A 111387-nucleotide genomic window follows, 5' to 3' on the forward strand; every position below is an offset into this window, starting at 1 on the left:
AATTTACAATAGACATTAACAATGTACAGTACTTCTGAATGAATGTGCCATCACCATCACTGAATGTTTAATTTATCTCAACCATAGATTAAAAACTAAACCATTTTTATTTTACCAGGTAAGGCCCCCACTGAGCTATAAAAAATATTTTTCAGAAGCGACCTGGTGACAAATGATAGATTAGCGACGTGGCTTGTCATGTGGAAATTTATAGCAGCCAAATACTCTAAACGCATGTTTCTAAATGTGGAGGGAAAAAAACCGGAGGACCCGGAGAAAAATGCACACGATCACAGGGAGAACACGCACACTCCAAATATACAGGCCTTAAGGGTGAGGATCGAACGCACGACCTCCTGTATATCAGGCGAGGTACTTAACATCTCGCCTTCGACAGCACATGGCTCAACGGGGTGGTCCAAATGTCTTGTGACCGCCAATTAATTCACCCCATAACATTTTTTTTCCTTTGCATGTTCATTTGTTTCAAATAAATATTACTTTTAAAAAAACATTACGTTTTAGAGATTTAAATATGGGTCACAAGACATCTGGACCAACCCTGTACATTGCCTTGTCACCATATCCAGATGGACAGCGCACACGAGTAATGTGGGCTATTTTGGGCCAGCTAGGGTCCTGGGCTAAGACTTGAGCTGGTAGTTACCATCCACTGCTGGATGAGGGCCTCCTCAAGCCGGTCGTAGGGATTATTACACCACGATTCCTGCTCAATGGCTGGTTGGTGAAGACAGGCAGCACACATGTTGGGGCATTGTAGATGCATAATGCATGTTGATTACCCTACGAATAACCCAACGGGTAATGAATGCCCATTGCAATTTATAGGCATATACATTAACGTCTCCATCCTATGGCCTTCGCCAGAGGTGACATCACAGCTATCTCTCTGAGAACGAAACAAACAGGAGGATTTGTCCACAACTCTGGCTGGCCGCCTGATGATGCTGGTTGTAATTACAGGCGAAACGTCGTACTCGAATTGTAAACGCCGTGGGTTTACTCTCCCAACGCAACCGGTGTGCTGTGCTAGTAACGAACCTTACTAATTGGCGATCGAACCCAAAAAAACGTATATTAGGGGCCGTCCATAAATGACGTCACGCACCGGGGGGCGGAGGTCAGACATTTGTGACGAGGGGGTGAGAAATGTGACGTCATATCAAAATGCGCAACTTTAAATAAATATCGAATTGTTATAACAACACTAATTTGTTATAACAACACTCCTACAACATCAGAGTGCAGCGCCACATTAAATACGCACTACAATGACAATAGTTTAAAGCGATTTGAAGCATGTTTTATTTTCAAAATGGAAATATGGTTTTGGGGGGGGGGGGGGGCAGATCTTTGTGACGTCATATTTGAGGGGGGGGGGGGTCTGACTTTTTGTGACGCCGTGTGACGAGGGGGGGGGGGTCAAAAATCGTCCAAAATCGCGTGACGTCATTTATGGACGTTCCCTTATGGATATTGGTCGCGAAAGCCAACATCCACAATGGTAATTTATTTTTCACATTTTTTTTAGTGCATTGCCTCCTGCTGAAGTCTCGTGGCAGCTTACACCACTTGCTTTATGCACGGTAGATTTATTAAAAGGTCGCGCATTAAATCGCAATTATGCAAAAACTAAATTTGCAAAGGTCCCTGAACATGCTGTTGGTGGGCAAGTTACTGTGAGCGAGTCGCAGCTCTGAAAGCCGCCTTTGTCTCCCTCGCAGCGATGATTACTACACAACGCGCGTTACACGTGTGCTCATTTGAGGCTGAGTCGACCTAGATAATCGTCACCGGTGTTGGCCGTGAGCGGGAATCGAACTCGGGTGGCCGGGTTCGTAGCGCGGCGTGGCGCTAACCGCTGCACCACCGCTCCCCCCTACAAAGACAAAGATCCCCCGTGTAGCCTTAACAGACTGTTGGGGCAAGTGCTGTTAGCGAGCATCTATGAAGGCCGGCACGGCACACACGAGGGGGTGGGTGGCCAGCACCACGCCCGACCGCCTTTGTCTCCCCAGTGGCGATGTTTACTACACACCGCACCGGGTACTCATTTGAGGCTGAGTCTACCTAGGGGAAGCCCAGGACCGGTTCAGATAATTGTCCCCGGTGTTGGCCGTGAGCGGGAATCGAATTCGAGTGGCCGGGTTCGTAGCGCGGCGTGGCGCTAACCGCTGCACCACCGCTCCCCCCCTACGCACACACATAACGAGATGAAAGCGTAATTGACGGCAGTTCGCTTTTCCAATTTGAACGATTTTTTTGTTGCTGCGGTGTTGAAAATGTAATGGCTTAACAACAACAATAACAACAACATTAATAATAATTTAAATAAAAATTAAATCAGCAACAGGATGTGACGTTTTACTCGGTGACGCGCCCGGAACAGGATGTGACGTTGCACCACAGCGCACGTGTTGCAGGCTGCCAACACGTGGACGCTGCAGCGAGCAACGCATTTTTGTACCTCGCGCGACAGACACCGCTGCCGTAAAACTCGAGTGCTATATGCGCCGTCATTTATAATTAATTGGAAGATTGTGTGCGTGCGTGCGTGCGGTTTTCCGTCTCGCTTACGAGATGGACCTCGTGGCGGTGCCGATGGACGCGCTGCTTCGCCTGGCGAGCGTGAGCGGCCAATGCCAAGCCGGCTTGGGCCACCTCGCTGACCGGCCACAGCAGCAGGTGACGCGCCGAGTTCCCGTGGCCTCACTGGCCCCCTCGGCTTCTCGTGCCCCCCTCCCCCCCCCCTCGATCTCTCGGCCTCTTAGCCTTCCCCCTGCGAGAGAGGCTTTGCGATGCACGCGGCTAGTCGGAGTGAAAGCATGTTGTTATCTGGGCCCTTGCGTTATCCTGGAAGATGGTTTACAGGTCCGTGTGAGGGCTAGTGGCTGGTCGGTTATCGTCAATGCTAGTGCTAGTGGCTGGTTGGTGCAGGCTAGTGGCTGTATGGTTATCGACAGGGCTAGTGACTGGTTGGTTATGGTTTAGGGATAGTTGCTGGATGGTTATCGACGGGGCTAATGTCAGTGACTGGTTGGTTATGGTTCAGGCATAGTTGCTGGATGGTTATTGTCAGGGCTAGTGGTCGTGGCAGGATGGGTAGTTGGTAAGAGCAGGACTGGAACTTGTGTGATTGACTAGTTCGGGTTTGTGGAAGTGCTATTATATAGCCCAGTAGCTGGCTGGCTGTTGTATACCCTTAGGTTGTAGGTCTAGTGCGAGCTCGTTGGTTATGGGTGAGTGCAGTGTTAGCTATTGATTTTTAGTGATATTGGCCGCTTTAGTTTTCTGTTGCTCACAGCATTCATCCCTTTAACTCTCGCCCCAGCATCGCGTCTCCCATTCATTGTTGTAATGAATAATTTGCTCGCCACTTGTGCCAACCCCTAAATGAAAATCCCATACATTGCGATTGTGTTGTTCAGTTATGACCGAGTGACGTGACCGGTGACGGAATGACAGCCAAAGGAGGGAACGTTTCCAAGAGAATAACCACCGCAGATGAATTGCCGAGATGTGTTTTAACAACATTTGAATATAATGTGAATAATTTGACTTAACGTACGTTTTTTTAGCCAGTTTCATGATTCACAAATAGATATTTGGGTTAGGCCACATAATGATCTGGATAATTGTGTCGTCAACACCCTCCACCACCCGACATAACCCAAACAAATGTGTCAATTCTGTTTTTTAAATAAATAAAATAGTATCCAATTGCTGAAGTTTATTGTGAGAATTGTTTTTCTGGGTGAGCTGAAACAATAACAAACGGCATGTTAATCGCTAGTACACGTGACAAATTGAATTAGTTTAGCCGTGTTGGGTGGTGGAGGCTCTGGACGACATACATTTATCCGGATCATTACATGGCTAAATTTGAAATAATTTGTTCAGAAAACAGATATACCATTGCACCCCCCTCCGCCCCACCACCCCATAATTATTTCAGTACTTCGAGGACGCTGTATACGAATGCAAGAACATCTGCCCGCCAATGTAAACCTCCTGCTGCTGCCACCCTTGCACGCACTCACTCCAGGCTTGGTCACCCTCCGAGCGCGGGGCTCTGCTGGACACTCTCTCAGCGCTGCTGCTGGAGCCCGACTCCACGCTGCACGTGGCGCGCGCCCTGCGCCCGCTGCTGCCCGTGCTGTTCGAGCGTCTGGGGGAAGAGTCGGAGCGACGCGGGGAGGAATCCGAACAGGAGACGCGAGAGTCGAAAGCCTCGAATCGATGGATGGGCTTCCACGAGCGTTTCTGCGTCGCGCTGGGGAAACTCTTGCCGCTGAGCCCAGATGCGGTGCAGTAAGTGTCTTGTTTGACGTGCTCTTCGAAGCTGATTATTCCAAGCCATGGCGACAGCGTTTGTTTTATGTACCACTAACTCTAGTTTTATAAGATGCTGCGGAAAGTAAGATGCACCCAAAGATTTGGGGGGAGTTTGAAATAAAACAAAAAATTCTGGAAAATACAACGTCCCGGGAAAGTGGGAAACAAGGGAATAAAATATTAAGTTGCTCGCCCATCATTCAGTGCTTAATAATATTATGAACCTAAGTAAATTCAGCTTGGTCAAAGCAAGTGTTTAATAACAATTGAGTTGTGGTAAAGGAGTCGCCGAACGTTGTCGGGCTAATTTCAGAAACTTCTCACAAGGTATTAGTTTTGCTTGGTGCCATTACTCGCTAATACTGATTTTGTGTTTCAGGTTTGCGGAGCGATATTTCAAAACGGCACCGCCCGCATTTGTGCGGCTCAGCCACGGCGGTGCAACGGCCGCCAAGGAAAAGGGGAAGAGAAAACGATCCAAACTCATCCCTCTGGCCGACCTGATGGAGGCATCGTATAGGCTACTCAAGGGATGTCACACGGTGCTGTCCGACCAATGGGACTGGAGTGTGTGCGTGCCCCTTTTGCAAGATCCAGACAGCCGCGTTCGATGGTAGGCATCTGTAAAAACGCACGCCTCGCACACCACGGCCATGATTCGGATTTTCCCTCTTTTTCCAGGAAGCATAAACCACAGGGATGTAAAATCATCTCTTGTTTGGGTTAATGGGAGGGAGCGGTAGCCAGAATGAAACCAAAACATGGCTAATGTAAAACACATGTAAATGAGGATATAAAAACAGGTATTATTTATGTTTAAATTATGAGCCTGAGTGCTTGTATTAAGTTTTAGAATTGTGTTGGTTATTTACTTGCATTTATCTCTGTGCAGCGCCTTGGGTGAAACGCACTTTATAAGTGTAAATGATTCATTATTATTATGTAGAATGGGGGTGAATGTAATAGAATGTGTCTTCTGTTTTTATTGCTTCCTAAATTAATGTTTGCACTCACGTGGCTCGAACCATCCCCCGCATGTGTAATAGGTGTACAGGGTACGCCAGATAATTTGCCCGCAGATGATGGAGAATTAACCATATATTCCAATGCATTCCGATGTGTTCTGTGTGCATTTATTTTTTCAGGTACACGGCCAACTGCCTGGCGCTGCTCTGCGCGATGAGCGACCGGCAGAGGATGCAGTTCCTCAGCCGGGTCCTCAGCGAAGATGAGCTCATCTCCCACCGCATCGCGTGAGTCCGACCGCACCAGTCAAATCCCTTGGGTTGTGGGATGCTGCCGTGGTGTAACGGTCAGCGCACTGCACTCGCAAACGGTTCGATCTCCCGGCACGGCAGTTTGTTGAATCTCCCCCGCCACTGTCCACCCAGCATTATATATGGATACGACACAGATGGTCGATCGGCAGGTTATGTGCGGTGGGGTGAAGTGTGGGACCTCCCATCTCTTCCAAGACTTCTGGCACAGCATTGAAGAGAAGGCTTAAGTACCCTGTTGAAATTGCTCTCTTAGAGTTCCCCCTAGCAGAGGCCCTTCCGCCAGTAGTGCGGTAAGCAAGCAGTTGCTGAGCTGCACCCTTACCTTTGACGACTTAACTTAGAATGTGTGACGAGCCCAAATGCTTCGGTAACCACGCTGCTGCTTTGACGCTTGTCCGCAGGGAATCGCCGTTCGCAAAGTGTACGGAGCGTACAGCTTAGCACGTAGGCTTTCGCGACCAATATTCATAATAAAAGTTTTTGGGTTAAATGTATCGTAACCCTTCCACACCCGGCACAGCCAGTAAGGTTTGTCACGCAAACAATTCGCCAGTTAATTGCTACTTCAACCCACTGTTGTGTTGGAGAGTAAATCCACAACATTTACAATCTGAGTACGACGTCTCGCCGGTAATTACATCCAGCATCATCAGGCGATTTGCCAGAATAGTGAAGCAATCCACCAGCTTCCGGTCTCAAATAGTGCAAGATGACGTCATCACCGCTCGCAGCTCTTAAGCGGTTAACAGCTTGGCTTATTTTTTGCTGTCACTGGCTGCTCTTATACCGGCTGCCTGATGTCCCCCCCGCTCGTGCAGGCTGATAAAGGAGAGCGCCTCCGAGGTTGCGGAGGGAGCGCTGACGCTCGTGGCGTCCGACTGTCCCCTCTGGAGCCGCGGGGTGCTTCCCCAGGGTCCTCGTGCGGGCACGGGGAGCGAGTTCCTCTCCAGCGACCTCTCGGAGCGCGTCGTGCCCGTGTGTGGCGTCGTGCTGCCGCGGAACGGGCCCGGAGAGGAGGGCACGGCTGGGCAGGTGACTGGGCCGGTTGAGTCGGAACGCGTTACGCGATTCTGCGAATGTTTAGATTTCGCACAGTTTGTTAAAGCTGTGTCGCATGGTGAACTGTCATTAATGTTCGCCCATTTAACGTGTGAATCCTGTTATAATAATCTTAAAGTAGATTTTGTATGACAATATTTGTTAAGGATTTCTGCCGCGGTGTAATGGTTTACCACAGTGGACTTACAACCCAGATGTCCCAGGTTCAATCTCCCGTTGCAGCAGTTTAAATAAAGGACAAGTTTATTAAAAGGGAAATAATAAAATAATAAAAATTAAACATAATAAAATATAATTCTCACGACGTTTCGGCCACAATGCAAGCAGACGTCCTGCTTGCGTTGTGGCCGAAACGTCGTGAGAATTATATTTTATTATGTTTTATTTTTATTATTTCCCTTCTACCGAAAGAACCAAGAATATGAATCCCTGCAGTCACGAAAGCTTTAAATCGAAAGTTTATTCAACTCCTGCTCCCCCCCCCACCGCTGCCTCTGTCCACCTGTTAGTCAGTCGGCGAGATTTCGTCTGGTGAGGTAAAGTGCGGGTACTCCAGCATCTTCCAAAACGTTTGGGCCATGTGGAAGAGTAGGCCAACATACCCTTCTAGAAGAGCTCCCTCAAGTGGTGGTGAAGGCCCTTCCGCCAGCAGCGGTGCGAGCGTTACATTTGCAAGCCTGAAGGGGGAGCGCCCCCCCCCCCCTCCCGCGGTGACTGAGCCCCGTGTGCTCGTCTCTGCTTAGACCCCGTGCCCGCTGGTGCCGGTCCCCTCGACGTGTGCGCTGCTGCGGGCCCTGGCGTCGGCGGTGGCCTCTCGCCGCGCCGCTCTCATCGAGGGCCCCGTGGGCTGCGGCAAGACGGCGCTCGTCGAGCGGCTGGCGGCGCTGACCGGACGGACGGCGCCGCCCGGACTCCTCACCGTGCAGCTCGGGGATCAAACCGACAGCCGAGTGAGCTCGCGACGCACACACCAGCACTCGCCGGCGACACACACCGGCGTTCACCGGCGCTCACCGGCACTCACGAGCAGCAATCACCAGCAACGCTCACCAGCGGCACTCACCGGCGCTCCACGCAGTGTTGGCAAAGTAGACAATTGGGGGAAAAATCTAGTGGTGACCAAAGTGGTTGAGGTGGCCACAGCCAACTTTAGTTGGTAGTAGGTAAGTAATTTTGCAGTAGTTTATCTATTATTAATTCTTGCTATACATGCATGAAATCTTGCGTGCAACCATCGGTCCTGAAGTGCGTGAATTTTCGTCGCTCGACGCGCCTCGTGCTCCCATGTCCCCCTTGCGAATGACCGGTGTCGCGCGTGCGCTTCCGCGCGTAGACGCTGCTGGGCATGTACCGCTGCACGGATGTCCCGGGGGAGTTCACGTGGCGAGCGGGCGCCCTGACGCAGGCCGTGTCGCGCGGCGACTGGATCCTGCTCGAGGACATCGACTACGCACCGCTCGACGTGGTACGGTGGGCCGGGGGGGGGGCGGGCGGGGAGGGGGTGGTGGGGGATAGGGGGAGGGGGTGGTGGGGGATAGGGGGTGGTGGGGGATAGGGGGAGGGGATGGTGGGGGATAGGGGGAGGGGGTGGTGGGGGATAGGGGGAGGGGGTGGTGGGGAATAGGGGGAGGGGTGGTGGGGGATAGGGGGAGGGGGTGGTGGGGGATAGGGGGTGGTGGGGGATAGGGGGAGGGGATGGTGGGGGATAGGGGGAGGGGGTGGTGGGGGATAGGGGGAGGGGGTGGTGGGGAATAGGGGGAGGGGTGGTGGGGGATAGGGGGAAGGGGTGGTGGGGGATAGGAGGAGGGGGTGGTGGGGGATAGGGGGAGGGGGTGGTGGGGGATAGGGGGAGGGGGTGGTGGGGGGATAGGGGGAGGGGGTGGTGGGGGATAGGGGGAGGGGGGTGGTGGGGGATAGGGGGAGGGGGGTGGTGGGGGATAGGGGGAGGGGGTGGTGGGGGATAGGGGGAGGGGGTGGCCTCGTCATCCCAGCCCTCATTTGCATAAACAGCAATTACTATGAAGCCAGACCCTGCTGCCCCATGAGTGAAACTAATACACTTCTGGGCAAATAAAATATACAATCATGTTTTGGGTTTGGCTAGTTGATAAGTATTTAGTGGATAATATTTGTATATGGTACAAGGGCTGGAGCAGTAGTCGTGGTTATTGCACTGCACAATGAAACCGGCGACCCGCTCACGGCTTAACTCGGTGGTGCAAGAGCACCGGTCGAAACAAAAGGTTTTATTCACCGACTCGTCCTTTGGCCGATGAGCGTGGCCGCCGGGCTCTGCTTATCGTGACCCGTCGTGGGCATCTTTGGAGCGCCGTCGTCGCGAACGCTAAACCCACGCCGCTCCTGTCCCCGCCGCCGCCGCAGATCTCGGTTCTCATCCCGCTGCTGGAGTCGGGCGTGCTGTCCGTGCCGGGGCGGGGGGACTGCGTCCGCGCGGCACCCGGCTTCCAGCTGTTTGCCACGCGGCGGCTGCACGGGGCCGCGCTGCGCCGCCACGCGATGGGCTCGCACGACGCGCTGCTCGACAAGGCGTGCACGCGCGTGCGCGTCGAGCGCATGGCGCGCCCGGAGCTCAAGGAGGTGCGCTCGCCCTGTCTGCGTGTCGTCCTTATGCGCGTGTGGTTATGGGGGAGCGGTTGGCGAGGTTGGCGCGTTTGTGCTGCAAATGCCGCAACCAGAGTTTGATTCGTACTCTTAGTTTTTTCGGTAAAGACACGTAGGTACAAAAATGAAATTAAAATTAATAAAAATAATCATAAAAATCCCGGCGTTTCGGAGGCAACACAAGTCTCCGTCATCAGGTGGGACCGTCACAGCTAGATTTGCTGTATCAAGTGAGGCAGAATTCCAAGAGACAAGCTCTTAAATACAAGTTAAGGGGGAGAGGGGGGGAGCTTATCAGAATGTGGTAGCCAATGAATGGAACGTATTGGGAGGGGGGGGGCTAAAAAAAAAGCACGATGTGTAAGCCCCCCCCCTCCCGATACGTTCCATTCATTGGCTACCACATTCTGATAAGCTCCCCCCCTTCCCCCTTAACTTGTATTTAAGAAATTGCATCTTGGAATCCCTGCCTCACTTGATACAGCAAATCTGGCTGTGACGGTCCCACCTGATGACGGAGACTTGTGTTGCCTCCGAAACGTCGTGATTTTTATTATTATTTTATTTTTATTAATTTTAATTTCAATTTTTTACCTACGTGACTTTACCGACAAAAATAAGAGTATGAATCCTTGCAGTCACGAAAGCTTCAGATCTAGAATCAGAGTTTGATTCTCGCTCGCGGCTGGCATCGATGACGAATGTGTGAACCAGTCCTGGGTCTCGCCTTCGGTCGACTCAGCACTTGCCCCAACAGTCTCCTAAGCCTGTGGGGTGGGATCTTTGCGTTTTGGTTATTGGGGAGAATTGAGCATGTTTAGATTAGGGGTCTGCATTAGATGGTGGTTAGTGGAGGCATACTTGTTAAAGTGTATCGGTGCTTACGTGTTCGTGTGTGTGTCTGTGAGGGCTGCAGCAGGCTTAATAGTTGCTCGCTTACATCTCTATCGGGGGATCTGTCGATGTGGTTAATGGAGGAGATTGAGTAGTATTTTACGCGGATCAGAGTACGTGCTTGTTGTTGATTATTTTTCAGACATGCACGTGTGCATGTCTTTCTGTGTGCGAGTGGGAAGCTGTGGTGCATGGTGGGCGCCTTGATGTTAATAAGGAGTTGTTTGTCGGTGATGGGGCAGGCCCCCAGACCGCTTCATATATCATCATCCCCACTGTTAGCCATGACTGGGAATCTAACTCAGGTCACCTGGCTCATAGCCCAGCGTGCCAACTAAAAATCCGGGCCGTGTATCTTGATTTGAAGCTTTCGTGACTGCAGGAATTCATACTCTTTGGTTCGTTCGGTAAAGTCACGTAGATCTAAGTCACGTAGATCTATCTATGTAGATCTAAATTTTGATTTCAAGCTTTTGTGATTGCAGGGATTCATCTTCTTGGTTCTTTCGGTAAAGTCACGTAGAAGGGAAATAATAAAATAATATAAATAAAACATAATAAAATAATTCTCACGACGTTTCGGCCACAACGCAAGCAGCCGTCCTCAGGTGAAGACCAGGTCTGTTGGGGAGACCTTCAAACGCTGTCTCCCCGACAGACCTGGTCTTCACCTGAGGACAGCTGCTTGCGTTGTGGCCGAAAAGTCGTGAGAATTATTTTATTAATTTAATTTTTATTATTTTACGTAGCTCTATCTACGTGACTTTACCGAAAGATCCAAAGAGTACGGGCCGTGTATGTGGATTTTTTAATCCTTTATATTAAGGTCACTTGCTTGCTTGCTTACGACCGTGCAAATCTTTCGGTCGTTCTTTAACCCACTTCCCGTGATCCAATCGAGCTGACATTTTCCACACAGACTCGTTGTGCGTGACAATTAATTTTCGTGAAAATTTTTTTCCAAAATTTTACACTGTTTAGGGAATTTTTTAAAAATATTTAATTACCAATTGCTTAATGCTGGCAGACAATCATCTGACCCATAGGTGGCAGCCATCTCAAGCCAGAGGACGAGAGGACTCTAGCCGCCACGCATATAAAGGATTTATAGTGAAAAACGTTGTTTTTACGGGTTAATTTTTTTTTTGTTTTTGTATGAATGGGGACACTGCTGACGTGCGAGCGCTGTGCCCTGCCCAGGTGCTGATGAGCCGCTTCAGCCTACCCAGCCCTGCGGCCGAGCGGCTGCTGCTCATCTACTGCCAGCTGACGGGAGACCAAGTGGACAGTTGTGCGGGAGCGGAGGGACCCCAGATGACCCCGGCACAGCCGAGACGCCTCAACATGGAGGGGCGAGTCATCTCGCTGAGGTCGGTCGTGGCACTGTCCGTCCACCCCCCCACCACCACCACAAAACTTCCTCGTTGAATTTGGGAAAAACACCGATGTGCATCGCTGTGTTGTACAATACCGCTGTGGTATACTGTGTTTTTTTGTAAGAATAGTGGTTAAATTTCGATTTAAAGCTTTCGTGACTGCAGGGATTCGTCTTCTTGGTTCTTTCGGTAAAGTCACGTAGAAGGGAAATAATAAAATAATAATAAAACATAATATAAAATTCTCACAGTGAGAATTATTTCATTATGTTTTATTTTCATTATTTTCCCTTCTACGTGACTTTACCGAAAGAACCAAGAAGAAGAATAGTGGTTGCTCAAACATTCTTTACCCCACGAGGCCTTTAACGCAGCAACAACAACAGCAGCAATGTCGCGGTGCCGTCATGTCTGTAAACGTGACGCGTGACGTCACGTGGGCCTGCCAGCAGGCGCTAATTTTATAATGTAGCCCGCCGGAGAACATCGTTCAAGAAACGTGGAGGAGATAGCTGCACGTGCCGCCTGCTTGGAGTGATCTGTGTCCTCGGAGGGCCTCTTCGGTTGTTCACCTGGGATGTTCAGCTGGGATGTTCAGCTGGGATGTTCAGCTGGGATGTTCAGCTGGGATGTTCAGCTGGGATGTTCAGCTGGGATGTTCAGCTGAGATGTTCAGCTGGGATGTTCAGCTGGGATGTTCAGCTGGGATGTTCAGCTGGGATGTTCAGCTGGGATGTTCAGCTGGGATGTTCAGCTGGGATGTTCAGCTGGGATGTTCAGCTGGGATGTTCAGCTGGGATGTTCAGCTGGGATGTTCACCTGGGATGTTCACCTGGGATGTTCAGCTGGGATGTTCAGCTGGGATGTTCCCCTGGGATGTTCAGCTGGGATGTTCAGCTGGGATGTTCAGCTGGGATGTTCAGCTGGGATGTTCACCGTGTTCATCGCCGCGTTCCCGTGCAGGGATCTCCTCAAGTGGTGCCAACGCGTCGCCCATCTCTTCAAGGGCACGGCTGAAGCCAACGCGCTCTGCATCTTCCAGGAGGTGGGCGACGCCTCTGATAAAACCAGTGTGGCAACCAATCAAGATCCCTAAAACACTCGCACACATGACGACGCATCGGTTCGTAGCCCCCGGTCAGGCCCTTCGTGATTGTGCAAGGGTATAGGGGGAGACACTTTGTTATCACGCCAAAGCCTTTGGCACCACTCGTGAAAGTTTCGCGATGTTTTCGTATTGTATTGTAACCGCCACCACTGCCTTGGGCTGGTCGCCCTTTAAAAAGAGCTGCTGAGCTCAATGGGCTTTTGCGTGTGAAATAAAGTGTGAGTCTTGAGTCTAAACTGCGGCGTATTTCTTTTTTTAATTGGGTAAGAGCGGGCTGACTCAGTGCTGCTCCTGCAAGGCAGAACAGTGAAGGATTATGGGATATTAAACGTGCATGTAAACACCTCCACCCACATCGCGTGTCATCAGAAACTAGTTTGCTGTCTTTCCCCCCGCAACTCCGATTAGCATCGTTTGTTACGTACGGTGAGAAAGAAGTTCAACAAACACAATGACCTGGCTCACACTTTGTCGAATTTTCCTTTTGTGATGCTTTTTTGGCAAAAAACATGCCGATGCCACCCACCACTCAAAGGGGTGAATTGCCAAGGCATTAAATGTGTCAAGATATGAATCTGGCCAAAGGTGTCTCCGTAACCTGCCACACATGACTGTAGCAATTCGACTTTCTCATGGTGGGGGACCAGGATGTTCATCTCGCTCCCACAGCGCTGACGGATTGCGCGTTCTCCCCCCCCACCCCCCACCTCAGGCGCTGGACTGCTTCTGCGCGGTGCTGTCCCAGCCTGAGAACCGGCAGATGCTGGCGGAGATCATCGGCTTCCAACTCAACATCATCCGCGAGAAGGCACGTCCTTCTGCGCACCACACACGCCTGCGCGCACACACGCACGAACACGCATTCCCACACGCGCGCGCACAAACGCGTCTGGCGTATTCTCTCACGCGTGTATGGGACGCCACCCGATGCGTTGGGCGGCCTTTTGGGAACATGCCTGAAAGAACGTTCACCGCAGAGATGGAGCGCAGAAATAATATTGTGCGCGGGTGCTCGGTGGATATTCAACGTCGTCATCGTCGTCATCGTCATGGCTGATGATGATAATGATGATACGGGCATACCCCGGTTTATGTTCCTGAAAACCAGTACATAAATTGAAAGAACTTAAATCGAAGCATATTCGTAAAGTAACACCAACGTGAATCGCAGAAGTCGTGTTCAGAAGCCGGCGCAGTTGTCGCTGATGAGGCTGACGTTGCCGTCGTGGGCGTCGTTGTTTCCCCACCGTTGCAGGTGGAGTTTTTCTGTCGCCACTACAAGCCCGAGATTGTCGTCACGGAGACCACGGTTACAGTCGGACGAGCGACGCTTCCTCGACAGCTGAGAGAGGCCGTGACTCTGAGCAGGTGAAGGCGAGACGCGGCAGTAGGCGCTCGCAAACTGCACTTACACCAGCAGGAATCCTGCTAAGCCAAGCGGGGAATGGTGGTGTGTGTGTGTGTGTGTTCGAGTGTGTTTGCGTGTGTTTTTGTGTGTTTGTGGCGAGCGGTGGCACAATGGTTAGCGAACTGCGCTATGAACCCAATATCCTGGGTTAGATTTGCCGGCCATAGCTGACATCAGTGGGCGAGTGATATTTGAACCACTACTGGGCCATCCACCTTCAGCTCACGCTGAACAGCGTGGCGAAGTTACAGTCTTAACAACCCCCATGACTGACACCGTGTGAAGAGTCCTTCATCCAGCAGTGGAATGATTAAAGGGCTATAAATTAATATGATTTATTTTTAACAATTGCGGAGTGGTGAGCGAACTGCGCTACGAATCCGGTTACCCGAGCTCGATTCCTGACCGCGGTTAATATCGGTGGCCAATGATATCCGAACCGGTCTTTCCCACGCCGGAAGGACCGGTGACTGTGTTACGAACCCAGCTTCCAATCCTCGGTGTGCACCGTGTGCAAGGCGTGTGGGTGATTAATCAACACTTGGGTGGCGAGATGTTAACTACCTCACCTTGTCTGCAGGTGGTCGTGGGTTCGATCCTGACCCTGATGCGTTTATATTTGGAGTTTGCATGTTCTCCCCGTGGTCGCGTGGATTTTTCTCCGAGTCCTCCGGCTTATCCCTCCACATTTAGAATCGACACGAGGCTAAAGTATATTTGACTGTTATAAATTCGCGCATGATAAGCCGCTTGGTTGAGCTATCATTTGTGGACAGGTCGCTTCTGAGAAAGACCTACGTCGCTACCTGGTAGAAGAAAAGGTTTAGTTTTCATTGAGCCTAGTAACATCAAACAGCACTTGACGAGCCTAACCAGAACGTGGTGGGGGGGGCTGCCGGGGTGGCTTCTCCGCGCGCTTTCGCCGTCGTGCAGGGACGCGGCGACGTTTGCAGCGACGCGGCCTTCTGCGGTGCTGCTGGAGCAGGTGGCGGTGTGCGTGGCGCGCGAGGAGCCCGTCCTGCTGGTGGGCGAGACCGGCACGGGGAAGACGTCCACGGTGCAGCACCTGGCCACCAGCCTCGGTAGCAAACCCCCCCCCCCCTTTCTCCCACGCCCCGCTGCGTTGTTGTCTCGCCCCGCTGTGTCGGGCTCGCGGTCCTTCCCTGTGTGCGCAGGGATCGTGATGATGATGATTATTATGGGATGTGTAGAACATACATGTTTATCGAACACACCGCAACCATGTATGTTGAACTTCTTTCACACTGTATGTAACCAACCGTGCTAATTGGAGGTGCGGGGAAGGGACAAATAAAACACAAAGCAGTTAAAAATTGTTTTATTTCAATCTCGATTTTATGCTAATTTAAGGCTGATTTGACCTAGTGGGGTTCAGGACCCATAGCTATCACAGAGGGTCCTTGCCTATAAACAATAACAAGCAAGTATTTATGTGTAGGGAGAGTCAAGAAATGCACATTTAAAATAAATATAATAAATATAATTGCTTATAAATTATTTTTCTTGGCCGATCTACCCAATCGCCAAACGTGTCCCCCGCTTCACCGTCCACCCAAGCACCGACTCTGCTGCTACAAACCAGACGTGAGAGATGCCCACCAATCCCCTTTGGCTGCTGCTGTCGAATGGTTGCTGAGCGTGTCAATGTTCTGCGTCCCAGGTCGCACCCTCCGAGTGATCAACATGAACCAGCAGAGTGACACGGCTGACCTGCTGGGAGGGTGAGCACAACTTCTGCTTACAAACAAAACGTCGATGCTTAACTGTTGGACTGCTCCAAGAGCGCACTGTACTTGCAAGGCGTGCTACATTCGCTGCGCCTGGCGTCTTGACCTGCGGATGCCGACCTTCGTACGATCGCTCACGATCCCACGCTTCTCTCTCGTGCTGCGATCTCCTCCCCGTTGCGCACGTACACACACACAAACACACGTGCGCGCGTGCACGCGCAGTTACAAGCCCGTGGACGCGCGGCGCCTCGTGACGCCGCTGCGCGAAGCGTTCGAGGAGCTGTTCGCGCGCAGCTTCTCGAGCCGGCAGAACTCCACCTTCCTGGGCCACCTGCAGACGTGCGTGCGGCAGAAGCGCTGGAGCGACCTTGTCAGGCTCATGCTGCACGTGCAGGCCAAGGCGTGCGGCCGCAACGGCGAACACGGCGAAGGTGGGGAAGGAAGCATTCGGTTTTCCGCGTTTTTAACACTCCGCGCGACACTGGCGCGTTGCGTGCGGAGCTGTGAGCAGCTAGCGTTGCCGCAGGCACAAAGGCGGCGGGCACACGGACAGACTGACTGACATATGGGCAGAGGGACAGGTGTTGTATTTATGTTGAACTTTTTTTGCACCGTACGTAGCCAACCGTGCTAAACGAAGGTGTGAGGGAGTTTTCAATCTCGATTCAAAAGTGCAACGCTCCAGTGGTTTCCTAAATTCGGAAGGAGCGTTCCAAACGGCCGCAGAAGCGCATCGGAAAGCGCGCGATGCGGTGACCGACACATTGTTAATGCTGTGATCATTTACGGTCTGTGCCTGGCCATGTACACAGGCGCAGTCCAAGTGACGGTGCGCGCGTGCTGGTTGACACGGGTTTGCTTGTGTGTGCAGGTGCCGCCCTCCACACCCAGTGGGAGGCCCTGGGACTGCGCCTCGCACAAATCCAGAGGCAGATGAAAGTGGCCGAGAAAACCCTGCTCTTCAGCTTCGTGGAGGTGACCCGTCCTCGTTCACTCACAAGACTTGCACGCACAACCACCCAGTCCGTCCCCTGGAGCCTCTCTTCCGCAGCTAGGGTTTGACCCCTTAAAGATTTCATGTTGTTGGGTTCTTAGCATACTGCGTGAACCACTGCGCCACTGGGGGTCCCACTTCTCTTCCCAGAAACTCTTAGAAATCCCATTTGCGTTGTAAACCACAGCTTAATTTCTCACCAAATATTTTCCGAGTTTCCCGGTAGACTGGAGTCTGCGTTGAACGACTCACAGCCCCAGCTCGAGGTATACTCAATGTGGTGTGCCGGTTGCGGAAATAATTTCCCGTTCACGGACCTGGACAGACCTGGCTCAAATTAAGCCCCGGTTGTTACCAAATCACAGAGGGCAGTTCCAATGGGGCGCAGCGCAGCGCTGCTGCTGGTGCTGAACTCCCTCTGCCGGTGCGTGCGTCCGCGCGGCTGCAGGGCAGCCTCGCGCAAGCGGTGCGCGCGGGTGACTGGGTGCTGCTCGACGAGATAAACCTGGCGTCGGCGGAGACGCTGGAGTGTCTCAGCGGGCTGCTCGAGGGCAGCCGCGGCTCGCTGGTGCTGCTGGACCGCGGCGATACAGGTGGGACCTCGCCCCCACCCCCCCCCCGGCCTCTCCCCCTCTCCCCCCCCCCGACATCCCTTCACTTGCCGACCGTCGAGGCCGATTTGTTTAACGAACTCGACATAAAAAAATTAACCCGTAAAAAAAAGTTTTTCACTATAAATCCTTTATATGCGTGGCGGCTAGAGTCCTCTCGTCCTCTGGCTTGAGATGGCTGCCACCTATGGGTCAGATGATTGCATGCCACCATTAAGCAATTGGTAATTAAATATAATATTCTTGTCCTAAAAAGTGTAAAATTTTTGAAAAAAATTTTCACGAAAAGTAATTGTCACGCACAAAGAGTCTGTGTGCAAAATGTCAGCTCGATTGGATCACGGGAAGTGGGTTAAAAAACGACCGAAAGATTTGCACGGTCGTAAGCGCGCAAGCAAGCAAGCAAGTGAACTTAATATAAAGGATTTAAAAATAACAACAGGTGTGCGTGAATGCATCGAGAAAGAATGAGGCATTGCTTGACTTTCCCGACTTTACGTAAAGTAGAAATGACAGGCCGAGTGTCTCCCCGCTCGCACGCGCGATGGAGCTGCAGTATTCGACGTTCGGGGACCCCGAGACAGTGGTGGAAATTCCACATTCCCGCCGCGTTTGGCGGTATATCCGTAAGTCGATCGCCGTCTAGGTCTCGGATTGTTTGGAATGGCCTTGTTACAGCGCTCGGCCAGCACCAATGAGCAACCACCTGCAATTAAGCCGGATTCTCAGGTGTGAGCGATGGTCTCGGCCTGGTCACCAATAACTGCAAATGCTTGTTGAAGCAACTCCAGTGGCTCTCCTGGGAAGTAATTAGCGACGGACAAAATATTTCACACGTAACGATTTACCCTCCCTACCTCTCGCCCCCCCCCCCCACACTCGCCCTCCGATTGAACGAATTGTAATTATTCCGTTTAATGTTTGTGCGTTTATTAGAGCCAATCTCACGTCACCCGGACTTCCGGCTCTTCGCCTGCATGAACCCGGCCACGGACGTTGGCAAGAGGGACCTTCCCCCAGGAATACGGAACCGGTACGGACTCGAAGGCAATGTGCACACCATATCTACAAGATAAGCGGCGTATCTCCAGCTACGTTTGTATATCTACGCTCGTCCGCATAGCTCCCTTCTACACCGCCCGACCGATGTCAGTGAATGAGGTGTGATTTGAAAGTGAATGATGTGACCAAGGCTCACGTAAGCTACGTTTTGTCGGACCAGCAACAAACCGCCGCTCTCCTGTACCCACGATTGAACTTGGGACGTGAATGCTCGCTGGCGGGGTCATCCGTTCTATGAGCGTGCGCACCTCACCCCCGACAGGTTCACGGAGCTCTATGTGGATGAGATCGAGGACACGGGAGACCTGGGCATCCTTATCTCGGACTACCTGAAGGGGTTGAATGTCACTAGGCCCACCATCCAGGGCATCATCAGGTAAGGCTTCCTGGCGCTGTGTTTGATATGGCGTGCAGTGCCGTGTGACGTCTTTCAGCTGTTGTGGTTCGCAACACGGCAGCTGGAATAGTGGTATTTGAATATCCTGTACTTACATCACTTTGTTATGTCTTTGTTCACCTATTAATTATATTTGGTTGTGTTGTATGGCAAGGATGATTATTTTGATGATGGTTGTAATGGTCTAAGCATTTCCCAAACTCCAGTCCCAGTGACCACCCACATGATAATTAGCCTTTCCACATTCATAAATGTTTCGTGTCAAATTTTTTTAAACCCACACGGGGAACGCATTCACACGTGAGGTCTCCATCACCGGCACTCTGCTCCCGCGTGGAGCAACAAAATGAGACTTTAGCTGGTCACCCCAAGTCTCCGTCGCCCGACCGTGCGTTACGCACACGCCGCATCTTGCTTGACACGTTTAACCGTCTTCCCACTCCTCCCCCCCCCGCCTCCACCAATGTCACCGCCACCACCCTCACCCCGTGCGTCCGAAAGCTTTTACCTGGCCGTGCGCAAGGTGGCACGGGAGAGTCTGGTGGACAGCACGGGCCACCGGCCTCACTTCAGCCTCCGCACGCTGTGCCGCGCCCTGCAGTACGCCGCCAGGAACCCATGCGGCAACCTGGCGCGCTCCCTCTACGAGGTGCGGTGTCAAACCCGGCTAGGCCTTTGTAACCACGTGTGTCAGTGTGGAATTTACTCAACGCTGTCATTCTCGGGAACTTCCAACCAGATCACAGGTGGAGCCCAACACGACTGCCCAATGTTGTGCGCTCTACAAACCTGTATTCATTTGCTCATCAAACACGCTTCTACAAACACTGCTTTCGTTCGCTCGACATCACCGTAACTCCTCCATGCCACCGCTTTACTAATATAATGCACAAGTTGCTCAGAGTAAATGCATTTATTACCGGTGGGAATAGTTGGCGATGATCGCCCCACATTTTTTCCCACGTGTATTGTGACGTTAAGGGCCCCCACCCCCCCCCCCCCTGGTTTACAAACTTCGACGAACATAAATAACCGTTCTCTGCATCCACCAGGGCTTCTGCCTGAGCTTCCTGACGCAGTTGGACCGAGCGTCGCACCCGGTGGTGGAGAAGCTCGTGTGCAAGCACGTCGTGGGCACCCGCAACGTGAAGGCTCTCCTCAAGCAGGTGTGCGACTCCCCCCCCCCCCCCCACCACAACGTCCGGTTTCTTAGCCACGGGTTGGAGTTTGGCAAAGTGTGTGACTCCTTGTAAAAAAAGGTGTCAGTTTTGTTGCCAGATAGAAGGGTAAAAAACCAATTATCATATTTTTTACTGGCAAATGAGGTTCCCATGGCGTTGGGCGGGTGGTCACGTGGAATGGTCACGCGGCCGCGTGAGCTCGCGCCCGTCGGCTGTGGAGTTTCCAACTTAGAAATCGGTGGCAGTGCCCCGGGGAGCACTCGTGTCTCGCTGCCCTGGCTGGGAACGGGTGCCCCTGGCCCGCTCCAACTTCCGCAGCATTTCTTCTCTCGTTTAAAATCAAGTTGCATGTGCGTCTCCATCGAGGCGGGAGCCACACGCGGCTTGCAATCTGCGGTCGGGCCACCCCCTGCTCTTTGACGAGGCTTCCTAAATTGGTCGTTGTATTGTGTACAGCCCCTCCCGGACCCTTGTCCCGGAAAGTTCGTGCAGGTGGAGGGCTACTGGCTGCCTCTTGGGGACAAGGAGGTGGCTCTCGATCCCTCGTACATCCTCACGGCCTCCGTGAGGCAGAACCTCAAGGACATTGCCCGTGTCGTGGCGGCTGGGTGAGTGCCCGTCTCGCGCGTCCACACACCCAGGGTCCGGTTTACTCCGCCCGCCTGGTGAACGGGTAGTTGCGTGCTCTAGAAACTAACGGAGATTAGTGCAAACGATTTTACTGAATCGTTGGTGTGAAGACGTGGTAAAAAAAAAAAGAATGTATTTGTCTTGTGGGCATGTTTGTGTTACTACTCCGCACGTTGAGAGATAAGTGACCTCCAAAGTTAGCTAAAAGCGCAACATGGTCCCCTTATTGCAAGGGAGACCTGGGATTCCATAAGTCCAGGAAAACGGCAAAGTCTAAACAAAACAACACGGAAGACACTTTAGGAAAGGGTACGCACGAGTACACATCCCTTTGCGGCTTATATTGGTATTGAGCTAGAGTGTGGGCCACCGCCCCCCCCCCTCCCCCCGCCTCTCCGCCCCCCCCCACCACCCCGCTCCACCCCCTCTGGAGGCAGCCGCCACCCGGTGCTGCTGCAGGGAGAGACGTCGGTCGGCAAGACGAGCCTCGTGCGCTGGCTGGCGGGCGCCACGGGCAACGCGTGCGTGCGAATCAACAACCACGAGCACACCGACCTGCAGGAGTATCTGGGCAGCTACGTCTCGGACCGCGACGGCAGGCTCGTCTTCAGGGAGGGTAAACGATACGCGACACGTCTAGCTCGCTCGCTCTCTCGCTCGTACGCACCTTCGCTTGCTCGCTTGAGCTTCCTCGTTCAAGTCACGCTCGCTCGCTCGCTCGCTCTCGATCTTCTTGTCGCACGTCACCCCACCGATTTGTCTCCCAGTTCAGCCGCGCCGATTGGACCCTCGCTTGGATCTCATTGCCCATTCCTCATCAATGTCAAACCAATACATTGTGTGTATCTCAGAAAGGACTGTGTTTATTTTTCGATTTAAAGCTTTCGTGACTGCAGGGATTCATCTTCTTGGTTCTTTCGGTAAAGTCACGTAGAATGGAAATAATAAAATAATAAAAATAAAACATAATAAAATAAATCTCACGACGTTTTTTTTCCATTCTACGTGACTTTACCGAAAGAACCAAGAAGATATGTGTTTATTATTCATCAAAATATTTGCCTGAAACTGGACCGCCGTACGGAACCTTGGCTTTTGCATTGCTTCGATTAGCACCCGAAAGATATCGCATCTCGCTGTGCGTCTCGTGGCCGTGGGTGTGATCGGTCACTCTCCCTGCCCGCCACTGTCCCGCGCGCCAGGCTTGTTGATCACGGCGATGCGTCGCGGCCACTGGATCGTGCTGGACGAGCTGAACCTGGCGCCCACCGACGTGCTGGAGGCGCTCAACCGCCTCCTCGACGACAACCGCGAGCTGCTCGTGGCCGAGACGCAGGAGGTTGTGCGCGCGCACCCGCGCTTCACGCTGTTCGCCACGCAGAACCCGCCGGGCCTCTACGGCGGACGCAAGGTGAGGCCCTCCCCTCGCCTGCCAAGCCCACGGTTACGAGCGTCGCCCCATTGCTGAGCGTCGCCGCAGTCGGGTTTAGAGTTGGAGAAAATAAAAAATGTTCCACTGTAACCGGCGCAATTTCACGTGTGCGGGTAAGGACGCCCTCACGCCGATGTTTAGTTCGTCTGTGCGTGCCTCCCGCGTTCGTCTGTGCGTTTGCGTGTTCACGCGCACACGACAGTTCGGAGGATTCCGTGACCGTCTGGCTTGCCTAGCTCTCCATCACGTCCGGCGTGCCTGCCCCTCCCCTCCCTGACTCGTGGCCCATGCCGCCCCTTTCGCCAGGTTCTGTCGCGCGCGTTCAGGAACCGCTTCGTGGAGCTGCACTTTGACGAGCTGCCGAGCCCCGAGCTGCAGGCCATCCTGCACCAGCGCTGCCACCTGCCACCCTCCTACTGCGCCAAGCTCGCTGCCGTCATGGCCGACCTGCAGGTATGGCCGACCTGCAGGTGTGTCCGCCTGAGGCTCGTCCTCTCCCGATGGAAACGGCTGAGAGAGCCTCCTTGCAGAGGCTCCACTCGCTCTTCTCCTGCCCGCTCTACTCGCCAACCGCAGAAAATACCCGCTCGCCCCCCCCCCCCCGTCCCGCTCACCCGCTCACACACTGACTCGTTCACCAGCTCATTGCCGCATGAGCTATGTTTTGCAACAATTATTGCTCTTTGTACTGTTGAACAGCCTTATAGAATTGCGGTGGTTCCCAATGTTTAGCTTGGTGTGTGCAGACCTATCAACTGTCCGCATACCCCTAACAGATTATATAGGTTTCGTATAATACAATTTAATAATTCATTGCATCAACACACAACTAACTCCGAAAATATTTAGTTATTACTTGATAATTTATCAAACAATGAATGTTGAATGTCTCGTATGCACCCTAGTGACGTTGTACATAAGGGAATCATTGTTGTATTGAACTGTACTCTGGTTGTGTTGTGGCAGTGAGGGTTTCAGTGGTTGTGATGGTGTTGTTGGTTATTATGATGGTGGTAGTTGTGATGATGCTTGTGTTTGTTGGAGTGGTTCTGGTTGTGATGGTGGTTGCCATGGTTGTGTGATTGTGGTGGCGCTTGTTGTTGTGGTGGTGGTTATTATATGATGGTGGTGATTGTGACCATTGTGGTTTGTGGTGATGGCGGCGGTGGTGGCAGGCTCACCGGCGCGGCTCCAGCGTGTTTGCCGGCAAACACGGCTTCATCACCCTGCGCGACCTCTTCCGCTGGGCCGAGCGCTACCGCCTGGCTGAGCACGGCGACAAAACCTACGACTGGCAGCTGCACCTGGCCAACGACGGTGCGTGCCGCAACACGCCTGCGTCGCGAGTGCTGGCAGCGGTGTGGGACCTCGCTTGTGTCGGCCGCGCTGAGCTCCCGTCAAGGAGCAGAACCCTTCATCACACGAACTCCGCTCGTGCTCGCAGGAGCAGCGGCAGCAGCGGCTTTTGGCTGGCCGTCGAACAAAGACGGTTGCCGGCATCGCGAGCTTTCGGACCTGCTTCTGCGGCCGTCTGGAACGCTCTTCCTTCCGATATTAGGAAGCCACTGGAGATACGCAATTTTAAATAATCTAGATTTTTTTTGTTTTTAGTTTGTTGGCCTTCCCCTATGCCTCTGATGAGCACGGTTGGCCGTGTATGGTTAGAAATAAGTTGAACCGATATTCATGCTAACACCCTACGATGCCGAGCATAATCCTCCAGCGAAATCTACGCTGACAACTCCCTGCCCCTATTCAAGGCCAGGCTGTCGACACCTCTTCTCGATTGTCGATAGCCGTTTCTTCTCTTGCAGATTTGTAAACAAAAATTTGACAAAGACAAAGATTCCCCATATGGCCTATAATAGACGGTTGGGGCAAGTGCTGTTCGCGAGCACCTTTGAAGGCCGGCACAGCACACGAGGGGGTGGGTTGGCCAGTACCATGCCGGACCGCCTTTGTCTCCGCAGTGGCGTTGTTTACAAACCACACCAGGTACTCATTTGAGGCTGAGTCGACCTAGGGAAGGTCCAGGACCAGTTCCGATAATCGTCACCGGTGTTGGCCGAGAGCTGGAATCGAACTCGGGTCGCACGCAGTGACGCACGCAGTGACGCACGCAGTGACGCACGCAGTGACGCACGCAGTGACGCACGCAGTGACGCACGCAGTGTCGGACGCAGTGTCACAGAGAACAACGTACAAGTTTCAACACGCAGCTGCACCTCCGATAAGCACATCTGACTATGTACGGTGGGAAAGAAGTTCAACGTACAAACATATTCCGTGAGTCCCAATGATAGAAATCAGGAATTCTGCTTAAAGTTCCGATAATCGTCGCCGGTGTTGGCCGTGAGCGGGAATTGAACTTGGGGTCCCCGGGGCTTCATCTCGCAGCGTGCTGCACACGTAATTTTTTCCTCGCGATCTACACATCCCGCCGTTAGCGCCTCAAACTGCGGCTGCACCTCGACGCTCCGTGTCCGCGCGGTGTCCCCCGTAGGCTACATGCTGCTGGCGGGGCGCGTGCGCAAGGAGGAGGAGGCGAGTGTCATACGGAGCGTTCTGGAGAAGAATTTTAAGAGGAAGATCAACCCGGCGCAGCTCTTTTCCCTTGAGAGCCTGCGGCAGATGCTGGGTAAGATGGGAATGGCGAAGCGGTCTGTATGCTGCCCGTAAATCGTTGTAGGCGGGGAGATTAGATATTAAATCAATCGCCACGCACAGCAAAGAATCGTTGTGCCTGTCATGTGACGTCTTATGACAACATCTATTTATCAGCAAGCAAACAGAAGCAGGGTTTATTTTTTTCAAGATAGATTTTAATAAGTGCAGCAAGGACAACAGGTCTTGATGTGTTAATGCAAACAAACCACCAACAAAACCCTCATTAAGAATACAAATCTGATTCTAAAATACCCAAACACAATTTCGATTAAAATCTCTTTGAAAGAGTCTTTCCTTATCGTATCAATTAAACGTAATTATTTTGCTAAACCTCACTTAAGATTGTTATCACGGTAGAAGGTGGCCAGGTGATTCAAGAGGTCACAGCGCTGAGCTGAGGTCTTGCATTGGAATCCAGACAGCCGCCCAGTGATTAAACCAGCAATGATGACCGTTAACAGATATTTGGGTCATTACGTGGTCTCGCTTAAATATCTATTTTAAATTGGTAATGATTAGGTCAAAGGTTATGGTAATGATGTCGCTGGGTGCCACGGTGGCGAGATGTAACTACTTTTCCTGGTATACAGGAAGTCCTGGGTTCGATCCCAACCCTGACGCCTGTATATTTGGAGTTTTCACGTTTTCCCGATGGTCGCGTGGATTTTTATCCGGGTCCTCCTGCTTTTTCCACTACATTTAGAAACATGCGTTTAGAGTATTTGGCTGCTATAAATTTCCACGTGATGATAAGCCACTTCGTTGAGCTTGTTGCCAGGTCGCTTCTGAAAAAGAGCCATATAGCTCAGTGGGCCTTACCTGGTCAAATGAAAAAAATAGTAAATGTTCTTGTTACTCAATCGGTGTGTGCGGTTGTCTGGCGCTGACCCTCGGGTAGATGCGAGGGCGGCGGTCGGCGGGCGCGGTCCGGAGTTGCCGGAGGAGTTCCGGCACGTGGTGTGGACCTCCGGCATGCGCCGCCTCGCCGTGCTTCTGGGCCGGGCCCTGCGCTTCAAGGAGCCGGTGCTGCTTGTCGGAGAAACCGGGTTCGTGCCGTGCCGTGCCGTGCCGTGCCGGCCGCGAGTCACCTCCGCCGTGACCACCCACACTCAGTCACTCAGTGGTTACGACGTTCAGTAGTGTGCACGCTCGGTAATGGAGGCGCGTAACGATTCGTCGTTTAGATCCGATTTTTTTTTTTACACCCACGATACCTTCGGTCAAACGTGCGCGCAACGATTAATTGTTGAGCGTGTATGCAAATGAAATGGTGATGTTTTGTATAGGCTAATGGAGCAAAGTGAAACTGTACAAATGAGACAACATTGATAAACAACGCAAACGAGATGGCACAAATTTGTAACGAAAACAATCCATTTCTATAATTTCATTGCGACCTTGAAACGCGATAGATCCTTGTGCGTGCGCGATAGCTTTACGGACTTGTGTTTTTTAACTCCGACATTTTCTCCACCCCCAATTTGGGCCGTCGCTTGCCGTGTCCGTCCCAGGTGTGGCAAGACGACGCTGTGTCAGATCTTCGCCGCGCTCGCCGGGCAGAAGCTGCACACCGTCAACTGCCACCTGCACATGGAGACGTCCGACTTCCTGGGCGGCCTTCGTCCCGTACGGCACCAGACTTCGGCCCAGGTGGGTCAAGGCTGCAACATCCCCCAGCTTTAAGCAGAATTCCTCGATTTCTTTCATTGGGACTCACGGAATATGTTTGTACGTTGAACTTCTTTACCACCGTACATAGTCAGATGTGCTTATCGGAGGTGCAGCTGCGTGTTGAAACGTGTACGTTGTTCTCTGTGACACTGCATGTGACACTGCATGTGACACTGGATGTGATATGGTCCATCGTGGACCATACATTATGGACCATACAGTAAACTGCACGAACTCTCTCCTGAAGCCCATTTGTGGCTGGCAGACCTCAACATGGTATTTAGATCCTGAACAGACTGCCATGCGCAAGAATAGAACTGGATGTGACGCTGAGTGTGATTTCGTGACCGTACAGGAGGGCAGATAGCGCGCTGCGCTACGAACCCGGCGACCCGAGTTCAATCCCCGCTTACGGCCAACACCCAGTGACGATTATCTGAATCGGCCCTGGGCCTCCCCTCGGTTGACTCGGCCTCAAATGAGTACCCGGTGCTTGCGGTGTGTAAACATCGCCACTCAGGAGACGAAGGCAGGCGGGTCGTGGTGCTGGCCACCCACCACCCCCCTCGTGTGCCGTGCCGGCCTTCATAGGTGCTCGCCAACAGCGCTCGCCCCAACGGTCTTTGTTGTGTACAGGAGGGCGACAGTCAGAGGCTGTTCGAGTGGCACGACGGACCGCTGGTGCTGGCCATGCGGAATGACGGCGCGTTCCTCATGGATGAGATCTCGCTGGCAGACGACTCGGTTTTGGAGCGCCTCAACAGGTGAGCGACGTTTGCGCTGTCTCTCCGGTCGGGGTGGCTGCTGGGATGTGAAACCGGCGGTGGTGGGAGGAGTTCGTGTCCAATTTGTCCAGGATTCTAAAGTTGGCTAGATGTCGGCGTTGGACAGCAGCAAGGGTTTGGATTTTGTGGAGCATTTGCCACGTTGAGTGAGTGAGAAAGAGTGAGCGGGTTATCTGAGAGTAAGAGTGAATTGATGAATGAGTGGGTGAGTGGTTTGGTGAGTGAGTGTCTTGACTGAGTTGGTCAGAGCGCGAATGATTAGCCGAGTGGAATAATGCATGCGCGAGTTAGATTCTGTGAGAGTGAGTGGGTCACCTGGTAAATGAGTAGCTGAGAGAGTGGGTGAAAGTGGTTTAGTAAGGAAGGGAGTAAGTGGAGAGCGAGAGTGTGAGAGTGGCTAAGTGAGTTAGTGAGAGTGGGTGAGTGGCTTGTTGAGTGGCTGAGTGAGATCATGCTTAGCCGAGTTAGTGGGTGAGTAGCTGACAGAATGGGATAGAATGACTGAATGAGTGAACGGTTGAGAGAGCGGCTGAGGTGACATGATGGCTTAGATTAGCGAGGCTAGCGCGGCCCTTTCTCCGCACACGGCCCGACCTCTCGTCCCACCCGTGACTCTCCCCTAGCGTGCTGGAGGTGGAGAAGAGCCTCCTGTTGGCCGAGAAGGGGAGCGGCGAAGACGGCGAGGAGGTGGAACTCGTCATGGCCGGCGAGACGTTCTGCATCCTCGCCACCATGAACCCCGGCGGAGACTTCGGCAAGAAGGAGGTGTGCCTCCTTCGGCGCGGTTCGGAAAGGTTTTTTTTGACTCGACGCAGTTCTGCGACCAAAAATAGACCACGAGCAATGAGTAATCCATCTTAAGAATATATATATAAAAGTATGTTCTATTGTCAACTGTTGTTTGAGTCCACATTCGCGGTGATTACTCCAGTGAGGGATCGACACAGCCTTTCATCGTTCTGTAGTTGATGAAATGAGTGTCTCTTTGTGGAGGTCACAAATGGGTTGCCCTGTGGTAATGCAGACCCAGCTGTGGGTCAAGTCCTCCAGCAGAGTTGGGTGCTGCCCAAATTATTGTTTGAGCAGGGGAGACGCTGTGGCTCTGAATAAATTATTATGGGTGAAAGTCTATAAACAATCGTCTTTTCGTTTTGTCCGCAGTTGATTATTTTTCTTGAGATTATTTCGTAAAATGATTGCATCTTTAAGCTCATGCGTCAACCGGGTAACTTCTTTTTACTCTTCAGCAAACTGTGAACAATCGTCTTTTCGTTTTGTCCGCAGTTGATTACTTTTTCTTGAGATTATTTCGTAAAATGATTGCATCTTTAAGCTCATGCGTCAACCGGGTAACTTTTTTATACTCTTCAGTAAACTGTGAATGCGTGAAAATCGGCGTTAGATTCCCTTGTTGAAGTAGCCGACCGGTTTTTAGACTCGTCCACCCGGAAGCCGAGCCGCCGATTTTGCGGTTCGAGATCCGTGTGCCTCGGTGCGTCGTGACGCCGTGATATACGCCGCTGGCCGTACACATGTTGAACTTCTTTCGCACCGTACTTAGCCAACCGTGCTCATCGAAAGTGTGTGTGTGTGTTTGTGTGCACAGCTCTCGCCGGCGCTGCGGAACCGATTCACGGAGATCTGGTGTCCGCAGACGAGCGAGCGCGACGACATGATGCAAATCGTGAGGCACAACCTGGCTCCCAGCCTCTCTCCGGGCTCCCCGCTCGCGCAAGGTGACATCCCACGTGCTCCGCTCGCACCCCCCTCCACTGAACAGCGAAATGGAATTGCGTGAATGAAACAAGATAAAAAAAAAAATTAATAAAAGTAAAATAAAACAAATTAAAAAATTCACGGCGTTTCGGAAGCAACACAAGCCTCCGTCTTCAGGTGGAACCGTCACAGCCACGACAGCTGTATTAGCTACGTGACTTTACCAAACAAACCTAAGAGTATGAATCCTTGCAGTCACGAAAGCTTAAAATCTAGAAAGAAACAAGATAATTTGAATCGATGTCAAATAAATAAGTGAAGTAATAGGGTAGGGTAGGGTGGGGTAAGAGGCCTATGTGGGGTAAAAGGCCTTTTTTGGACCTGGTGCTAATGGAGATTAAATCATCAACCATAATTAGTTTGATGTGATTGGCGCGCTTTAGGGCACCTGTTACTCGTGTTTTCAGCTCAACAGACAACCACGTTTCAGCACCTTTTTTAAAGGGCCTTTTACCCTGCGTAGGCCTCTTTCCCCACCGTACTGGACCTGTGAAGACTTAACACATTTGTTTTAATAACTATTGGCGAGCGGACTGTGCTATAAAATCAAGTTCGATTCCTGGCCGCAGCCAACATCGGTGTCAACTGATATTGGAACTGGTCTCTACCATAAGACTACATCATGGTGGGCAGAGGGCAGTGCCACATTAGCCATTGTGTTGTGCTCTCATGTCTATGCTGCCTACCTTCACCGACGCGCACACTGATAAGGGTGGTGAACAACTCCTGTGACAAAGACAGCCATGGGAAGACCATCATCTAGAAGTGTATTGGCAAAGGGCTCTAAATTATTATGATTATCGTTATGATTCTAACCATAATATCATTAAGCATAACACTTGCCGTGGTTGAAGCCTCGCTGTGCATGGTCGTTTACTCTCCATCCCGGCTCAGGCGTGGACGTGGCTGCCTCCATGCTGGACTTCATCGCATGGCTCTCGGGCCAGGACTTTGGCCGTCGCTGCGTGGTGAGCGCCCGCGACCTCCTCGCCTGGGCCCTTTTCGTGAACGCGGCGAGCGGGGCCCGCGGGGACGAGGGGGCGGGCGCACGAGAGCCGCTCGACGTGCCCTGCGCCTTCGCGCACGGCGCCTGCCTCGTCTACGTGGACGGCATCGGCTCCGGTGCGTCGATCATTCGTTCGTCGCGCGTAGCCAGCGTAGGACAGTTGCGCCAAAACGTGTGACCTCCTTGCGACTGCATTCGCATGAACTGTTCTTGCTGCCGTGCCATTGTCTCGAATAATATCACGGAGGGGTGACCACGGGGGGCGGCGCCACTCCTTTCGGGGGTCGTTGTCCACTTGGAACGTCGACCGTCAACCGAAGTGCGAACATTTCCCGGAGTTTGCGCTTTAAGACGGGGCGACGTGTTCAAGAAAGTGACAGCCATCTCCCTCGAAGGTCCGGGGCGTCGCTCGACGGGAAGAAACACCTTAAACGTCATCGCCCTCGTTTGTGTTGTTTATGTTTGTGAAGGAGACATCGGCTCAAATTTACTGCACCGAACCTTTTTTTTTAAATCACGGTTGCTAAGCACAGCCCCAAAAGCCCGAAAGGCCAAGCAAGCATCCAGCGACACACGGCACTATTGAAGTTATTATAGATGAGAGTTAATTGAGCAATATTATAAAGGAAGAGTATTTAACAACAGGGCATTGCGGAGTGCGTTTGTCTGGCTGCAAATTGTGAAATTATATAAGGTGAGAGGTGACCGGTTGGCTCAGAGGTCAGAGCGTTGAGCTGGCACCACCGACATCCTGGCTTGTGAAGTGACACCAATGGCACAACGGGGAGATAGCATTGAGAGGCAACAGATTTCTCGACACGCGTCTGTGTGTGCGTGCGCGCGCCCCGTCGTGAGCGTCCGCGTCTCCCTGTCCGTGGTGCAGGCACGACGGCGGGGTCCAGCGACGTCGTGGCGGAGGCTCGGGCCTCCTGCCTGTGCTTTCTCCGCAAGCTGCTGTGTGCCGCGGGCGCGACGCTCGGCCCAGCGGCGTTGGCCCTGCTGGCGCCGGGAGAGGGGGCGGAGCGGGCGATGGAGCAGCTGGGCCCACGCTGGGGTAGCGGCTCCTTCGGGGTGCCGCCATTCCATATTCCCACGGGTAGGGCCGGCCGTGGGGAGACGAGGGACGTAACCCCTGTGGTGGGAATGAAGGTCAAGAGGTCATTATGGCCACTGGCATTGAAGTCACTTGACCTTGCCAACAAAGTGGACATTTATAGACGCCAAATACTAAATGCACGTTGATTCTAAATGTGGATGGAAAAACCGGAGGACCCGGAAAAAAATCCACCGGGAGAGAGAACACGCAAACCCCAAATATGCAGCAGGCGTCAATGTCGGAATCGAACCCGCGACCTCCCGCGTACCAGGCGAGGTAGTTAACATCCCTCCGTGCAACCCTCAGGACCCCTGGGGCCGTCCTCGCGGCTGCCCGACTACGCGCTGGATGCGAGCACGACGGCGCGGAACGCCCAGCGCGTGCTGCGGGCGCTGCAGCTCGGCAAGCCAGTGCTGCTCGAGGGATCGCCGGGAGTCGGCAAGACCAGCCTGGTGGCGGCCGTGGCACGCGCCGCGGGGCACGAGCTTGTGCGCATCAACCTGTCCGAGCAGACGGTGAGGTCACGAAGTCGCGCTGCGGCCGCGACGATATTTTCATCAATACGATGTGATTGCTGTGATATTTTGTTAGTCGCCCACAGCTTCCGATGAGTGTTTCGCGTGTTTCGTTGGATTGTTTTTGAGCTTTTGCTTTGCATTCGGGACGAATAAAGATTTGCTTAAGAGTTCTTCAATTGCAGTTCATTCAACATTAGGCCTGCCTTAAGAATTGTAAACATTGCAACATTACAGTTGTAGCGTACTTGCGGTCAATTACGCAGGGGGAAAAAATTAAGACAACAACGCCTTTTAACATGTCGTCAATTACTCGCCGTTTACTTTTTGTTATCTATGTAAAGTCACCATGATGGGAGCTAACATCTGTACTGTACAACATCTTTAGCGTCGCAGGACGCACATGAAATAGAGCAGTTTAACACGTGCGCTCTTGCCACCGCTATTAGCCATAATCGAGGTTTTTGGGTTAGATCGCGTAAATCCTGAAATAGAGCCGAGCATCTCATTGGGTCCTTGCAGCTAAATTGAATAAAATCTAGATTTGAAGCTTTCGTGACTGCAAGGATTCATATTCTTAGGTTTTTTCGGTAAAGTCACGTAGGTAAAACATTAAAATTAATAAAAGTAAAATAAAATAAAAATCACGCCGTTTCGGAAGCATGATTTTTTATTTTATTTTACTTTTATTAATTTTAATGTTTTACCTACGTGACTTTACCGAAAAAACCTAAGAATATGAATTTGAATAAAATCGTATATATATAATAAAACATTTCGAATACACACTTATGTGAGTGGAAATTACATGGCTTGTTAAGTGCCAATTCAATAGGTAATGGCTATTTATTTGGCTCCATAATTATCCCGTTCGTTATTTAATACGTATATTTAGTCATCACGTCTATTTTCTTTTTAAGAAAAACTGTCAATGACATTACGATATTTTTCAATGCGCAGGACACGATTACCGCTGACCTCGTATCTGACGAATGTTTCGTCGCACCGCCATATTGCAGCAACCAACCTCGCGTAGCGTCGCCGTATCCGCAACGAGCGTTGGCCACGGTTTGTGGATTTCCGACCGCGGCACTGAGCCTGGGGCCTAATCGCCTGAACGTGCAGCGGCTCGGCAAGATTCGCGTCTGTGCCGCGATTGCATTCGAGGAACCGTTTTCCTTTCCCAGGACGTCACCGATCTGTTTGGCACGGACCTTCCCGTGGAAGGGGGCCAGGGGGGACAGTTCGCGTGGCGTGACGGGCCTCTCCTCGCCGCCCTCAAGGCCGGACACTGGGTGGTCCTGGACGAGGTGATGACGGTGATGATGATGATGATGTTGATAACAGAGCGGTGATGAAGATGATGGTAGTGATGTTATAATGGTGTTGAAGGAACCGTTATGACGACGATGTGCGTACGTACGTTGGATTTCTTTCGCACCGTACGTAGCCAACCGTGCTAATTGGAGGTGGGGGACGATGATGATGACATTGAACGCAACAATAATGATAAGTTAAAAAGTTTGATCAGATGAGAACTCTAGAGAGACCATGACTGTCTCATTTGTGAGAGTGACGTGAAGCGTTAGTCTTCCAGTAGGGAGCGATGATGGCTGCTATGTACAATCCCCACTTTGAGCAATTTGCAATGTCATTTTCAAATTTGGCAATTCTAGCCAACGATGGCCCACTCTTGCGAATGATGTTGGGGGGATCTTTAACATTCACCGCGCACAGTTGTATAACTTTTTGGTATATTGTTGCAACTTGCTGACCCATCCCGACCGTGGACATTTGAGAAAAAGAGCTTCATAGATAATTATCGGATTCCTCCAGCCTCAAATAAACATTCTGTCGTAATAATCGCCGGATTCGAACCGCCGCGAACCTTTTTGCAACGAGCGGCGAACGCGCTCACGGCTGTTCTGTGTCGCCGCCCGCTGTGACGTTGCGGGGTTTTGCGCGTGCCCTGCAGCTGAACCTTGCGTCGCAGTCGGTGCTGGAGGGACTCAACGCTTGCTTCGACCATCGCGCCGAGGTGTTCGTCCCCGAGCTGGGCATGACGTTCCACGTCCAGCGCGACAGCACCCGGATCTTCGGTTGCCAGAACCCGCTGAGGCAGGGTGGCGGCAGGAAAGGCCTGCCCCGCTCCTTCCTCAATCGCTTCACTCAGGTCTGAGCGAGCCCCCGTGCTGCCGTCTCTTTTTGTTTTTATTCGCGTATTTATTTTGTTTGCTTTAACAACGACGATACGCGAGCAAAAGGTACCGAAACAGACTTTTGCCAGGCAAGGCCCCACTGAGCTATGTAGATCTTTTTCGGAAGCGACCTGGCCACAAATCGGTGAAGTGGCTTATCATGTGGAAATTTAGAGCAGCCAAATATTCTAAGCGTATATTTAGAAATGTGGAACGAAAAACCAGAGGACCCGGTGAAAAATCCGAGCAACCACGGGAGAGAACATGCAAACTCCAACTCTACCGGCGTCAGGGTCGGAATCGAACCTACGACCTCCTGTATATCAGGTGAGGTAGTTAACATCTCGCCACCATGGAGCCCTCATCCGCCAAATGACCGCCGCGCACGCGCAAAACCGTAGCGTCCTCTGGCTGCAGTCTAGTAAATCGAAACAGAAACCATGAAAGACGGAGAGGGGTCGGAGAAGATGGAAAGACAAACGGAGGGAAAAAAAATGGTGACGGAATGGAATTGCGTACTAGGGGGGAAAACGTTGGAATGAGGAACGAGTCGATGAAAGGAGACCAAACGTTGCTGTACGCCGTCCCTTGTCCCTGCGAGAGATTCTACTTGGTGTTCAAGAGTGGATATTTCCTGATTCAAATTCAAGCGGAGTTCAAGCGGGGGGGTATCTCGTGTCTCGTCCGTTGCCGTCTTTTTATCTCTAAATAATGAAAGACATTGAGGGCAGCGCATGAATTGGCAGTGGTGAATGACCAAAGACCTTCATAAGATGTGAATTGCCTGGGGAGAGAGGCGAGATTGATTGTGGCTGAATTCGAATGGTGGTGACTTTGTGCAGCGCAATTGCCCTATATGGTTTTACTGTGAATGACAGAATGCCGATCTTATCTCTGCCCATTTCCTGCCTTTTCAAATGAATTGTATTTTGTTTGCCTGCTTGTGTTTGTTGGGTTTAACACATTTGCTTGAAATTACAGTGGACATGCGGGAAACATAATTTCTGATATTAATAAAAACAACTTAACCTTCCCAATTAACACGTGCTGCCTTACAATGGATAGATATATATTGCTGACTCATTTGTTTGCCCTGTCATGTACTTCTTCGTGATAAAGCAGTGTTCATGTTCAATTTGGTGATTTTTTTTTGTAAAAATGTGTGCTTGTGTATTTTTACCAATGCAGTCTCTTCATGTTTTATATTAATTTCATTGCTTAATATATAACTAAAAAAATTCACCGGTCAGTTTAACACGTAGTCTTTCGCGACCAATATCATCCACAATAGAGTTTTTTTTGGGAATGCTGCAATGGCGGACACAAAAAACCTCTTGATAACTCACTGGTGTTACCACCGATTGTGCAGGAGGATGCGAAGGTTTATTGAATTTGCAATCAGATCAGCTCAGCGCCACCAAACAACGGCACCGTGCGAACCTTGAACTCGGTCCCCCTTGCGTGTGTCAGCCACCACGGCGCCAAAGGGGGGCCCCTATTTCGAAGGGCTTAACAACCTGGCCGATGCCCATGTCGTGTGCGCCGCAGGTGTACGTGGACGAGATGAGTGGCGGCGACATGGAATTCATCGCCAACGCCATGTTCCCCAACATCGGCAGCCACATCGTCGCCAAGATGGTGGAGTTCAACAACAAGGTGACCTGTGATTCTCGCGTCGGTGGCAACAGCATCAACAATAACAACAACAACGTGGCCTTGACTCGCCCGTGCACGTGTGCCTATGTTGTGCAACTTGGTCGTTCCGTTACTGTGCATGCATGCGTGTTTGTTAATGCGTGTGAGTGGGGAGCGGTTGGGTAGTGGTTTAGCGCTTTGCGCTGCAAATTCGACGACCCGAGTTCGATTCCCGCTCATGGCCAACACCAGTGACAATTATCTGAACTGGTCCTGGACCTCCCCTAGGTCGACTCGGCCTCAAATGAGTACCTGGTGCGGTGTATGAATATCGCCACTAGGGAGACAAAGGCGGCCGGGCGTGGTGTTGGCCACCCGCCCCCGCGTGTGCCATGCCGGCCTCATAGGTGCTCGCTAACAGCACTTGCCCCAACAGTCTGTTAAGGCTATACGGGGGGTATCTTTGTCTAGATTTCAAGCTTTCGTGACTGCAGGAATCCATATAGGTATAAAATAAATCACGACGTTTCGGGCGCAACACAAGCGTCCACCATCAGGTAGGAAAGCATGGTCTGCTGCTGAGGCAGACTAACAGTCTGACTAAGAGTCTGCCTCAGCAGCAGACCATGCTTTCCCACCTGATGATGGACGCTTGTGTTGTGCCCGAAACATCGCGATTTATTTTATTTTATACCTACGTGACTTTACCGAAAGAAGCAAAGAGTATCTTTGTCTTGTTCCGTACGAGTACGGCTCTCGTATCTCTCCCACGCGGTGCCTGCACACTCCATTGGTTGTGGGATCGCGCGGAGTGCAGCTGTTTTCCCCTTTTCCCGTCGTGTGCTCGGCCAGATGGTGCAGGCGGTGACGGCGGAGCGGCGCTGGGGCCAGCGCGGCGGGCCCTGGGAGTTCAACCTGCGCGACGTCTTCCGCTGGTGCCAGCTCTTGGAGGCCGACCAGGACCCGGGCCGCTACTCGCCGGGCCGCCACGTGACGCTGGTGTACGCCGACCGAATGCGGAGCGCCGAGGATCGCGGCAAGGCACGTGTCCAATACCGCGCTGTTGTGTTCGCCATTGTAGCATTCCTCAAGTGGCGATGACGTACGTACTTACATATACGTCATCGGAACGGAATCGGAAGAAAAACTAGAATAAAATCACTTTATCGGTACAGATGCTCCAACAAGGCCACGTGGCGTGTGGCACAGGTTGGCGTCAGCTATCGTAGAGGAGGGCGGTCGTGTCGCTACGGTTCTCTGCGGTGAGAACAGTGCTCTTGAAAGCAATGGCGCTACGCCTCTTAAAAAAACAACGCTGAATCACTTCCTCATTCCGAGATTCAGCGGTGAACGGGACACACCCTGCAACTTGCAGATGTCTCGGAACGGCGGGAAAGGGTTAATATGCCCTTTGTGTTCATCCTGCGTCTGTTAATAAGCAGTCTCGTATTATAATTGTTTTTTTACCCTTTTATCTGACAACAAAACTGACACCTTTTTTACAAGGAGTCATGTTTGCATTGACCACAATACCTGCAGTCGTAATGCAAACAAAAAACACAACTCTGATAATGCATGCACTGTCCTTGAAATTGATTGGTCCACACCCGAGACAGCTTTTCTTAGAGCCTAGTCTCACATGGCGTTGGACCAGATGACGCCAAAAGGCGCACAACTCAAAGATAATGCACCATCAGAGTATGAGAGCTCGGGGTAAGCATTTACACCATTGGAACCTCTTTTGCCAGTAGAAAAACATGATAATTGTTTTTTTACCCTTTTATCTGGCAACAAAACTCGTATTTATAACCAAGTTAAGAGCCCACTTAAGAGAATTTTTGTAAAATAGCTTAATTCGATCGCTGGAAGGAATGGCGATACATTTATATTTTATGAGTTCGCTTAACTTTCGTATGTTATCAGTGTAAACTTGAATCTCCTTGTGTGCGCGAACTGGGCAGGTGTACGAGCTGTACCGGGAGGTGTTCACGGAGGAGGAGGATTTGCTGGAGGAGTCTCTGCACCTGCACGTCACTCCTGCACTTGTGCAGGTGAGCCCTGCTCCTCACATGCATGATGCAAGTTTAACAAATGTGGAGAACAAAAAATTGGCCCGCAAAGTGCTCAGTTGAGATTGTGCATTGCTCATCAATGCCCCGTACTGCAAAAAATGTTGGCAGGACCCTCCTCAACAAGAGTCGTGAGACTCGGTGAGACTTTCCTGTGTAAATAAACGTACATGCAGACACGCCCAAGAGAAGAACGACTTTCATGCAGTAATTTGCAGACTGTGCAAAGCACTGCACCGCTGCACCATGAATCTCATCATCGTCATCAATCATCATCAGCCATGATCAATGGACTGCGGGATGAAGGCCTCTCCAAACCCTCTTCATGTGTCATTGTCCTGCGATGCATCAATCCACACAACACCTGCACACGAGCTCATCTCATCGCTCAATTTACACGATTAATAACCTCTTAAAGGGCATCCTCTGTGCATGTAAAGGTGCAGCCCAGTAAATGGTCGTTGATGCCACTGCTGGCAGAAAGGGCCCCCAGTAAAGGGGACACTGAAGGCCCCCTGCAGAATATATGAATATAGGAATACCTCGTCTAAAAACAAACGTTTGACATAGCTTTTTTTTTTAGAAGTGACCTGGCCACAAATTATCCCGCAATAAAAAGTGGCTCACCACGTGGAAATGTATACCAGCCACATACTCTAAACGCATGTTTCTAAACGTGGCGGAAAAAACCCCGAGAAAAATCCACGCAGTCACAAGGGGAGAACACCCAAACTCCAAATATACAGGCGTCACGGTCGGCATCAAATCTACGACAAGGCGCGAGGTAGTTAAAATCTCGATGCCGCGGTGCCCAGCGGTAATCAACGGCGAGCCCGCAGGTACTGCCACACTCTCGCCGCTCTGCCATATTTTCCATGGCCGCCCTCCTCGCGTCTCTCCCCAGGCGGGCTTCAGCTGCCTGCGGCGCCACTCGCGCGGCGTCCCGGGGTCCGGCGCCGACGCCCTCGCGGGTCCGCACGCCCTGCAGCTGTTGCCGGGCTGCGTGCCGCGCCTGGCGTCGCTGCTGCGCTGCGTGGAGCGAGGTTGGATGGTTCTGCTCGTCGGGCCGGCCGGCGCCGGGAAGTCGGCGCTGCTGAGCTCGCTCGCCGCGCTGGCTGGGCGCCGTCTGCGCGTCATGGCCGTCAACAGCGACATGGACACGACGGAGCTGCTCGGAGGGTTTGAGCAGGTTTGTTGGCGGGCGTGGGGGAAGGGCGGTCGGATTGTCGCTGGTTGGGTGGCCTGGGCCGACCTTGGGCTTGTGTCTTGCTCAATGAAGGGATGACGACTGCACCAGTGGGAGCCTGCGTTTCCACCAGCGACAACATTAATTATACCCAAAGTGTCATTGTCATGCATTGGTGTATGTATCTGCATGTATGTACTTGTGCGTTTCATGTACCATTTTAACCCCTAACACATGGTTCTGTCATGTGACCTCCTGCCATCTAGCCTTTGAGACTTCACTTGGACTTGCCTAGCCTGATGTCGCCATTCCTCATTTATAGGCCGTTTAGTATTTTTTTATTGTCACGTTTACCAAGATATCTACACATTTATGTATTTGTAAGTGGAGGTTTAACCCAAAAATAAATATGGAACCTTGGATTGGCTACAAAAACCTCCGTTTTAAGTTTCCACCACGGTTTTTTATTCTTACGTGAATTCATGTAATCTTCAGTTTAACACGTAGGCTTTCGCGATCAATATTATTCATAATCAACGTTTTTGGGTTAGATCGCGTTATTTATAAATGTGTCGAAACCCTCCACCACCCGACACGGCCAATCAGCAAAAAAAACGATTTGACAAAAGACAAATAGTTCACTGCTTTAGCCCACCGGTGTGTTGAAGCGTGAAACCACAACATTTACAATTTTTTGAGTACGACGTTTCGCTGGTAATTGCATCCAGCATCATCGGGCAATTTTTGTGCCTCGCTTCTTAGGTGGACGCGCGTCGCCCGTGGCTCGCGCTGCTTGCGGACGCTCGCGACGCTGTCGCTTCGCTCGCCCGTGCCGCCCTCCCCGCCTCCTCCCAGCATGCCGAGCGGCTGCTGAGACTGCGCACGTCGCTGTTGGCAATCGGGGGTGGGGCCACGCTAGGGTCGCAGGAGGTCACGGTTTCGGATGTAGAAACGCTGCACAGCATTCTGGGAGAGGTGGAACTTGTCAACGGCGATCACCGCGCGCTGTCTGCGACAGGTGAGGCTTACCCCAGTGCGTTCTGGGAGATCAGAGTGCACCGATGATTTCTGCATGATCACATTACACTCTTGGGATCATATCTGGCGACACCTTTTTAGTTCCTTCAAATAGTTTACACTGTAAAACTTCACAGAACTGAGCGAAATTGTTACTTTTTTATGCTTCTGTGTGATATGCATGCATAAGCATTCGCATGATCTCTGTGTGTGACATTTGAAAGTACACCACACGTTAAAACGTGTTTATACAATCCGCAGCCAACATAGAACGTCACTGTATAAAACAAAACAACACTGCTCACGTCAGCACGTGCTTCGGTCTCACCCGACACTCGGCTGATACCACTCACCACTCACCAGACACCGACACTCGCCAGACACTATTCACCACTCACCGTACAGCACAAACTCACAACTTGCACACACCAGACACTCGGCACCGGGGAAATTCGAATGTAATTATTGCGGCTTGGGTCACGTGATGACAGATGGATACTGGGGCGCATTGGGATTCATCAATGACAATGACACGGAGTGTGAACGGACAGTAGAATTTTAATATGGAGATTGTTCTTCTTGGTTCTTTCGGTAAAGTCACGTAGAAGGAAAATAATAAAATAATAAAAATAAAACATAATAAAATAATTCTCACGACGTTTCGGCTACAACGCAAGCAGCCGTCCTCAGGTGAAGAATGAAACGCCACCAAGCTACCTGAGGACGGCTGCATGCGTTGTAGCCGAAACGTAGTGAGAATTATTTTATTATTTTCCTTCTACGTGACTTTACCGAAAGAACCAAGAAGATGAATCCCTGCAGTCACGAAAGCTTTATATCGAAAAATGGAGATTGTTCCCTATCCAAGAAGGAGGTTTGGAAGGGGCTCACACGCAACAGCCTGGCTTGGACAATGGTTGTATCGTGCTCTTCACGACTCGTTATGCGCCTCCTGCAGTGCTGTCAGAGCTCCGGGAACGGCTCGGCACCTTCCAGCGGAGGTTTTGCTCCTCGCCGCTTTCCACCGCCGCGGGAGCCAGGGCGAGCGGCGGGGGCTCTGCGGGGGAAGTTGGAGGTGGCGGCGGGGCCTTTGAGTGGGTGGATGGTGTTCTTGTGGAGGCGCTGCGCGCGGGCGACTGGCTGCTCATGGACAACGTCAACTTCTGCAGGCGAGAGACGGGTTGAGGTTTTCGTGGAACGTCGTCGTTCGTGCAACTTCGTCATCATCGCGATTGTTGTCGTAATTATCGTTTTTTTTATAACGTCTTAATCATAGTTTTCCATGGGTGCCGCTGATCTGTGCCGATCCACCTGCCTCCGCTCATGAGAGCTCGGCATTCTCTGGGCCACGCGTTTTTGGTCTCTCAAGTGCCTGCTACCTGTGTACAAGTGGGTACAGCTTGGTACACGTTAGTAACTGTTGCTTTTTCATCACAGCCCTTCGGTCCTGGACCGGCTCAACGCACTGCTGGAGCCGGGGGGAGTCCTCACCATCAGCGAGAGGGGAGTCATCGACGGCACCGTGCCAACCATCGTTCCTCACCCCGATTTCAGGTTGGCCTGGTGGCTTGGTGGGGCCTACTGCACTCAGCGGAGTACCATGATTGTTTTAAAATAATTCCGCAGTCTAATTTTATTTACATTGTGATCTCGGCATCATGTCACGAGACAAAGTGTCCATTCGCGAATTCTATAGAGCAGAACATCCGCTTGTAAGAAAACCGCACAAAATAGCTGATTTTATTGATTCCTTATTACCTACACATTACGGGGGTGGGCGGGGGGGGGGGGTTGCATGCCTTGCCGCAAACTCGGCAAAGAGAGAAGCGTTCCGCATGTGGAATTAACAGCATCGACCGATTGTCCCGGCCACCTCTCCCCCCAGACTCTTCCTCTCTATGGACCCGGTGCACGGGGAAATCTCTCGAGCCATGCGCAACCGCGGCGTCGAGCTCTTCCTACCCGTCGTGGCAATGCCGCCGCCGGGGGGACCGGGCCCCGAGCCCACGGCCGCCGTCGACACCGAGATGGCCATGGAGGTGGAAGTGCCGGCGGAGCGCTGCGCCGCCACCGCCGAGGGAGGGGAGCCTCAAGGACGTGCGGACACGCCATGCCTCGCGGGAGGCGGAGGGGAGGCCGCCGAGAGGGCCCGGATTGCCGAGATGGACCTGAAGCTGATGCTGCTCGGACTGGGGGTGGTGGCAGACTCTCTGGCTTCACAGCTGATAGCGCTGCACCGGCAGATGGGAAGCAGCCTGCTTGGTGAGTGCCCGTTGAAGAATTTGGAGGATGGACGGACAGATGAGAAGCTCGCGCATTAACCGTTTTCAACGTTAGTTGGAAAGTTGAACGGTGCAAGTTTTTTGAGACCAAATGTGAATTGTTCTTTGGAAAGGAAACCGGCCAAAGTTCCCAAAACACGACCCTGCTTTGACAGGGTCTCTGTCGAGGATTGCCTTGGGAGAGGCCTTAATTGTGCCATGTATGGCTGCTGTTATATGTGCCAACATACTAATAGTAGGGGGCACAGGTGGTGCATCTGCCATTCATCTCTGTCAGTCAACCCATGGCTCCTGGTTTTTGTCCTGTGAATTCCTGCCAGTGAGCCTTGGACACTTCACGTGGCCTTAAAGTGCACCTAGCGCCGTGATGACATCGCCACCACTTAGCGGCGAATGGCAGCTTTAGTTGTCCCATGTATATGAATCTATGCGCGAGTCTGTATCTGCGCACGAGCGTCTGTGCAGCTGTGCGTTTGTGTGCACTGCGTGCAGGAGGATGCCCGCTGTCTCAGCTGCTCCAAGCCACCGCCCTGCTGGTGCAGCAGCTGCATCGAGGCCAGGGGCTGCACTCGGCGTTTGTGAGCGCGTGCGCCGATGTCTACGCTTCCACGCAGCCCTCGCCCAGCACCCGGCAGGCAAGAGGAGCGACGCTTCCATATCACTGCCGATAGAATGGCCCCACGAGCATCACCGGATGGAGCGACTGAAACAAATGATCTCCGAGTCATCAGTTGAGCTTTGATCTTTAATTCACCCTCCTCTTCCTTAATGTGGTTCGGTAATGTCGCGTCCATGCATTTAAATTCAGCGTTGGTGCTACAAGGTCACTCGATTGTGTTGATAGCATGGTTGACTACCTTTAAAATACGTTTTTCTCATTCACGAACCTGCAAACTTGTCGGACAGTGCCGCACACATGGCCTACATCACAGTGTTGACAGGTTGGGAGGAAACCTGGGAAAACCCCACATTTTCTGGGAGTAAACCCACACTTAAAACTGACATCTTAACATGCCGCGAGCCTGAAGAAGGGGCAATGGTCTTTCGTGAGAGTAGCCTCGGTGCGCAGCTTGTATTGTGCCTTGCTTCATTGCTTAATGACACACGCATGTACACTTGTGTCCATGTGTGTGTGTGTACGGTAGTGTAGCGGTTAGCGCGCTGTGCTATGAACCCGGCGACCCGGGTTCGATTCCCGCTCACGGCCAACACCGGTGACGATTATCTGAACAGGTCCTGGGCCTCCCCTAGGTCGACTCGGCCTCAAATGAGTACCTGGTGCGGTGTGTAAACATCGCCACTGGGGAGACAAAGGCGGTCGGGCTTGGTGGCGGCCACCCACCCCCTCGTGTACCGTTCCGGCCTTCATAGGTGCTCGCTAACAGCACATGCCCCTACAGTCAGTTAAGGCTACATGGGGGATCTTTTTATCTTTGTCTTTGTACGTGTGTGTTTTGCCCCCCCCCACCCCCCCCCCACGTGGTCGTGTCCCCTCTCAGTGGGCCCTGGAGACGGTGGAGGCGCACGCTGCCCACGTGATGTGCGATGAGCCACAGCTGCTGGCGCCTGGCCGCTACCCCGAGCCCGTGCCCTCGGTGGCGTCGCTGGCGAGGGACGCGTCGCTCTGCGCCGTGCGCCGTGACGGGGCTCTGCTGCTGCACTGCCTGGCCGCTGCAGGTCAAAGGTCGGTTTCTGCCCCTGTTGGAACATCTGAAAAAGGGCTTCATAACTGATGGGGTTTCTCCAGGATAAATGAAGATTCTGATTCTGTGGTCATTAATGGATTCCTCACCATCACAGGTCATACTTTTATAATGCTTTTTAACTAAGTTTCAAAGCATTTATGCATTAAATATCTGTCTGTAACGGGGCGGGGGGGGGGGGTGAGAGGGGCACTATAACTCTAGTGAAGACAATCCAGCGTTTTGGCGGCGAGTGTTGGTGGATCACACAAATGTTGTGAAACTCCCCTTCCCATGGGTGTCAAGGGGAAGCCAAACCCTGGATTGCCATGCGAAGACGATACAGCAAGTGAGGCCTCCGTCTGTTCCATCTGAATGGCAGAGAGTGGTGCCCCTTTCACGCATGTGGGTTTGTAAGCAGGACCCTGTTGACTTAGAGTCCTTGGACTCCTGGCTAAATAAGTAATTATTTAACATTGCAAATAATCGATTCTCACAAGCACCATTCACTACAAATAATTTGACCGTAAAATATCTACTCAACCCAGTACAATGAAATGAATGCAAATCATTCACATTGACCGTCTCTTGCAGGGGGTATGCGCTGACGTTAGGGGACCTGCGACGAAGCATCGGGGTCCTCGGTTTGCCGAACGACCAACCTGATGAGGTCCCCACTGCCGCGCCATCGACGCCACCCACTGACAACTCCGCCCTCCTCCCGTTCGCCGCGAGACTCGTCGCCGAACGAGCCTCCCCTCAGGATTGGCTGCTGCGGGTCAGGTGGTTGAATGACCTGGCCAATGGCGGCGTCATAAATGCAGGTGAGCGTGCCCTTTCACGTGCATCGGTAAAAAAACGAGAGCCGGTGGAACCTTTGGCGAAAGTGTTGAGCAAAAATGCTGGTGAAAGTTTCGGCGTGTTTTAAACCTTTCTTGTGCCGCATTGCGTTTGCCCCTTGTTTGCCTCTTGCACAGGCCAAGTTGGGACGGTTCTGCGGGCGGTGTCCGAGGCTCTCAACTCTGTGTCCGAGACCGGCCTCGTGAGCCGTATTGTGTCCTGCCAGCAGCACCTTGCACAGCAAGCCGGAGGTGCAACAAGCAATGACACAGCTGTGTGGTTTTTTTTCTTAGTTTAAAATGTTTCTTTTGCCCCCCCACCCCGGAGGTGTTTTATGCAACGACATTACGTTGTTCCCTAACACAGTCGATGATGTAGGTACAGCGTGTCTGTGAAATAACACGGGCAGGCATACCCTGTTCCCATACAACAGGATTCTTCTTCTTTTTAGGGGGACCCCTAAAAATAAAAGTTCGTTTAATTCTGAGGCTCAAAAATGTTCCAATGTCATGAATTGCTAACTTTCTTGTTAGTTCGTTTTTCCACGCTGCACATAAACGTCACGCGCCAGGCAGTCCTAAATTAGCACCGTGCTATTTGTGTTTTAAACATTTTTAAGCACTCAAAAAAAGAACAAACTGCGAATGGGCTACATTTGCTCTTTATGGAAATAACGGGGTTTTTTTGGTAATAAAACGGATAAACCATGGCATACCGATGCCCTGACTTAGCCCAGGATAACGGTCACGTGACTTCCGGCCGGTGCGTTTTAGTTTATGAATTCCGTGGTTTTATTGTGTCCCTCCCCCTCCCCACCTTGGCTGTGCCCCAGACCCCTCGTCTCTGGCCGACTTCCCTCTGGACATCAGGTGGAACTTGCAGTACCTGGAAGTCGTGTCCAACAGGGCCCGCAGAGCTGGCCTTGACCCCTGCCCGGCCCAGCTCTTCTCGTTGGCAAACAGGTGCGGCTGCGTCTCGGCGCGATCCGCAAGCTCCACCGCCGCTCGGCCCAACCCGCCGGCCGTAGCCGAGAGTGAGCTTGCGTCTCGCCGCGTTGACCGTGCGCTGCTGTTGCTGGACGTATGTGTGTGTGTGTTGAACTTGCGGACCTTGCTGTAGGATGAGCCTTCTGCTGGAGAGGAAAGCGAAGTCGTACGTGGAGTCGCTGGCACTGGAGTCGGGCCTGAGGACTTTGAAAGACTTGAACTCGTCGGTGCTGAAGACGTCCTACGCCCTGAGTAAAGGTACGCGCCGCACGGCAAACGTCTCACTCGGCTGAGCTCACGGGAATTGCAAAGCGCTGTGCCAGACGCGAGTCGCGTGTATCTGTGCGCGCGCGCGTGCGTGTGTGAGAGACTTTGGTAGGGAATAGCAGTGTAGCGGTTTGCGCGTTGCGCTGTGAACCCGGGCCACCTGAGTTTGATTCCCGCCCATGGCCAACACCAGTGGCAATTTTCAAACGAGTACTGGGCCTCCCCTGGTGACTCTACCTCAAATGAGTACCTGGTGTGATGTTTAAACATCACCACCAGGAAGACAAAGGCGGCCAGGCATAATACTCGCCACCAATGCCCTAGAATGCCGTTCCGGCCATCATAGGTACTTGCTACAGCACTTGCTCCAACAGTTTGTTCAGGCTATACAGGGGATCTTTGTCTTTGTGATTTAATGCAATGGTGTATCGGTTAGTGCACTACCCTTCAAACCCCCAACCATGGCCAGCATCAGTGGCGAATATCTTATGTTCTTTTAAACGAGCACCTGGTGCGGTGTGTAAGGATCAGTTCTGAAGAGACCAAGGCGTGCTTCTGTCCACGCCAACCCATCGTGCGCTGTGCCGGCCTTTCACAGTTGCTCACGGACAGCACTTGGCCAAACGGTATATGTAGGCTACACAGGTGGGGGGGGGGATCTTTGTCTTTGTGACCGCGTGCTCTTGTCTCCCACACGTCCAGGTGCCCTGGGCTCCGAGTCTCTGCCGCACCCAGCCGTCGCGTTCGTGTTCCCGTTCCTCTCGCTGTGGGACGACTGGCTCGGCCGCTGGGCGAGTGGTGGCAAAGAGGAGGTGTCCGATGAGGACCTGACGAAGGTACGCACAGAGCCCACAGGTCTCCACCTACGCCTTGCTCTCAGTTCTCCATGGGCAGGTGGATCCGGCTTGTGGATTAAACTGTGCTTGCGGAAAGAAAAACAAACGTGTGTAGGTGTGTACACGTGTGCTGGTTTCATCGTGAGCCGCTCCTCACTCGTCGCGGGTCAATGCCCACGTGACCGTAAAATGGTTGACAAGCAAACCGAATCGTTTTAAGGAACAATAAAAACGACACGATCTACGTATTTATAATACGTACACTTCCGCAGCCTAAATTACGGATTTTTTTTGTTGTATTTGTGTTTTTTCTTTGTCTGAACCACACCTCTCCCCATTATTTTTACTAATTGAGAGTTGACTGTGTGGAACTGGTTCTTACTGAATGTCAACATATTGCTGATCCCCCCCCCACTCCTCCCCTGGGCAAAGGCATCCCACCTTCCATTCTTTCGTCAGTTCCTCCTGTCCTGCGTTGGCCTATCCGTGCTCTAATCGTTCTCCGTTATCTTGGCAGCTGCTGCAGCGTGTGCAGCGACGCGATTGGTTCTGGGAAGCATGTGAGGTCACTTCCTGCGAACAAGGGATGCTGGGAATGCTGGCGCTGCACTGGCATTGGCTGAGAAAGGCGGGCTGTGGCGATGAAGCGTTACTCCCCTCTGGGTACGTGGCCCCAAGCGGTCAAAACTCACAACTTGCTGCTCACCGCGAGTGTGGTGCCATTTCGTTTTCACGGCGCTGGGTGGTAGTGAGAGACGCTCGTGAACGCGTGTGCGTGTGTGTGGTTCCTCCTCAAGGTGTCCCGCTGAACTGACGACCATGGTGTCGGCCTTGGACCAGCACCTGGGCCGACCCGACGCACGCCATTCGGCGCTGAGCAGGATGCGGAAGTCACTCGGGTGGCCCCTGCCTTTCAAGGTAGCCCTGTGTGCCCCACCGCTCCTGTTCACCGTCGCACGTTGTATGACCTTTTTAAAATGTCAAGTCTTTTCGATTTAAAGCTTTCGTGACTGCAGGGATTCATATTCTTGGTTCTTTCGGTAAAGTCACGTAGAAGGGAAATAATAAAATAATATTAATATGAAACAATAAAAATTCTCACGACGTTTCGACTGCAACACAAGCAATCATCGAAAGAACCAAGAATATGTCAAGTCTTTGTTTTCGTCAAGCCCTCGCCGTCATTAGCGTCATTATAATCGTCACCATAAGCATGACTCTAGTTATCTCTGTTCTAGAAATGTTTTTGTTGCGGTCATACAGTAGCGACTGGCAAAACCTCCCGAGAAAACGTGTTCTCGCCGCTGTTCATTTCGAATAACAAGTTGGAAATAACTGTTTGTAGATTTAGGGTGACTTTGTCACCCTGAATACATATAACCCAGTACAGTAAAACTTGATTATTTACTATTTCTATTAAAGCAAGCGCCATTGAACGCCGCGCTCCGTGCCTGGCGGTCGCGGCCCTCGCCCACGCGCGTTGTCCCCTCCGCCGTGTGCAGCAGCGGGAGGCGGTGGAGGTGGCGCTGGGGCTGAGCGAGGCCTGGAGCCGCCTCTGCACGCCGCTCACCCACGCCCCGCGATCCCCGGAGGAGGCACTCATTGCGCTCGCGAGGCTCAGGGCCGTGTGCGACCGCGCGGGCCCGACGCACGGCGACGGCGTTCGGAGCGCCCTAACGCGCGTCTGGGAGCAGCTGCTGCTGCTGCAGCACGGAGGAGCGGAGGTCGGAGCCGGTGAGTGCGTGCGTGCGTGCGTGCGAGTTGTTTTTGTCGTATTAACCATCGTCACTATCAGCCGCGGTCGATCCACTCAAGGATGAATGTCTCCCCGACGATGGATGGCAGCAGCTTGGGATGGTGACCTTAATTCAGCATTGGCGTGAACATGGTGATTGCGATGATTAAGATAGTTGTCATTGTATTAATACTGTATTGTAAAATATCACGATAACGGAAATAATCTCTTGAAACAACTCCCTCGCTGACAGTATTATTGAGAGACTCGGTAAACCAGCTGACGACGTCATACGTCTCATCCTGAATTCCGCACGGCCGACGCAGAAGCCCTGAGGGAGCTGACGTCATCGTGGAGCACCCTGAAGCAAGGCATGCTGGGACGCGCGCTGGAAGCGGGCGGCACCAGCGTGCCGGGCGATGCGGCGGACGACGCCGCGCTGCTCGCGCTGGAGAGCCGCGTGCAGCTGTGGCCCGTGCTGGAGCAGCTCTCCCTGCGCTCCCAGTGCCGACTCGTAGCCGCCCTCCTGAACGTGCCCGCGTCCGACAGGTTGGGATCCACCGCCCCGTCGCGTCGCTCACCTCGGCACACGGAGGTCACGCGCCCTGTCGGCACGGCGATTCGCCGATTTCTCCCCCCCCCCCCCCCCCCGAATTATGTTTCCCTTACCGCCCGCAGCGTGGGTGAGGAGCCGCCGTGGGGCGCTGGCGAGGATGTGAGGCACCTGGTGTCGTTCTCCTCGCGCTTCACGCCCTCGTGCCCACGACAGCTCGGCCTCCTGCACGGGCTTCTCGGCCTCCCGGTAACTCGGCATCGGCACCTCGCGATTGTTTTGCGGCTCGTGGGGGTGGCCAGGTGGTCGGAACGCTGAGTTGGCACTGCTGGGATTCTGGGTGAAATTTCCTTTCGTACGCCAAAAATCACTCCTCGAGAAGGAAATAGGCCCCCGTTTCCACGTTCGCCCCATGATATCTCACTCAGTTTTGGGGTTGGCCCAAGTAAAAGTTTTTCGGCGTGGAGATGAAAAAAAAGAGCACTGCTTGCTCCCGTACCAACTTGGTGCCAGATCGACTGGGTAGGGACTGTTGTGTGAACGCTTGCTCGTCAGACCGGCCTAGTTCAAACACCGTGCTAGCACGCTCTCCCCTGTGGTTGTGGAAACAGGCATTAGTTGTGTTTTTTTTATCTCATTCGCATTTGTTTTCTTCTGGTACTCCTCCAACATACAAACGTTCAGTTATGCTAAATCCACTGCTGGATATAAAGGCCTCCCGAATCCATCACCACCTCTCATGGTCCTAGCATCTGGACACGAAGTTATTTCATCGCTCCATCTCCTCCATGAAAGCTTAACGACGTGAAGTGAATTTGTGTCACCATTTCAACTTTTTGAAAAATATTCTTGAGCCCGCTGAATTTATTTAGGGTAAGGATGTCACAAAATTACAAGCGTCTCTTGTTTTGCCTTAACCCTGCAGTCACGCCAGGTGCTGCCCTCTGTTCGGTGGGACCTGCTGCTCGCTGCCCTCTCCCAGCTGTGGAGCAACACAGCCGCCAGTCGCCCTGAGCTTTGGCTGGGCTGGAAATCGAGCACCGACCTTCAGGAGTCACCCACATCGACCCAATCCTTGTCGCCTGCATTCGGCGCGATTCTCAAGGTGTGTTCGGTTCACGTGAACGATTCTTGACAAGTCAGTCTGTCTCACATTTGTTTATGTTCTTTAAACATTTACTTTATTTTTCCACAATTCGATTTTTCTGTGGGCATCGTGTAAAATTAGTTGAAGACAATTCTATTTAGACTTTGCAGCTAGCAGTGCATCATGCTGACGCACTTCTAGCTGGAATCTCTTCAACCAAATAGAAAGGATTCATAGAACTCGGAGAAGAGAATAATTAGGTGTTCATTTCAGAGTAGTTCATATTGCCCTCCCAGTTTTGTGTTTTGAATTTGAAATAGTTTAAAGAGATCAGTCTACAAAAATGTAAAAATAAGTATAACCCGTAAAAACGAAGTTTTTCACTATAAATCCTTTATATGCGTGGCAGCGAACTTAATATAAAGGATTTAAAAATATATTCGCCTGTGGAGGACGCGGGGATCGATCCCGCGACCTTTGGCATGGGAAGCGAGGGCGCTACCAACTGCGCTACTCCGCCACAGCCTGTGGAGGGGTTACGCTCTGGGCTCTTACACTGTCCGTTCTATTAGAATATATGTAAAATAATTTTTTTTGACTAAAAAGTGTAAAATGTTGGGAATTTTTTTTCACGAACATTAATTGTCTCGCACAACGAGTCTGTGTGGAAAATGTCAGCTCGATTGGATCACGGGAAGTGGGTTAAAAAACGACCGAACGATTTGCACGGTCGTAAGCAAGCAAGCAAGCACGCAAGCACGCAAGCACGCAAGCAAGCAAGCAAGCGAACTTAATATAAAGGATTTAAAAAGGGGCGGCCTTGTGTAGAACAACAAGTGACATCACCACCTCTTATGTCCTCTGGCCTTCGTCATTTTGTTGCTCATCGCTTTCTCAGAGCCGTTTAATGTTGGGGTTGTGACTTCCTCTCCCTGCTCGTTCCGCTCTGCGCAGGGCCCCGGCGTGCTGAGCTGCGCCGCCCTCTCGGGCTGCCTCTTCCGTATCCTTGGCAACGACGGCCATTGGTCGCCCCAGGAGGACCCCGCGGGTCACGTGACCCTGGGGGCCTGGCAGCAGCGCACCCGGCAGCTGGAGGTCGTGGGTCGAGTCGTGTGGAGCAACATGTCGTCTGCCGCGCTGCCCGATTTCACGTGAGCATAAAGTCGCCTTGGAGGGGGTGAAGGGATGTTCAAATTCTCGTCCATGTGGCTACGCGGGGATTCATCGATTGAAACCGATTTTTAGGCTCAAGTCCTTGTGTTTTAATGCCGCGTGTGAGAATCAAACATTTTGAAGCAGTGTATGTGGCACGGGGTGGAGCGGTGACATGGTGATTGCCACACAGCACTATGAACCTAGTGACCTGAGTTCATTCCCCGCAATGGCTAGCATCACTTAGCAGTGTGGATAAGTAAAGTAAAATAAGCGCCACATTTCACAAAGTTTGGCGAGAATTTCATCCACCGGTGAATTGACAAAAGGGCAGTACATGAATTGTGGGGTTTTTTACAGGCACTCTGCTTTTCTTACCACCGTAGAGGAGCACCAGGCCCTCCTGTGAAGAATCTGGGATACTCAGGATTTTTTTTTCTTGACAAACAAATACATGTAAAATGTTGAACCATACGTTGCCAACCATGCTATCATTGGAGGTGCGGGGAAGGACAAAAACAAAAAATTACCACGTTAAACCCGACTCTCCGTGCCGCACCCAGAGAGGTCGACCGCCGTCTCCTGCGCTCCGTGCTGCGTGTGCTCCTCTCCCGCACGGCCGAGTCGCTGAGCCCGGCCTCTGAGCCCGCGGCGATGGCGACGGCGCTGGGAGCCCGCGGCAAAGCGAGCGCGGGGGACGAGGAGCGACTCGCGGACGCGGCGGCCCGGTGTCTACGGGGGGCGTCCGCCCTGCCCGCGGACGTCGCCGAGCTGCTCGAGGATTGCGTCGCCTCCCTCGGCGGCTCGCGTGACGCGCCAGGTCGGTTGGTCGGTCGGCGTGCACGCGCGCGACGATGCCGACGGCTCGTCGATTGAATTGGATTTTGCCGCCGGCGACGCGTCCCCTGAATCGGCCCGGTGATCGTGAGTCCGGTTTGTTCCTCCGGCCCCCCGCACACCCTGCCCCCACCCCCTCCCGTTGCTTAGGGGGCGGGCAAAAAGAGCTGCTGCACAGAGCGGAGCTGTGGGCCAAGCTGGGCCTGGTGGCCGTGCTGACTTGGCGACCTCGCACGCACTTTGACCCCATGGTGAAGAGAGCGCAGAAGCTTCGGCACACGGAGGAGGAGGTGAGATTTTCCGTGTTCTGGCGCTTAGTCCCTGCCCCAGCCCTAACCATAGCGGTAAACCAATCCTTAGCTGGAGCCCTGCTGTACGCACAGCCCTAACTCTAAATGTAACCATCGCCATTACCCCGACTCTAACCATAACTCCCAAATAGCAGTGATATCCATAACACTAACTATGGCACCTGGGCTGTTACCGCTAATTCTAATGCGAGCCATAGCCTTAACTCTTTTACGTAAGCCTAAGCTCCTAGCCCTAACCCTTGCGATAAGCCTTAATGCTCTCAGATATTCTATTATACACAATCCAAATGCTCACTGTGCCCTAACACTCACAATTACTTCAGGGTTCCTAACTCAAATCTCATTCCTGTCTCTTATTTCCAGGTACCCAACTTCTAGTCCTAACTTTTCATGTTTTAAAAACTCTTCATATAAGCTGTGAAAATGTAAAATGTAAACCATAATCAAGATACGTTGAACCAACCACACAGGCAACGCAGATCGTACCGGTAATTATTCGCAAGTGGGTGACGAAATGATTGTCCCTGCTGCAGCTGCACGAGCTGGAGAGTGAGTGGCGAGCCCGCGAGACGTTGTCCCACATCGTCTCAGGCCGAGACCTCCGCGTGGATTCTCACTGCCACCCACGCATCCGGTAAGGGGGCGCGGGGGGATACGGAGTGGCACGGTAGGGGCACGGTGCGGCACGGTGGAGGCACGGTGGGGCACGGTGGGGCACGGTGCGGCACGGTGGGGCACGGTGGGGCACGGTGGGGCACGGTGGGGCTGCGGTGGGGGCACGGTGGGGCACGGTGGGGGCACAGTGGGGCACGGTGGGGCACGGTGGGGCACGGTGGGGCACGGTGGGGCACGGTGGGGCACGGTGGGGCACGGTGGGGCACGGTGGGGCTGCGGTGGGGGCACGGTGGGGCACGGTGGGGGCACAGTGGGGGCATGGGGCAGCACGGTGGAGCATGGCTCTATGGCTGCGTTGAGTCAATGGCCTACTAAGACTGCAAGTGCCTCTGTAATCAGATTAAAATTGGAGGCCTCTTTACAACCAGGTGATAACCCATTGAAAATATAACAAAGTATTTTTTTAATGAAATAACCGGTGATACCTACAACGACGTCGCCCTGTGAATGTGCCCGCTCTCTGTGTTCAGCTTCGTGCAGCAGAGGATGGAGGTGCTGCGGGAGCGTGTGCACGAGCTGTCCAAGAAGCAGGCTCACCGCCCCGAGCCGCACGCCTACGAGCGGCTCTCGCGAGACGTCGCCCACTTCGTGAGCAGCATCTGCCAACCGCAGAGGGCGCTCCGGCTGCTCGCGCGCATCGCCGAGTCCCTCTCGCGTCCGTCGGCTACCGCCTCGGCCTCCGCCTCCCTGCTGCGCGAAGAGGCCGCCTGGCAGACGTCGCTGGAGCAGTTCCGCGCTCGGCTGGCGGATGGATACGCGGGCTTCCCGGACGTCGTCACGCCCTTGCTGTGCGGAGTGGCGCAGCTGCAACACGGCGTGCGTCTGGCCGCGACCGAGCTGCGCCGCGTGGGCGCCGCCGATCGCTCGGCCGCCAGCCTCGTCTCGTGCCTCGCGAAGCTGCCGTCGGTCTCGGCCGAGTTCCCGTCGTTTCTGGCGCACGCCGACGCGCTGAGTCAGCGCGACGCGTCCCGTGCCGTCGCGGACGCCCTCGGCCGCGCCGGAGAGGGCGGCGCCGGAGAGGGCGGCGCCGGCGGTGAGGGGTCGGAGGTCGCCCGGAAAGCTACCGAGCGGCTCGTGGTGCTCGCGCTGCTCTTCCTGAGGAACCACATGCGGCTGCGCGGAGAGATGGACGCGGCCTCACTCAGGCTGCTCCAGCACCTGCTGCAGGTGCGTGTCACCTGAGAGAGATGTGCGTCACACGCTACACGCATGCGACGCGGTGATTGTAATCTCTGTGGTTTGTGTAAATCACACGAATGTGTTACCTCTTGGCTCGTTGAACACGTGAGAAGGAATGGTCAATGCGGACGATACGAATGAGTTGGATAACGCAGTCGAGAAGGACGGTGCAAACAAGACGGCACCGAGAGGACAAGTGGTTATCAACATCATCGGCCATTATTAACCCCCACTGGCGGAGAAAGGCCTCCCACACGCTGTCATCTTCTTTAATAATCCACCTCGCACCTGGACCCGAGCCGATTTAATCACTTTATCTCCTCGGTGGACGTAATCTTGGGCACTATCTCCTTCCCTTAGGCTGCCAGTCCATCGTGATTCTCGGTCACCAGCAGTTGTCCCTTCTATGAGATCAATGCGTCCTGCCCAAGCCCACTTAATTATCTCGTCCGTTAGAATAATAATTTGCATACCTCACAAACACCACACACTGTGCCCGCGATGCTCACGGGACATTTGCTAATTGCGGGTCAATATTCAATTCATTCAACCCACTGGAGGCGATTGTGGCATTATCATCATCATCAGCGACGGCGATAACACGGGGCCCCATGGCAGTTAGCGCTGCTGCCGACCCGCCTGGGCCACGAGGGGTTGCGTGGAAGTTAATAAAAGTAAAATAAAATAAAAATAAAAATCACGACGTTTCCGAGGCAACACAAGTTTCCGTCTTCAGGTGGAACCGTCACAGCACGATAGCTGTATAAAGTTATTTTTTTTTTACTTTTATTAATTAAATTTTTTTACCTACGTGGCTTTACCGAAAAAACCTAAGAATATGAATCCTTGCAGTCACGAAAGCTTCAAATCTAGAGTTGTGTGGAAGCTTGAGACGTTGCGACCGTTTACCTGAACCGCGCGTGGGGGGGCGGCGGTAGGGCTCGTGAAGGAATGCGAGCGTCGTCGTCGTCGTGGTCATCGTCCGAGTGCTTTTCGGTGCGCACGCGCAGGTCGTGGTCAACGCGTTCGACGATCAGGAGCGGCTGGCAGCTGAGCGCGCCCATCAGCAGGCGAGCGTCTTCCGCTACCGGAGCCAGGGGCACGGCTCCGGCCTCTCCCCCGAAGAGCAGGAGGAGAGGGACTTCCGGCGGAGCTTCCCGCAGCACGACCAGGTGTGTGGGGGATGGCGGGAGGGGGGACGAGATTATTGCGAGAGCTCGTGTTTGAAGGAAATGAGGGCATTCGTTCGTTCATTATCACATGGAATTTGAAAAGCAATGGAGCGAGTTTATAAGTGTGTACGTTGAGTTAGTTTCTGGGGGTCGCCAAATAGATTGCATCAGTACCTCCCGTCAAGCCTGGTATTGGGCATTGATCGGCGTTGTGAGTGATGGATTTCATTTCGCCACAGCCACGATTGGGCGACTCGTTAATTCCTAAATTATGGAGGAGCTAGCTGCACCTTCCAGTGTTGTTGTTAAGCCTCAGTTAAGTGCAGTGCCTTAGAGATAAGGGGAAGCCGGGTATCTCCATTCAATGCCCATTCTTGACGGCCGCTGGGTCAGTGCGGGTTGTTGATGTGAGTGGGAGTATAGCAGAGGTCGCAATCGGGTACCCGATACCCGTACCCTACCCGATACCCGTACCCTACCCGATACCCGTACCCTACCTGATACCCGTACCCTACCCGATACCCGTACCCTACCCGATACCCGTACCCTACCCGATACCCGGCCGGGTACGGGTACCCGTTTGCGACCCTGGTGCGGCCGGGTACGGGTACGGGTAGACCGTGAGTCACTGGTGAGTAACTGTTTGTCGCTCATTTCCCAACGTCTTGTCTCTTCTCACAATTCAAGTTCCTAGAATCAACGCACCCGTGCCTGCAACATGGCTTCATCCCAGAGGTCGCAATCAGGTACCCGATACCCGTACCCTACCCGATACCCGGCCGGGTACGGGTACGGTACGGGTACGGCCGGGTACGGGTGCGGGTAAGGAATCAAAACCCGTTTGCGACCTCTGGAGTATAGGGACCAGTTCTGATATCACTTACCAACCAACCACTTGCGCCGCCTCTACCAGCGTAGTTTGCACGAGCCGCAATCGTTGACCCGCCCCCCACCCTTCCCCTTCGTTTGCACGCAGGACTTTGCCGACCTGACCACCACGTTCAGCCTGGACGGCGGCGGCGAGGCCGCCCCTCGGCACAACGGCACGGACGGCGGCGATGACGACGACGCCGGCGATGGGGGGGACGACGGCTCGCCGCTCGTGTCGGAGGAGTGCGCCCGCGTGGCAGTCCTCGTGCACGCCGAGGCCTTCCGCGGCCTCACCCACACGGCCTGGTACCGCCCCTCCGGAGCGACCGCCCACCCGCCCCCAGACCACATGGCCACCTTCGCGGCGGCCTACCAGCTCGCCGGCACCGTGATGGCACAGGCGTACCCCGTGGTTGGTGAGTCGCCATAGCGGCGGCGGCGTCGTCGTCGTCGTCGTCGTCGTCGCCGTGATGCGAGGGCTTCTCAACGAATGCAGCGCGGATTAATTTGGCACTGCTGAGCGTGCGTTTTTACGTAACAAAAAACTTGTTATAGTAAATAATTAATAATTAACAGAACAAATTAATGACCTTGAATGTTTTCGGCAAGTTTTTAAAAAAAAATTTTCCCAAAATAGTCTGTTTTTTTTTTATTTCCCATCATGTTTTGAATGCATTTCAAGTTATCTTTGCTTAACTTTGCTTACACGATCATGTTTATAGCCACTGCATACACGAACTGTGACTGCTAAGAGCTTTAACCGTTGTTATTTTTTACGCTGTGATCGCTGATGAAAGTGATGTGAATTCACTTAAGATGGTTAGAGTGGAAAATGCGACATCCGCACATCGCTGTGTACATACAACCCCCGCGTTCCACGTGCGCTTGCGACTTCCGTTTAACGAGCCCCGACCCCCCCCCCCCCCTCGCCCGTGCAGACGCAAGCCTGGAGCGCGACACGATGTGCGCCCACCTGCTCATGTCGAAGCTCATCCGAGACAGCGTCGCCGAGTCACCGGGCGGCCCCGACGTCGTCGAATCCTCGCGGGCCCACTACGACTTCTACCAGAGCCCCAACGCGGCCCAGGCACTGCAGTGTCTGCCCCCGCTGAAGGCCTTCACGGTGCGCGTCTCCCAGCTGCTGGACGAGTGGCCGGAGCACCCGACGCTCTCGCAGGTGAGAGCGAGCGCCGCCCGTTGACCCCCATGAGTCACTCCGCTCCCACAAATCTATGGGTCGTCACGATCTCTTGTTGTTACATGTTCGGTCCCAGGTTCTGTCCCGCCCGTTGTGTTTGACTCGTCCGTGCCGCATTTCCGCTCCGTCACGACGATGCTGGCTGTACTGCCTCGTCTCCGCCACGTCTTTTTTGTGTTGAATTCTGGCCGTTAGCCTAAAGGTGGGGAAAAAAAAAAATCGATATTTCTGAATTAATTAGTGATGTGTCTGATGGTCCTTCAGTAACATTGTACAACGAATAAACGAGGTTTTTAACGGTCGTAAACTAAACAAACGCGAATAAAAAAAAAAGACCATGCGAACATAATGTGGGAGCACGAGGTGCCGGAAAAAAGTTAGGTGCATGGGCCAGTAAGCTCGTAAGCTCTAGTGTCTTGGTCTGAAAGGGACAAAAGAACAGGGAACCAAGCTTTAGATGAGCGAGAAGGGATATTCCAGAAACGTGGAGCAGCGGTGCGGAAAGACTCTTACCAAAGAGAGGCCGTGGTGGTGAGTTGAGTGAGACGAGAGGGGAGAGGCGGTGGCAGGGGTGATTCTACGAAGGAAACTTGAAGACTGTGAGTGCAATTGATGCGATGTTTGATTTCCCCAGCTGGTGGTGGTGATGACAAGGATCCTGGGATTCTCGTTGTCCAGCCCCCTCTCCAAGTTCCTGTACGGCTTGGAGCTCCTCCTGGCCAAGGCTCAGGTACCGGGTTCCGTGGTTTGCCGAGTCAAGTGTGGCTGGTGTGCATGGGGGAGCTAACCCGCACCTAAAACAAAAAAAAGCTTCCCTCTTTTCTATTGCCCATTCTCTTCACTCCCCTCGCCCCTCCTCTCCTTCCCGTCCCTCCCCTCGCCTTTCATGATCCGTAGGTACCCCTCTATCGCAGTCGCGCATTCCTCAGCCCTTGCGCGCCCCTCCCATGTGAATCATTCTCGTCTTGTCACCATTTTGTCAAGCGCCTTGAGTGAAGGCGCCATGTAAGTATAACATCAAATGAGAGAAGAAAAAAGCACCCAAAGCTGCCTGCATCATCTTTATCCTCATCAGCCACGCTCTGTTCACTGCTGGATGAATCTCTCACGGCCGTTCCGTACGACAATCCGTCTAGCACTTGCGCATGAGCTGATCTTATCGCTCTATCCCAGCAGGGGACATGCTACTAGGCGTATATTCTATCCTTTAGGCTGCCGTTCCATCGTTAGTCTCGGCTAACTGTAGCCTTTCCCTGTAACATGATGCACACAGTTCATCGAGGTTTCTAAATCGATTTTTCATCTCATGACACTGTGCCAATTTCACAAACTAAATATTTTTTTATGGAAAGGATCGGCTTTTGAAATTATTCCTTGTTATTGCCCAAGCAATACCTCGCATATCACCACTGGCGAGATGTTAACTACCTCGCCTGGTATACAGGAGGTCGTGGATTCGATCCCGACGCTGACGCCTGCTGTATATTTAGAGTTTGCGTGTCTCTCCCGGTGGTCGTGTGGATTTTTTTCAAAATCCTTCGGTTTTTCCCTCCACATTTAGAGTATTTGGCTGCTGTACATTTCTACATGCTGAGCCACTTAGTCGAGCTATCATTTGTGGCCGGGCCACTTCTGAAAAAGAGCTAAATAGCTCAGTGCGCCTTGCCTGGTAAAATAAAAAATAGTTTTATAGTTTAGTCTTTTTAACGTGTGTTCCAGGTCTGTGTTGTGTGGGCACGCGTACACTCGCGCGGCCTAATCTCCTTTTCCCCGCTCGTCCGTGCTTCCTCAGGACTGGGAGAGCAACGCGAGCCGGGCCGTGAGCCTCCGACCCCACCTGGACGCCGTCACTCAGCTGATCATCCAGTTCCGCAAGCTAGAGCTCAGGTGATGTCGCCACCCCCCCCCACCCCCCCCCCAGGTTGCGGCCTGTGTCCCAGAGAGCACCGGTGCAGGGCGCCACTAAACCGGCCCCTGCCACGCTTGTCTTCGTGCCGTCTGCTGCCCCCGAGATTTAACCCCGCAGCCTGTGACCCCCCCCCGGTTGTAATTACCGGCGAAATGTTACGGTACTCGAATTGTAAATGTTCCGAGTGTACTCTCCAACACGCCGGTGTGCTGAGCTAGCAACTAATTGGCACGTTTTGTTTACGTGACGAACCTTATTAATCGGCTGTGTCGGGTTTAATTGCACGTTTATATTTACACGATCTAACTAAAATACAAACTAATGGATAACCCCTGTCGATGCACGGTGATCGCCCATCCAAGCATGAATACAAGCGCATCCCCTGTAATCGGACAAGATACATTCTGGACGATTTGGCCGTAGACTCTTCCATTTCCCTTCATAACTCCCTTGTCTACCTCCAATGGCGGTCGACAAAACTGTCCTTGTAACATCGCCGTGATATGGTGAGTCGGGTGGTTTGAGAGTTACGGACTCCAGAACGCGGCGGTCATCGTGTTTGTTCGGGAAATCTTTCCTCTCGCTGCCCCTTCCGTCCGCAGCTGCTGGGCCCAGTGTCTGGACAGCGTGGCGTCGCGGTGCGCGGAGAAGACCAACGCCAGCTGGTTCTCGCTGCACCAGCTCGTGGAGAACGGCACCTCCGCGGAGGACTCGCCGCTGGCGTCCGTGGCCTCCACCCTGCAGGCCTTCATGGAGGGGGCTACCCTGGGGGAGTTCCCGTGTCGCCTCGACTTGCTGCTCTCCTTCCACTGCCAGGCCGTGCACCTGCCGCCCTCCGCCAGCAGAGGTGTGTGTGCGTGCGTGCGTGCGCGCGCGACGCAAATTATAATTATGTTTATTAAACAAGAGCCCGGTACAGAGCGCGAGCGATGGGGAAGGGGAGTACAGATAGTCCGCGGACGACAGGCCCGGAGCCAGATGCCCTCGGGGCAGGGGAAAGGCGGGAAGGTGGTTGGGGTCACTGCCCCCTACTTGCCTAGAGAAAGTTCTAAAATTAAGATTGCCTAGAGATAGTTAACATCTCATCTCAAGGCACCCCTCCAATCGTAGAGGCCCTTCCGGCAGCGGTGGCGTGAGCAGGCAAATGCGCGCTGGCAGTCGTTCGTAAGTACAGGGACTCCTCTACTTACGAAATGAGTTAGGATCCAAAGGTCTGTTCGTAAGTTGATTTGTTCGTAAGTCCAACTTTACTCCTGTCGATTCCAATCATGTTGTACGGCATGTACACCAAACACAGGGAATGGCTTTAAAAGTTGTTTAATCTCCTGTAGATGTAGATACCACTGGTTCTTATTGTTCTGCAGATGTAGATGCCTCCACCGCCATCTATCGCGCGGCAGTTCAACTTACAACTCTCGGTCCGAACAGGCAACTGGACAACACGGATAGGTTTAGTAGTAGGTTTTTACCCTTTCAACTGGAATGCAGACGCACTGCTGGGATTGCTGTGGAACCTGCATCAGTACTACAGCCAGTTCTCCGAGTCCGTTCGCTCAGCCCTGGCGCAGAAACGCAAGGCCATCGAGAAGGAGCTGAAGGTGCGTGAATCACAGCTGGCCGTCGCCTCTATTTCTCTTCCTCCGTCCGTCTGTTAAATCAAAGGTCAATTGGACACTCTGTCCGTGTATCAATTCGCAGCTGCTTAATAATAATAATTGCATAGCTTTGTTATATGTAGCGTCATTCAGGCCAATCGCATCTCAAACCGCTGTAGAATTTTGTATCGCAGGCAGTTTTTGAGACGTGGGAAAACCACAGGCTAGCAGGAAGGAAGCCAGAACCGGCGTTAACTAATTGCCATCGTTCTGGTCCTATATTGGAATGTTTGACACCACTCTTAAGTTTCCGTGTCAACCTTCTTCATACTTTTTTGTAAACTACCGCGTTGTAAAGTGTAATCTTCAACTAATAAGTCAGTCGTGTCTTTGCCCTGTCAGTACCGTGTGCTTATTATGGATTGTCCTGTCACAAGACGGTGTTAATGACGAGTCTGTACTGGCAAATCAGTGCTCGGTAAGGTTGTGATTATCGTCACCACCTCTGGTCTTTAGAAATTAACTTTGATTATTTTAAATAAGATACAATTTTCTTAGACATGCTATGAATTCTGGGTAATTAGCAAACACAGTCTTCCCACCAAACACACAAACCCTGATGTTTTTGGCAGAACTACAGAACTCCCCAATCACCAGTATCCGTAAAACTAGTTTTTTCCAAAGTTTAGGGCTACGGTTTATCTTGCTATGAACATTTTTAGTGTGCAGTCATTGTTCTGATAATTTACTGTGCGGCCATGTTTGTGTTTATAATGATTTCATTGCTTTAATCCCACCGCCCGTGCAGGACTTTGTGAAGATCTGCCGGTGGAACGACGCCAGTTTCTGGGCCATGAAGGAGGCTGTGAACAAGACGCACAGGTGAGCTCCACCGCCTCCAGAGACACGACCATGCCGGATTCGGTGCACCGGCTGAACGTAGTGAGTGCGTTACGTTCTTCACGTTTAGTCTTGCGCGTTTCTGGCGGTTCGCGCCGCCAGTATTGCTTCAATGTGACGGAGCTCCCGTGTTCCCCCCGGCAGGACGCTGTTCCGGTTTTCGCGCAAGTTCGAGGAGGCGCTCTCCGAGCCGTGCCGACCGGCGCTGACCGAGTCGGGCCCGGCGGTTGCGGCCGACGCTGCCCAGTCGCAGGACCCCGTGGCCGTGGTGACGGTGCTGAGGAACCAGCGGAGCTGGGTCTCTCCCTCTCTCCAGGTGACCTCGGCTCGACCACGTGGCACCGACGCTCTGCTCCGTCGCATTTTGTTTATCTCAGTGTGCAGTGCACTTCTTCCTGTTATTGAATGTCCCGTGTAAACAGCAGATATTACAAAGCTCTCTGACCTCAAGTCCATACACAAGGGGGCAGCATTTCCCCACTCACACACTGCTAAGAAATTGTGTTTGCATAAAATTGGTATTGCTAGAACTGATATATATTTTTTCTTATTCTCAGAGCTGGCACATCACCAAATTAAATGAAAACACACATTTTTGTATGAATTTTTTTTTCCCCTGTGCATCCATTTGTGACTGGACTGAGACCACCGTCACCTCCATACACTTGAGGTCCCACTTTTTCCACCACTGGCTGAAACCCACATGCAAACCCAGTGTTGCCAGCCTGGTGCTCTGCCCCCATATTATTCCCCTTGGTCATCCATCTGCCCAACACCGGTAATTCTAGCGGTCGTTTGACCTCCTCCTTACAGAACGTGTTGTCAGTGTGAGTTGTTGGTAGGAATGTCCCAGGACTGTTTTGTTCAAATATCGATTTACCATCGACGTTAGCAGTGGCCAGGAATCTGAACTCAGGCGGCTGGGCTCATGGCACATGGTGCACGCGACTCTGTGTGCTGCAGGATGTGGCACCGGGAGACGTGGACTCTCCACAGGAGTCCCTGCAGGGGCGACTGCCCGTTCTGTCTGCCCGCACGTGGAAGTTCTGCCAGAAGTTGCGCAGGGAGAGTGCCCTGCCCGACCTCATCCAGGGTCTCGACCACTTCACAGGTGCCGAGCGGCGTGCGATCGCTGGTCTATAGTCGTCACGGCGGTCACCACTTCGATAGAACTATAGTCCTGTGTGTGTGTATATGTTGAACTTCTTTTGCACGGTATATAGCCAAACGTGCTAATCGGAGGTGCTGGGGAAGGACAACAAACTAAACACAAAAAGCAGTTCTGAAGAAGTGTGTTTTCAATCAAAGTGCATAGGTCCGAGTGGCTTCCTAATATCGGAAGGAAGAGTGTTCCAGACGGCCACAGAAGCGCATCTGAAAGCGCGCGTTAGTGGTGACGTCATCACCACTTAGTGGTCAACGGCGGCTGTTGTTATATATGCCGCACGTTACAGCAGTGTGCGTCTTTGAGCACGTGCTTACACGCGAGTATAGCGACATCACTTCGGGAATAATCTTTGTCTACACCTTCCTCGCACGCGTTGACGGCGTTTCATCACTTCCGCCTGGTGGTCGTGTGGTTATGTAACGGTGGTGGCGCCTCGTGACCCCGCACAGGCGAGGTGGCGTCATCCATCCGAGAGATGCAGGTGCTGTCGGTGAACCCGGCGTCCGACAAGGACAAGCAGAGGTCGGAGGCCAAGCAGATCCAGCAGCAGAAGCAGCGAGCCCTGGCTGAGCTGTTCAGGCTCCTGCGCAGGGCTGGTAAGAGGCAGTCGGTGGTGACGCGGCATGTCGGGTGTTCTGGGGGGGCCGGGGGGCGGGGACCGACGCCGAGTGTGGAGGGGCGCATTTGTCTATGCAGGGTGCTTAAATTTGTATTTATCAATTTTATGGGAATATAGTTTTGAATTGAAAAAGAACGGATGATACATTGAAACATCATAACAAATCTTGATTTGAAGCTTTCGTGACTGCAGGAATCGATACTCTTTGATTCTTTCGGTAAAGTCACCTTGACTTTACCAAAGAGTGATATCAAATGTGTGTTAATCGCTTCAAAAAGTCAAAGAGTCTCCGCTTGTTCGCCATCATTGTCAACACGCGCCTGGAATCTTCTCCAGCGCCCGGAGGCATGTGACTTGTGGTATTGCTGCAAATTCTCAGAAGTGTTCACATTTGTTTCTTAACCACCCTGTATTTGTGTGTCAGGGACCTGTTGTGTACGTGTGTTAATGCATGTTTGTGTTTGTAAACGCATGCATTTGTCTGTATTGTATGTATGTTGAATTTCTTTCGCACCGTACTTAGCCACCCATGCTAATCGGAGGTGCGGAGGAATGACAATAAATGTCATGCATCACTGCGTACGCTGCAGCACAATAGAATTTTCCGTCATGCGCTTATGCATGGCGTCCGCCTCTCTCTCCCGCAGGCCTCTCTTATCGCAAGGGTCTCACGGTGGCCCGGATCTCGAGCGACGACGAGTGGATGTCGCTTCCCCCCGTGGACGTCCCCACCGCTCTGCTGCAAGCGCCGCTTGGGGAATCGCTCAAGGGGTACGAGCAAAATTGCCGCGAGTGCCGCGATGAGTCGAGGGGTGACAACCGGCAATGTTCAAACAAGTCCTCTTGGGGGCCAGTTCATAGGAGGACTTTGCCTCGGTGCGGCTGGATGGAACTTGTGTGCTGCGTTTTTGGCTCCCAGGATGGTGGAGCACGTGGAGAGGAGCTGGACGGACTGCCAGCGCTATTTCTACCGTTCGGTGGCTCGTCGCTGCGGTCTGCGCACTGTCCTCACTGCCCCCTCGAAGGTGAGGCCGGCGGAGATGGAAACTCACCCCCCCTCTCCCCCCATTGTGGAACTCGGATCTTTTTTCCACAGTACAACCGAGCCGTGCCAGGACCGTGCCAAAGTGTAGGCCCAGTGTCGTATGTGTGACAAACCAACGCGTATGATGTGGGAGCGTAGAATGATAGTATGACAATGGTTTATAATGGACAATGTAAGCTCGCAGCAGTCTCGAATGTTTTATGCAAAGCGGTTGCCTACCAATGCACCACCCAAACACCGCCCTGCTTAGCTACCAATTATCTGGTGGTATCGGGCACTTTTATGGTTAAATGGTGAATCTTTGTGTGTGCGTGTGCGCTTGTGCTTGTGCAGGATATGGGACCGGGTAACCTGGATCGCTGCCGTGGGTTCTCCGAGCACCTGCTGCAGATGCTGGTGGCGCACAGGAAGCAGCTCACCACGCTCACCGAGCAGCACATGGCTCTGCGGTACGGAACCCGCGCCGCGTTCGTAACTGTCAAGTCAGTGCGGTTGTTGATGTTTCGGTTTTATATTTTTAACTTGGGAATAGCAGCCCACGCGTCCTACCCTACCTATCCGACCCCGCCCCTCCCCAGCCAGCCAACCAATCAGCAAGCAAAACTTTTTTCGAATATAGTATGATATGATCGTATGATAGTGGATCCCGCACACTTCGGTGGGATACGCAGCCGCGGTGGAGGTTGGGTGGGTGGGGGGGCGAGGCGTGACGTCGGCGCGACGCACGAACACCTGCACTTGACCGCGTGCCAGGAATCCAGCGAGCAAAACCTTTTTATAATACGAAGGATAGTCCAATGAGATCCCCCCTGCATTCATAAGAAAGCAGTGGCATTCAGTGAAATATTACAATTTTAGTTGTGTTTTTTTTAAACAATTGATGATCCCTCTGCTGACATTTAGGACGTACATGTACGTCATCGGAATGTCAAAGGGTCAATCCACGTGCTGAACACTTCCTTGCGCCTCGGCGCGATCCCCAAGCGTGCGTCTCTCCCTGCTTCCTCGCGCACCACCGCGTCGCGCCCCCGCGTGCTCCGTCCCGCAGGCAGCTGATCAGGGCGATGGAGAAGGTCGGGGGCAGCCCGGTGGCCGGCGAGGCTGTGGCCGCCGCCGCCGCCCCGCCCGTGGAGGAGGCGCGTCGCCGTGCGAGCGGGCTGCTGCGCGTGTCCGCCCAGGTGCTGACCGTGCTGGAGCAGACTCGGCTCGTTCTGCGCTGCTGCCCCCAACACGAGCGCGGCAGGTGGGTACCAACAACGAATCGCTGATGGCGCTTAAGAGAGAAGCCCCCGCGTGCCGAGTGGAGATTAGCGGAGAGCAAAACGTTCTGAGCGACCGCGAAATCCCGAGCGTAAAATTGCTTGCCGCATTTTAATGGGGGTTTGTGTTTTTTTAGTTTTTGAGCACTGGTTGACTGCGTCGGTGTAATGGTTAGCACACAATCTAGAGGTTTCCGGTTTCGTTCTCACAGAGTGCGCCTCTGGTCCACCCAGCAGTGTAAATGGGTACTCCCACAGTTTGTCGATCGGCAGGATCGTGTGTGGTGCTGTAAAGTGTGCGTACTGCTGTCTCTTCAAAGATATCTGGCAAGCGTGGATGAGTAGGCCAAAATACTCCCTAGAACGGCTCTCAAGAGTGGATGCCCTTCCACGAGCAGTGGTGTGAATGAGCAATTTCAGGGCTGCAACCTTTACCTATTTTACTTTTAGCCATAGTCGGCATCGTTTTCCCCATCACTGACACCTCACCCCGACGTTGCTTTGCCCAGCGGAGATGCAGAGTCCGGGGCCCCTGGCGGCCAGGCTTGGGGAGTGCCGAGCCCCGTGGCGCCGTCTCGTCTGCCCCCGGCCGCCTCGCTCGTGCGCGACAGCGCCGCATGGGTAGCGGCGGAGCATCTGGTGTCGCGGCTGCTCGGTGAGGTTGCTGCGGTGAAATCGGCGGCGACGGCGGTAGCGGCGGCACCGGGGCACATCGTCGGCCCGACGGCAACGCACGTCCTGACCTGGTGGGTACCACGTCGGCAGAGCACCGAACGTTGGCGGCTGACACGGGCGGCTTTTTACTGGCGCCTCATCGTCTTTGGCGGCAGTAACAGCGGCGGCGGTGTTGTCATCATTGTCAGCGTCGGTGGCGTCGTCTTCCGTCATCTGCATCAGCTGTGGCATCCTTTCACAACAGTAACTGCAGTTCCAGAAGCTTCAGTATTAGTCGTATCATGTTGCCCATTTTTAGCAGCAGCATTGTTATCATCCACATTTGTCTTCAGTATCGTCATCCTCATGAGCACTGTCTTCATCAGCAGTATCAGTAGCATATTTTGCAGCATCAGCAGCTACAGCAGCATTATTAGTATTTGTAGTATCATTTTGATCATCAGCAGCAGCAGCAATAGCTTTTGTCATTGTTGTTAGCAGCAATATCAGCATCAACCAATCATCCTCATTAAAAATTATCATTTTCCAAGAGCGTACTGCACTCTGATCTCGCCAAATTATTTGTCCAACGAATAAAATAAGCACGACTTTGTAAACATTTACTGGTGATTGTGCTAACGAGAGAGCGAGCCCTGCCATGCGTAAATACAGGTCCCATTCACCAGGGAACATGAGCACGGGGGCCACAGTGGCCACGGTGGCGAGATGTTAACTTCCTCGCCTGGTATACAGAAGGTCGTGGGTTCAGTTCTGACCCGGGCGCCCCTCTTTCTTTGGATTTTGCATGCTCTCCCCGTGGTCGCGGAGATTTTTATTTGGGTCAACTGGTTTTTCCCTGTAAATTTCTACATGATAAGCCATTTGGTTGCACTGTCATTTGTGGCCAGGTCGCTTCTGAAAGAGAGCTACATAGTTCACTGTGCCTTTACTTGCTAAAATAAAAAATTGTTTAGTTTTCAGCTACTGTGCTTTGTTATGATGCAGCAGCCAGGAGACAAATGCGGAACGGAATGTGCCCGTGTTGACGCGCAGGGAGGAGGTGGATCGCTGTGGCGCCGGCCTCGCCACGCTGGGAAGCGCGACGTCGCAGATGGGCGACCTGCAGTGCCTCTTCACGCCCCCCGGCGAGCAGTGTCCCTCCGCCGAGCAGCGTAGTCCCGTAGCCGATAGCATCGCGTTTGTCCGCGACGAAGTCCAACGGGAGCTCGCCGACTTCACCACATGGAGAACGCAGACGCTGAGCCTGCAGTCGGCAGCGGATGGCGATTTGGGTAAGGTCAATATGTCCGAGTTTAAATGTATTTCTTAATGTTTGCTGCAAGGACTGATGAGTTCCGTGAGATGACGCATCACTGGTCGTCCACGCAGGGTTTGGCGGTGAACGCTTGCAATGCGTAGCTGTGGAGGCAAAGGTTGGTGAATCACAAAGCCTTGGCCTGGAGATGGGCATATATACGTTATATCCTTTGCATGTTGTGGGTTTTCTACAAGTACTCCACGTAAAAAATACCCCGTCGTGAAAATGTGTTGAGACTCAATGAGGCATTCCTGGATATTAAAAACAAAAATGTACTTATGGTCCTGATAATTTTCCGTGGCTTGTACATTGACACTTAACATGTAAAAGGGCAAAGGTGCAGCCTTGCAACTATCTGCTCCACGTCGCTGCTGGTAGAAGGGCCTCCACTAGAGGGAGCGAGAAACCCTAAAGAAGGCATTTTTTTTCCTCTTTCATGCTGGCCAGACATCCTGGAAGTGCTGAAAGCACCCACACTTTATCCCGCAAACACACAACCGGCCGACCATCCGGTTGGTGAACCCATTCATTACATTGCTCGGTGGACACGGGTGGTGGGGAAGGATTTAAGAAACTCGCACCTTTGCTTCAACTGCTGTGCCGGAAGATCGGATGGCAGCATGCTTCATGAAGTCATTACATCTATTAACCTTTTCCCGTTCCGATGACGTACGTCATCCCGTACGTCATGAGAACAGAATTAGAAAAGGCCATGCGGGAGGGGGGGCGTGTGGTACAGTTTGGTGCCAGCTATCATAGAGTGCGGTCGTGTCACTGTGTTTCTCTGCGGTGACTACGATGTCTTTAAAAACAGCGGCGCTACGCCTCTCTAAATATAACGCTAACCGCTTGCGCGTTCCGAGATTGAGGGGTGAACGGGACCCACTGCGCGACTTGCAGACGACTCAGAACGGGAAAAGGTTACGTGCTTTGTCACTGAACTCGGCACAGGGGTCATGCCTAAATGAATGAGTGTGTGTGTGTGTGTGCGTGCGTGTGTGAAACCAGATGCGGCGTCGCAAGAGCTGGTCGACGTGTTCAGCGCCGACGTCGAGGGGGCCATCACGGCGGTGCTGTGCGCCGTGCAGGCCCTGGTCGCCCGCGCCAAGGAAGCCCGGGAGGAGCAGAAGCGAGCCGGTGACTCCCATCGCTGTCATTCTCACCCCTCGCACTGTCATTGCCATCGCCACCATGGTCATTATCGTCATCGTCATTAGGAAGATCCAATCGTGTCTGCTTGGCATGTAGCGATTTGTCCCGGCTCCATGATGAATTCTCTCTGTTGCTGGTTGTGATTCGATCACATTATCTTATTCATATATATTGTGGTTAATTTAGCACCTCTAGTGGCTGCAGGTATCACGTGAAACTGATTCCTGCACGCATTTCATGGCGTGCATTGAGCCCGTAAGTTATCAGTGTTGATCGATAATGGATTCTCTGTGCATCGTTCCGTGCCTCATGCCCGCTGACCAAAGCCTTCCTGCGCAGACGGTGTAAATGGCGGTGACGCTGGTGACGCTGGTGACGCTGGTCGTGAATTGGGTGACGGCGGCGGTACTGGCGGCGGCGGCGATGGTGAAAGCGACGAGGGCGCGGAACCGCCCCTGCGTGTGGACCACATCTCGGCGGCGCTGGAAGGGCGGCTCTGGGCGGACGTGCGATCCCTGGCCTTGCCCCGGGTCCTGTCGCTCGCGTCCCAGCTGCTCCAGCGGATCCTGAAGCCCGGCGTGGGCGCGCAGGTGACGAGACGGGCGCTGGCGCTGTGCGCGTGTGTGTGCGCGTGTGTGTGTGTGCACGTGTGTGTGTGTGTGCACGTGTGTGTGTGCGTGTGTGTGTGTGCACGTTTGTGTGTGTGCACGTGTGTGTGTGTGCACGTGTGTGTGTGTGCACGTGTGTGTGTGCACGTGTGTGTGTGCACGTGTGTGTGTGTGTGTATGTGCACGTGTGTGTGTGCACGTGCGTGCACGTGTGCGCACACACACGCACAGGAGTGTAGTTGTTTACTCACTTGGCTACGGACCCGGCGAGCCGAGTTCAATTTCCACTCGCAGCCAACATCGGTGACGGATGTCTGAACCGGTCCTGGGTATCCCCTAAGTCGACTCAACCTTAAATGAGTACCTGCTGTGGTGTGTATATATCAGCATTGGGGAGACAAAGGGTGCTAGGCATGGTACTGGCCACCAGCCCTCTCGTGTCATGCTGGCCTTGATTAGTGTTGGGAAATACACAGGATTTCTATATGGGAGATATACATATAGACATGAGACATATAAACAGGTTGTTAATTAATCTGGTCTATGAACAGAGAATAAAGCATTGCATACACTGCTTGTATAAATGGGGGACCCCTTTACGTCACGCTTCCGCCTTCACGAATGAAAGTATTTAATTCGTTGGACATTTCTTTCGTCATTTTGGGTGGCGCAGGTGTCGCAGCTTGCAAATGAGAGACTTTCCTGATCTCGTTAACCCTCGGGCGGTTAAACAAAACTCGACTATCTTGAACGATTGAACATTTTGCCGTTGGAACAAACGGTGAAGGTGCGCCTGCTGTAGTCGCACGGGGCGTTTGGGGGGAGGCTAAGGCCCTCCTCTTACACCGGCCGTCCCTTCCCGCTCGCTCGTGCAGGCCGCGCTGCGGTGCCGACGCCGGCTGTCCCGCGCGCTGCCGCTGCTGGGCGCCTACGCGGACCTCACGTCCTTCTACCTGCTCGCGTCGGTGGCGTCACACCGCGCCCTCGCCAAGCTGCTGTGCGTGCTGCTTGGCCTCTTCACCGAACTCGTGCAGAAGGTGAGACGGCGACAGCCTCGCCGAGGCTTTCGTATATGTGTGCATGTTCAACTTATTTTGCACCGTACGTAGCCAAGCGTGCTAATCGCAGGTGTGATTGGTAGTGAATTAATCATCGCTGATGATGATGATGACGGTGCTGGTTGCTTAACTCCCTCTTGTGTTGTGCCTGAAGAGATAGGTGCTCGCTAACTCGCCTCGATGGCATGCGCATGCTAACCAGGAGTGGCGTGCGTTGGTCTTGGCAGGGATTTTGTCAGCCGGCCGAGCTGACGGAGGGCAAGGCCGGGGAGGGGCCGGGCAAGTTCCAGGATGTGGAGGGGGGCGGCATTGGGGCCGGTGAGGGTGTGAAGGACGTCAGCGACCAGATCGAGAACGAGGACCAGGTGAATACAATTAAAATTAACAAAAAACTTTGCATAGAATAAAAAAAACTAAAATTTTCACGATTTTCCAAAATTGCAGCTCTGAGAATTTAAACTTTCAGTTTGATGGCCATGTGAAAACCATTTGTGATGTTCGCCTTTTTGGCATTCCCTGGTCTAACACTCGTAAGACAAGGCCATAAAGAAGGCGGGTGTGGGCTAATCAGTTTCAAAGACAATGTATATATTAATTATCAGAGCATGTTTGTTTGCATGTTTTTCCACAAGTACGTGTGGTTAATGCAGACTTGATGCTTTGCAAAAGGTATCTATTTGGTCTTTGAACATCTAAACACCTGTTTTATTGCCGGAAAGGGTAAAAGCTATTCTTATTTTTTTCATCATCTTGGATACTGTAAAAATGTCTCTGTCGCAGAAAAGTGTGCCCCCTAGTTTATCGATTAAAAGGTCACTTACTGATCTCAGACTTAGTTCTGTGATACCCTCTTTCTGCAGACCGTTCTGTAACGTGGGGTTAGCCACTGCCCCCCAAGAGAGAGTTACGAAAGGATCTTTTTGCCTCGTGCCATTTTGCCCACCTAAGCGACGCTTGCCGCAAGCTTGCCGCACTCAAACAGAGCAAGGCGTTTAAGGCCGTAGCGCCCACGAGAGAGAACGAGAGAGAGCGAGAGAGAGTTCACACGACAATGCCACGGCAGGTGGAGGACACTTTCCAGCGTGACCAGCAACACGAGGAGGAGCCCGAGCAGCAGTCCGAGCTGAAGGATGAGGAAAACGCCATCGAGATGTCCGAAGACTTCCAGGGCAAGCTCCATGATGGCGAGCTCGGAGACTCGGGTGGGTGACGCTCTCACGGTGGCTGTGTGCGGTGTTTGCCGGTCGTGGAGAGGAGAAAGGGGGCTTAGCCCTCTGGCCCTTTTTTCATTGGCAAGTCAGAGCTGCGCCAGTGCAGGCCGAGCGGTGATGTAGCGCCCGGTGCACTGCGATTTGCCCCCTGAGTTTGATAACACTGGTCAACACACTTTTTCTGGCATAAGGTATTCCAACGGTGTTAAGGTAATTTTGGGGTGCTGATTCCAAATCTGGCATCAGTTTTTGTCTATCACATCAGGTTTTTGAGATATCAAATATTGCATTTTTTAATAAAAACTGCAGAAGAAAAATATTAAATAAATGTGGATATCTACATAAAATGATATTATAAACACACTATCCTAAAAATACAGCACCATATTTTAACACTAAAGCAGTCACTGACTCGCAACAACTTGCAATCATAAGTAACAAAGTTCATTTCGGGTAAAATCAATGAAAATGGGGTATGCCAATAGCGTAAAATGAGATGTGATAAAGCAAATCTGAGATCAGATTTGGAATCAGCACCCTGAAATTAGTCTAAAACAGCTGCAAAAGTCCAGGCCAGAATTTTTTTTTTTTTGTTGACCAGTGTAATGATTAGAAGGTTTCTGGCCACGGCTCCCAAAAGTTGCGATGATCTGAACTGATTGTGACCCCTCCCCCGAGGTGTCCTCAGCTTTAAATGGGCACATGGTGTGACGTTTTTATGCATAAATCCTGGGGCGACAAAGGTGGCTGGCTGTGGTGTTGACCACACCCCCCCCCACCCCCTTGTGCTTGCAAAAATAGGACTTGACCCTAGGATTCTGTACGGCATTCGGGGACCTTGATGACAGAAGTTTGAGTATTTTTACTGATGAATAGTGATGATTCGCACGAAGTTGACAGTGTTTGATTGTTTATCCTATGAGCACTGGCGCAGCTGTGTTCGGCAGAAGGACACGGCGCTCGCTCTAATCGTCGTTTCTCATTTCAGACGACGAAGGCAAATCGGACGAGGAGGAGAAGGAGGAGTTGGACAAGCAGATGGGCAACCTGGGCGAGGGGCCATCCGAGACTCTGGACGAGAGGATGTGGGGCGACGACGAGGAGGAGGGGGACGAGGATGGGGAAGAGGGACAGCAGGAGGAATCTGGGCCTGGCATGGACGAGGTCTGTGAGCTTGCTGATGATAATTTTAACTGCCTCTCTGCGACAGCCTCACCAAGCCCTCTGGACGTCCGTGCACTGCTGCCTCGTGTTCACACGGCCTCCTTCCTATCTTCGTTGTGTTCCTACCTTGGCTGTCCATGCCCCTTTGTGTTTGGTGATTGTGGCCACTTTTTTAGACCTCTTTCGCGCAGCGCCTTGAGTTGCTTATTTGCGTGTGGGCGCTACGTGAATTCCAATCATTATTATTGTTTACGCTTTTCAAGGCGGGATTCTGCGAGGGTTGTTTGGCCAATTACTCCTCAGTTGGGAGAAGAACTGACGTTTTACTTCTCAAAGCGAAACATCAACTCCAGCAGGAGGCCCTGGCAGAGCTTGGCTCCTGGTTGAGGGCAGCAATAAATTCAGCGGCGTTGGATTAGCTTAATTATTTCTTTCCCAGCGTGTGTTAAAAGCCTAAATTATAAACCGACCGCAACGCATCCCTCGCTTTGTAAGCCTTCTCAGCCTCGAGCCAGAGGCCGACACACACACTCACTCGCTGTGAGTGTGAGTGACATCCGTGGTTGTGACTTGTAAACCTCCTCAGCCTAGAGCCACAGGCCGACACACTCACTCATTCACTCACTGTGAGTGTGAGTGACATCCGTGGTGGTGACTCGCGGTGTCTCCCTGGCAGGAGGAGTCGGAGCTGGTGGCTCAAGGTGACAACGAGGAGAGTGGGGAAAACAAGCGGAAAGACGACAAGAAACGGGAGCAGCAGCAGGGGGAGGAGGAGGAGGAGGGCATGGATGAGGGCGAGGAGGGTGAGAAAAAGAAAATCAACGAGCAGAAGGATGAGGTGCGTGCTTGCTCGTGTTACCCGAAGAGTGCTTTTGAAATGTTCTTCTGTGTGGCTCTCGGCTACTGACCATAAACGAAATGCATCCATCGCTGCAATCATCTTGACCGCAATTCTCAGCCACTAGAGGAGAATTTTTTTGACCCTGTCATCACTGTGTGTCTTAGTTTAGCGCGCTCGGTAAAAGTTGGCCCTCATTTAATTTTAGCTTCATTATCGGAGAAGGCTTAGGCACGTGTTCAATGTGTGACCCACCAAAGCTTTCTGAATTGCTGCTTGGCCCTCGGCAAGAAAGAGGTTCCTGACCAATGACTTACACCAATGTACACAGTGAGACCTCCTTCACCAGTGGCAAAATAGTGATAGGTTTTTACCCTTTCAACTGGTACAAAAACTGACACCTTTTATACAAGGCATCATGTTTGCAATAACCACAACACAAGCAGTCAATTTGCAAACAGAAAGAAACAACTCTGATAATGATAATGATATGCACTGCCCTTGAAGTTGATTGGTCCACACCCGAGACAGCTTTTCTTAGAGCCTAGTCTCCATTGGTGTTGGACCAGATGACGCCAAAAGGCGTACAACTCAAAAACAGCGCACTATCAGAGTATTGAGAGCTCGGTAAGCATTTACCAGAGCGAATTTGACTGCTTGTGTTGTGGTTATTGCAAATAGGATGCCTTGTATAAAGGTGTCAGTTTTTGTACCAGTTGAAAGGGTAAAAACCTATCACTATATTTACACCAATGTCTTTTATGTTTCTTATATGTTTTGTAGAGGAGTCTTTTTAGAATAATTCACAGAAATCCCACAGGAATTTTGTTGAAGGCTCTAAAAGTCCAAGACACTAAAACGGCCTTTGAAGAACTGGGACATGATACGTGAACGTGTGTCTGTTCGTCTGCGCTTCTACGTGTGCGTGTATTTGTGCGTCCGCGTTTCTGTGCCCGCTGCTGTGCCGCAGCGGGACTTTGACGAGAACGAGTCAGACCCGTACCAGAACCAGCAGAAGCCGTGCGACCCCGAGCCCCTTGAGCTCCCGGATGACCTTGCCCTGGACAAGGACCAGGAGGGGGAGGAGGGGGGTGACCAGAGCGAGGAGGACGAATCTGGTATGACGCAGAACCACCGTCATCGCCGACACTTGCACCACTGCACCACCACGGTGTCCCTCCGTCGCCCAGCCCAGAACCGCCGTTTTGTCGTCTCCGCATACAAATGAAATATTTGTTTAGTCCTTCGGCCTATTGCATCTCCAGACCAGTTGTGAAACAAGTCTGACTCATGACTAAGACCCTCTGATGTGACCTGGAAAATCCAAATTGGTCCAGAGTTGAATTTTTTTTTTTTAAACTTCTGCTGGATGATATTATTATATTGGTCTGGAATTCCAATGGACGGATGGACCACAACAAAAAAGGCACATGTGCGTGGAGACACAGAGTGGAGCTCTGTGTATATAATGAATGAATGAATGCGCTGTCGTGCACTGCAGGAGACAACCCCCTCGACATTGAGGAGAGGCCGATGGAGCTCGACAAAGAGAAGGACAGCGGGAAAGAGACGGAAGAGGGGGAGGCGGGCGAGAGGCAGGAAGAGGAGGCCTCTGCGGATGCAGGCACACAGGTACACGGCGACTTTACCCGGGTCGCTCTCCTGCTCGCTTGACTTCTCACCTCTGTCTAATCAAGATCAACATCAACCAAGGCCTGAGGCTGGCACAGGCAAATGCGGCACTTATCCTCCGCACCTCCGATTGGCACGGTTGGCTATGTACGGTGCAAAAGAAGTTCAACATACGTACAGTTCAGTGACGGTCCAGACACAGACTTGGCCTCTACCATGGTTTAACTTGTCTTCTATGTGCGAGGTGGCCCGGTGGCTCGGCAAGCCAATACCGGTGTCGGGGCACTCGGTAGCAGGCACAGTTGAGAGCCTGGGTTCTAATACAAGTTTCCGCTGCAGGTGTTTTAATAATATTAATAATGCAATTTGTAACGCGCGCAAATTTGCGGACGTAACGGCCGCAACTCAGAGGCGCGGGAGCCAAGCTCGGAGTCGCTCGAAAGCGTGATTGTAGAGGTGAGTTTTTAAGTCTCTCTTGAAGGAGGCGATTGTGGTGATGCTGCGAATGTGCAGAAGGGTGATGGCGTTCCAGACTGTTGGGGCTGTCACCGAGAAGCGGCGCATAGACATGACCGTCCTGGATCTTGGTATCAAGAGGAGGTCGTGAGTTGCGCTGCGCAGGCATCTGCCGTGTGCTGAGCTGCAAGTTGTCAATAATGAAGAAAGGTACGGCGGGCAGGCGGATATGAAGGCATTGTGGCAGAGGCAGGCGATCTTGTATATGACACTACTGACGATGGGTAGCCAGTTGGGGGCACGGAGACAGGCAAGTGAGTCGAGACGGGGATGAGTGTGTAGCGAGTTGATGGCCCCATAGTTTGGTGAACGGTGAGCCTTCTGCGGTTGCGTTCACCGTTGTTTACATCACGATCGTCTTATTCTCGTAGCAGGCGGAGGAGGAGGATGAGGAAAAAGAGCAGGGAGCTGAAGACTCCGAGAAAGAGGCCATGGAGAATGAAGCCAATGGCGACGAGGTGAAAGAGGAGGACGACGAGGGGGAGGTCGGCGAAGAACGTGGAGAAGGAGCCGAGGCCTCCGGCGAGACCGAGGAGGGAGGCGCCGACGAAGACAAAAAGGAGGCGGACAAAGAGGATGAGCGCAGAGAGGAGACGGCGGCCGGCGAAAGCGACCGCGGGATGGAGCCCAAGGGGGGGGAAGAGGAGGAGGAGGAGGAGGAAGCGGCGGAGGAGCGCGCGGAGCGAGCGACGGACGGCGAAGCGGCCGACGGGAGCCTGCAGAGCGAGCTGGCGCTGGAGCGCGCGGGCAGCACGGCCCAGGAGGAGCAGGGCAAGGAGGTGGGTGCCCACCCGCGTCACGGTCGCACCCCTGCGATCGTCTCACGGGAAAGGACAGTTGTAGCGATGCGTGTCACAAGCGTGTCACAAGCGTGTCACAAGCGTGTCACAAGCATGTCACAAGCATGTCACCCCCCGAACCGCCGGTGACCGTACCAGCTCCCAAACACCATGGCGCAGCGTTTAACTTCATTTTAACATTTCATATATTGTCCTACAGGATAGGTGATAATAAAGTGTTTCTATATATATTAAACTGATGCAAGCTACCTCCCCTGTCCGACAATGACAAATGTGTAAACTGATCTGGTTCGCATCGGCGATCTGGGTTACATCGAAGGTCGCGGGGTCTGCCGTTGACGTTACGTCTCCTCGGGATTTATCTAAATGAAATGCTTTGTTGGGGTGTCTCCTGTCAAGAGACGCTAACTCCCTTGGCCTGCCCTGTGCCGCGAGCAGGAGTACGGCACGGGCGCCGCCGAGAGCTGCGAGGCCGAGGGGCACGAGTCGGACAGGGTGGCGCCGCTCGCCTCTCGCCGGGACGCGCGCGACAACACCCAGGTGCCACGCGCCTGACCCCCCCCCCCCCCCCCCCCTAGGCAGGCGAGATTGGGCGCGTTGCAGTGTCCACGCGGAGGCGTGCGCGCAAATCCCGCGCCCGAGCAGATACATTTTTCTCGGGACTTGCCTTTCCTCCCCGGGAGCGCTTCAATCAAGTTTCAAGTTCATGTATCAGGTGTAGCCCTGTGAGCCATTCGGCTCTTGAATCGGGTGCAAGCGCAACAAACAAAAACCAAAAACATGAACAAAAAAAATCTTAAAGTGAATATGTGACTGAGTGCAAACAGAAAATACAAGAAAAGACGGCAAAATATTGCAGAAAAAACACCGTACACCAACGCTATGTGCAGAAATCCCAGTGGGATACAAGTCAAACAACAACAACAACCACAAGACAACTTTAGATTAAGGCCATCAGTCTAATTATGTACTACAACAAACAAACATGGCTAAACCAATACACTTTTCGAAATCACCAAAATAAAGCCATGAAAGCAATGAAACAGTGATCATAGGAACTGTGACGGAATTTTCACAATAAACGACATAAACAACATGTACTACCAAAACCCTGCAGCCATAGCTGGGCTGCATGAGTCACTCCACAACAGCAGGAGCATCAATCGGAGTAATCTAATTTTTCAATGCACCTTTAAGATCAGCACACTAAATCAAAACACAGGTCATACTTTGTAGCGATCATCCGGAGCGAAACATGTTATTTTAGGCCACTGAATAGCACTGGCAGCTAGGGGTGTACAGCTCCTCGCATCTTGCAGCACCGTCGTCTTCCGCACGTGTCCTGTAGCATCCTACATGGTGCCATTACCGTGCACTGCACGTCGTCTGGATATGACGGTCACTGCATTGCACGCGTCAAGATGCGCTTCTACGGTCGTCTGGAATGCCCTTCCTTCCGTTATTCGGGAGCCACTAGAGCCATTCACTTTGAAATCTAGATTGAAAACTCATTTCTTTAGAACTGCTTTTTGTTTCATCTTAATTTGAAGATTTCGTGACTGCAGGAATCCATAATCTTTGATTCTTTCGGTGAAGTCACGTAGGTAGAAAAAATAATAGATCACGACGTTTCGATCGCAACACAAGCAATCGTCATCAGGCGAGACAACCACAGCAAGAAAAAACTGCTGAAGCTGGCGAGAGATCTGCCGTGGCACGAGGTTTAGTTTTCTGGTCCTTCCCCCGCACCTCCGATCAGCACGGTTGTGCTCTGTATGCCGTTGCATTCAATGACACCGTAAATCCAAATGCATAGTTTGTATTGCACACTGCACTTGTTGTTGACGCGGCGCGCCATTCCCATTTCCGTCTCAGAGCTACAAGCGCAAGCCGGGCGAGATGAACGAGCGGAGGACCCTGGGCGACCGCGAGCAAGACAGCCGAGCCAACAAGAGGCTGAAGACGGTGGACGCGGAGGAGCGCACGGAGCGGCAGGGAGAAGCTGAGCAGAAGGCGCGGGACCAAGACGCAGAGCTGTACCAGCACATGCCGGAGCCCAGTGGGCAGCACGACCGCGTCACGTTCGGTGAGGCCGCCTCCTCGTTAAGACGCCGCCGCCGCCTCTCACGCAACTCGCCGCTCGCTCCGCGAAGCCCGTGGTTGTAAGATGCCAACCGAAGTGACCACATCATGGGCAGTAATAAATGCTCATTAATTGGCTGTACAGTAAAACCTTGGATTGCGAGTAACTTGGTCTGCGAGTGTTTTGCAAGATGAGCACATTTTTTAAAATAAATATTAATTTGATAAACGAGCGAGGTCTTGCAATACGAGTAGTACGTGATCACGCTTTGTCTGCCGAGCGTCACGTGATCACAACTGATATACGAGTGCTTTGATATACGAGTGCTTTGGATTACAAGCACGTTTCCGGAACGAATTATGCTCGCAATCCAATGTTTTACTGTATTTTTGTTGAACTTCTTTTTCACCGTACGTAACCAACCGTGCTAATTGGAGGTGCGGGGGAAGCATGCAAAAATAAACACGAATGACTTTTCAATCTGGATTTAAAAGTGCATAGCTCCAGTGGCTTCGTAATATCGGAAGGAAGAGAATTCCAGATGGCCACAGAAGCGCATCTGAAAGCGCGCGATGCAGTGACCGTCTTTGTTCGATAGTTAGCCAAAAGCCCGCTGCGAGGATGACCACCAGAGTTTGCGTGGTGGTTTATGCTGCTCGACAATAACACCTTGATGTAATAGAGAACCGCAGAGCTTGGGCTCCAGCTCATCACGTGGCTGCCTTCATGCTCGGCGCGTTATAAGTTGAAATTGTTATCACATTGAATAACGCCACAGATAATTGCGTTCTCACCGCGCAAACATCTCATGTCGTGCCCCCTCCGTCTCCTCGCAAGATGCCGCCACGCTGGAGCAGCAGGAGCTGTCCCGGGCGGTCACGGACGGCGCCGAGCAGCAGGAGGACGAGGGCGCGGACGATGCCGCCACGGACGAGGTTCCACCACCGGACGAGGTGGACGATGCTGTGGACGAGGAACTGCGCGCCGTGGAGGCCAAGGAGATGACGGCGCAGGACAAACCGGCGTCGTGCAGCGTGCCAGGTGACCATTGGGCACTGCCGCTGAGTGACACCTAAAACACTGTCCCCACGTTCCGTATATGAGGCAGACCTCTGTAATGTTTTTTTACTGGACTGGTACAATGTGAAATATGTCGTGAAAATGTGGCTCTCTCTTTCAATGCAGCTTTTGTCCTTCTCCGCCTGTGCGTGTCCCCATTCTGAGTGGAGGATGCTTCTTCCAGGAGGGTTAATTAATTCGCTTTATTTATATTTTACCTTCTCTCGACCCCCAGGGAAAGAGTCAGCGGAGCCCAGCTCGGAGCTGGAGGGGGCCACTAAGGAGGACGGTGACGTGGAAATGACGGAGATCGAGCCGGGGAGCGGGCCCACCGAGCGGAGCCGGGAGTCCACCTTTCACACCTCGCTCACCGCCCTCGCCGAGACCGAACCACAGGTGCCGGTTTGGGCCGTGCGGTGGATTCGGCGAGCGAAATGCCACACGGGCTGTGCGACCGCCTCTGATGTTCTCAGGCTCGTGTGCGGGTCTGGTTCTGTTGTTGTTGTTGTGCTCGAGAGTGGCGCGTCTGCCAAGCGTTCATAACGCTCGTGAGATTCTTATGAATGAACGAACGAACATCTAAAGTTACGCATCGGTCTGGTCGTCAATCCACTGATGAATGAGGGCCTCCTCATGCCGTGCGGTTCGTGAGGGTTATTGGGTCATGCTTTGCCACACTGGTCAGCGTGGGTTGGTGAAGGTGGGGATCACAGATGGATTTATCTTCGCTGCCTTCTACTGCAAACTGTGTAGCACGGCCCCCCTGAGTCAGCTAAGGCAACCTGTTTCCGCGTGATGTTCATGCATCAAAGCACTGCCCGGGCTCAACCCGGCTTAACTTCTGAGTTTTGACGAGATAGTCGGGGTGCATTCTGGGTGGTTCAGTCAGAGGCAAAGCCCACAGTGTGCGGGGGTCACTTACACCAGCGAACCTCGACGGTCTGATTTTGCATGTTTACAATTCTCCACTCTCCTCTATTCAAGATACAAATTAAATTGTGACGCTCCGCACACTCCCCGACGTGTACGTACACGCACGCCGACGAGAGACCTCTCTCTCTCTCAATGTGACTCGGCGCTCTCTCCGTCACATGGGGTGTGTCAACCAATCATTGGGCGGCAACATGCAGCCACGTGACTGCCGATGTTTAGTTCAGACCCTCTGTGGCAGTGCGTGTGGCAGAGCGCCTAAAACAAACAAACCCTTGCTTCCGCGCCCGTGTCACCGTCAGAGTGTGGAGGTCATTCGCCAGCAGCTGGAGCAGCAGCTGGAGGTGTGGAGACACCCCACGGACGAGCGACTGGAGGAGGTGAGCCGCTTCCCAATACAACGAGAACAACAATTTATAACGATGAGCCCACAACGGAGAAAACGTCTCGGAGCGCAAGGTTACACGGGAGGAAAGTGGTCGGGGAATGGCAGCGATCGAGCAAGGGAAGGAGACGAGAGAAGCAAATCAGTGGGTTCAAAAGGAACGCTTTTAAGGAGAGACTTGAATGCAGGAAGAAGAGGGGTCCAGGCAGTGGAGCCTGAAGAGAAAGTTCCGGCGGGCGGGGGGGTAGGTTATTGTGGCTAAAAGAAAAAATATATTTTTTTCTCCTCGTATTCCTCGGAAGTCTCCCATGCCAAGTGCTTTGCAGGCTCAGCTGTGCTCGGCGTTTGAGATCCGACAAGATTGGGGACATGGCATTTTCTCGTGTTTACCGTGCATGTCGTGAAGCTCGGTGTGCGCGTGATGTGATGTGCGCGCAGGCACGAGCGGCGTCCGAGGCCTGGCAGAGGTACATCCACCTGACGAGCCCGCTGGCTCAGCAGCTGTGCGAGCACCTACGCCTCATCCTGGAGCCCACGCAGGCGGCCAAACTCCGGTGAGAGGATCCCCCTTGCGCGTGCCGGCATGGGATGTAACGATCATCATCATCGTCGTCGGCCATTTGTCAATCCACTGCTGGATGAAGGCCTCTCCCAAGCCTCCGCACACCTCTCACAATCCTGCGATACAACGATCATCGATTCAACCGGACTTAAGCCGAATCTTGCACTCACGGTCTTCCTTAGTCCTCTGTTTGTCCTCTGTCCAATGGGAGGTGTATGTCACACAGCGGGTAACGCGAGTCGCAAGATAGCGGACACCAGTCACGTGATGGATGACAAGTCACGTGACTTACAATATATTAGTCGCATGATACACAACAAATTGCACTGAATGCGTTATTAGCCAAGGATTACTTTGCAGTGTTTTTTAGATTCTTTGTTCTCCAACAAAGGCCAAGTCAATGACGTAGTTCACCGAGTGTGCATGCAGTGCAACTGCACGGGGGCTCACGGACCAAGGATGGAGGGGGGGTGGATGATTTGGACAGGGGGTGGTCCCCAATTCCTTCCTTGAGCCTGGGCCCATGCCGACTCGCGCTGCACCGCCGCTCTGGCTGAAGCCCCAGCGGCCCTGCAGTTCGTCAGCTTGACCATTCGTCAATGTACCTACGAATCCCCCCACCCCACCCGCTTCCTCCAGGGGAGACTTCCGCACCGGCAAGCGGTTAAACATGCGCAAGGTGATCCCCTACGTGGCGAGCGGCTTCCGCAAGGACAAGATCTGGCTGCGGCGCACGCAGCCCAGCAAGCGCCGCTACCAGGTGTGCGTGGCGGTGGACGACTCATCCAGCATGCTCGACAACCACTCCAAGCAGGTGCGCTGGGGGGCGGTGCGGGGGGGGGCGGTGCGTGGGGGGCGGTGCGGGGGGGGGCAGTGCGGTGGAAGGTGCCGCTTCCGGTCAGAAGCGATGGGGGAGGGGTTATTTGACCAGGACGCCACGGTGGCGAGACGTTAACTGCCTCGCCAGATATATGCAGAAGGTTCGACCCCGACCCTTCTATATTTGGAGTTTTTGCATGTATTTCCTGTGGTCGCGTGGATTCTTATGTGGTTCCTCCGGTTTTTCGCGCCACATTTCAAAACATACATTTAAAGTATTTGGCGGCTATAAAATGTCCACGTGATAAGCCAGTTCGTTGTCGTTATAATTTGTGATAGCCAAGTCGCTTCTGAAAAACTGCTAGATTGCTCAGTGGGCCTTAACTGGTCAAATAAAATTCTTCACCATGCTGATTAGTGAGGGTTTCGTTTTAATGGTTAAACTTTAATGAAATCAAACGTGACCGGGCGGTGGAGGACTGAGTCTGATGGGGCATAATAAGGTCACTCATGAGTTGGAATATTATTGACCTTGTCCAAAGGACAGGCTGGTACTGACTTGTAGTTAGATGCTGTTGGAGTTGTCATCTGACGCACAAAAAAATGAGAGATAAGCTAAAAGTAAATTATTTTACCAGATAAAACCCACTGATCTATTTAGCTCTTTTTCAGAAGCTCAACGAAGTGGCCTATCATGTGGAAATGTAATGCAGCCAAATGCTCTACACGTGTGACGTTGATTCTAAATGTGGCGGGAAAAACCGGAGGACCCGGAGAAAAATCCACGCGACAGCTGTTCTTACCACGCGGTTTCCCCTTTTTCCTCAGCTCGCCTTTGAGTCTCTGGCCGTGATTGGCAATGCGCTGAGCCTGCTGGAAGTCGGGCAGATAGCGGTTTGCAGGTAAGAGCGTGTCCACCCACCGTGCTCATGGTTCTTTAACGCATGCAGACACAATGACCGTTCTCTGTGGAGCCCGCTGACTGTTGGGGCAAGTGCTGTTAGCATGGTTCCTATTAAGGCCAACACGGTCACTCCCACCCAGATGCCTTTGTTCCCCTCCCATCTCTTGTTGTTTATATACCATGCTCATTTAAGGTTCAGCTAATCGAGGGGAGGCCAAAGACACGTTCTGAAACCACTTGCATACTCTTGTTAAGCTTGGAATTGAACCCAAGTCTTTGGATTCACGGCACAGCGTGTGAATGACTGTGCCCCACCATGCACACAAAGCAGGCATACGCACCCATGCATCCACACCCACATATGTGCATACACAAAGCAAAGACAAAGGTCCCCCGTATAGCCTTAGCAGACTTTTGGGGCTGTTCGCGAGCACCTATAAAGGCCGGCACGGCACACGAGAGGGGGGGTGGGTGGCCCTCAACACATGCAAACGCTGATGGACAAACACCAACACACTCGGCGCTTGCCCTCCCCGTGCCGCCCCTCAGCTTCGGGGAGACGATGCGCCTGCTGCACCCCTTCCACGAGCCGTTCACGGAGCAGGGCGGCGCCGCCGTGTTGCGCAGCTGCACCTTCCAGCAGAAGAAGACTCACATCGCCCAGGTGACGAACGCCCCGGTTCCACGGCTCCAGAATCTCCATTCGTGCTGCCGCGGTCATCTCGAACCAGCCTTGGAAATGATTCATAGCCCCACCGACCCAACCGCCTAATCGCACCCACTCAACCCGGCTACCCAGTCAATCCATCCAGCCACCCAACCACCCAACCACCCAACCACCATGCTTCAAAGAATCGTCGCAATTTTGGCGTTGCAATAAAACTCAAGATTCTAATTCTTTTTGTACGTTTTGTATCTTTCCCTTGGTAAAAGTCCCAGCTGTACCTCCCACTCTTTGTCTCTCCCCATACACGGATGTGTATGTGATGGAACCCGATGGCAGAGTGGCCTTTTTAATGATTTCCAGTCGAGGTTTATTATAACTTTGAGAGACAATCCAGAGCACATTTGTAAACCTGTTTTACGCTGACAACTTCCCGTCCCCTTTCATACCGCTAGTTAACTTCCAAGGACAAACGCGTGTCAGAATGTGTTGCAGAATCCATGCGTCGCGCAATAGCTGAGCTTTTGCTAACACCTGACCATGCTCTGTGTATTCTCCAGCGAAATGTTGCATCGAAAAAAATCTAAACATTTTGCTTGCTTTCCGGCACTCCGCTCTGCTAAAAGAAACAATAAATCAATTTGGCATCTTTGCCCATGTGACAACTTTATTTGATTAGTGCTGTGGAGGGTGGCGGAAAAAATAGTTGACAATTGGCATTGTACCTACGCAATCTAAACCCTCCCCCCCCAAAAAAAATTAGAACCCATGCGTCTCATTGCGTGGATGCTGTCGGTGGTTCCCCGTTGCGATGCCGCCGAGTTCACCTGCGTTTACCCGCGTTTACCCGTGCGTGTTTCGTTTGCTTTCAGTTTCTGGAGGAGGCGACGAGGATGTTTCTCTCTGCGCGGCAGAACCAGCAAAGTGGAATTAAAGGAGCCCTGGGTGAGTCCGACCGATCTGAGACAAGCACCACAACTCTATACGTGCAGTTTTGACAAGCTCTTCTGCGGCCGTCTGGAATGCTCTTTCGATATTAGGAAGCCACTGGAGTGATGCAGTTTTAAATCTAGATTTTAAAACTCATCTCTTCACAACTGCTTTTTGTGTTTAGTTTGTTGTCCTTCCCCCGCACCTCCGATTAGCACGATTGGCTATGTACAGTGCAAAAGAAGTTCAACATACGACAAATAATATCTGGAAGGTGATATTGCAGAACTAGTTCTGAGATAATTCAATTGACTCTGCCATAATGCCCAAAGCATATTGCTCTAACTTCACGAGGCTCACGCACATCGTCTCCGTGTCTCTCCTGGCTGCGCTGCCCTCAATCTGGGATCGCCCCGTTGCGCCGGCTGTGACCTGGCTGGCAACCCGCTCACCCATCGCCCCCTGCGCCTCGTCCTCACAGAGACGTCGCAGCTGCTCCTGGTCGTGTCGGACGGCCGGGGGCTCTTCCTCGAGGGGAAGCAGCGCGTGCAGGCGGCGATCCGCGACGCCCGGGACGCCGGCGTCTTCCTCATTTTCGTCGCCCTCGACAACCCAGACAGCAAGGTGAGCGAGTGGCGCGCGTGTCCTGCCCCGTCTGTCCGTGCACGCCTCGAACCACTGCACGCCTCCGCAACTGCACTAATAGCACAGGCGAAGCATTGATTGGCCAAGAACGTGCAGTTATCCTGTATTTAGTGGGATTTTTTAAAATGTGTTGTGTGTGTGTCTGTACATACGAGGGTTACCACAATGTTTTGCCAGCGACAGCTCCGATATTCTCACTCCCACGTCATTCCTTTCTTGCGTCCGCGTCAATTCCATGAATTATTCTTGGCAGTTATATTTACCATAGCAAAAAACCGCTACTGGCAGATAAGTCCCAACCAAATTTCAAAACTCACGACGGGAAGAGGTAGGCTGGACATTGCGATTACATCTCACACTCCTTGCATCTCACTCGTAGACACGCCACACATCCACCTCACCCATCCCGATTCCTCAAAAGCAGTCACTCTCGCTCGCATTAATTCCTGCCCCCCTACACATCCCAGTTGCCCTCCACCAGCGTCTTGCACTCCACCGTGGTCTTGTGAAACGTAAAGATTTTACCGTTGGCATTCTCAAACTCGGTAGATTCTGCCGACCGCCCTTACTCTCTCTTGACCCCCTTACGTACCCCCCACCCCCGTCCCACGCTCCCCGGCCTCCAGGACTCGCTGCTCGACATTAAAGTGCCGATCTTCGGGGGTCCCGGGACGCTGCCCGAGATCCGCTCTTACATGGACGAGTTCCCATTCCCGTTCTACGTCGTTCTGCGCGACGTCAACGCCCTCCCCGAGACGCTGAGCGACGCCCTCCGCCAGTGGTTCGAGCTTGTGACGGCGTCCGATCACTGAGATCGTCGACACGGCGCGGGGGCAAAGAGGAGAGACGCGGGGTGAAGGTTTGGCGATGTCGAGCGGGTGGGGAGGACGGGCGGTGGGGGGGGGGGGGACTTGGCGAGGGAGAGGAGACGGTGGCTGGGGAGGGGAAGAGGCCTTGGGGTGAGAAAAGGATTGGGCAAGAAAGCTGAAATAAAAATGGGGGAAAAAATCATGCACACACATGGATTTAGTCATTCTTCCCAACATGCATTTTTCTTTGGAAGTATTTAATTAGCAGTACTGAAGCCGACAGGTGGTTGTCAGGGTTAAATGTGTTGGCATATTTGAAAATAGTCCTTTTTGGCCTGATTTGTGCCTCCCATGTCTTGGGCAACGTTTTGGTGAATGTTGCTGTTTTTTTTTCAGTAGGTTAAGTCCCGATTAGCGACACAACTTTATATTACAGCTTGTTTCATATTGGATCATCTTCGAGATCATTATTTGATTTCCCCTTTATGGACAGGTAGAGATGGAGCCAATGTGGAAAATGCTTTTAACCTTCGTTGGAAAGCATTAAAAACTAAGTTAGGAAATGTAAGGAGAGGGGAAAAGCTGGCGAAGATGAAACCGCAGCATAAAGTTAACGTAACGTTTGAAACCTTGTGGTAACTTACATATGCAACGTGGGTTTAGCATTGTTACTGCATCACTGTACAATGTGTTTACCTCAAATAAGCGTTCACCATTGTGTCACGTGTCCTCAGCCCTTTTAATAATAATGATAATAATAAAAGATTAATTCTGCGTCACCGTGCCTCCTGTGCTTACTCAGGGTCATATTCTTATTCACGGCTCGGCTCGGGCTCAGCGTCTAACATGGCCCAGCTCAGACCTGAGCCACTCGGCTGCTTCCTAAGATGCACGGGCGGCTCGGCCGTGGCTCGGGGCGCTGCGGTGGGGAGATGTTAACTCGATCCGTTGATGTGCGGGTTGTATCCCCCGACGCTGACGCCTGTATATTTGGAGTTTGCATGTTCTCCCCGTGGTCGCGTGGATTTTTCTCCGGCACTCCGGTTTATCCCTCCACATGTAGAAATGTGCGTTTAAAAGTATTTTGCTGCTCTAAATTTCCGCACTATAAGCCACTTTGTTGAGCTATCATTTGTGGCCAGGTCGCTCATGAAAACGAGCTAAACAGCTCAGTGGGCCTCACCTCGTAAAAAAAAAAAATTTGTAGGCTCAGCTCACGGAAATCCTGAGCGTTGCTGGGATCGTGCTCAGAGCCGGCTCAAGTTAACCGTGCCTTCGAGCCCGCTCACTTGAGCCAGAGCCAAGCCTAAGCCGAGCCATGACGAAGCATCCAGGCCTCTTAGTATTCCCGTCTTAGGTTGGCCTTGAGGGGGTTTGAGCACAGTCACCAGGCAGGCGGGGGACGTTTTGGGATTGTGAAGGAAAGTGGGAGCCCAGGGCTTTGTGCTCTAAAGTGGCAGAGTGCTGTGTGTGACATGGGGAAGTCAGGAGGTTGTGTGAATGTGGAGCCCACTTGTCTCCAGGATGTGCACGCCTGCGCCTCTTTGCCTCCCCCCCCCTTTCTCACGCCCACTAACACACAAGTGGTGGCATTCGTGCCGCCCCTCAGCATTTTGAAGGATGGCAGTGAAAAAAAACCACAGTGCTCCAAGTTTTAATGAAAACGTGTATTGTACGATTTCGAGTAACGACGACAATGGCACTACTTGTGTCAAAACAAGACTTTGTAACAAACAAAAACTGAGAATGTAAACAGACAATATATAATTCGTTCATTTTTGGTCAGATCCGTCTAGCTATGCCAGTGTTTTTTTATGATAATGTTCCTGACATAACCTACACGATATCATCCAAACAAAACTAACGAGCATTTTGCCCATCAAAGGACGGGTGTATTTCAGTAGATTTGAAACTTGCAAGCGAAACGCAGAGTGCGACGTGATATTCATTGCATCAATTCGTGTGCAATTTGTAAGGCCGCGGTGACACAGACATTTTATTTAAAGGTTATAATCCCGTGTTCATCATGACGTCCATTTTACTTTGATGTCTCAATAGCGTCACGGAGATCGCGTGACGTGAGGGTTCTGCTTTTGTAGTGAGGGTTGTAAGGGGGGAGGAGGCGCCTTGCCCCCCCCCCATGTGGAGTGACGTCACCCACTAAATATGAATGGGAGGTGTCCATTTGGAAGATTGATGTGGGGGCCTGTTCGATGTGGAGTGACGTAACCTGCTCATTATTGGTGAGGGGGAGGGGTGCTATATGTGGAGTGACGTCATATACTCATGATTATTAATGAGGGGCAGGGATCCATGTGGAGGACGTCACCTGTTCATGATTATTAATGAGGGGGGCTGGCCGATGGAGTGACGTCACGCGCGGGACACACAGACATTCTTGGTTCATCATCGTCGTAAATTCTGCATCGTGAGCAGGGTATCGGAAACCTGTGTCTCCAGAGCCACATTGCGGCTCTTTAAAGACGGCTTCGTGACGTTATTATGTTAGGGTCGCCGTCTCGTATTTACATGCGTTGTGGCTGTTCAAGTGTTGAGCTTTTTTTTACCGAATTCGAAAAAAACGGCTCTTGTTATATTCGTTTCCGACCCCTGATAATGACATTGTATGTGAAAGCCAATTGTCGATCACGAACTATCTACAATTTTTGTGTTACGCTCCGTTAAAGCTGTTTAAAAAAAGAACAACCGTTGCAAGACCAGATTAGTTAAAATACATTATTATTGGCCCCATCCAACTTTTACCGTATAAAAGAGTAATATGTTCACAACAATACAAAAAAATATAAACCAATCCTTGCCGGCTCAAAGTTGTACCACAGGGAGCAAGTAGCAAGTCATTGTTGAATTCCACTCCAAAACGACACTGGGGGAGACTCGGGATCATATAAATAACGACGAGGTTGGATCTCCGCAGTTGTCCCGCGTTCATCGCGGGCAAGGCAGATTGGTGTGGCCGGACACGACACGGTCGGTGGTGTGGAGGCCGGCCAGTCCGGCCGGGCGGGCGGACGGACGCCTCAACGGAAGCAATCGACGGCTGGCGAGAGCCAGATGTTGAAGGCGACTGCGGCCAGGGTGCAGATGGCGAAGCCGACGAGGCACACCCAGAAGCGAGGGTCCTTCACGAGGCTCTGGTCGTAGCTGGTGAACACCACGTAGCCCATGGACACGCCCGCCAGCCCGCCCGCTATGTGAGCCACGAACGACACCTGCCCCCCAAGCGCGTTAGTCGACATGGATCACGATGGCAGCGATTGCTTTTTTTTCCAAACAAAATCGAGGAGAAACGGGCAAGAAAAACAAAAACGAGGTCGTGCTAAAACTCGACGGTTGGATGGCGGTGGAACGTGTTAAAGAAGCTTACTTGGGAGATTGGGGGTCGGGGGGGGGGGGCGCTGTGACACATTCATGGAAAAATGCGTAGACAGTGACAACTGGAAAGAATCTTCCAGAGAAATTGATAAAGGTCGATAACGGCCTCCGTGCAACAGACTCCTTTTAAAAATAGCATCATTTTATCTCAATGGGCTCTTGAGCTGGTTATAAAGGACGTGGATGAAATAATGAATTAATATCGTTATGCCTGTACAAATGTCACCCTGCAACACACAGCATGTCTGTAAGGGAACCCTGCGTGTACTGCTGGGAACATTTGCAGGAGGGCGCTCGCCAATCGTCATTGTCAATGTACCGTTTATTTCATCAGAGTCCCCTTTGATGATCGAGACTGCGATGGGCGGTTTTGTAATGCGAACTCTGATGGTGCATTGACACCACCGCCGAAAGGAAGAGTTCCCTGTTTGGGAAAGCTGGCTATGCCAAGCCCCCGTCATTTAACACGCGGTGGGGGGGAATGCTGCTGAGGGTGGCAAGAGGGTGAAGCCCTCTTCTCTGACCACATCCCTTGAAGCTGATGAAATTTAATCCATCATACAAAATACGCGTGTGTACGTACAGGGCCCCCTTTTGTCAATCTGCCGCTGGGTGAGGGGGGGGGGGGCCTTCCTTTACACCGTACAGGGTTGTGGAGGTTATTTGTCTACGTCGGTCAGTGCAGCTTTGTCAAGGTGTGTACTGACTGTGTTTTGTGCGGGGAGCGGTAGTGTAGTGGTTAGCGCGCTGCGCTACGAAACCCGGCCACCCGAGTTCGAATCTCGCTCACGGCCAACACCGGTGACGGTTATCTGAACCGGTCCTGGGCCTCCCCTAGGTCGGCTCAGCCTTAAATGAGTACCTGGTGCGGTTTGTCATAAACATCGCCACTGGGGAGACAAAGGCGGTCGGGCGTGGTTACTGGCCTTCACAAGGTGCTGTTACTCGCTAACAGCACTTTCCCCAACAGTGCTGTTAAAGGCTATACGGAAGATCTTTGCCTTTTTTAATGTTGTGGCCCTGCAGCCTACAATAATTCTAATGCTTGCCCATCCGAGCACGAAGAGGGCTCAGCATTCAGGGTGCTAGCGCCACAGACGACTCGTGATTGCACAACACGGATTTGAATTTGTGATGCGTCTACAGTTGCCTATCTGATTGAGATTGAGTGACTGCAATCCAAGATCTGTTCTTGCAATGCCTCACCTGTTGCGCAATCTCTTTGGCAATGAATCTCCTGTAAATGGCCACTCCGACATCTGATAGCACTGTGTGGGCAAAACATTCATCATCATAGGTGCGGTGCGAAAGAAGTTCATCATACATACATACATCATCATGGGGGGGGGATGTAAAGAGCGGCGTACACTGGTTAACTCGTGCAGAACACCAGAAACAAAATACTGTACGCACATTGAAAACGGTAACCTAGCATGGCTGGAATGAGCGCTGGTGCATACATATTTAAGGTATTTTTAACACGCTTTTATTTAACTCACTCTGTTATTGTCGTTGTATCCTCAAATCTTGTAACTCAGTTTTAACCCACTTCCCAATGTGGTATCGACTGCAAACGTGGTATACTTATGTCATACTGATGACAATACTATATTCTATAATAAAAAAATGTTTACATTATTTTGTATATGTTATGTTTCGGCTTGAGTCAAATTGTCCACGCTCAACTGACGTTGGCTGTAATTGCCCACGGTCCTTTAGGTTATGGCAAGCTTCGGGGCCACTTCCTGGAGTCGTGGAGTTCTTCAATTACTAGTAGATTTCATAAAAGCGTGTTTTTTTTAGATATTATTTTATTTTTTATCTGGCCAGTGTGGCACTCAAAAAATATATGATTGTAACCGGTAACGAGGGACGACTTGATGACTGTGCGCGCTAACCACCCTCGGTGAACGGAAATGTACAAGCATGTGTTTCCTACAAATTTGCGGGGCAAAAAAACCTCCCGCAACGTTTATTTTATTCATTTTTATTTTTCCTCCCTCCAAATTGCATCGCTGCTGCGCTGTCCACCGCGACCACGTCATTAGAAGGTGTCACCAATTTCGAAGTCTCGCAGAGGAAGTGCATCTCCACACGTTAAAGAGTAGCTTCTGGAAGGCGTTGTTTTTGAGTTGTACGCCTTTTGGCGTCATCTGGTCCAACACAAATGGAGACTAGGCTCTTAAGAAAAGCTGTCTCGGGTGTGGACCAATCAACTTCAAGGACAGTGCATATCATTATCAGAGTTGTTTCTTTTTGTTTGCATTTTGACTGCTTGTGTTGTGGTTATTGCAAACATGATGCCTTGTATAAAGGTGTCAGTTTTGTACCAGTTTAAAGGGTAAAAACCTACTACTACTCCTTCAGAGGTCTCTCCCATTCCCTCTTATCTACACGCCCTTCTGTGCGGCGCTCAAACTGCATTTTTATTTTGTTGATTTATTGGAGCGAGACTTTTACAAATGAAGTACGAAGCCAAATTTTTACTCTGATGGGTTTGATTTTGTGCCGCCGTTGAGAGAATGAGCTGAGACCATCAACTTGCCACACTTGAGAAACAACCTGGCACGATGGAAACAAATAAAAGGCGTTTTATACCCCTTCCCGCCAATAATAGAGGAGGTGTTAAGATGTTTAAACGCCAAATAGACCCATCCTCTTGCAAGGCCTCAAGTCTGCATTAATCACATCATGCGTGTGGTAAAACATGCACCCGTGCATTAAAAATGTACGCATTGCTCTTGAAATGGATCGACAGCCTCCTTTTATGTCCTTTTCTCACCAGTGGCAGATCGGAGAACAATGCCAAAAGGCGGACAACTTGGTTTGATTAGCGGGGTTACCGAAACATTGTTATTTATTTCATCATTTCAACAGGGTGAGAGCTCACTCAGCCCACGGCTCTCTCTGCTGTTTTTTCCTGGATTTTTCAGTTGCGTGTAGTCACTTGAAGATGTTCCTTGTTCATGTTTTTGTTTGTTGCGGTTGCACCCGAGTCAAGAGCCGCATGGCTCACAGGGTTATACCTAATAAATGAAACTGAAACTGTCAAAGGAGAGCTGAGAGAGTCACAGGGCAATACCAGAGCAAAAAAGGAGGCCTTTGCAGTAAAATTAAAGTTCAGCAATAAATGCCGTAAAGCTTATACTGGAAGTGAAAGTTATTTTGGAAAGGCAAAATACCAACGCAGTAAAATACATTTTTACTGACTGAGGTAGAAATAAAGATCAAAAGCACGTGCACTTAAGAGTATTCTACAAAAGTTATTGTGTGGGAAGTCCGGGCTTAGTTTGTTGTCCTTCCCCCGCACCTCCCGATTATCACGGTTGACCACGTACTGTGCGAAAGAGGTTCAACATACATGCATACCTTCCATGCTCTTTTTTCCCCTTAACTTGAACCCAGTTTTACGGTTAGTTTCCTGCGGTATTATTTCCAGATGGTGCAGTGGTTAGCGAACTGCTGTATGAACCCAGTAACTTAGAGTTCCAATTCCTAGCCATGGATTAAATCGGCGTCGAGTTTTATTCAAACCTGTTTGGGTAACCCCCTCACCGCCAACCCGCACTGACCAGCATGGTGAGGTACGGTCAAATAAACCCCTGTGACCAACATGGTGTGTGTGGGGAGGCCTTCATCCTGCAGTGAATTGACAAAGGCTGAAAATCGCTCGGAATCACAAAGTCGACCAGGGCAGTTGTGTCCAACCAGACGAGTTGCCGAGGGCGACAGCGGCACTGTAAGGCCATGTCAAGTTCCAAGCCGGTGTCTCGGCGAATTTATCAAAAATCATCTGGTACAATTTTTTTGTTGTCACACTAACGTTGATCACCAAGGAAAGGACATTGAATTGTAACATTACCTATACTGCCGATGAAGAGAAGTCGGAACACTCCAAACAGAGGCTTCATCTCCTTAAAATTCTGCAAGGCGAATGAAACGTGAGTCGGTTATAACAGAGTCGACTACAAAACACAAAGCGTCTCTGTCAGGTGCCACGCAGTAGGTGGAGCGGTGGTGCAGTGGTTTGCACCGCTGTGCGTGAAACCTTGCGAACCGAGTTTGATCGTTGGCCACTGATGACATCGATGGTGAGTTAAGTCTGAACCTTACTCATTAGTTCTTTCGGTAAAGTCACGTAGGTATAAAACGAAATAAATAAATCTATTACAAATAAAAAAACTAAATCCAAATAAATCCAATAAAATCAGTGATTTTTGAAAATGTGATATTTATTATTTTATTTTAATTATTTATTTTTTATTTTATTACTACGTGACTTTACCGAAAGAACTAAAGAGTATGGATCATTGCAGTCACGAAAACTTACGATCTAAATCTGAACCTGTTCTGCGTACCCCTCACTAACCCTCACTGGTCAGCATGAAGTCTGCTCAAATAACCCCTGCGACCTTTACGCCCTGCGGAGTTCCAGCAGCGGATTGACAAAGGGCTGTAAATAATTATATTACTCCGCGTAAAAGCAAAACTAATAGTCTTGCAAAATCACTTGTAAAGTAATCCGCTGTTGATGATGATGCTGTTGTTGCTGATGATGAGAGTGATACTGGAGATGGTGATGTATGATGATGATGTTGAGTTATAATGATACCCACTTAGACGGTAGCCAAACTCTATCCCAACCGAAATGGATACTCCGGTGCAGCGGCAGAGGTCGCAAACGGGTTTTGATTCCTTAGCTGTACCTGTACCCGGCCGCACCAGGGTCGCAAACGGGTACCCGTACCCTACCCGATACCCGGCTACCCGTACCCGGCCGGGTATCTCGTAGGGTACAGGTATGGGTACCCGATTGCGACCTCTGGGATGAAGCCACGTTGCAGGCGCGGGTGGGTTGATTCTAGGAACTTGAATTGTGAGAAGAGACAAGACGTTGGGAAATGAGTGACAAACGGTTACTCACCAGTGACTCACGGCCTACCCGTACCCGTACCCGGCCGCACCAGGGTCGCAAACGGCTACCCGTACCCGGCCGGGTACGGGTAGCCGGGTATCGGGTAGGGTACGGGTATTGGGTACCCGATTGCGACCTCTGTGCAGCGGTGAGCGTCCGTGGATCTTAACCGACGCGTCGTTGAACTCACCACCACGACGTTCATGAAGTACCCCCCAATGAGCGCGTAGCCTCCGCCAGACGCGCCGACCAGCTGAACACACGGGTCGAACACGGAGCTGGCGAGTGAGCCTGCCCACGCCGACACGAAGATGAGACACCGTTCGGGCCGGTCACACAGCCGGCCCCACACACGACGCTTCGTTCATATGGTGGTAAACAGACCAGAAATGTTTTTACGTTCATGTCGGGGTTGGTCGGTGAGCCAGTGGATGACTTTAACGAGTGGCCTCGTGTCGAATATCTGGATTACTGCTGGCGAACGATCGAAATCTGGCAGTGGTGGCAGTCGCTCTTGTGGGCTATGATGAACGGTCCCATCGGTGTAAATAGATGGCCGTTTATGCCGCGTGTGTCGTTCCGACGTGATTCTACTGGAAGCGGACTCCATTAGCCGACTGGATGCTGTGCTTTCCGAGTGATTTGGTCACGGGGCTGTGACTTGGCCGAACGGCAGCGTGTTTGCTGTTTGTTTCGAGGCCGACAGCTACCATGCTTAACACTGTGGTTCCGATTAGCCATCGAATACATGCCGTCTGCTTCGAAGTGGACATTAAAGACCCCGCAGCTTGGTTTGAAAGCGAGTTGGCTTCGTGTGCCGGCGTTGTCCGAATTTGATAATTTACCCCGCAAGCTACTTAGTTGGGTAAAACCACATTACAACACCGCCCCCCTACTTACTGGCAGACAATACTCATCTGTGAAACATAGCACCCCTTGCGGTATAATACTGGCGATATTATCAAATGTACCGATACTTTGATTTTATTCGTGATTTTGATGATAGGCTGCTTCGGTAAGACAAAATTAATTCCTTAAAAACACAACAGAACATGAAATCAGGTGACCCTGGTGGGGACTGGCTCAGTTGTGGCCCACCGTCACTGCCTTGTCCCACACCTGCCTCCAGAACACGTGACACGCGAGAGGGCCTGCCCGCGCGTGTGGTGTGGTGGGACAGAGGCCTCACCGGCAACTACCCCCGCCAGGTACACAAGCCCCACGCGATGACCCTTGTGCACCAGCTCCAGAGGAAGCCCGAGAATCAGCTGCACGATGAAGTTGTTGACGATGTGCTGCACCCTGCGCGACCACCACCACCAGCAGCAGCAGAGGTCAGTGATGCCCTCCACATCGGCGTCAACATCAGTCATGAACCAACTTTATTAGCTATCGATTGCTAGGTCCAGGAAATGTTAGCTTTGTCTGACTACTTCTCCACGGAGAGTCAAAGTACATTTCTATTTTTTTGGCTGAAACACGGTGGCGCCTTTCTGGCACAAATCCGCCACCCAATGCGTCCATCGTCACATTAATACTCGTAAACGTAAACATGACATTAAATTACAACAACGAAAAATGGTTGGAAAAGCAGTGTGCTCGACAGTGGTGGTGGGGACGTTGCCGACCAGCTCCGGTTTCGGTTGCGTCCACGGGGAGTTGTTTTTTTTCCACAGCTCAGCTTCGTCAAGCGTGGCTTCAGGTAACAGGAAAAACAACAAACATTGGCTTGTGGGTTTTTCGCTCACTATTATAGAAGTTACTTCCTACATACAAAATGCTCGGTACAGTTTCGGCTCAACATTGCAATGCGGGACCTGCTTCAAAATGAGTCTTGAACCTCGGTAAGGCTCTCCTGGATAAAGAAAGGAAATTATTACCCATTATGTTTGCAGCCCTTTGTCAATCCATTACTGGATGAATTTCTCCCCCGTGCCTTGTCACTCGTGGGGGATGTTTGACCATACTTCACCAAGTTGGTCAGCGTGGGTTTATCAATTGGGAGACGTTTCAGATGTAACTTGCCAATGGTGTTAGCCGTGGCCAGGAATCAAACTCAGGAACCAGGTTCACGGTGCAGTGCGGTAACCACTGCACCTCCACTCTTATTTCTTATCAAGACCAGAAGAAAATAAAATAATATTTTCTCCGAATTATAAGACACTCGGGAAAAGTAAGACAGATCCCCCTAACTTGTGCCCAGTGTCAAAGTTACAGAAATCTGGTCTCGCACATATACATACACCCTTACCAGATTACATGGTGGGGGGAGGAGGCTATAATCCTGAGAATAGGGTAATACTCAGCACCCACAAATGTTCTTATTCTGAAGTGAAGCCATTAACATGCGACACCGCGAGCCTTGACGAATGAGCGTTACCGATTGAATCATCGTCGCTGATGCGAAACCCCGGCTTGAAGGGGGGGGGAGGGGGTGACGGAGGAGCTACACATCGCCTCTCTTCAATTCGTCTGTTGTGTAAATTCTTGCTGAGCCAGTCCAGCCCAGCGTCACTGCAGCCGCCCCCCTCCCCAAGGCCAAATAACAACGAGCGGCTCCAACTGAAACCTGTTCTTTTGCTTCACTCATCACACGCGCGCACTGCACAACGCGTTAAAGGCGTCGCCGGTTCGCGTCATCTTATTGCACGCGCAGAAAGTGGTTCACGGAGGCCGCATTGGGACCTGACGAATTGAAAAGATTTCAGGCCAACCAACCCGAGCGTGCGAATGGGCAGCTTTTTTTGAAAGGTTCCTCTACCGCCGATGACATGCACGCAGCACGGTACTGATGTAAGGAGAGTACCGCTGATTAGCGGTCACAAGTGGTAAGAACAGGCGAACGAACAGACAGGGGAACGATCTGGGATCTTCCGGAAGGTTCAAGAACAAGCGAGAGAGTTTGAGAAGTAGAGGCGTGGCCAGGGGTGGAGGGATGGCCACGCTGGGGATAAAAGGGGGGCGAGGAGAGAGGTTCGGGGCTGCTGTGGGAGTCTGGATTGTCGCTGTCCAGTGAACGTGTCTTCAATGAAGAAACCCTCACAAGACCGTGTCTCCGAAAGTCGTTACACTGTTCATCAGGCTCTGGAATAGACTCGTGAACAACTAGATTTGAAGCTTTCGTGGCTGCAAGTATTCATATTCTTAGGTTTTTTCGGTAAAGTCACGTAGGTAAAAAAAATTAAATTAATAAAAGTAAAATAAAAATATAAATCACGACGTTTCGGAGGCAACACAAGTCTCCGTCATCAGGTGGGACCGTCACAGCTAGATTTGCTGTATCAAGTGTGTTGCCTTCGAAACGTCGTGATTTTTTTATTTTACTTTTATTAATTTTTATGTTACTTTTTTTTTTACCTACGTGACTTTACCGAAAAAACCTAAGAATATCGTGAACAACTACCACGTCAGCAGAGTATTTGCAGGATGAAATGGCGTTTTGGTGGACCAGCGTACTGTCCACATGAACCTGGCGACCAGAGTTCGATTCCCGGTCATGGCGAACATCACAGGGGGACGTGGTGACTGGTCCTGGGGACTTGACTGCCTTTAACCAACCCCCGTGACTAACACGAGGTGGAGAGGTGTGGGAGGAATGTACGTTGTGGAAGTCTGGATTGCACGTGAGTGTTTGTTCGTGGAACTGACTCTGCAACCGGCACGCGTAGGAATGCCTCCGGTGATAAACCTAAAAACAGCAGGAAACAGTGGGTGTGACACTTAACACAAAATAATAATTAAATTATGGTTTCAGCCCAGTCACTGATGACAATAAACAAGCAGACAATATACCTCCAGATATCTGTTCCTCAGCATACATTTGTTTTGTTAAAGTCATCTTTTACACATCCCATCATCCACACAACCTTCTTGGAATAGATGTCAGCAGTATTGGTTCAACACAAGCAAATTCTGGACCTGTTTCAACATTTATAATTGGCTTTACTCTCCAGCACACCGGTGTGCTAAACTAGTAACTAATTTGGATGTTTTGTTTACGTGACAAACCTTGATGCTTTGGCTGTGTCGGGTGGTGGCGAGTTTAACGACACATTTATATATTTACGCGATCTAACCCCCCCCCAAAAAAAACCTCTTATGGATAATATTGGTAGCGAAAGCCTACGTGTTAAACTGAATATGAAGACACTTTGCAATGAGGAAGCTTTAAATTACACAAATGGTCAAGCGAGGTGGTTATGTGTTTTCTTTATAGTTAAACAATTAGTGCTGTTTGTTGCTGGTCGTTTAGGATCGTTTGGGTCTTTGAGCCAATCAGTGCTCAACAACTGTGATTTAAAAAAGCAGACATATTTACTCTCATAAAGACCCAAGCTCCAACAAAAAACAGCAAAACCTGAAGACAGTCAAATCTCTTAACCCGTGGGCGGCTTGCGAAATCGTGTATGCTCTGGTTTGTGTAAAACACATGCCTAGCATCGCACACACACGTGTGTTCAAATGTCTATGCAAACTGCAACGGTGACGCATGGCACGCGATCACCTACGGCTTTTGCTCTGCACCTGAGCGTGCCTGGCTTGAAACTGCAGGTTTAAAATGAAAGTTTAACAGAAATAAAACAATAAAGGCCCTGGGTCAAGTCGCGGAAGAACCTGGACTCTCTCTCAAACTATCAGGACGGGGAAGAACGTCCGGCTTGGGCAGGTCGTGGCGCGAGGTTACGGCTTGCCGAAGGAGGCGATTGCGAGAAGATAATTTGGGAAAAGACGAAGAGGAAGGAAAAAAAATGCGATGATGTGCAACAAGGGCAGATGTAGAAAGCAGCAGAGGAAAGGATTGTCTACAGACCAAGCACTTAATGAACGGATGAAATAAAGCGAGCGAGCGAGACGATGGAACGTGTTTTCCGCTACACGACTCGTGACATCAAGCGAAATACCGGGCCACCACGCCTGTATCTGTTCGTCACATCTCTCTGCCATCTCTCTTGGTCGATTTGTTTTCCTGCGACCCCACGTGTGTGGATTAGCGAGGGGAGGTGGGTGAAGCAATAATCGCCCGCGGCGGGTGAAGGAAGCCACTGCGGTGCATCGCAGTCTCACGAAACTTTGCAAGACCAGGCACGCACAGGGCCCAATTAATATCTGTAGAGTCCCTCGAGGTATAACTGTACCACAGGCAGTGTCAGTGAACGTAGCAGAGTAGGAGAATGGACATGCTAATAAGACTAATAATAACGTCCTCTTTCAATCCGAGAAGGTCTCGCTTTTCCTAAAGGCTCTTTTGCAGGAGTAAAAATACATGTAATAGGTGACGTTTTGGGTAATGATCCTCATTCAAAGCACGTAAAAAAGGGTCAATGCTCGTAATGTAATATCGTCTATACTTTCCCTTTTTAAGGCAGTGTTGTTGAGATTTGTTGTGATGCGTGTGTTGTTAGTTGTGCTCAGTCAGTCGACCCGTGGCACCTGGGTCTGCCCCGTGACCTCCTGCCAGCGGGCGTTCGACACTTCACGTGGCCTCAAGGTGCACATGGCCTGGCACAAGCGTCGTGGTGACATCACCGCCACTTAGTGGTGAATGGCGGTTGTTGTTGTTGCTTTTCGCGCCACTGCCAATGCGGTATCACCTAAATAATTTGTTTTCTTTTTCAGAACGGCCCTGCTTGGAACATTTGGCTAATTCTTTGTTAGATATTTCTACTGTGTGTGCGGAAACTAGGGTTACCTGGTGAAAAACCACGTATACATGTGGGAGAAAAACACTCAAACAGTCTCTATTAATCGCCAATCAACTTCCTGTACTGCTCATCCTCTGTCCACCTCATAGCCCTGCCTCTTGGGAATATCACACACACGATGTTTCACATGATTTCAAAGTTCTCCATGACAGGCATTCTCTGTCACGCTTCCATAATAATAATGTCCCTTATTTATCGAGGAAAGCTTCAACGAGTCGAAAGACTCCCTGTTCATTATGGTCCTGCAATGTGATTTTTGGCCAAATTCGTTCATGAAGTGTTTAGCATGCGGCTGAAACCCCATAGTGCCTGTGAAAAACCCACGCATAAGACAGGATAACACTCAGAGCTCTGTAGGGATAACATTAATCCACATCGTGGATTGCCATCTCTTGGCCAACCCCGCAGCCCAGTGGGTTTGGAGCTTCATCTTATCTCAGATTTGAGATCCACAAACCCTCGCTTCCGAAGCTCTGGAATACAGGTGGGCACCCCACCTGTATTCCTGGTGGAAAAGACGTGGTCCTGTTCAAGTCATGAAATCTGGTCCGAAGACCAGAGTAGAGCTGGGATGATCAGTCAATGAAGTCAATTAATTATTAAAAAATGTTATCATTTACGACACTTTTCTTGGGCTCTTTTCCCAAAGGTGGGAAATCCCACAACAAGCCACGCCCATCATGATGCAGGTGACACCGCCCATGACAACGCCCATGACAACGCCCATGACAACACCCATGACAACACCCATGACAACACCCATGACAACACCAAGCCCTCTCTTACAGTAACCAAAGAATTAACGCTTTGGTCACGTATAATCGGTACAGTAGTCGGTCATCCATCATACAGGTTTTTTGGGTTAGATTGCGTAAATATATAAATGTGTCGTTAAACCCGCCACCACCCGACACAGCCAATTAGTAAGGTGTGTAACGTAAACAGAACATGCCAATTCGTTACTAGTACAGCACACCGGTGTGTTGAAGAGCCAAGCCACGACATTTACAATCTGAGTCCGACGTTTCGCCAGTAATTACAACTAGCTTCATCAGGCGACAGCCAGATTTGTGGAGAAGTCCTCCTGTTTCGTTCCTTAAATTAACATATTTACGCGATCTAACCCAAAGAACCTGTACGATGGATGATATTGGTCGCGAAAGCCAACGACGTGTTCAACCGAGTCCTCGGTCACTGAAATAATCGGACATCCCAGCTCTAAGTAGAAATCTTCCCACCACCAGCACCACCACTCCGGCGACCGCCACCTTCGTTGGGACTTACCCAGCGTGCACCAGCATGTAGGACACGAAGCGCCAAGCCTCCTGCCGCCGGTCGGGCCGGTAGATGAAGGGACTGTTGGAGATACCAGAGTCCAGCGTGATCCACTGCTTCTGCGGTTTCCACACCGCATAGTAGATGAACACGCCCAGCTGGAACGGCAACACGGCAACCGCGTGACGCGAGGTGACCCCAAGGGGACATCAGCACCGTGACCGACAGTCGCCGTTGCTTTGTGCGTGAGGACACAGCGGATCGCATGCATCGACACAGTAAATGCTCCTGTACGTGCAGACACGCTTGTTTGTAAAGTGTGCACGGGTGGGAGTTTCAAGGGTTTTCTTGCATCGGGTGGTGGCACATTCAAGGCGTTTAAAGCCACTTTGTCAAGCCACTGCTCCTCCCCATGCTACGCAGGTCAGTGTGCGATGGTGAAGGGCAGGTAGCACTGCCTTCTGCTGACCACCACGTAGACCTGTATCCATCTCTGACAACCTGTTTGTGCATCGTGGTCACCACCATCCTAAGCTCTGAGATTGTGACGAATTCGGGCCCCTTTCCTGGTGATACCCACAGGTGCTGTCCGGGAGCTCTCGTTTCCCCTGCTACGTAACAAACAATGCAAGTCCAAACATCCCAATGCAGGGCCCTTCCTAGACAAAAGAGAGAGATTCCTGAGAAATCGCGAGGATTTCCTGGAGGAAAGAAGACAATTGAAGGGAATATAAACAGGGAAAGAGCTTGTTGTCTCCCAAAGACGGTCGAACGTTTAGAAATTTAACTTTAAAAGTTTGTACAACACCCATGGCATCTTGCGAGACGTAATCAGGTTTGGGTTGAGCTATTGTGCTAGCAAATGTGATCATTCTATTTTTGTAATGTATGACCACGCATCACTTCCCTCCGTGTTGACCCACGTGTTTCCGGCGTAAAAAACCCAGCTGCGTCGCGTGTGGCAATTTGCTAACAAGGATTAGGAGCGGTGTTTAGTCATCATTCTTTTCATTTTAGTCAGAGCCCTCGTTGAGTCGGCAACAACCCGTGGATTTTGAGTCAAGTCTGATTCTGTGGATTTATTTTTTTTGTCTTTTGCTTCGTCTGGTCGACGACTAAAGCTGGCAGCAGTGTTGTTCACTCTTCATCAATAAATGTCGGTGTGAGGGGCACTCAACAAGCCCATCAGCGAACTCCGTAAGTATTTTTTTAATATACTGTACAAAAATGGGCAATTTCCATTTTTGGTCTTACTCAATGCACTGCAGTCACTGACATTCCTAAATTATCTTCGTCTGCATCAAATTTCAAGTTTATTTGTTTTACCAGGCGAGAACTCACGATACCAGGATCATCGCATTTGCAAGAGTGACCTGGGTCGTCAAACATATCGTAGTAAATCGGCTGCAGCACACCTTAAAAAAAAACAAGAACAATACTCTTTGGTTCTTTCGGTCAAGTCACGTAGTTAGAAATAAAATAAAACAAAACTAATTTTATTTCTAACTACGTGACTTTACCGAAAGAACCAAAGAGTATGGATTCCTGCAGTCACGAAAGCTTCAAATCAACAAGAGCAATGTTTAAGTCTTTGTTAGATAGTCTTAATCACAGTCACGCTTTGATGATTTCCATCCACTCGTAGTCATCGTCGACTTAATTTTTTTTCATCTTCTTGGTTCTTTCGGTAAAGTCACGTAGAAGGGAAGTAATAAAATAATAAAAATAAAACATAATGAAATAAATCTCACGACGTTTCGGCCACAATGCAAGCAGCCATCCTTAGGTGAAGAATGAAACACCACCAAGCTTGGAGCGTATATTTAAGCTGGGTTGGAGGGGGGGAAGAAGAGCGCCTTGACAAAAGAATTTGCATATCAAGAGGAATTTTGCATATTTATGGGAAATGTGTAGGAGTTTCAAAGTCATATTATGCCCGTGCATTATGCAGGATTAGCAGCATAAAAGGGAGGGGATGGGGGTAGCATTTTACAAAACTCCATCGACGAAAATATTCCGTCGCAAATTTCACACCTCTAGAAGGCTGATGAGCATGATGAAAATTGGCGGCGGCAGGCAGTCGGCCCTCTCCAGGTACTTCTCACGGATGTCGGGTGGCAGCACCCAGCGAGACAGCGACTTGTGCACCACGTGGCATCGCGGGCAGCAGGTCGACGTTCCCTTCCCGGGCGAGACGTCCTCCGTGTCGGCCTCCGGGTCGGCGTCTGGTACGGGTTCCATTCCTGCGAGAGGGGGGTGCGGGTGGCGAATCCTGGGGGAGCGGGGAGGGGGGGGCAGATGGTTACCACGGAATGCTGCAGGAGATGCACATGGATTATGTTTATATGTATGAATGTATGTTGAACTTCTTCTTGGTTCTTTCGGTAAAGTCACGTAGAATGGAAATAATAAAATAATAAAAATAAAACATAATAAAATAATAAGTCTTTCTGACAGACCTGTTCTTCACCTGAGGACGGCTGCTTGCGTTGTGGCCGAAACGTCGTGAGAATTATGTTATGTTTTATTTTTATTATTTTATTATTTCCATTCTACGTGACTTTACCGAAAGAACCAAGAAGATGAATCCCTGCAGTCACGAAAGCTTTAAATCGAAATATGTTGAACTTATTTCGCACCGTATGTAGCCAACTGAGCTTATGTGATGTAGAGGTCGACGGTTTGATCTCCAGGTGCGGCAGTTGAAACAATGTTGAAAGTTACTTGAATTCCCCCTCCCCACCTCTGTCCACCCAGCAGTATAAATTAGTACATCGGAGTTGTTCGACTGGCAAGTCGCGTTTGGTGGGGTAAAATGAGGGTACTCCCACTTCTTCCAAGACATCGATCCAGTGAAGAAGAATCCAAAGCACCCTTTAGAAAGTCTCTCTAAGAGCTCTCCCGAGTGGACGTCCTTCTACCAGCAGTGGTATGAAAAAGTAATTGCAGGGCTGCACCTTTACTACCTCACCCCTTTATTCATAATCCACTACAACAGCACAGAATAATCTTCAAACTATTTTGTTGTACTGCACTGAATGGGTCACATGGTGCTTTTTTTTGCCTCTGTTAGCGACAACCCAGTTGGATTTGTTTAACATGCCACACTGCTTAAAATACTCGGGCAAAACCGGTTTAGATATTTACATATTCAACATCTACCAAAAACGTTACAAGACACGATGTTGTATGTTTGTGTGTTGAACTTGCTTTGCACTATATTTATGTATTGAACAAGACGCTTGTAGGTTTGTTATTCCATTGCCCACATTTCACTACGACAGCGCATACATGCATTTATTGTCAACACAATACTCGTACCAACAATGCTCTTGTCGCCTGCCGTGTATGCGTCAGTATCCCCCCTTGACCTGTAATCCATAGGCGCCTGTTGTTGGACGTAGGCCCAGTTGGACCAGTTTTACCTGAGGGGTGGGGGAAGTTTCCAGACTGAACTTTAACCCCCTGCCTAGGAATCCAAACTGCCCTCTGCATCGTAGCTACGGCGGGGCAGCATTGTGATTCAACACCCCGCAGGCAAGGGGTGGGTGGATCACACAAATGTGTGGAACTCCCAAACCCCGTAGGCTGTGATGTGCCCAAGAGGGACAATAGATGGGTTAATTAACCTGCCCTTTCATCATGGAACCTCCTTTGCCAGTACCACATTTTCCCATTTTGTTGACTTTTCAGTGTTATCCCTGAGTATATAGAGGGATTCCTCTACTTACGAACATTCGACTCACGAACTTTCACAGATACGGACAAAACTGTCCGTATGTCCAGTTGCCTGTTCGGATCGAGGGTCGTAAGTTCAACCGCCGTGCGGTGGTGGGATCTACATCTGCAGAACATGACGAACCAGTGGCATCTATATCTGTAGGAGATTATACAACTTTTAAATCCATTACCCGTGTTTAGTGTACATGCCGTACAACATGTATGAAATCGACGGGAGTAAAGTTGGACTTACGAACAAATCGACTTACGAACAGACCTCTGCAACCTAACTCGTTCGTAAGTAGAGGAGCACCTGTACTTGTATGTATGTTGAACCTCTTTCGCACCGTACATAGCCAACCGCGCTAATTGCAGGTGTTTGGGGGAGGGGAAGGACAACAAAACTGACCACAAGAAGCAGTCATCTCGTTCGTAAGTAGAGGCGTCACTTTATAACTTTCCTCCAGGTATTTGTTTTCTCCGCAAATCAAAATAATTCTTAAATAAATTGGACTTTCGTATTGTTCCATTTTTTGTTCAACACAAGACCCTTCCTGAAAAGTAACCTGAGACTCAGTGAGACTTGTTTTAGACCATCATCATCATGAGGCTTGATTTATCCACTGCTGGATGAAGGCCTTCTCAAGACTGTCCCTCTCGGATTTATGAACGATGCAGCAGCAATCCTCGTCTGGGTCCAACACATCGCTCATTCCTCTCGATGAACGTCCTCTCCGATGCATTCAGTTCCTTGTCTCCCACTCCATCGTTCATCTCTGACAACCACCGACCATTATCCCTTGTAGTGAAGTGGTCCTTCTTGACCGTGCCCACTCACTCATGTTCCTATTTCTGTTTTTCATTGTTATTTGACGCATACAACCTCTCCATACCTCTTTGCTCACTTAAACTTGTTTAATATATTTTGTCAATATCTACGTTTCATACAATACATATATGATACGATCAGTAAAAAGTGGGGCGACTGGTGATAACATTTTAACACGGCGAACTGTTCCTATGCTAACGTGCATATCTCAACGGTCACTCGTTTAACGCTTTGTAAACTACCCTTTCAGAAAACCTCCATTCTTGTTTTTCTTTGCATTGGCCGTTGTCGCGTCGGGGTCGCAATGTAAAGATTGCGGTTTGTGTCAGCAGTCGGAATGGCAGCGTGGCTTGACAGACGGGTTTCGTGGCTTGGATTCTTGCCAGTCACAGGGGCGTGTGCGGTCACGAAGCGAACCACAAACTTCACAAAGAGCAGTGGAGAGAGCATGGCCGGTGATACGTTCAGCATATAAGAACCGTGCACATACGAGTAACTTGGAGGCGTTCTTTGTCCACTTTACATTGACTTTGGCGTCAAACTCTACGGGGAGGCAAATGTAATGGGTGCACTCACGGATGGATATGTGGCGGACGTGCTTCTGTGATTGTTTAGCACGGGACCTCTTCAACGCATTGAAGAACTTTATAGGCTGATCTTTCCGCGCGAGAGAAATGAATCAACCTTCGGGTCATAAGTTCTAGCTGCCTAATTAACAACAAATTAAAAGGTGAGAATTGATGTCAGTCACCCAGCCGGGACCGTCTAATAGTACGTACAGACGGTAATACATACAGAGTACTATATTACTTACATTGTACTTGAACTACAGTGTAAGTTTATATCTAGGTAAGATAACTTTGGCAAGAACACCGAGTAATATAAAATGCTGTAACTCAAGAGTTTAGAATTGAACCAATACCCCAATACGAGTTTTGATACGGTATTTTTTCAAGAGTAAAGTATATCATTACAACAATTTTTTATGATATAATAATACATTATCTATAAGTAGCTACATGTATAATCTTAAGTGTGTGCAAGTAAACAGTTTTTCCTCAATCCACTGCTGGATGAAGGCCTCCCCACGCTCCGTCGGTCGTGGTGTTTGACCATACTTCCCCACGCTGGCCAGTGCGGGTTGGCGAAGTGGGGGGCCGGGGGGGGCAGGACCGGTTCAGATATCACTCGCCACTGATGTTAACCGCTAATCGAAGCCAGTTCGCCAGGTTCGTACCGCAGTGCGCTAACCCGAGTGCCACCGCTCCGTCATTAGCACGGTTGGCTACGTACGGTGCGAAACGAGTACAACCTACAAATATAAACACAGATTACTACTACTGTACTCCGTTGAGACTCAGTCCACCTAGGGGAGACCCAGGACCGGCTCAAACATTCGCCACTGTGTATTGTCGTGAGCGTGAATCGAACTCGGGTCGCCAGGTTCGTCTCGCAGTGCGCTAACCACAACGGCACCGCTCCCCGCCACTTTGTCAACACACACACAGCAGCATTCAGTGGGCAGGCGTTGACCACACGCAACACAACACAACGTACCCCATCGCAATGGATCGATAAAACGATCGAACACACGGACAAGCGAGAGGGCACGATGCGAAAACGAACAGGTGCGCGCTGTGGCGGCCCTACCTGGCTCGTGTCTCGAGGCGATGTCGTGAACGCACGCACCTACACACCTGGAGGGGGGGGGGAGAGGAGGGGGGGCACGTGTTCTCCTACCTCACCTGTATTGTCCCGAACGTCGAGAACCCGGTGGACTGTGACGTCACAGCGCTGAGAGCGCTTCACGTGACGGGCTCGCGACAGAAATGGTTAATTATTGAGGGGTGGGCGGTGGTGGTGATGGTGGTGGGGGAGGCATTAGGGGTTGGGTCTGGTGGTTTTCATCCCAAACCACCCCCCCCCTTCACCTCTGTCTCTTCCCCAACCCAATTTAGGCACGATTCACTAATAGCTGTTCGTTACTGCGGGAATTCATGTTCTTTGGGTCTTTGGGTAAAGTCACGTCGATAGGTTTAAAGAAAATAAAATTAACAAACTACGACGTTTCGATCGCAACACACGTGACTTTGCTGAAAGACCGAAACAATATTAGGCACGCTTGTTACACGAATTATGATTGCTGCGACCCCTGCTGTTTTAATATTGAACTTAACGCAGTCGTCCATAAGAATGGCCCCCTTAACCAGGAACAACGCAGATGAGAGGCGACGTTACGGTCAATGGCCTTTTAGAAAATAAATATATAATAGATAACGTTTCGGACAATAGACCTTCATAAAACAAGTTTATAGGTAAGGTTTCGGGCAATACCCCTTCATAAAACAAGATGATAGGTAACGTTTTTGGCAATCGACCTTTATAAAACAAGATGATTGGGAACGTTTCGGGCAATACCCCTTCATAAAACAAGTTTTAGGTAACGTTTCGGGCAATAGACCTTCATAAAACAAGATGATAGATAACGTTTCAGGCAATTGCCCTTCAGAAACTTTATATAATAAACGACGATTTGGGCAGTGCTATGAAGGGTCATTACTCAAAACGTCGCCTATTATGTTTATTTTTTAAAGGCAGTATTATTGACGAATGCGTGGTGGGTGTCTTGGTTATTTGTGACACTATGAACGCAAGCAGCATCACCACCAACTAATTTATTTTCAAACAAGTAATGAGAACTTGAAATACAGAAAGAGGCACAACACGCGCATGTTAATTATATCATCAAACTATAAAAAAGTAAAGTTTAGACAGGACACGTTTTTGATGCACGGCGTTCAAATAATTATTACGGAGTGGCAGCCGATGAATGGGACGTGTCAGAGAGGAGCGTGGGACCGTGAAGTCAGCTGGTGTCCAGGTAACTTGGTGAATTTTCGCATCACAGGATCGTGAGAGATGGAGACCGCGCTTGGGCACGGGAACATCGGTGGTTTTATGGATTGATCACGGATGCTGACGTTGAGGGCTACCGACAGATACATCATGATTATGACATTAGCAACGTTATTTGTTTACCCAGGCAAGGATCAGTATTGAGTCCAAGGGCTACGAATGTTTTTTTTTTTAAAGAGGGCCCGTTTCGTGAATGCGACTTTGGCTTCATGTGCGGGCAAATTTCGCCGAGTATCCAATTAGCAGAGGTGTGGACTCGAGTCATGTGACTTGGACTCGAGTCAGACTCGAGTCATGAATTTGATGACTTGCGACTCGACTTGGACTTGCATAACAATGACTTTGTCCCACCTATGAGATGTGGACTCGAGTCATGTGACTTGGACTCGAGTCAGACTCGAGTCATGAATTTGATGACTTGCGACACGACTTGGACTTGCATAACAATGACTTTGTCCCACCTCTGCCAATTAGCGCGCTTGGCTACGTACGGTGCGAACTAGTTAAAGTTCAAGTTCATTTATTAGGTATAGCCCTGTAAGTCATTCGGCTCTTGAATCGGGTGCAACCGCAACAAACAAAAAACAAAAAAATGAACAAAAAAGATATGTTAAAGTGAATATGTGACTAAGTGCAAACAGAAAATCCAAGAAAAGACGGCAAAATATTGCAGAAAAACACCGTACACCAACGATCTGGGCAAAAATCCCAGTGGGATGCAAGTCAAACAACAACAACAACAACCACAAGACAACTTAGATTAAGGCCATCAGTCTTACTCCGTACTACAACAAACAAACATGGCCAAACCAAAAAACTTTTCGAAATCACCAAAATAAAGCAATGAAAGCAATGAAACAGTGATCATAGGAACTGTGACGGAAATTTCACAATTAACGACATAAACAACATGTACTACCAAAACCCTGCAGCCATAGCTGGCTGCATGAGTCACTCCACAACAGCAGTTCAACATACAGTATATGCACACACAAATTCATGAACCGAATCACCCAGCATGCGCGCCCTATCTCATCGGTTTCTGGGGGGCTCGGCAGCTTTGCCCCTGGATAGTGCTCGCTTTGGTTGACCACCGCGCACGCCGCATTGCCAAGAGGCGGCTGGGAGGCCTGAACGACCTGTTCCACGTGGTGGGCAGCAGAGGGCAGTCCTGTAAAAATCCATCGTGTGGCGCTCAAATATGGCAATGACGATTCAAATTTTTAAAAAGTAAGCATAACAAAATAATAGTGCACGCCGGGACACAAAAAAACGATACTTTTCAAACGAAAATTTTTAAACGGTGATTTTTTTTTTCAAACAACATTCAACAGTGTCAAAAAAGACTTTGTGTGTTATGCCAAAAACCATGAGCGGTTCCTGAAGAACTACACTGCGGTCCTCTTGTTGTGCTCTGCACTCTGTTGTTAAATCAGCACCGTGTATGACAAGAAAACCCATCATGCAATCTGTCTGTCTTTTCGTGGCAGTTCATGCGTCTTGGATTGTCCAGTCTCAGCTGATTATTGCAGTCTTCATCTTAACGGGGAGATGATGTCACGCACCTGGGGGGGGGGTGGGGTCAGACATTTGTGACGATGTGTGACGAGGGGGGGGTGGGGTGAGAAATGTGACGTCACATCAAAAAGCGCAACTTTAAATAAATATAGAATTTCGATTTAAAGCTTTCGTGACTGCAGGGATTCATATTCATTGTTCTTTCGGTAAAGTCACGTAGAAGGGAAATAATAAAATAATACCAATAAACCAATAAAATATATAATTGTTATAACAACACTAATTGTTATAACAACACTCCTACAACATCAGAGTGCAGCGCCACATTAAATACGCGCTACAATGACAATAGTTTAAAGCGATTTGAAGCATGTTTTATTTTCAAAATGGAAATATGTTTTTGGGGGTGGGGGCAGAGCTTTGTGACGTCATATTTGAG

The 111387-nt window shown here is 51.3% G+C and overlaps 2 protein-coding genes across 4 annotated transcripts; one reads left to right on the plus strand and one right to left on the minus strand.

Annotated features, from left to right (window-relative positions):
• The first annotated feature begins 2404 nt into the window (after positions 1-2404).
• On the plus strand, positions 2405-87459 carry MDN1 (midasin AAA ATPase 1). Its single transcript, XM_078615516.1, has 102 exons — positions 2405-2706; positions 4067-4332; positions 4736-4969; positions 5502-5609; positions 6455-6668; positions 7439-7645; positions 8029-8160; positions 9078-9293; positions 11412-11581; positions 12551-12632; positions 13408-13503; positions 13951-14063; positions 15037-15185; positions 15785-15845; positions 16077-16285; positions 16726-16829; positions 17297-17441; positions 18396-18492; positions 18784-18897; positions 19420-19567; positions 19971-20084; positions 20556-20707; positions 21167-21345; positions 21932-22140; positions 22468-22614; positions 23337-23478; positions 24665-24799; positions 25727-25874; positions 26340-26478; positions 27136-27263; positions 27908-28049; positions 28891-29020; positions 29955-30182; positions 30950-31162; positions 31469-31677; positions 32865-32987; positions 33653-33850; positions 35424-35531; positions 36363-36551; positions 37472-37561; positions 38484-38768; positions 39528-39783; positions 40741-40951; positions 41220-41336; positions 41668-42044; positions 42557-42699; positions 43564-43748; positions 44341-44570; positions 44724-44837; positions 45419-45548; positions 45706-45830; positions 46542-46675; positions 47193-47338; positions 47473-47593; positions 48178-48409; positions 48737-48959; positions 49089-49212; positions 49889-50068; positions 51005-51201; positions 51766-52022; positions 52190-52329; positions 52884-52984; positions 53496-54192; positions 55215-55376; positions 56353-56662; positions 57185-57423; positions 58079-58174; positions 59237-59331; positions 59956-60200; positions 60842-60951; positions 61757-61830; positions 61993-62164; positions 62812-62959; positions 63466-63612; positions 64283-64406; positions 64555-64660; positions 65014-65129; positions 65729-65923; positions 66449-66685; positions 67647-67885; positions 68920-69048; positions 69403-69653; positions 70547-70708; positions 70957-71094; positions 71793-71931; positions 72929-73104; positions 73781-73942; positions 74913-75060; positions 75444-75574; positions 76462-76869; positions 77329-77430; positions 78766-78976; positions 79811-80014; positions 80268-80428; positions 81265-81342; positions 81786-81901; positions 82549-82723; positions 83557-83630; positions 84182-84296; positions 85169-85241; positions 85708-85850; positions 86498-87459. Exons 1-102 carry the CDS (start codon positions 2602-2604, stop codon positions 86681-86683), a joined length of 17115 nt encoding a protein of 5704 aa, XP_078471642.1. The 5' UTR covers positions 2405-2601; the 3' UTR covers positions 86684-87459.
• An 873-nt stretch (positions 87460-88332) lies between these two features.
• On the minus strand, positions 88333-108365 carry LOC144733544 (rhomboid-related protein 2-like). Of its 3 annotated transcripts, none has more exons than XM_078615517.1 (8): positions 108260-108365; positions 104000-104237; positions 101975-102123; positions 96178-96290; positions 95179-95279; positions 93936-93996; positions 91280-91341; positions 88333-89910 (listed from the first exon to the last, which is right to left on the minus strand). In XM_078615517.1, the coding sequence occupies exons 2-8, from the start codon at positions 104204-104206 to the stop codon at positions 89719-89721; spliced, it is 885 nt and encodes a 294-aa protein (XP_078471643.1). In that variant the 5' UTR covers positions 104207-104237; positions 108260-108365; the 3' UTR covers positions 88333-89718. The 3 variants fall into 3 exon arrangements, with proteins under 3 accessions (XP_078471643.1, XP_078471645.1, XP_078471644.1); XM_078615519.1 differs by having other exon boundaries at positions 108255-108342; XM_078615518.1 differs by having other exon boundaries at positions 108165-108275.
• Between the last annotated feature and the right edge of the window lie 3022 nt (positions 108366-111387).

The sequence above is a fragment of the Lampetra planeri genome, chromosome 47 (genome assembly GCF_965212315.1).
Source record: "Lampetra planeri chromosome 47, kcLamPlan1.2.h2, whole genome shotgun sequence".
In the NCBI taxonomy this organism is placed as follows: Eukaryota; Metazoa; Chordata; class Hyperoartia; order Petromyzontiformes; family Petromyzontidae; genus Lampetra; species Lampetra planeri.

Excerpts from the sequence above, each read along its gene's own strand:
- MDN1 (XM_078615516.1), top strand. The coding sequence starts at position 2,602 with ATGGACCTCGTGGCGGTGCCGATGGACGCGCTGCTTCGCCTGGCGAGC. Across the intron at positions 26,479-27,135 it reads GGCACCAGACTTCGGCCCAG|GAGGGCGACAGTCAGAGGCT; the intron begins GTGGGTCAAGGC and ends TGTTGTGTACAG. Across the intron at positions 73,943-74,912 it reads TCAACGAGCAGAAGGATGAG|CGGGACTTTGACGAGAACGA; the intron begins GTGCGTGCTTGC and ends GCTGTGCCGCAG.
- LOC144733544 (XM_078615517.1), bottom strand. The coding sequence starts at position 104,206 with ATGGAACCCGTACCAGACGCCGACCCGGAGGCCGACACGGAGGACGTC. Across the intron at positions 93,997-95,178 it reads ACTTCATGAACGTCGTGGTG|AATTTTAAGGAGATGAAGCC; the intron begins GTGAGTTCAACG and ends TTCGCCTTGCAG. Across the intron at positions 89,911-91,279 it reads CCAAAGAGATTGCGCAACAG|GTGTCGTTCGTGGCTCACAT; the intron begins GTGAGGCATTGC and ends CTTGGGGGGCAG.